At 43.6% G+C, this 144,179-nt stretch overlaps 3 protein-coding genes across 3 annotated transcripts; 1 reads left to right on the top strand and 2 right to left on the bottom strand.

Moving 5' to 3' along the window:
• Positions 1–48,848: 48,848 nt before the first annotated feature.
• LOC130127143 (beta-tectorin-like) lies at positions 48,849–51,669 on the top strand. The gene is made up of 10 exons (XM_056296715.1): positions 48,849–48,915; positions 49,154–49,344; positions 49,508–49,659; positions 49,768–49,840; positions 50,104–50,207; positions 50,343–50,426; positions 50,525–50,687; positions 51,012–51,090; positions 51,365–51,397; positions 51,602–51,669. The coding sequence occupies exons 1-10, from the start codon at positions 48,849–48,851 to the stop codon at positions 51,667–51,669; spliced, it is 1,014 nt and encodes a 337-aa protein (XP_056152690.1).
• Positions 51,670–52,922: 1,253 nt separating this feature from the next.
• On the bottom strand, positions 52,923–84,561 carry LOC130127142 (guanylate cyclase 2G-like). The gene is made up of 22 exons (XM_056296714.1): positions 84,193–84,561; positions 83,486–83,834; positions 83,166–83,290; positions 82,493–82,675; positions 82,196–82,340; positions 81,910–82,045; positions 81,479–81,582; positions 80,969–81,135; positions 80,588–80,722; positions 80,218–80,301; positions 79,559–79,663; positions 79,340–79,411; positions 79,045–79,213; positions 78,587–78,742; positions 78,092–78,269; positions 57,239–57,379; positions 56,832–57,024; positions 56,193–56,367; positions 54,255–54,353; positions 53,977–54,068; positions 53,782–53,889; positions 52,923–53,045 (listed from the first exon to the last, which is right to left on the bottom strand). The coding sequence occupies exons 1-22, from the start codon at positions 84,559–84,561 to the stop codon at positions 52,923–52,925; spliced, it is 3,408 nt and encodes a 1,135-aa protein (XP_056152689.1).
• Positions 84,562–123,719: 39,158 nt separating this feature from the next.
• Positions 123,720–137,808, bottom strand: acsl5 (acyl-CoA synthetase long chain family member 5). Its single transcript, XM_056297759.1, has 21 exons — positions 137,680–137,808; positions 136,504–136,673; positions 136,059–136,170; positions 135,258–135,322; positions 135,032–135,133; positions 134,706–134,805; positions 133,888–134,066; positions 133,714–133,746; positions 133,564–133,615; positions 132,955–133,028; positions 131,695–131,772; positions 131,036–131,170; positions 130,707–130,841; positions 130,393–130,488; positions 128,731–128,803; positions 128,298–128,386; positions 127,812–127,928; positions 125,599–125,742; positions 125,407–125,508; positions 124,575–124,646; positions 123,720–123,946 (listed from the first exon to the last, which is right to left on the bottom strand). Exons 2-21 carry the CDS (start codon positions 136,657–136,659, stop codon positions 123,809–123,811), a joined length of 2,052 nt encoding a protein of 683 aa, XP_056153734.1. The 5' UTR covers positions 136,660–136,673; positions 137,680–137,808; the 3' UTR covers positions 123,720–123,808.
• Positions 137,809–144,179: the final 6,371 nt, after the last annotated feature.

The raw sequence follows: 144,179 nt of genomic DNA, 5'->3' as shown, positions 1-144,179 counted from the left end.
AAGAGATGTTTACCAATTTCATGTCCAACGTGTCCGCTAACGTTTGTGACTTCATCTCTTCATACTAGACTAGCTCATATGCATTTACTGAGCAATACACGCACAAAGGACACCACGACAACAACAACATCACGTCACAACTTAATGTCCGACAGAACAAATGAATCAACCTCCTTCGTGAAATTATGGAGGAAAGAGGGCAAACGGCCAGCGTCCCCACCACACTGCAACAGCTCATCACAAGGCTGAACCACAAAGACACACAGTAGACAGAAGGTCTAAACTAAAGAATTACCCTCCATTTGCCAACTCACAAAGCACATGTATGAGACGCATTGATCCATCGATATCAGACGACTGGAAATGAAAGGCTTGCAGGTTATTTGGAGAGCAAAATCCTTCATCTACACTGTTATTAGCAAAAGAGCCATAGCATAACTAACCAGCTCTCTCTCCTTCTCTCTCTCTCTCTCTAAAATCTGTGAAGTTGAGCTTTTCTTTGCTCTTGTTCCAACTCAAACAGCCACACGGTGTTGTTTACAAAGCTGAATATTTCTCACTTTTTTTCCTTTTACCTTTTTTCCTTTCTTCTTTCGGTTGGTGGGCTTCCCTGTAGCCCTCTCTTTAACCTCCTCGCTCATTGTGCACCTTTCTCTCCACCGCTGTGTGTGTGTGTGTGTGTGTGTGTGTGTGTGTGTGTGTGTGTGTGTGTGTGTATGTGTGTGTGTGTGTGTGTGTGTGTGTGTGTGTGTGTGTGTGTGTGTGTGTATCCAAAAAGGGGTTTTAATCCAGCATGGAGTGGTAGAGAGGAGTGGAGTGGCGGCCACTCTCAGCGTGCACAGCGATCAACTCACTGCCTTGCTCGCAACCTCTTTCACACACATCCAGAAAGTGCGCACACACACAAGTACTCACACATGCTAACGCACACACACACACACACACACACACACACACACACACATGCCCGTAGACGTGCTGAAGCACACACCCTCTCAAAACGCGTGGAGGGGAGCCAACAAGGCTGACTTGGTGGAGGCTCGGAGACGGTGAGATGCGCGCACACACACACATAACTGTCTCTCTCTGTTGCACACTGATACATATACTCTCTCTCTCCCTCCCTCCCTCCCTCTCTCTCGCTGTCTCTCTCCCTCCCTCCCTCCCTCCCTCTCTCTCTCTCGCTCGCTCTCTCACTAACACACACACACACACACACACACACACACACACACACATACACACACACACACACACACACACACACACACACACACACACACACACACACACACACAGATACGAACTTCACCTCCCCCTGTTCCCCTGTTCATGGCTCCACTGCTGTCTCTAAAGCCGCCATTCACTCTACAAGTGACAGCAGAAGAGAGCAGGGCAACAACAAACTACACAATCAGAGACTTGAATATTTATAGGAATCAATATTAACACAACAGCAGGAGCATGTGTCCGTGTGTGTGTGTGTGTGTGTGTGTGTGTGTGTGCGTGTATGGCGAGACGGAGACAAAGCCAATGGGAACAGCAAGTTGTGTGTGTGTGTGTGTGTGTGTGTGTGTGTGTGTGTGTGTGTGTGTGCACGTGTATGGCGAGACGGAGACAGTCCGTGGGAACAGCAAGTTGTGTGTGTGTGTGTGTGTGTGTGTGTGTGTGTGTGCACGTGTATGGCGAGACAGAGACAGTTAGTGGGAACAGCAAGTTGTGTGTGTGTGTGTGTGTGTGTGTGTGCACGTGTATGGCGAGACAGAGACAGTTAGTGGGAACAGCGAGTTGTGTGTGTGTGTGTGTGTGTGTGTCTGTATGTGTGTGTATGTGTATGTGTGTGTGTGCGTGTACGTGTATGGAGAGACGGAGACAGTCAGTGGGAACAGCGAGTTGTGTGTGTGTGTGTGTGTGTGTGTGTGTCTGTGTGTGTTTGTGTGTGTGTGTGTGCACGTGTACGGCGAGACAGTGACAGTCAGTGGGAACAGCGAGTTGTGTGTGTGTGTGTGTGTGTGTGTGTGTGTGTGTGTGTGTGTGTGTGACGGGAGCTCTTTCCTCATTAAAAATCTGATGTAACTTTGTAGCTACTCTAACCAAATCTTACTGAAATCGAAGCTTTTTCTTCCTTCCTCTCTCTCTCTCTCCTTATCTCCCCTCTCATTATCTATCTCTATTAAGTACATTTTTATGCATTTTTAATTTCATTTACAAATGTTGTGCTGATGACAAATCATCTCTGTTTTTCATAAGAGCATCAGTCAACATAAAACTAAAGTGACAGCGCTATGCAGAATGACAACCTGGAGTCGACTTGCTTGTAATTACTGAGCCCTTGGCCACTTTCTTTCTCTCTTTCTTTCTCTTTTCTATCAATCCCTGAGCCGGGAAGAAAGACAACTGACACTGAGCCCCCTCTCCATCACTAGCTGCCAATGGATCTCTCTCTTTCTCTCTCCCAGAAGGTAAACGGGGGATGAAAGAAGGGGTGACAGTGAAAACAAATCTTTGATTTATTTCAGCGCTGATAAAGACAGTGAAGGGCGGGGGGGGGCTGAAAAAGAGGGAGAAAAGGAGTGTGACAGGGAGGCTGAAGGTGTGCCGCATCCCTATTGGATAAACAGGATTAACAGCTTCCAACTGACCCCGCCCTTTTTCCTCCTTATCAATAATGAGGAAAGAGGAGAGCCCCTATTGGCATATCACTGTGGATTATAGTTATGTGTGTGTGTATGTGTGTGTGTGTGTGTGTGTGTGTGTGTGTGTGTGTGTATATATGTGTGTGTTATGACAGTGTGGGCTAGTTTGCCCTGTTCAATTATAACTGCAACACCCATCTGGAACCAAAGGGATCAGAGGATTGGTTTTAGGATTACTCACTATTGGAGAGGGACACGCACACACACACGGATATGTGAGCAGACACATCTACTCTCTCTGGCTTTCATACTTTCTCTCATACATGCAGATGCACACACACAAACGTCATTTCTAACTGCTCCATATAGAGATCTCCCAGCAAAGACGCTCGCATGTAAAAATCACATTATGTTCTGCTTGCCAGATAATGTAGAGGCATTCAGAGCTTTACATTTATATTTACACATATTTACCCTGGAATGAGACCAGCTTTGTTAGTTTTGAGTCTTAGCGCGCTTTTTAAAATCAAGTGTCCACATTGACATCTGCTGGTCAGACCCTGTTATGACAACAGCAGCCCATTGTCCATAATAATAATAATAATACTAATAATAATCCATCCATTTTCCCAACCACTTATCCTGCTCTCAGGGTAGCAGGGATGCTGGAGCCTAACCCAGCAGCAGTTGGGCGGCAGATGGGAAGACACCCTGGACAGGCCGCCAGACTGTCGCACAGGGCCGACATACACACACGCATTCATACCTAGGGACAATTTAGTATGGCCGATTCACCTGACCTACATGTCTTTGGACTGTGGGAGGAAATCGGAGCCCCTGGAGGAAACCCACGCAGTCATGGGGAGAACATGCAAACTCCACACAGGATGACCCCCAAGGTTGGACTACCCTGGGGCTCAAACCCAGGACCTTCTTACTGTGAGGCAACCATGCTAACCACTGTGCCACCATGCTGCCCATAATAATAATAATGATAATAATAATAATAAAGGTACAAGAACCATGAAAAATACTGTGAGGCAAAGATGAGGCAATATTTATATTATTTGTAGCCATTAGTATTTCTTCTTTGTCATATTCACAAAATCAAAACAGCGGAGTTGGAGGTGGCAGAGTTGAAGATGCTAAGATTTTCATAGGGAGTGATGAAGAAGGACAGGATTAGGAACAAGTATATTAGAGGGACAGCTCAGGTTGGACGATTTGGAGAAAAAGCAAGAGAGGCAAGATTGAGATGGCTTGGACATGTGTGGAGGAGAGATGCTGGGTATATTGGGAGAAGGATGCTGAATATGGAGCTGCCAGGGAAGAGGAAAAGAGGAAGGCCAAAGAAGAGGTTTATGGATGTGGTGAGGGAGGACATGTAGGTGGCTGGTGTGAAAGAGGAAGATGCAGAGGACAGAAAGAGATGGAAATGGATGCTCCACGGTGGTGACCCCTAACGGGAGCAGCCGAAAGTAGTAGTAGTAGTAGTAGTAGTAGTAGTAGTAGTAGTAGCAGCGTTTAAGTAAACCTTTTCTCGATGCTGTGTAACTGCTGGCCTCATGGCCAAAACTATTAAGTCAAGCACAATAAGCACAATATCCAGTGACTGACATGGCATATATATATATATATATATATATATATATATATATATATATATACACTACCGTTCAAAAGTTTGGGATCACCCAAACAATTTCGTGTTTTCCATGAAAAGTCACACTTATTCACCACCATATGTTGTGAAATGAATAGAAAATAGAGTAAAGACATTGACAAGGTTAGAAATAATGATTTTTATTTGAAATAAGATTTTTTTTACATCAAACTTTGCTTTCGTTAAAGAATCCTCCATTTGCAGCAATTACAGCATTGCAGACCTTAGGCCTTCTAGCTGTTAATTTGTTGAGGTAATCTGGAGAAATTGCACCCCACGCTTCCAGAAGCAGCTCCCACAAGTTGGATTGGTTGGATGGGCACTTCTTTGAGCAGATTGAGTTTCTGGAGCATCACATTTGTGGGGTCAATTAAACGCTCAAAATGGCCAGAAAAAGAGAACTTTCATCTGAAACTCGACAGTCTATTCTTGTTCTTAGAAATGAAGGCTATTCCATGCGAGAAATTGCTAAGAAATTGAAGATTTCCTACACCGGTGTGTACTACTCCCTTCAGAGGACAGCACAAACAGGCTCTAACAGGTACTATTTAATGAAGATGCCAGTTGGGGACCTGTGAGGCGTCTGTTTCTCAAACTAGAGACTCTAATGTACTTATCTTCTTGCTCAGTTGTGCAACGCGGCCTCCCACTTCTTTTTCTACTCTGGTTAGAGCCTGTTTGTGCTGTCCTCTGAAGGGAGTAGTACACACCGGTGTAGGAAATCTTCAATTTCTTAGCAATTTCTCGCATGGAATAGCCTTCATTTCTAAGAACAAGAATAGACTGTCGAGTTTCAGATGAAAGTTCTCTTTTTCTGGCCATTTTGAGCGTTTAATTGACCCCACAAATGTGATGCTCCAGAAACTCAATCTGCTCAAAGAAGTGCCCATCCAACCAATCCAACTTGTGGGAGCTGCTTCTGGAAGCGTGGGGTGCAATTTCTCCAGATTACCTCAACAAATTAACAGCTAGAATGCCAAAGGTCTGCAATGCTGTAATTGCTGCAAATGGAGGATTCTTTGACGAAAGCAAAGTTTGATGTAAAAAAAATCTTATTTCAAATACAAATCATTATTTCTAACCTTGTCAATGTCTTGACTCTATTTTCTATTCATTTCACAACATATGGTGGTGAATAAGTGTGACTTTTCATGGAAAACACAAAATTGTTTGGGTGATCCCAAACTTTTGAACGGTAGTGTATATATGTGTGTGTGTGTGTGTGTGTGTGTGTGTCGGCAAATATACTGTGGACCTGTTACCTTTCTGTTTAAATCAGTTTGTCTTGCTTGATTTACCTTGTTGTCATTCATAATATTACTGAAAGTTTAACTTCAGGGTTCATGTAGAAATACACATGGCACCTTAAAACCAGTTTAAAATGGCAACTATAAAAACAGGAATGAAAAAACTCGTACTTGTTGCCAGTTTATAACCTTTACTGGTTGTACTGTATGTTGTACTTGTGCTCCCTCGCTTTCTCCCTCCATGTCTGTCTGAGGTGTCTGCTCCTCTCAGCCTAAATTCAACGTGAGACGCACTGGTAGTACACACACACAAGCATACACACACACACACGCACACACACACACGCACGCACACGCACACACACACTCACACACACACACGCACACACACACACAAGCATACACATTACTGTGCTCCCAATCCCTGACCCCGTACTATACATGTAAAGTACCTGAAAGATAACACAACACTTTCATTAATTTCTATTCTCTCTCTGTCGACCATTACTGTCTGCTAAGAGGAAAAGTGTTTTTGAGCTTACAAACTGATTGTAATTAGCCAACAGAAGTGGGCTGCTAATAAAATCAAACCAATCATGTGCATTTATTAAAGTAGTTATGGCAACATGAGACAGCGCGGAGAAGAAGGGCGTGAACGAGAGATGGCGAGAAAGAGAGGGGAAAGAAAGTAAGGGATTTTGATAAAAGTAATAGGGAGACTATTCTGCTTTACCCAGTTTCCCCTCGGGCACGAATAAAGTATTCTGACTCTGATTCTCTCAGAAGCGGCTTTCTTCACAGGGGGAGGATAGACAGATCACAGGATAAAAGAGAAGAGACAGTGAGGGAGGAGGCTGTGTCTATATATAGCTATATGTTTATGCTCTGAGATTTGTATGTTACATTCCTCGTATGAGTGAGACTTACATGTGCTGACTGCAAGCCAGAGCGTACAAGTGTGTGTGTGTGTGTGTGGGGGGGGGGGTAGCCAGGCTTTTCTAATCTAATAGGGACCACGTGTCCCTATTAGGATAGAAAAACCTGAAACGACCTACCTTGTGGGGACATTTTATGGGTCCCCATGGGGAAAAGGGTCTATTTTAGGGTTAGGACTTGGGTTAAGGGTTAAAGTTAGAATTAGGATTAGGCTAAGGTTAGGGTAAGGGATAAGGTTAGGCATGTAGTTATGATGGTTAAAGTTAGGGTTAAGGGCTAGGGTTTTAATGTCGTCTATGAGGGGTCCCCATAAGTAGGGTGGGTATGTGTGTGTGTGTGTGTGTGTGTGTGTGTGTGTGTGTGTGTGTGTGTGTGTGTCTGTGCCCTATGAGAACGAGAATGCAGATGATTTGTCCAAATGTCCAGGGCCCATTGGACATTGACTTGAACCAACTTAAACTTCAGCAGCACTGCATCAATGAACAAGAATAATCATTGGAACAGCAATAAAAGCAATACAATGATGCCTATCCTGTCATCCCCATACATAAAGTATGACCAGCATACTATTACAATCAAAATACAACAATAGCGGCAACAGCATGATCAGAATCAATGTAAACATCATCCTACATGTAGGCCTACAAAATCATGATGGGAAAGCTACCTCCTCCTCCCTGAGTTGAGGAGTGTAATGGCTGTGGGGATGAGTGTTTGCAATTTTTTTTTTTTTGTCTTGACTGAGGGGAATCTGAAATGGGTTCCAGAGGATAGGGATTACATCTCCTGAACCAGCTGGTTGATTGAATAAGTGGCCCAAATGAACCGGAACCAGAATTTGTTTTTACTGATGTCACGATTTCTTAACCAGTGATAAGCTTATTATCGCCATCTCTCTTTTCCAGCCCTGGCCAACTCAGACCTGCTGCAAATTTTTTCCATCTGGTTGGACTGGGGCCTGTGAGCTACCCCAAAGTCCACAGAAACATATGACGAGCAGTTTGGGTTTTTTAAACGTGAAGGTTTAAGTTTTCTTTTGTGAAAGGATGACATTTTTTCCTGGGTTAATGGTTGAAAATGAATTCCTGCACAGTTTCTCGTTACGCTACCTAGGGCTGCCTTGTTTCCTTATTGGGCCCGGATACCTACAACTATCAAACAAGAGGAAGCATCATCTGGCTTGTGTGTTGGCAAAGTAGGTGATTCTACACCAGGTCTACGTAATAAAGCTGCTACTACTTTCAGCTGCTCGCGTATACTGGCAAAATGGAGAAACTTACCAACTCCCTGGGTTAGATCTTACTTTTTTTTTTGAAGTTTTGCCAGATATCAAGAAAATCATTATCAGAAAAGGCCACATTATTAAATTTGCCTTATTTAATTGGAATCCACGAGCTTCTGGTCAAACAGTCTTCTTCAAGGTTGTTTCACTTGGGCCAAGTCCAGCAAGCTCTTGCACGATGGTCCAAGAAAATAGTTGATACTAGATACCTTGGAAGTTTTCGGTGTTTTTTTTAAAAAAAAAATTGTCAAAGCATGCGCAAAGCTGAGCACACCACTGGGCTAGTCTTCACTTGTCTGAGTGGATGTTACCGACACCAAACAGCTCACTATCACTGCTGGAAAAAAGAAACTGATACAGAATAAAAGGCCTTAAATATAAACTAGTTGGTTGACTGATGGTGCAAGAAGAAAAGAAGGAAGGCTTGGTATTTGTGTGTGTGTGTGTGTGTGTGTGTGTGAATACACACTCTATAGGCTACAGAGCCAGAAAGACAAGAACTCTGACAACATCACATCCCTGTTGGAAACCATTTGTAGGGCACACAGAGCTACTCTCTCAACTGCCCTGCATCCGCCATCTTTCGGTAGCAGTGGCAAACAGCACGTAAGGAGGTACAAAAAACCTTTTTTTTTCTTTTTAATTTATTTCTGATTTTTCCCTTTTTCTCCCAATTTAGTGGCCAATCGATCCCTATTTTAATTCAAACACCCACCCACTTGTACTGCATGCGTACGCCAACTGCATCTCTCCGGCCGGCAGCCTCGAAGGAGACGCTTCCCCACTTTCGTGACAAGGCGACTCCAGGCTGAACCATTGTTTTTTCCGACACACACAGAGACGCATTCATGTGACGAACACAAGCTGACTCCACCCCCCTCCCAAAGACAGTGTTGCTAATTATCGCTGCTTCATCGAGTCCGGCCATAGTCAGATCTGACGAGACCGAGGCAAGAACCCTGGTCCCCAGTGGGCAACTGCATCGACACAAAGCTGATGCTTAGACCGCTACACCACTGCGGACTACGAGGTACAAATAACCTTGCACACTGCCAAATACATGGCGGATGAACAAGGCTCATGAGATTCAATCATTTGCTGACAGACATGATATGCACAACTTCTTCAATTCTATAAAGACTATATATGGCCCATAGGAACTGCTCTATCACACCCTTAAAATCAGCGGATGGACTGACAACCCTGAAAGACCAAAAGTGGATCCTGGCAAGGTGGGCTGAACATTTTGAAGCCCTACTAAACCAGCACTCACCAACTGACCAATCCATCATCGAAGAGCTGCCAATTCATCCGTCCATCCCAGACCTTGACCACTCACCAACTTTTCAATAAGTACTTGCAGCCATCAACTTCCTCAACAACAATAAGTCCCCTGGCAGTGATGATGTCTCAGCAGAACTCCTAAAACAAGGAGGATACTTGTGCACCAGAATGATCTGTCAGTGCATGCTGCAGGTCTGGGACCAGGAGAGTGTCCTTCAGCAATAGAGGGATGCTAAAATTATCACCCTGTACAAAAGCATATCCCTATTACCTGTTGCAGGCAAGGTCCTAGCACAGGTCATGCTATGCAGGATGGTGACGCACATGACAGAACATCTGGTGCCAGAGTCACAGTGCGGTTTCAGGAAGAACAGGAGTACTATGGATATGATTTTCACAGTAAGACAGCTACAAGAAAAGTGCCGTGAACAACATCAGGACCTTTTCATGGCTTTTGTTGACCTCTCCAAGGCTTTTGACACTGTGAACCAAGACCTACTTTTGAAATTCCTGAAAACGTTTGGCTATCCAAGCCAATTTGTGAACATTCCATCACAGTTCCATGATGGGATGGTGGCACGGGTGGCTATTGGAGGACAGGAATCGGTGCCTTTTAACGTGTGCACTGGAGTGAGGCAATGGTGTGTGCTGGCACAGGTACTCTTCAAGATTTACCTCTTATGTGTTAAAAAAATTTTTCATAAAGCTCTGGAAGACAGTAGTGGGATCACAATATACTTTAGGCTAGATGGAAACCTCTTCAACATCCAAAGGTTCCAGGCAACCACCAAGTTGTCTGCAGTGCAGGTCCTTGAGCTGCAGTACACTGATGACTGCACTCTTGTAGTGCACACACCAGAAGACCTGCAAACCATCCTTGCCGCAGTTGTGAATGCCTACAGCAGGCTGGGTCTATCAGCCAATACCACCAAGACTGAGGTGTTAAGCCAATGGAGGTCCAGACCCCCACCCACTATGCCTGTCTTCACTATAGAACATCAACCACTCTCAGTTGCTCAATATTTCAAATACCTGGGCAACATCCTTTTTGAGGGCTGCAACACTGATCACAAAACTCTTAATAGAATCAAATAAGCATCCTTTGGCAAACTCCGACATAGGGTCTTCCAAAACAAACACCTCCACACCAAAATTGCCATTTACAAAGCCGTCTGCATCACAACTCTCCTATACAGCTGTGAAGCCTGGGTCACATACAGCAGCCACCTAACGTTGCTGGAGTGGATCCACATAAGGTGTCTGCAGCAGCTCATGGGGATCAGTGGGATGACCATGTTCCTCATGCTGAGATTCTTGCTAGGACAAACTGTAAGCGCATAGAAGTCACGGTCATTGAACACCAACTGTGCTGGCTTGGGCATGTCACCAGTATGCCTCAAAAAAGCTTACCATGTCAAGTCCTGTATGGACAGCTTCATCTGGGCTACTGGTCCACAGGTGGTCAGAGGAAGCAATACAAAGACCAGTTAAAAACATCGCTGAAGAAGTGCTGTATCAACCCCTTGAGACTGGAGCAAGTTGCCATCAACCATTCCAACTTGCGGGAGATCTGCCACAGAGTTATAGAACAGCTGGAAATGGAGAGGAATGTGAAAAAACAACAGAAAAGACCAAGGAGACACACAACCATGCCTGCCCCACTAACTCAGATGCCCTACTACGACTACTGCTACTACTTTTGGCTGCTCCCGTTAAGGGTCGCCACAGCGGATCATCCGTTTCCATTTCTTCCCATCCTCTGCATCTTCCTCTGTCACACCAGCCACCTGCATGTCTTCCCTCACCACATCCATAAACCTCCTCTTTGGCCTTTCTCTTTTCCGCCTCCCTGGCAGCTCCATACTCAGCATCCTTCTCCCAATATACCCAGCATCTCTCCTCCACACATGTCCAAGCCATCTCAATCTTGCCTCTCTTACTTCGTCTCCAAACCGTCCAACCTGATCGGTCCCTCTAATATAATCATTCCTAATCCTGTCCTTCTTCGTCACTCCCAATGAGAATCTTGGCATCTTCCACTTTGCCACATCCAGCTCCACCTCCTGTCTTTTCATCAGTGCCACTGTCACCAAACCATATGCCCAGACTTCATATGCCCAGCGGGCAATAAAACTTGTGGATCAATAATTGGACTCTACAGTCATCAAAGAACACACTTAATGAGGAGGACGTCAGCATCAGACTCGATGGACTACCAGCAAGCACGTGTGTGAGAGAGAGACCTGTGCATACTTGTTAGAGCACTGGTAGGTTTAATGGTTTGGGTCGTACTGGGACCACCCACACTAGAAAAAAAAATCAATCTCCTTACGTTACTACAAAGAAGTTGGAGAAAAACTCACCACTCACTAGCATATTGTGAGTTGAATGTGGATGAGAACATGAGGTAGCACATGTGTGATTGTCATTATGTGCTGGGCAACACATGAACAGGATTTCCACAGGCACTGAAGCCTTATAAAGGTGTAAAGCGTAAAGCTAAAAGATGCTGTATTTCGGCTTCCCTTAAGCATTATATGACTAGCCACCCACCTGTCCCATTAAAGTACATAATCGGTGTATAATGACATATCATGATCTTAAGTCTCCTTAATTACTAATCTTTGAATATGGCTAAATTGGTAATACTGACTGACAATTTTGATTCCATAAAGTCCATGTCAAGAGTCATGGAAATATGAAAGATTTCCTTTTAAGACTCAAAATGTGTAGTTAAATATTTTGATACTTTAAATCGTAATGAATAAAAGTTACATTAAGATTTGCACTTTAAATTTCTGGCAAAATAGTTAGTTATAATTTAAGCCATAATCACCAAATCTAGGTGAGCCATATCATAAACATTGAAACAAGTACTGTAAAAAAAACACACACACACACACACACACACACACACACACACACACACACACACACAGGTATTCAGACACATCAGGGCAACAACACTGAGCTTCAGCTGTCAGTTTGAATGCCAAAGGATAGTATTTACGTGTGTAATCCTGAAAACATGCATGTGTGCCTCATCATCCAAGCCTGAGGGCATGTGTGTGCATGCGTGTGTTTGTGTGTGTGTGTGTGTGTGTGAACAAGAGACAGAGAGATCAGACTGAGCGTATACATGGTGACATAAATGTTTATGTGGCCTAATGAGTGACTAGCACTTGTGCATGGCAAAGAATTTGACTTGCTCATGAAGTGCTACCAAACAACCAGCACAAAGAAGTCTTAGGCCCCAGTTACGCTTGTCATTGCAATGCAACCCCTTCCGGGATTGATAAAGTTGTCTGAATCTGAATCTGAATCTCAGGCATCCAACCATGCCAGGCTGCATTAATCGACCGGTCTGGTCGCTAAAAAGAGGCATTGAGCTCGGCTTGTGATCAGACCAGCTAAGCCACCTACAAAGTAGGTGGCAACATATCTTCAAACGTGACCCATATTCTCCCCTAGTCATCCCAAATATAGCATTTGCCTCTGAGGTCCAGCACATCCGACATGATTTGGACAATAAACCCAAATGACACCTGGCTCAATCAAAGCAAATAGTTAATAGCATGGTATCATGGATCCATTTTCAAACTACCAGAGTGCAGTTAACCCCAGCATAGGCACAGACACAGGAGCACTGAGGTGTACTGGTGACACAGAAGGGGTTAAAGCTGTTCAAAAAGGTCATCAAAGGTCACCAAAGTGAAACATCCATGCAGTCTGCAAAGGGTGAAGAATTGCAAGACTACGTGCTCCCACCAGCACTGGCTACTACGTCAGACAGACATTGGTCTAATGTAAACCTTGTACTGGCCTTACTGTGATTACAAATAGCTTTAAACACGAGGAGAAGGAGCATAACCTCACTTATACCCAGTACCAATTTAAACTAGCTTGTTTTAATATTGCATTGAAATGGGCAGCATGGTGGCCCAGCAGTTAGCACTGTTGCCTCACAGCAAGAAGGCCCTGGGTTCAATCCCCGGGCTGTCCCAGGTCCTTTCTGTGTGGAGTTTGCGTGTTCTCCCCGTTTCTGTGTGGGTTTCCTCTGGGTGCTCTGGTTTCCTCCCACCATCAAAAAGACATGCATGTTGTCCGGGTAGCGTAGCGTCTATTCCGTTGCCTACCAACACGGGCATCGAATCCCTGTGTTGCCTCCGGCTTGGTCGAGTGTCTCTTCAGACAGAATTGGCTGTGTCTATGGGTGGGAAGCTTGATGTGGGTATGTGTCCTGGTCGCTGCAATAGCGCCTCCTCTGGTCAGTTGGGGCACCTGTTCAGGGGGGAGGGGGAACTGGGGAGAATAGTGTAATAGTGTGATCCTCCCATGCGCTACGTCCCCCTGGCCAAACTCCTCACTGTCAGGTGAAAATAAGCGGCTGGCGACTCCCCATGCATCGGAGGAGGCATGTGCTAGTCTGCAGCCCTCCCTGGATCGGCAGAGGTGGTGGAGCAGCGACCGGGATGGCTCGGAAGAGTGGGGTAATTGGCCAAGTACAATTGGGGAGAAAAAAAAAGGGGGGGGGGTAAAAAAAAAAAGACAGTTGATTCAGTTCTACACTGTAATAATCCAGTATGTCCTCTGCACATCCATCACTGTCTGGTTTGGATCGGCCACCAAACAGGACAGGGACAGACTACAATGGACAATTAGGTCTGCAGAGAAAATCATTGGTGCCGACATGCCCTCCATTCAGGACTTATACACCTCCAGACTCAGGAAACAGGCAGGCAACATCACTGCAGACTCATCACACCCTGGTCACAACCTGTTCCAACTCCTCCCCTCTGGTAGGCGCTACAAAGCACTGTACCCCAAAACAACCAGATATAAAAACAGTTTCTTTCTGTGGGCTGTCATTCAAATGAACACTTAACACTGTCAAATAAATCCAGCCATGTTGTATATACTGTACTGTACATTGTACGTATACTGGTACACTCTGTCATGTCCATCTACCTCAGGCATGTATGTAAGTAACCTGCTATCATCTATTTCAGCATCTCTCATATATTCTCTGCACCATTGCACTTTATCACATGTATAAATCAATCCTTGTGTACATATCTGAAGATTGTTGTGTTGTAGTGTTGTTATTCTATGTTAAGTACAAAGAGAGCCATGAAACCGGAGTCAAATTCCATGTTTGTGCAAACCTACATGGCCAATCAACATGATTCTGAGTGAAACTGTGCTAAATAACACAGCGCAGCCTAATTCTTATTTGCCAACACAATGACTTCTGGTATCATTAAATGCTTTGCCTTCTTGTATTGTCCATTACCATCAACAATGTTGGTCATGTGTGCCAATTAAATACAATCTCTTACACTTGCCTTACTATTATATAACTTTAACTCCCCCTCCTTGAATATAAACTCTTCACTTACTAACAGACATAATTTGTGGGAAATTAATTTCCCAATCACCAATGGCGTTTGATAGGCGACTACATTTTTAACTCACGAGCAGAAATTAAAAGGTATGAATGAGGTAATTGACTCAGCATGCACAGCTACATCGCCACGCTCTCTGTCTCCGTGTGTCTCTGGAAGATCTCTCGTGTCCTGGCAGTCAACCACCACCACCGAGTGATAAGATCAAAACTAAGACTGAGCCAAGTCAGCCATACCGAGAGAGAGTTCACTTTCCCATACCATCTCTATCGCCTCCCTCCCATCTAGTGTCTGCCTTTCCTCTCCTTCTGTTTTGTATCGCCCATCTCCTTCCCCTCCTCCCTCCCTTGTCCTCTTTTCACCTCCTGTATGTATCTTGGTCTACTACTCTCCTTGACCACCTTCACATGCCTTCATCTGTTCCTCTCCTTCCGATGCTATGAAACAACATACTTACGCTCTAGTCTGGGCAGGGCACTGTTGATGGGTTAGATATGATGGATGGATAAGTTCTGACAGGAAAATGTCCCTTCACAGCCAAAAACTGCATAGCTGCAGTAAATCAAAGCATCCTGATTGGGCAAATAAAATCAATATCGTCTCTTTGTTGATTTAATAATTCATCCATGACATGGCTTTGGAGTGTGGTTTGTGTACAATGCTCTATTCAGCTTCATAGCATATTTGGTTTTGCTCCGTTTAAATGACAAATTTCCAACCATGTGTGCAGATGTTGAAATGTGTACTGGCTGTGCGCATGTGTGTTTTCAGGGCAAGTCAAGAGGACATTCCTATTCATTTTAATATAATACAGTATATCTAAGAGTAGAATCTGCTTGGGACTTGTGTTTATTTTCAGTCATATAGCTGTAGGTCTTATTCAGTGACTGACCGTTCCTGTAGGTTTTATCACCCTGTTTAAATGGGACACATGGATGTTGATGGCCACACTGTCAGTTGTCAGTACTGATCTTGTGACCAGTGCCTGTCAAAGGCACATAGACAATATACGTAGTCGCCAACTGGGCCAAGGATGGCACAGAATATTGCACAGATATCTATCAAAGTGGCCTACTTAACCCAGCCACTAAGGATGCACAAGCCAGCGCAACCCCCTCCCCCCCTAGATAAATGGAGGGGGGGTTGTTGCGTCAGGAAGGGCATCCGGTGTAAAACCTTCACCAAATCAAATATGTGGATCATAAATCAGATTTCCATACCGGATCGAGGCCCGGGTTACCAACGACTGCCACCGGTACTGTTGGCCAGCAGGGTACCAGTGGAAACTATGCTACTGTTGAGAGAAGGAGAAGCAGAGGGGGAAGGCATGTCCAGAGGCAGTGGGAGAAGAGGACGGGTAAGGATGCTGAATATGGAGCTGCCAGGCAAGAGGAAGAGAGGAAGCCCAAAGAGGAGGTTTACGGATGTGGTGAGGGAGGACATGCAGGTGGCTGGCGTGACAGAGGAAGATGCAGAGGACAGGAAGAAATGGAAATGAATGACCTGCTGTGGTGACCCCTAACTGGAGTAGCCAAAAGTAGTAGTAGTAGTAACAGTAGTAGTAGTAGATTTACCAAAGTGGCCTACTTCATGTCCACCACCAAGCCATTGCTTTTTTACGGCACTCCACATGTCCTTTTATGTTGTCACCTACCCGATAGCTTCACCCAGCTTACTGATGTCATGGTTTCCTCCTTACTTAGTTCCTGGGAAAGACATTGTTGATTCTATGCAATGAATTGATAACCTGCATGCAAACTACGCCTGGGTTGGTGCATTGCTGGTTGTCTTTACGGGGAACTTTAATTTTCAATCCAAGTTACCGACCAAAAAAAAAAAAATTCAATAAAGACAAAAAAAAATCTTTTATATCTTAATTGGTACTCTGTTCAAAGCAAGGTAAATTGTAAACACTCGCCAATGGTCTGTCAATTTAGGCATGAAAATACATACAGACATGTTGGAAAGGCCTGGATTTAATTGTATCCAGGACACTGCAAGCATAGTAATGACATTTTTGGACCTAATCTTGACGATGACAAGCCAAAAGGAAACGAGTCTGAAGTGAAGTCTGGGGGTCGTATTTGGTTACTGGGGAAGAACCATGGCGGCGGATAAGATCCATGGAAATGATCCATTGTGTGAAATGAGAGATTTTTCAAGGAAGATGGGCACGATAATCACCAGCAGAGAAGCAAGACTATTTCTCTCATACTACTCTCTAAGTGTCTAACACACACACACACACACACACACACACACACACACACACACACACACACACACACACACACACACACACGACTGTTTGCCATTCATTTCATCAAAGCAGCTGGATGCAGATGGTTAGATGAAGTGCTACAGGAAACAGAGGCTTTCCCAGACAGTTTCATCATTACACTTCACATCATGAATAGACGCTTCAGCTTTTGAGAAGACGCTCTGACCAAATCAGTATACCTTTTACCAAACTAACAGCACCTTTCTGAAAGCCATACAAAATTACCGCCCTTGTAATCGTTGGAATATTTACATAAACTACAAGGGCATATTTGAACTCTATCTAGAGGTATTACCAAACACGAATTGTGGCAACTAAGTCAATTCAATTTCCTTTACGATTTAGTTTCAACCAACAGGTGTTGCAAAGTACTTTACAGAAAACAAAGAAGAAGAAAAAAAAAAGAAAGAGCAAAAACAAAAAGGACATGTTAAACTCAAACTTGAAGGTCCAGGACCAGTGCCTGAGTCTGTGTAATTGCCTGAATACATTCATGTATTTGCATCTGCACACACACACACACACAATCCTAAGCCTGTGTGCACACAGACATATACACGCATGCGTGAAATATGGGAGTGCTGGAGGCAACAGCAGGGCAGGCCACACAGGAAAAGCGTGAAAAAGACAGACTGCAATGTCTGCCATATACCTAGTACCACAAGCAAACAGTTGCACACACACACACACACACACACACACACACACACACACACACACACACACACACACACACACACACACACACACACACACACACACACACACACACACACACACACACACACACACACACACACACACACACACACACACACACACACACACACATCACATTCCAGCATATAGTACACACAGCCATGCTGGAAACACACCCTGGCTGACCTTGCTGTGGCCAATAATTTGCTGTGTGAAAGGCCTTCCACTAACAGAGAGGTAACAGCGTCTATGGTTATAAGGGGTTATAAGAGGTTCCAAGCTCATGTGTCAAAACAGTTTTGCTACTGAAATCAGTGAGAATCCAAATATCCCCCAACGGGATATTTTTTTTTTACACTTACTATAGATTTGCTTAGCATAATGCAGAGTACAAAGTATTACCTGGTGTGGTATTAAGTCATGCAGGGGTTGAGATACTCTGTCACAGTTGACAGCATAAGAGACAATCATAGCCTGTTGGCTATGGCAGACATTGGACCCCACTCATGGCTCATATGTTAAAACATTCACGTTTCATAACCTCAGTTCTCAAAATTCAATTTCCAATCCAGAAGCCTATACATATATACACTCATGCAATAACTTGTGATGGAAAGCGGAAGTCAAAGTATCTTTATTGTTCCTTACAGGGAAATTAGTTTGCAGCCAGTATATATATAAAACTATCACGCAAACAAAACATACAAAACACCAAGGCAGAACTGATACATCACTGATGGACAACAAAAAACAACAGGACATAGCGGGCAAGGAGAACCAAAGGAGGTCAAACATACAGACCATGGAAACAAGCGATCTGCAGACAACAGATGAATACTATCTACCATTCAACAATTGGATGGCGGTGGGGACAAAGGAAGCCTTGCATCTCTTAGTCCTAATACAGGGCATCCTCAGCCGACGACCTGAGGGCAACAGCTCAAACTCTGGCCGAAGGGGGTGACCTTGGCACTTCAGAAGGGAAGCCGCCCTTCTGAACACCCTTCCTATTATAAAGGTCAGTAAGATGGGCTTGGCTTCTCCCTGAAATCTTACTAGCCCATTTGATGAGTCTATTAAGCCTTCTGTTTTTTTTGGCAGGAGTCAAGTTATCAAACCAAGCAAAAATACAGTACATTAAAACTTGTATAAAAGAGAGTCATCATCTGGGAGGAGACATTAAGTGTACACATTTTCCTGAGGAAAAAAGTCTGTCGGACCTTCTTTAATGTGGAAGCAACACGAGTTTCAAAGAACAACTTGTTGTCGAGAACAACCCCCAGATATTTGTAGCTGTCCACAAGCTCAGTGCCAGCACCTTTAATGCTGGTTGGTACGGGACTAGGAGGAGTCTTTCTAAAGCTGATTATCATATCTTTAGTTTTAGACACATTTAAGTGGAGAAAGGACTCGTCACACTAAGATACAAAATCATCGACCACAGGTCCGTGTTGTTTCTCCTCCCCTTCAAGAAGACTTACAATCACTGAATCATCCGCAAAACTGAATATATGTCTGACGGTATGGTTGCTGTGACAGTCATTAGTGTACAAGATGTAGAGTAACGGGGAGAGGCAACAGCCCTGAGGGGAACCGGTTGAAGAGTACAGCTGATTGGAAAAGGAGCCATTAACCTGCACACACTGGACCTATCAGTCAAGAAGTCCAGTATCCAGGCAACTAGATTAAGATCCACTTTGAAGGGAGGAATTAGCTCTTCTGCTAACACATATGGATGGATCATGTTAAAGGCTGCGGAGAAATCTATAAACAACAGCCTGGCATGAGCATTTGTCCCCTCAAGATGGCGGTACAGAAAATGTAATAGTGTTATCATGGCATCTTGTACACCCCTATCGGGCCTGTATGCAAATTTCTCCACCTGTGAAAAACCTCGTTTTTAATGAGCTTCTCAAATATCTTCATGATTAGAGAAGTCAACGCTACTGGCCTACAGTCATTTAATGTCACAGGGGTTTTAGTCTTGGCAACGGGTACAACTGTGGAATGTTTCCATAAATTAGGGATCTGTGTAATTGCACCTCTGTTGCTGAAGGGATAGTGTGAACATGATGTGAAAGATTCCACACAACTGTTCAGCACAGCTTTCAAGAACCTGGCCACAGATATTATCAGATCCAGGGCTTTTGCTAGACTTGGTGACTTTGACGCGTTTTCTCCACACTTTTGATATCAACAGTCCAAGCTGGGGGCGCTCTAGTGCTGCTTGTTAATGCTTTCAATTTCTCTGTGAAGTCATGATTATCAAATCTTAAGTACATTTTGTTTAACTCATCAGCCAACTGTTTATCTGAATTACAACCAGCCAGAGCAATGTTCCTGTTGCCTTTGTCTTCCCACCCAGTCATAGATTTCATACCGGTCCAGGCTACCCTGAAATTGTTACTGCTCAGCGTCTATTTTATCTCTGTACCTGAGTTCAGCCTTTTTGATTTCTGACCTGACCTCCTTCTCTGTTTCCTTAACCACAGTATCACTGCCCTCTTTAAAAGTATTTTTCCTTTCATGAATCAGACCCTTAAGGGCTGATGAAGCCCATGGATTGCTGTTAGGGAAAATCTTGACAGCCTTGGTCTGAATCACATTGTCTGTACAAAAGGGGCTATAGCTACACACAATGTCCGTTAGCTCATCGATATTGTCTGAGGATTCAGTAAACACCGACCAGTCTGCACAGTCCCAGCACCCCTGCAGGGCGAGAGAGTCAGCATTCCAGACCTTCACGTGCCTTTTCATGCACTCTCTCCTCAACACAGCCCTATAAACAGGCAGAAGATGCACCGTATTGTGATCAGAAGAGCCGAGGGTGGGGCCCGCCTCCGACTTGTACACTGTCTTTATGGAGCCATAACAGAGGTCCAGAGTTTTATTATGATGCGTAGGACAGCTGACATACTGATAAAAGCTGTCCAATGTTTTCTTCAAGTTACAGTTGCTAAAGTCTCCCAGTATAATACTGGGGGCATCTGGAGAGACAGATTGAGGTGACTACCACTTTGAAGATAGTTTCGCCCGCAACTTCCGTGTGGGCCTTGGGATGAATGTGCACCACGGTGACAAATACCTGGGGGAATTCCCCCGGGAGATGACACGGTCTTGCCCACGCAGACAAGAGCTCCATATCTGGCAAACACAGCCGCTCCCGCACAGTAAAATTGTTGCACCATCTGCGATTGTTATACAGGCTTTCTGTTACCGCATTATCCCAGTCCAGCCGTAGAGGAGCACCAAAGCCATTTCTATCCAGTGAGGCGTCAAAATCATTCTCCGTGAGTCATGTTTCTGTGAATGCTGAGAGACAAGCATCCCCGTATTCAAGTAGATGTCTAGCAGAACATTTCCCGCCCGATTTTTTGATGAGAGGGTTAATGCATCAATCATTTACCGACTGTTTGAATGCAGTAGCCAAACGGGGATGGGCAACGTGATCCAGAAAGGGCCAGTGTGGGTGCAGGTCAGTGCAAGCACTTACACACCTGATTCTAATACCAAAAGTCTTGTTCCAACCAAGCAGTTGATTCTATTAGTCAACCAATAGGACCTTGATTTGTAGACTGAGGTGTGTAACTGCTTGGTTGGAACAAAGACCTGCACCCACACTGGCCCATTCTGGATCATGTTGCCCATCCTGGGACATGTTAGAAATCAAGAAAACCTGACCACCACATTTCTCAAATAATGACAAAGGTTCTAAGTAAAACAAATGATTAAAATGGCAGAAGCAGCATCCGGATAGCGTAGCGGTCTATTCCGTTGCCTACCAACACAGGGATCGCCGGTTCGAATCCCTGTGTTACGTCCGGGTTGGTCCGGTGTCCCTACAGACAGGTGTGGTTTGGCTTCCACCAGTCTGTAAGGCCTGCCATGTGGAAAGTGATGCTTAACATTGACGTATCTGCCACTGCCTTCTACAAGGCCCAGCCAGTCATCCAGTTCATATGTGAGGTGCTGGACATCTACAACATAGACCAACAGCCTCGCCTCCTTACACACTCTCACTGGGTCACATTCACCAAAGAAATCAAAGGTCTCAAAGTAGAAGTGACACTCTGTGGAACTATGCGAAGGAAGTACCGTGTCTGCAGCGTGACCTGCCGGCCCGCCAGCCATCAAATTTTCCCTCTGCAGTTGGAGAATGGTAGAGTGACCTGTAGCTCAGTACTTCAGAGAGAAGTACAACCTGCAACTGAAGTACCCACATCCGGCTTCCCACCCGCAGACACGGGCGGGAAGCCGGATGTGGGTATGTATCCTGGTCACTGTACTAGCGCCACCTCTGGTCAGCCGGGGTGCCTGTTCAGGGGGGAGGGGGAACTGGGGGGAATAGCGTGATCCCCCAACGCGCTACATCCCCCTGGTAAAACTCCTCACTGTCAGGTGAAAAGAAGTGGCTGGCGACTCCACATGTATTGGAGGAGGCATATGGTAGTCTGCAGCCCTCCCCGGACCAGCAGAGGGGGTGGAGCAGCGAATGGGATGGCTCGGAAGAGTGGGGTGATGGGCCAAGTACAATTGGGGGGAGGAACAAAAAGTTTAATTCAGCTTCTATACATTTCAAACTCAATCCTCACTGTATTGTGTAGTTCAAATTCAATGCAAGATGTGCTGCACAATACAAACTCAACTACTGTGAACAAGAAGAGAAAAAAAGAGTCTTTACTGGCTTACAACCACTTAAGACACTTAGATATCCTCTCTCTCTCTCTCGCTCTCTCTTTTCTATCTCTAAATATTACAATTAGATTAAACAAGAGGTGGTAAAAATTGAAAACGGCCAGTTTAATTACAACACCAAACAAACTTTTGAACTCTTTGTTTTTCAGAGCCCTTGCCTTAAGCGTGTCAGTGTGATGCAATTAAAACATGCAACACAATTAGCGGTAGATATTATCACCCTGGGATTAGCAAGTTGCTCCACCGCTTTTGAAAATACAGCACCAGGTATGACTCAATAGCACGAACGCCTTGGCATGGTGTACCGTTAACCGATACTGACCAGATTGGCTTTTCTCTAAAAACACCACAACATGGACAAAAGCCAAGAGTCGGATAAAAAGGTTACAACACTCGTAAAATAACAATAAGGGGCTCATTCAAACAAGAGAGATCTGGACACAATCCTTCAGGCGCACATGTGCATGGGCGCGCGTGCACGCGCACGCGCACACACACACACACACACAAACAGTGAGAAAAAGCAGACACACAACCGTCACAAAGAGAAGGACTTTCCACCCACCCGATTTACAATCCCTCTTTGTCTCATGACCAGCACACACACACACACACGCACGCACGCACGCACGCACGCACGCACGCACGCACGCACGCACGCACGCACGCACGCACACACACACACACACACACACACACACACACAATGCTGATGATAGAGAATAGGACGTGGGGTTTAGTGCCTAAAATGGTCTCATCGCCAACCTCGGTGAGCTGCACTGTCACGGGAGCCTCGCCGGACACTTGAAGCCTGGCTAACACTTCAGCTCTGATATCATGCCCTCTCTTTTGGCCCCCACACGACACCTTCCCCTCAAACACACACCCAATTACATAATAATCCACGGAGCGCCTCCTCAGCATCTAAAAAGCTACATGACCGCTGTGGGATCGCACTAGACCTCCGCGAATATTACAAAACCCCCCTAATGGGCTGCATCTGTTTATCAATTAACACGTGCAAATGGATGATTCAGTCTGTCTAGTTTAGTTTTCAAAGGCCACGGTTTCAACAAAATACCCGTCTAGATGACCGGCCGCAGGTCTCCTCGGGTAATATTTGCTGTGGAAAATGAAACCAATGACCACAGAGACGACCCCGTGATATCCATAGATCAACATGTTTAGATACACATGGCGGTACCCGCTGGGGCATTCCAGGGACATAATGTATGTCACATTGATATCCGTGACCCCCATCTACCCCCAACTTTAACCCACAAATGTCAAGCTCTATAACATAAGCCATCCTATCGAGGCTTCAGATGTACCAAGCAAAATCTTGATGACAAAATTAATCGATAAGGGTGATGACAGAATAGAACAGAATAGAATACTTTTTATTAGTCATTTTGTACATACATACAAATGAAATGTACTCTCTGTACTTAACCCATCCTATCGTATAGGAGCAGTGGGCAGCCGCCGTGCAGCACCAGGGGACCAACTCCAGTTCTTTCCATTGCCTTGCTCAGGGGCACAGACAGGAGTATTAACCCTAACATGCATGTCTTTTTGATGGTGGGAGGAAACCGGAGCACCCCAGAGAAAACCCACTGCAGACACCGGGGGGGGGGGGGGCATGCAAACTCCACACAGAAAGGACCTGGGACGGCCTCTGGGGTTCGAACCCAGGACCTTCTTGCTGTGAGGCGACAGTGCTAACCACTGGGCCACCCTGCTGCCCATGTGGAGTGAGATGATTTCTCTTTCGGCAGCAACAGTGCAAATGTTAACCGTCTAGTCTCCAACAAATCCTTCGATAAGACAACCGAAATATTCCCTTACAACTTGTTTTTATCCATTTGTGCTTCAGTTGGCTTCTGAAGTTAACACACACACACACACACACACACACACACACACACACACACACACACACACACACACACAGTAAACTTACATAAGCATGGTTTTCCTTATCTGTGGTGCCGCCATGCAGAGGATCTGTTGTTTGTGTGTAAAGCAAGGCTGTCGTGTGGCACACACAGTGGCCCATGTCTGACGCTGAACATTAACTGGCGTGACTTCTTGTTACCTTACGTACAGGTGACGGCCCACAGCATACCTGCTGGATGTGTCATACTACACCATCAGCATGACTGTGTGTGCATGCATGGGGGTGATTGACTACAAAACAGATTAAAGATAAAATAAAAAGAGAGAGAGAGACAGGACAAGTATGTGTGTGTGTGTGTGTGTGTGTGTGTGTGTGTGTGTGTGTGTGTGTGTGTGTGTGTGTGCAGGGAGACAGTCAGAGCCATAGACCGGCTGAATTTGGACATCGCTGTTCTTTACAAGGCAGCCATATTGGGTCCATGTCCCTGCTCAACAATGGTTGCTAAGTAGGCTGGATTCTGTCTGGGGGACATCGCCATGGTAATGTCAGGTGATGTTTATCATATTGTCGGGGGCGCCTTCTAGAAAAAATACAAGGGATTATGTGTCCTGTAATTCCTTGTTTTATCTCGCACGTGCACTAGTATATTGTCCCTAGTTAGTTGCAAACATTGATAACTGTTTTATTGTCATGCATAGATATCGTTTTTGAATTGAATTAAAATCTTTCTATTCCCCATCTCTGCCTGGGCCACATCTCTGCTTGGGCCACAGGGAATTCATATATCAACTGTAAGTTGCTCTGTTAATCTTCTCACCCACACACAATATAATGGTGAAAGGCTATACTCATGGAACGGTAAGAAATGAGTAGGACAAACCACATTATTTGTCTCACACACACACACACACACACACACACACACAATGCTGTTGTCAGCTGAGTCACAATGACATCACACCAACAGCATGGACGACTGTAAAGTAAAGCGTCGGGTGAATCAAGACCTATTATTGCACACTCGCACAATGAGACAGAAGTATACACACACACACACACACACACACACACACACACACACACCACAAGACCAATGGGTATCATTCCGTGTCAGTCTGTCCTATGAATCCGTTTCCAGTGTGTGTGTGTGTGTGTGTGTGTGTGTGTGTAGCCTTGTACAGTGACACCAGTGAAATTGGTCTCCCTCGATCCACAGACATAATGCTGTTCTAGGTCACAACTGCTTACACACTACAACTCATTCATCCATTCCTCCACGGTGCAGATGTTCTGACTGCAATGGGCCTTTTGTGAATCATCAGACTGCCAATTCAGAGCAGTTAGCCTGAGCCTGAGAACTTAGTGGCTGAGCTCCCCCCTTAATCTGCAAAAAATAAAATAAAATCTAAAACTAAATAAACCCCATCTGAAGAGAGCAACACGTACCATTGCGAAAACGGCAGCGGACAAGAAATACGAAGTTATTACTTCAATTAAGACCTTTGGTTGCAAGATGGTTTTGTGCAGCTTTGAAATACTGAGTCAAGCCCACCATTAGAATTGATCACCTAAACTTTTTGATCAGTTCCAGCTCATACACACGTCAGTCTCAACAGAACTTTTTTTTTTACTCAATTTTTAAAGCAATTAACCATCGCAACTTCACTGGCTGACACAAGGGAAGAACATTCACAGAAAAAGCAACGAACAATTTTTATTAATAACTGCTTCTGAAAGAGCTGCATAGAGGTTTAGTACTCAGACGCTGCTGACTCACTGCAAGACCGTCCTTCATTGAGCGCCGGCACGTTCCCCCTCAGTTAGCGTCGCTTTCCTTCCGGGTACTCCCGTTTCTTTCGATACTTCAAGAAATGTGCATTAGATGAATGAAGTCTCTCAATTACCCGTAAGTACGAACACCGTGTGACGGACAGCATCATATGTGTACCAACATAACTACAGCACGCCCTGCTGCCTCTGTGCCGAATCTGTCAATGGCCTCCATTTACTTCTCACCAGTTGCTGACCGCTGCGTCCTGCTGCACCACTGCTTCAGCTAGTTGTTGATTAACATACACATGCGCGCACGCACACACAAAGAGGCTTTGATACAGATGTGCAAACATGAGTATAAGAGCACGCAAACGCGGAAACACATCCCCCAGTGACATTCACACTCCAGAGTACATATAGACACCATCACCACCACCACCTTCACCACCTCGTAACCGTCTCACTGCAACAATGTTGCACTTGTTGTACATGTGACACAACGTGAGGGTTTACCCTGACTCCAACCGCTGGTGTCCACAACCTAACATCTAACAATGATGGTCACACACACACACACACACACACACACACACACACACACACACACACACACACAGGTCAATAGTTGCGGTGACTTGACATCTGCGTTACCGAGGCTGAGGGGCTGAGGTCATGTTTGCTCATTCGATTGTAATAACCGCCGCTGAAAGCCAATCTAAGCGAAATCGGTTGGCCTGCGCTCGCGTGGGAGCGCGGGCCACCGACTCGGCCGCGCTGCATGTTTCTCATTACAGGGAGAGGAGTGCAGCTAATGCAAAAACCTGAATGAAAAAAGCTGACAGAGTCAATCTTTCAGTGCAGATACTAAAAGGGCTCGTGTGTTATTTTTATGACTTTGCGGAGCAATTATTAATCACCGAGTTGCAAAGGCCAGTGTCTACTTGTTGCACAAAAGCATATATACCCTGCCAAGTTTAGTCATTCTCGCATAGAGATATGAGGAAATACAAATAAACAGGGGCATGAGAGTAAAAGGAGGCCGTTATTCTTATACCATATCTGCACCGGCCAACGTCTACCAATAGTTTGCCAGGCGGGCAAGCGGACAGCCGCTCCTCTACCTTTAAAAACAACCCAAGCCTGCCCGAGGCTTTGACTATTTGAGGTGGCGAGGACGTATAGGAGGAGTCGTGCTGTGTTTGCTCAGCCACATTAAACCACTTACACAGGGTCCTGACAACAGCCCGTCGTTAATGCCACTGAGACACTGTTTAACTTCTGTCTCCTATTACAACCAACATATGACCGAAGAGAGGTGGACAGACAGGCGCAGAAAACACACACACACACACACACACACACACACACACACACACACACACACACACACACACACACACACACACACACACACACACACACACAGAAGGACAGAGGAATACACAGCCAGGTTAAGAGTAAAACAAGGCAGGCAGAGGGACGTGATCAGAAGAGCTGAAAGAGAGAGAGAGAGAGTGAGCAAGAGAGAAACAGAAAGCGAGATAAACACAGAAACGCAGAGAAAGAGAGAAAGCAAGAGAAACAGAAAGAGAGAGAGAGCAAGAGAGAAACAGAGAGAGAGAAACACAAAACACAGAGAGAAAGCGAGAGAGAGAGAGAGAGAGAGAGAGAGAGAGAGAGAGAGAGAGAGAGAGAGAGAGAGAGAGAGAGAGAGAGATCAGATAGGGCAGAACGACAGACAGGCCAGAACAGAGATGGGCAAGACGAGCATTAAACCAGAGAAACCGAAAGTCAGACATGAGGCCTGAGAAACAGACCGGAAGACATGGCGACACAGCCAAAAAACAGATATACGGTTTGAAAACAGACAGAAAAACAGAAAGTGAATCAAGTCTAGCAAAACATCTGACTTCCCAGACCGACTGTGACATGTTAACAATTGAGTTAATGACGATAGTGATAAACATGCTAAACACGTTGAAGCATGCTGGTATCATAACCAGCCTGACATCTACTTAATATGGATTGACATCAGGGAGCGGATTTGTTTTTTCTTCCTCATTTAAATTTTCTGGGGCTATACTGCCTCAGAAAGTTGCAACGATATCAGGAACTGGAGCAACTGATGTGTGGAGACGGAGGGCATTCCTTTGAGATATGACCACATTCAGCAAAATAAAAGCCATTAATACATGACATGCATTTCATGATCCAACTCACTACAGCTTTATTAGACGTGCACATCTCTGTCTAGGTGCTTCATTCATGTCAGCGAGGGACGGGACCTGGAGGACACATTATTGACTTGCAAATGAGGACTCAAGTGATGCAAATTGTGGTGAGGCAACAGTGACACTAGACAGTTTTGTGAGGAAAAGTGTGCAGTAGCCAATGGAATGGATCAATGGAATTGATCAATGGAATTGATCAATGTAGACAGACAGATAGACGGACAGAGATATAGCTAGCTAGCTAGCTAACTAGATAGATGGATGGATGGATGGACGGATGGACAATGGATGGACAGAGACAGATAGATAGATCGATAGCTAGATAGATCAATAGATATGGTGTAGACTGCTTGAATACAAACTAAAATGCCTGAGGACATTCTTTGCCACATGCTCGTTATAATAGGGAGTTTATCGAAGTATTTGTAAAAAAAAATGCATTCAGATATTTTGGGCAAAAAGTGAGCAAACATTTTTTTTTTACCCTGTGTGGATCCATTTGTCTAGACGCAAATGTCACACAAGACACACAAAAGCTTAAAGTGTATACTTCACGATAGCAATAATACGAAAGCTTTGGACAGTACTTTTCCAAACCGAGTGACAAAGTGCTGCGTAATCGTGAGCTGACAGGTGGTCTTCAGTCCCATATAGACTGTAACGAGCATGACCAACATCCTTGTCTGGCAGCCACTCAGCGATTCTCCCGCCTCTCCCACTGATCAATGAGCAATGACACTGAAACTTTTTAAATCCCAGCAAAACTTTTTTTGCGGCGGGAAAAAGAAAAGAAAAGAAAAAACACACCCAAAATATTAGTCTATACTTTATTCCAACCTCATCCGCTACGTATTCGACCACAGTAGCACACGTTCCCACCTAAAGCTCGACCCTCGTCTGTGTCCAGGTCTTAAAAAAAAAAGAAAAAAAGTCTTTACCTGCAGCTCGTCTTGGTCACCTGTGGCGGAGGAGGAGGAGGCCATGTTGGAGCGCGGCTCCGGTTCACAAGTCCTGTCCGGGAGCCGAGGAGCAATCCCCCTGATCCATGCACCGGCTCTCCGGGGTCGGAGGTAGCGCGCATACAAAAACAAACCACAAAAAACAAACAAACAAACAAACAACCCGATCCCCCCAATAAAACACGGAGAATGTATAAAAGTCGCCTCCGGAAGGCGTTGCGAGATTTCCCGAAGCTCCTTGGGAGTCGGAAAGTAGCGCAGACGGTGTCCTCTTAGATCCACAGGTACGAGCTGTGTATGCGTATCTATGGGGCTGCAGGCAGCCTCCCACTGGGACTGCGCGAGTCAGCCGCTTGGGAAATCCCTGTACAGAAAAAGAAAAGACCGATTCGAAAAGCCACCTCAAGGTGGCAGGATAACCCTGTTGTCAAACAAGTCAGAGAGCGCATGCCGCAGAATTAAACAATATTTACCTTGCTTTTCTGGTTGTTTGTTTCCCCTGGGCAGTTACTTTTGATAAAAAGTGCATTATAAATGAATGTATTATTCATCATTATGGGTTTCACGTGTAGAATGATTGCATTTATCATTTTGACTAATTCGTAGAAATGCAGTTTTACCATTTTTACTCCACAGCCCATGACTTTTTTTTTGTTGCCTGTGGCGTATCATAATGACTCTGTGGGGCATGACCCTCAGCTGGATATTGTTCTAATTCATTTCAACTTATTGTCATCCTACTGTGAACCAATGGTAAATCTCCAACGAAACCTGGATTTGAGGAATACCATACAGTGTAAGTGACAATTACAGAAGGAATAATTTGTTAAAAAAAATCAAAGTCATAAAGGAACATAAAAGTGATGACAAGTAGCCTACAAGAGTGTGCATATGGTATGTAGATAAGATGCAGTCCGAGGTGTGCTCAGCTGACTGATCAGATGTAGTAAACATGTTGGGTCAGTAGAGCAGAAGGTGTGTTTGTGTGTGTGTGTGTGTGTGTAAGGTGCATAGCAGCCCATGGGAGTAGTAGCAGTCCAAGGTACATTGGCATGCGGGTGGTGTGTGTGTTTGTGTGTGTGTGTGTGTGTGTGTGTGTGTGTGTGTGTCTCAGAGGCCCTTCTTTTGCCCAGTCCTTTTTAGCCAACATCCTGCCGTGTCCTGCGCTGTCAGGGAGGTCAGAGCTCAGCTGGGGGGGTAAGCAGAAAGACATTTCCCACCGTGGGCCAGTCTCCATCCCTTTCATCCATTTGTCTCAGTCTATTCATCTTTCTTTCTCATTTTCATGAAGTCTGTCGTAAATTCAGCATTCATTCAGAGGGAACTGTTGATCAGACAGAATTTAGACATGTGTATCTTCACTAATACATGTCATGGTTGGTAGGAAGAATCCTCCATAAATGTTTTTCTCCAAGATAAAATTTGAGAAATTGCGTGGGCCTAGTATTATTGGGGTTCCTACATTTTTGTGTATTGTGCTTTATAAATTAGGCAACCCTGACTGTGTACCTGTAGAACGACGCATCTCGCAAATGTGGTGCCATTTTGAAAACAGGTTTGCTTAAAAGCGCTTCTTCCTCTAACAGTATATAGGCTAATAAAACCTACATACTATGGGCATGCAATAACAATACATTTTTCACCCTTCCACTCACATCTATTAATTTTCTATTCTTTATTTTTCTAGGTCAGGGTCACAGTGACAATGGGGGTGTTACTGGCAGAGGATTCTTCCATATGTCCTGCCCCTCCTTGGGGGTTTCAAAGGACTCCTAGTCCAGCTGGGAAATTTGATTCCTTCTATGCATGATATATCTCCCCAATAGGACTGGTCATTATTCCAGGCTTTAGGTACAAGCTTTAGGCTGAGAGCAAAGTAATAAGATTGAAGGTAACAGCTGAGAGCAAACCAAAGATGCTCTCAGGACGTATCCCTTTAAAGAAGGTGAAACTGAGCCACATTAGATTATCTGAAGGGATTTTCCGCAGTATATTTGTGAAAATTTCCCCATCAATTCTGACACAAGGAACATACAGCATTCAATCAAAGTCAAGCAATTCATATTTTTGCTTTTAAGTGGAGCAACAGTGAGCCATCCATGAGAACAAAAGTCAGGTGCTGAAATATACAAAAGAAACTCCTATACAGGAAACATCTGTTAAATGGGTTCTGCATTATTTCATTATTTTGTCTGCTGGTTTTCTTAAACAATGTGTGGGGACCAGCGCTTCCCGTGGACTACAATACCCATAAATCCCATGCTTCACCTTTCACTGTAACATTATTAGATATAACAGTACTGTGTCCAGTGATGTAATTTCACTGTTAAAACTGCAGCAGAATGAAAATTCATACTGTGCACCCACAAGCATTTACAGATACCCTTTCTGTATCGTTATTAATCTTGTTCATTTGCTGAACCCAGCCACTGAGTATGCACAAGCCAGTGTGTTCTTAGTGCCGGATAAATGGGGAGGGTTGCGTCAGGAAGGGCATTCTGCGTTAAACCTTTGCCAAATCAAATATGCAGATCATAAATCAGATTTCCATACCAAATCCATCGAGGCCCGAATTACCAACTACTGCCACGGGTACTGTTGGCCAGCAGGGTGCCGGTGGAAACTAAACTACTGTTGGGGAAAGGAGAAAGAGAGGGAGAAGGCATGTCCAGAGGCAGCGGGAGAGGGAAAAGGTAGGAGTGTGGAGGTGAGAGTCATAACTTTGAATGTTGGCACTATGACTGGTAAAGGGAGAGAGCTGGCTGATATGACAGAAAAAAAGAATGGTAGGTATACTGTGTGTACAAGAGACCAGGTGGAAGGGGAATAAGGCCAGGAGCATCGGAGGTGGGTTCAAACTCTTTTACCACGGTGCAGATGGGAGGAGAAATTGGGTAGAGGTCATCTGAAGGAAGAGTATTTCAAGAGTGTACTGGGGGTGAAGAGAGTGTCAGACAGAGTGATGAGTATGAAGCTGAATATTGAAGGGGTGATGATGAATGTTATCAGCACATGTGCCCCGCAAGTTGGGTGTGAGATGGAAAGGAAAGTAGAATTCTGGAGTGAGTTGGATGAAGTGGTGGAGAGGGTACCCAAGGAGGAGAGAGTGGTGATTGGAGCGGACTGCAACGGACATGTTGGTGACGGGAACAGAAGTGATGAGGAGGTGATGGGCAGGTATGGTGTCAAGGAGAGGAATGTGGAAGGACAGATGGTGGTGGATTTTGTGAAAAAGATAGAAATAGCTGTGGTGGATACATATTGCGACAGAGTGATGTACAAGAGTGGAGGAAAGTGCAAACAGGTGGACTATATCTTATGTAGGAGGCGCGGTCTGAAAGAGATTGGAGACTGCAAGGTGGTGACAGGGGAGAACATAACTAGGTAGCATCAGATGGTGGTCTGCAGGATGACTTTGGAGACCAAGAAGAGGAAGAGAGTGAAGGCAGAGCCAAGGATCAATTGGTAGACGTTGAAGAAGGAAGACTGTTGTGTGGAGTTCAGGGAGGAGTTAAGACAGGCACTGGGTGGTAGTGAAGAGTTGCCGGATGGCTGCACAACCACTGCAGAAATAGTGAGGGAGACAGCTAGGAAAGTTCTTGGTGTGGAAGACAGGGAGACTTGGTAGTCGAATGAGGAAGTACAGCAAAGTATACAGAGGAAGAGGTTGGCAAAGAAGAAGTGGGATAGTCAGAGAGATGAAGAAAGTAGACAGGAGTACAAGCAGACGCGGCGTAAAGCGAAGAGACAGGTGGCAAAGGAAAAGGCTTATGTTGAGTTGTATGACAGGTTGGACACTACGGAAGGAGAAAAGGACTAGTACCAAGTGGCGAGACAGAGGGACCGAGCTGTTGCTCTTCAAAATCATAAAGACCTGCCTTCTGAAGGAAACAACATGTTTTAAAGGTGGAGATTTACAGCTCAGAGTAATCCGTTTTACAGAGGATATTAACTGTCTGTGTCTTGCCAGTTCTCTCTGCAACATTTCGATGCTAATGAACGGAGGGACACTGGACAAAATTATTTTTATGGCCGGATTAACCAGCGGCACCACCTGAACGAAGGTGTCTTGGATCACCACACCTCGCTCAACAAAACCACGTTAACTTAAGCAACCCTATCCAGAAAAATAACGACTCCAGTATTCATTCTACATGTGAACTTTACACCGTCATAACTGATAATTTCACCAATCGCTAAAACACAATCTTCCACAGAGCAACTGAAAACACTGGAATAAAAATGTTTCATACGTTTTGCTTAGGAATTTGGAGAAACATTAAAATGACTTTTATTGAATTTAACATGTTTAGTCGCATAATCAAGTTTAACTTTGTTAAATTTATTTAATATATCAGATACTTTTACTTAAGTAAAATGTATTATTATTGTTACTATTTATTATGGACGGTCCACTCGATGTTGATATATTACAGATTGTGCGACAGCAATGATGTAATTAACGACGCAGAGAAAATGACCTGAGTAGTGTCCAAAATTTTTTTTTTTAATTTTGCCGATGAGCTCACTACATAGTCCTTTACCTAGAACTCCCTTTATAGGGAGTAGTGAATGAGTGAGTGATTTTGGACACAGCTCAAATGTGGGATAGAGTGTGTTTGTGTGGGACACGTTACCAATGGCCCTGTGATGGCCTGGCGGCCTGTCCAGGGTGTCTCCCCGCCTGCCACCCAATGACTGCTGGGATAGGCTCCAGCGTCCCTGCGACCCTGAGAGCAGGATAAGCGGTTAAGATAATGGATGGGTGGATGGATAGTCACATAATGATGCTGACACATTGTGTTAGTCCAGCTGAGCTTAAAATGTCTTGCAGCTGATTTTTGTTTATACTCAGCATCTGGTGCCTCTCATGTTAGTGTCCGACAATAGTCAGCCAGCACTGATGGATTCCAGTTGCCCTGATACCTCTTTTCCATGGTCACTATGTCCTGGTGAAACCTTTCACCATGTTCATCACTGACTGCACCAAGATCAGCAGGGAATAAGTTTTCAATGAAATGTTGCACTTCATAGTTTTGTACACTTTAAGCATGTTGTCAAGCAGCAAAATAGCATGAGACAGAAAATACTGGTCCTTCCACCACAACCCCGTCTGTGTCATTCTCTTTGCGATTCCTGCAAAAACAACTAAGACTAATCTTTTCTGTGTGATCATTTCTGAAATGACTGCCCTCTTCTGTCGATCCCTCCCACCATTAATATTCAAAGAGCTGACCCTCACCTTGTGCATGAAAGAGAGATGATATAAACAGGTAGAGGAAACATTAAGCGCAAGATCACCCAGTGCCACGCACTCATCATGACCTTACGTACTTACTTAGTCTTTAACCTTTTTGAACCTTTTCCTTTATTATTCTTAAGCATGTTTCTGTGACCTGTTATGTGTTTTTTCAAATGGAAACTTTTTTCCATCTAACAAATAAAAACCAACTACTTTCTGCAAAGTCAACACGCTTTTAATAAATTTTCCTGTATCTGCAAAATACTCAGATACTTTCACAGATTTTCCAAAGGTGTTATCTAAGAAAGCATTAATTTCCTCTAGCGTGTACAGATCTCTACTGTGTGACTGTGTCTGTAACAGAGATACAGTCAGAGTCAGTGTCACACCCTATTTCCTCCACCTTATCCTCACCAGAAACACTGCCCATAATGAACAACTCACCCTTTCTCTACTTTGCACCACCAGCTAGCCCTATTCCGCTGCTTTCTTTTGCTGTCGGTGTGTTTCCTCTGCTCTATACCGGATCTACTATATGGGCAACCTGGGCATGTGCCCAGGGGCCCCTAAGCGTAAAAGGGCCCTCCGCGATGGGAGAAAAAAAAAGTATGCTTTTAAAAAAAAAAACATTATGTCAGGCTCCACAGATATATGAGACAAAGCTTGACCCATTCTTTTGATAATTATCCAATCAGAATGAATAAAAGTTGTTTTCAAGAAAATCAAGTCTCATCGTTGATTATTATATTGGTGAGATGGCTGGGCAAGTGGTAACTGGTGACCAAGCGGCAATACACTGTATAAACTGGCTAACGGTCAAGGTGGGTGGGCATAGAGAGCAGGTGGCTTACATTGCACAGATCAGTTTTTCTTAAGCCAAGTCAAGGTTAAAAACAATGGAATTAATTTTTACCTGACCCACTGTCAGTTAGGTTGTATCAGTGAGATGTGTGCGGGAAAAATTGCGAAGCAGCAGAAAATGGACAGCGTTAACCAAAAGCCCAGGAAAAAGAAATAAAAGAAAGGAAAAGGAAGTGAAAGAAGTGGCCACAATAAAAAAAAGTCCTGCTAATAAGTAGCTTTTTCAAAAAAGGTAAACAAAGTGAAGAAGAGGGCGTTCCGATGGAAGATGTCGAGCTAGCAAGTAGTAATGATAGCCTGGAAGCATCTACCATCGGTTGCAGCAATGTACAGCCTCAGCTAGCAAGCAATGAAAACGTTAGCCTGGAAGTCTTTAGCTCCAGCAGCGACACACTGCCTCTGCTAGGGGTACAAGATAGGGAAAACGATGAAAAAACAGAAGAAGAAACGGCCAAAGACGGGGATGACCAAGCAGTGGAAAGTAACGTTACTTCAAGCTCATTTGCACTGGCATGTCCCATCATTTGTGAAGACCCTGCATTATGGGGCTCGATTACAGAGAAGGTCCGAGAGGAAATTCTGAAGAAAGGGGTTTTGGCCTTTCAGAATCGGCCCACCAAGTATCCAGCATCCTGGAGGGGGAACGAGGTTGGCAAGACCCGTTGTATCACTAACGATGCACTGACCAGACACCCTCACAATAGTGAAATTGTACCATAGGAATGGATTATATATTCACTATACCCCGGAGCAATTTATTGCTTTGCCTGTAAAGTTTTATTGACACATTGCAACGCATTTGTTGCTGGGTTTACTCACTGGAAACACGCTGAGAGGATAACGGAACACGAGATGAGTGGCGATTACAGAAATTGCATGCTTTTGCTTATGTGTCGCACTCAACATCTGGGCACTGTGGATGCTTCCCTTGGCAGACAGATTGAAGCAGAAGGTCAGTACTGGAAAGAGGTATTAAGACGTGTAGTTGCCGTCATTAAGTTCTTGAGTGAAAAGGGACTTCCGTTCTGGGGAGATGATGAACTTTTGGAATACCAACACAATGGTAATTACCTGGGAATTCTAGACTTGGTCGCACAGTTTGATCCATTTTTAAAGCAACATTATCACAAGTATGGTCAGAAGGGCTGTGGTAAGACTTCATACTTGTCATCAACCATTTGTGGAGAATTTATTGGCCTAATGGGTGACAAAACAAAGCAAGCAATTGCTACAGAACAACAGTGAGCAAAACATTTCTCTGTGATAGTAGACTCTACACGTGATATGTCTCATGTGGACCAACTGACTTTTGTGTTCCGATTTGCTCTGTGCTTTTCAAATCAGTGCACACTTAACGTTGCATCACTACGAGGGCAATTTGCAGACTTTGAGACATCTGCCAGGGCTGTCATGGGTGTTACACAGACCTACCAGTATGAGACTCATTGCATGAGTAAAAGAAGAGCCTTCGATGATGAGGCAGTCGACAACAAAGTAGAGGAAACAGTAAGAGGAAGCTCACCTAGTGCAACACTCATGATGACCTTACTTACTTAGTCTTTGTGATACAGACCTACCAGTATGAGACTCACCGCATGAGCAAAAGAAGAGCCTTCGATGATGAGGCAGTCGACAACAAAGTCGTTCTCACTGAGAGTAAAACCATCCAAGTCGAGACATTCAATGTGATTGTTGACAGCCTGCTCTCAGGACTGAACAAATGGATGGATGCATACAGAGACATAAATGGTTGCTTTGGTATCCTATTTGACATGGACTGTGATGACACTGATCTCCACTAACAGGCTGATGCTCTCTCCTCTTCATATCCAACTGACTTGGACAAGGCCTTAGCTGATGAGCTGAGCCAGTTCAGGTCTTTCGTCTGCACCGAACAAGATAAGACTCCTGCAAACCTATTGCAAGTTGTGCTGAGGAATGGACTCCATCCAGACAACCTTCCCCAACGTTTTTGTTGCTCTCAGGCTTTTTCTCACACTGCCTGTATCCAACTTTGAGGAAGAGAGGACATTTTCACAACTGAAACGGATAAAAAATGAACTCAAAACAACCATGGGTCAGAAAAGGCTTTCAGTGCTCTCTTTGATGGCCATCAAGTCTGACCTTGTGAGGGTGCTGGATTTTGAGGACTTGATCACAGAGTTTGCAAAGAAAAAAGTCAAGAAAGAACTTCTAAAGGTATGAACCATGTGATTATGCTGTCTGTGCATTGAGAAGTATTATCTGTTGTGATTGTGTGTTGCTGCATATTTTGTGGATGAGTTTATTTGATTATACTTTTTGCATAACATGTGTATTGCATCACTGTGGTGTGATGCTGCTATATTGTATTAGAGTCAGTTTGTCAAGTCCATTATATGTTGGTTTTTGCAGTTCTGTGTGAGGTTGCCTAGCTCACTTGGTAAGCCTTATTTTGAAACCTGCATTCAGCTGTGCTGTGTGATTACCTTAGGATGGCACCGTTGTAAGCCTTCCTAGTCGTTCACATTATCATATATCAGTAATAACTGGTGTGCTGTCTGCTTGGGTGGTTTTCCATGAACACAAATATGGCCATAGTCTAGAGTCAGACAATGCCTTGGGATGATTTAATCCATTGTTTCCTTGTCTTGTGATTTGTGAGTGAAATGGCAATACTTGGTCTGTTGAACTGGATAGGCATACCTGCTCAGCTGGACTGGTTATTCAGCCTTTGACTAATAGGTGTGTGTGTGTGATTATGGTCTGGTGGATTTGACATTCCAGCTTGAGTGGAAGCTCAAAATAATTAAGGTGGGGTTTAATGTCTGGGGCATGGTGTGTGTGTGTGTATGGGGGGGGGGTATGAGCATCAGTGCCAAGGGGCCCTTGGGGGTACTAATCCAGTCTTGCCTCTGCTCCTTTCCTTTCTTCTGTTGTGACACTCGGGACAGCCGAGCTGTCATCAATTACATTCTCACCGCCTGAATCAACTCGCTGTTCCCCTGCCTGATTATCTGCCTGCCCGCTGATTCCCTCTCCTGCCTCGGGCTCAGTCGGCGGGGCCCCCACGTAGAGCAGTGGCATCTCCTGGCTCCTCATCCAGCGGAGCACTGGTGTTAGTGCACTCCTCGGCTGGCCCGGCCCCCAGCTCAGAGCGCCCCTTGGCCAGCCTGAACACTTGCCCCATAGCCACACACTCAAAGCATTTCATGCCGCCTGTGCTGGCGTACACCATGTAATGACACATTGACACATGGTGTACATTCAGAGTCACTCTGAAAGAAACCTTCGGCGTCTGTGATGGACAATTCTGAAACATGAACACCTGTCTCCAGAGGGACTGGACATGTTTCAGTGTATCATTCTTACAGCCTAACCCCACAGTCCTAAAACTGCTCACCAGCTTCCCGAAGCGCTGCAGCTCCAGCTCCAACACCTCATTGGAACTGAACATGGGGAACAACAGAGACAGTGACTTGGGTGGAAGGCACCGCCAGCGGGGAAACCTGCAGATAGACACCATTCAGAGAGACGTCGCTCGCTATTAACTCAGCCACAAAACGCTCCTCTTTCAGGAAAACAACCACACCTTTGTTCATCCTGGAGGCACGGGACAGGTTGACGTGTCCCACACGGTCTCCCACAGCCAGGAGAACTGCCTCTATCAGAACAGATGGCTCGGGCTGAACCCGCACTCCATGTTGGATAGAGCTAGAAAGCGTCTCCGAGGACGCCATCTCGCTCACACTGAAAAAAACAAAACAAAACGTCGACAAACAAAGCACACAGACTACAGCAAATGTAGCCCTCGACCAATAAACAAACTCAATCTGAAACCATCAGCCCTAAAGACAAAAAACTACAATGAATTGGATAAGTAAATCGAACTTACTAACAGCAGGTCACTCTCACCAAACACCAACTCCCAGCGTGCACAGAGAGCGAGAGAGCTAACACTCGCTCTCTGTGCATGAATGAGGTTGTGAGCAAGGCAGTGAGTTGATCGCTGTGCACGCTGAGAGTGGCCACCACTCCACTCCTCTTTACCACTCCATGCTGGATTAAAACCCCTTTTTGGACACACACACACACACACACACACACACACACACACACACACACACAGCGGTGGAGAGAAAGGTGCACAATGAGCGAGGAGGTTAAAGAGAGGGCTACAGGGAAGCCCACCAACCAAAAGAAGCAAGGAAAAAAGGTAAAAAGAAAAAAGTGAGAAATATTCAGCTTTGTAAACAACACCGTGTGGCTGTTTGAGTTGGAACAAGAACAAAGAAAAGCTCAACTTCACAGATTTTAGAGAGAGAGAGAGAGAGAGAGAAGGAGAGAGAGCTGGTTAGTTATGCTATGGCTCTTTTGGTAATAACAGTGTAGATGAAGGATTTTGCTCTCCAAATAACCTGCAAGCCTTTCATTTCCAGTCGTCTGATATTGATGGATCAATGTGTCCTACATGTGCTTTGTGAGTTTGCAAATGGAGAGTAATTTTTTAGTTTAGCTCTTTCGTCTACTGTGTGTCTTTGTGGTTCAGCCTTGTGATGAGCAAGTGCCGTTGCAGTGTTCATGCATTGCTCAGTAACTGCATCTGAGCTAGTCCAGTATGAAGAGATGAAATCACAAATGTTAGCAGACACTTTGGACATGAAATTGAAAAACATCTCTTCATAGACAGACATGTCAGCCACGTTTTTTTTAAAATCCTGGCTCGTTGACAAATTGCAGCCTTGTGTTGAGTGAAAACAGTGCTTTCCTTCTCCGAGTTGTGTGTTTTTGTTGGAAACGGTGTGTATGGCAGGCAGGTCCCCAACACCTGTTGACCTGTTTCTGTGGCTTGGCTGTGAGGAGAAAAACCAAAACCCAAAGAGAGATCTGATGGAAAACAGGAGAAATGGAGAGATTGGGGAAAGAACAGATTTAAGAGAAAGTAAACAAATGGCAAGAAAGGAAGAGAGGCGGTGAAAGAGGATGACATAAGCAAAAAAACTCTGACCAGTAGAGGAGGAGAAAAGGGGGACGGGGATATGAGAGAAACAGTGGGGTAACAAAGAAAAGATAAGAATATGGGGGCAGACGGAGAAGAAAACTGGATGAGAAGGGACGAGGAAAAGAGGGGGAGGAAAGGGAGAGGAAAGAGTCAAGTCAAGTCAATTTTATTTGTATAGCCCAATCGGAGTTGCAAGAAAAAAGGAGGAGAGGTGATGCTTGAGTGTAAAAGAGAGGGAAGGCAAAGAGAGGGATGAGAGGAGAGAGAGAGTGTACCAGCAGGAGCCAGCGAAGAGGCCCATCTGTCCCAGCCAGCAGATTGTCTTTAATGCACCTTTGGACCCTGCAGCACAGCGGCTGGTCTCATGTCCCTCCTCTACATGTCAGGCTATCTATTTAATGGTCGCCTGTCTCTGACATCGTAAGCCCGTGGTTTTGGCACTTATTTAGCTGAGAAAACAACTCTCTTATATTGCCCTATCTAATCAGTATTGTTCAAAATCTTATGTATTCTTCAAGTATGAGTTGTGATCCACTGTGACTCAGTTCGGATTCAGGGCTTTGCGAAGATTGGATTTCTATTAGGTTCAATTTTTTCTCATTTATTGTGGTGAGGAGGAAAATGTCTTCTTGTTTGCCTCCTTCTGCCCATCGATTAAAACAGATTTCACTTCGCTCTTAGCAAAGAGGTTAAGATTTACAGCCTCACAGTAGCTGGCTGGCTGGCTGTGTGTGTGTGTGTGTGTGTGTGTGTGTGTGTGTGTGTGTGTGTGTGTGTGTGTGTGTGTGTGTGTGTATATATATTTTTTAATATATATATACAAACCCCAATTCCAATGAAGTTGGGACGTTGTGTAAAACGTGAATAAAAACAGCATAAAATGATTTGCAAATCCTTTTCTACATATAGTCAATTGAATACACTACAAAGACAAGATATTTAATGTTCAAACGGATAAACTTTATTGTTTTTTTGCAAATATTCACTCATTTTGAATTTGATGCCTGCAACACATTCCAAAGAAGCTGGGACAGGGGCAACAAAAGACTGGGAAAGTTGAGGACTGCTCAAAAAACACCTGTTTGGAACATTCCACAGGTGAACAGGTTAATTGGAAACAGGTGAGTGTCATGATTGGGTATCAAAGGAGCATCCCCGAAAGGCTCAGCCATTCACAAGCAAAGATGGGACGAGGGTCACCACTTTGTGAACAACTGCATGAGAAAATAGTCCAACAGTTTAAGAACAACGTTTCTCAACGTAAAATTGCAAGGAATTTAGGGATTTCATCGTCTAAAGTCCATAATATCATCAAAAGATTCAGAGAATCTGGAGAAATCTCTGCACGTAAGCGGCAAGGCCGAAAACCAACATTGAATGCCCGTGACCTTCGATCCCTCAGGCAGCACTGCATTAAAAACCGACATCATTCTGTAAAGGATATTACCACATGGGTTCAGGAACACTTCGGAAAACCATCGTCAGTTAACACAGCTCGTCACTACATCTACAAGTGCAAGTTAAAACTCTACCATTCAAAGTGAAAGCCATATATCAACAACACCCAGAAACGCCACCGGCTTCTCTGGGCCCAAGCTCATCTGAGATGGACTGACGCAAAGTGGAAAAGTGTGCTGTGGTCTGACGAGTCCGCATTTCAAATTGTTTTTGGAAATCATGGATGTCGTGTCCTCCGGGCTAAAGAGGAAGAGGACCATCCAGATTGTTATCAGCGCAAAGTTCAAAAGCCAGCATCTGTGATGGTATGGGGGTGTGTTAGCGCCCATGGCGTGGGTAGCTTGCACATCTGTGAAGGCACCATTAATGCTGAAAGGTACATACAGGTTTTGGAGCAACATGCTGCCATCCAGGCGACGTCTTTTTCAGGGACGTCCTTACTTATTACAGTAAGACAATCCCAAGCCACATTCTGCATGTGTTACAACAGCGTGGCTTCGTAGTAAAAGAGTGCGGGTACTAGACTGGCGTGCCTGCAGTCCAGACGTGTCTCCCATTGAAAATGTGTGGCACATTATGAAGTGCAAAATACAACAACGGACACCCCGGACTGTTGAGCAACTGAAGTCGTACATCAAGCAAGAATGGGAAAGAATTCCACCTACAAAGCTTCAACAATTAGTGTCCTCAGTTCCCAAACGCTTATTGAGTGTTGCTACTAAGTGCTGGACTGTCTCAGAGGGATTTTTGCACAGCCTGCATCTTCAGTCTTGTCTGGTGTGGTAGACCCCTGCCTCAGTCAATCTGGTCCTGAGTGCCTGTTCTTGTGCTGCTATGATCAGAGCCTCTATTCTGTCCATCTAGCCTTTTCTAGCCACTGGTAGGATTTCTTGATATCAGTTACGCCTTCTACCTGTCAATGGTACATCCCATGGAGGGGCTTGATCTTCCATGATACCTCCTCCTCTTCTTCCTCTGCACTCTCTGTCTTCTGCTGCCTGAGGTACTTACTCAGCAGTTCATCATGGGGGGCCCTCTTTCTGATGTACTCATGGATGTTCCTTGTTTCATCCTGGACAGTGGCTCCACTCACTAACCCTCTGCCCCCATCTTTTTGCTTATCGTACCGTCTCAGGCTGCTGGACTTTGGGTGGAACCTTCCGTGCACTGTGAGGAGTTTCCATGTCCTGATATCTGTGGCCTTTATCTCCTCCTTTGGCCAGCTTATTATTCAAGTTGGGTATCTGATGACTGGTAGGGCATACATGTTGATAGCTTGGATCTTATTCTTTCGATTGAGCTGGTTCCTCAGGACCTGCCTCACTCTCTGGAGGTACGTATTTGGCTGTAGCTGACCTCCTTGCTGCCGCTTCATGGTTTCCATTTACCTGTGGAATACCCAGGTACTTCAAAGTCAAAATGTCTTTATTGTCCCTTACAAATTAGTTTGCAGCCAGTATAATAAAACTTGCACACAAAAAGAAAACATACAAACACCAAGGCGGAATTGACAACAGGACATAGCGGGCAAGGACAACCATAGGAGTTCAAATATAAAGACCAAGGAAACAAGCGATCTCCAGACAACACATGAATACTATCTACCATTTAACAATTGAACAGCAGTGGGGACAAAGGAAGCCTTGTATCTCTTAGCCTAATACAAGGCATCCTAAACCGATGACCTGAGGGTAACAGCTCAAACTCTGATCAAAGGGGGTGACCTTGGCACTCAAGAAGGGAAGTAGCCTTTCTGAACACCTTCCTATTATAAAGGTCAGTAGGCTGGGCTTGAACTCTTCATGAAATTTTACTAGCCCATTTGATGAGTCTATCAAGCCATTTTTTATTGGCCAGAGTCAAGTTACCAAACTTCTATATAAAGAGTCATCATATACAGTGCATCCGGAAAGTATTCACACCCCTTCACTTTCCCCACATTTTGTTATGTTACAGCCTTATTCCAAAATGGATTAAATTCCTTTTTTTTCTCTCCAATCTACATACAATACCCCACAATGACAAAGTGAAAAAGGTTTTGTAGAAATTTTTGCAAATTTATTGAAAATAAAAAACTGAAATATTGCATGTACATAAGTATTCACACCCTTTGCTATGACACTCAAAATTGAGCTCAGGTTCATCCTGTTTCCACTGATCATCCTTGAGATGTTTCTACATCTTGACTGGAGTCCACCTGTAGTAAATTAAATGGATTGGACATGATTTGGAAAGGCACACACCTGTCTATATAAGGTCCCACTGTTGACAGTGCATGTCAGAGCAGAAACCAAGCCATGAAGTCAAAGGAATTGTCTGTGGACCTCCGAGACAGGATTGTATCGAGGCACAGATCTGGGGAAGGGTACAACAAATTTCTACAGCTTTGAACGTTCCGAAGAGCACAGTGGTCTCCATCATTCGTAAATGGAAGAAGTTTGGATCCACCAGGACTCTTCCTAGAGCTGGCCGCCCAGCCAAACTGAGCAATCGGGGGAGAACGGCGTTGGTCAGGGTGGTGACCAAGAACCCGATGGTCACTCTGACAGAGCTCCAGCATTCCTCTGTGGAGATGGGAGAACCTTCCAGAAGGACAACCATCTCTGCTGCACTCCACCAATCAGGGCTTTGTGGTAGAGTGGCCAGACAGAAGCCTCTGCTCAGCAAAAGGCACATGACAGCCCACTTGGAGTTTGCCCGAAAGCACCTAAAGGACTCTCAGACCATGAGAAATAAGATTCTCTGGTCTGATGAAACCAAGATTGAACTCTTTGGCCTGAATGCCAAACGTCACGTCTGGAGGAAACCAGGCACCTCTCATCACCTTGCTAATACCATCCCTACAGTGAAGCATGGTGGTGGCAGCATCATGCTGTGGGGATGTTTTTCAGCGGCAGGAACTGGGAGACTAGTCAGGATCGAGGGAAAGATGAATGGAGCAAAGTACAGAGAGATCCTTGATGAAAACCTGCTCCAGAGCGCTCAGGACCTCAGACTGGGGCGAAGGTTTACCTTTCAACACGACAACGACCCTAAGCACACAGCCAAGACAACGAAGGAGTGGCTTCGGGACAAGTCTGTGAATGTCCTTGAGTGGCCCAGCCAGAGCCCAGACTTGAACCCCATTGAACATCTCTGGAAAGACCTGAAAATAGCTGTGCAGCGACGCTCCCCATCTAACCTTACAGAGATGGAGAGGATCTGCAGAGAAGAATGGGAGAAATACCCCAAATATAGGTGTGCCAAACTTGTAGCTTCATACCCAAGATGACTTGAGGCTGTAATCGCTGCTAAGGGTGCCTCAACCAAGTACTGAGTAAAGGGTGTGAATACTTATGTACATGCAATATTTCAGTTTTTTATTTTTAATAAATTTGCAAAAATTTCTACAAAACCTTTTTCACTTTGTCATTATGGGGTATTGTATGTAGATTGATGAGAAAAAAAAGGAATTTAATTCATTTTAGAATAAGGCTGTAACATAACAAAATGTGGGGAAAGTGAAGGGGTGTGAATACTTTCCGGATGCACTGTATATATATATATATATATATATATATATATATATACACACACACACACACATAAAAGTGATGGAACATATCTATCAATAAACATTGTATCCAGAAGAACTGATTCAACCTTCTTTGATTTTCTTACCTGGATTATAGAGCATGCATCAAGACATAATCTGCTCAGGGGGCTCTGGTCAGGTCCTGCTTTCAAAATGTAGCCCAGATGGATGTTCCATCACATTTTTTCTTTATTCTGGAGCACAAGAATAAACAGAAAATGTTAATTTATAGCTTACAAATCTGACACTGGGAGGGTGATGACTGACCATATTGCAATTCATAAGTGTTCTGTCAGTTTTTACAGTTACCTGTTTAAATGTGAGCATAGAGAGGAGTAGACAGTGTCTCAGAACTTTTATACTGATCGCCCTCAAGTTGAACAGCTGAGTAATGTAGAGTTGGAAGCAGCTCGCTCCTCTGATACTCTATGCTGCTTTGTAGAGTATGCAGAGTAGGAAAGCTCCCGGAATTTATGGTCTACCTGTTGTCTTTTACAAGTCTTTCTGGTCGGTGGTTGGGGGGGGGGGGAGATCTGCTGGCAGTGCTAAATGATAGTCTCCCCGGAGGGCATCTGCTGCTAATCTGCAGGAGGGGTGGTTCTTACCTTACTGCCTAAGAACAGTGATCTACAGTCCATTAAAAACTGGAGGCCTGTGTCACTGCTTTGCACTGATTATAAGCTCCCCTCAAAAGTGTTAGCAACCAGGCTGAGTAAAGTGATGGAACAAGTGATTCATTGTGACCAGACCCACTGCATACATGGCAGGCTGATTTCAGATAAAATCATTCTGATTCGAGACCTTTTAGAGATCTCTAAGCTGTTTGGTCTCAAAGCTGGGATCATATCAATTGATCAGGAAAAAGCTTTTGTTCATGTTGAACATTAATATTTATGGCTCACGTCGAGTGCCTTTTGTTTTGGTCCTGTTTTTTATTTTTTTTTATTTTTTTAATAAAATTAAGGATCTCTATTGTGACATTCAGAGTGTGCTGAAAATTAATGGTTTGAGCGCTCCTTTTCAAATCCAAAGGGAAGTTAGACAAGGCTGTGTCCTCTCTGGCATGTTGTATTCCCTAGCATTAGAGCCCCTGCTGCACAAACTTAGATCTGACCTTCAGGGTATAGCTATTCCAGGTTGTGATGTTCCTTTAAAACTGTCAGTCTATGCAAATGATTTGGTAATTCTGGTGAACACTCAGCAGGATAATGACATGTTGAGGGATGTCGTCCAGTTTGGTTTAATATCTTTAGCCAAAGTTAACTGGATCAAAAGCGAAGCTGTGTTGGAGATGTACTGGAGAAAAAGCTCAGTTTGCTTGGGGGGGGGGTTGATTTGGAAGGTGGGGGGGGCTGAAATATTTGGAAGTGTTTTTAGGTGATCAATCTGTTGTTCTTAAAAACTGGGAAAATATTCTCGAAAAGGTCAAAGGTCGTTTAGCAAAGTGTAAGTGGATTTTAGCCAAGATGTCCTACAGAGGTCGAGTCCTGATCACTAATAATTTGGTACTGTCAATTTTATGGCATCGTATGTCACTCTGCTGCTTAATAAATGGAGAGAAACTCTCACAGGTACTGAGCAAACACTGCTGAATTTGTATTATAATGGCTCTGTTAAACCTGATGAGACTGATGTTTTCCCTTCACTGAAGGGAAAACATCAAACTTTGTGTGTTCTTTTAAATATCCAAACAGAAGGTTGATGTATAAAATGTTTGTTAAAGTTTTGTTCACGGACAAATTAAATGGCAAAACTGACCATCCATGGAGAGCTCACTTGGGTCTGAGTGACACTGTTGGGCCTGAGTGGAGAGCAGTATAATAAACCAACCACCATTGCTCTAAAGAGCTGCTGAAAAAAAAGTAGATGTTTATTATTACAGAATGATGAAAAATCTGGAAAGTTTTTGCAGTGTGTGGCATTATAAAAATGTGCTTTGCTGTGTTGTGGATAATGAACTGATCTTTGGGAGTGTATTGAGATGATTTGGATTCTGTGAATCTTATATTACTGTGTTATCCTATTATTGTTGTTTTGTAACATTTTGAATTTTTTTTTTTTATTAAAGTATTGTTAAAAATAATAATAACCCCCCCCCCCCCAGGTTTTCCTGACCGGGCCATTAGTGGGCATCCATGCCTCATAGTTAACAAAGGCTGGAGGAAGAGGAGCTTTCTCCCCCCAGACGAAGCAGCCTTCTGAGCATCTTTGTGTTTTTTTTTCTTTTGTTCCCTATTTTGTTTTTATTTCTTTTCAGGATGGAGGTCTGGTACTCCAGTTTTCGCAGTTTTTTTGTTAGTTTAATTTATACACAGTTTGGTAGTTTGGGGGGGGGGGTCTGGTCCGACGGCCCATTGTGTGGTTTGCCCAGACATCCCCCCCATCCTTTTGTTGTGTTTGGTCAAGCCTACAGACTCCCATAGCTTTGGTTAATTTATGACAGTTTTTGTAAATAAAATTATTTTGTTTTAAAACTAATCCTCGGGTATGGTGTCCTCTTTATAAGTGTCTGGTCACAAGGTTGAGCCATTTTTCTTCTTTTTTTGTGTGTGGCCGTAACACTAACATATGCCAGTATTTGGCTTGGCAGGTGGCTAGTATCAATAACAAGTCCCTAAGACTGAAGGCTACATGATGTGGCCACATATGTCTTTAAAACATTGTTGAAAAGGGTCAGTGAGGACACTCGGGTATTACACACATCAGAAAAGGTAGCCAGGCAGGAGACAAAGGTGATCTCTTCCTAATAGCCCAAGACTTAAGCTGTGTGAAACCTTATATTGGTGAATGCTGCAAAGCAAAGGGTCCTATCATCTCTACTGAGGAACACTACTTACAAGTGAATGCCCTCGCTTATCTGAGCTACCGTCACATCTTAGAGGTATCCATGCATGTCTGTCTGCACTGTTTAGCTGCTTAAATGGTGTTCTGTTCCTGCTACCTTGAGGGACAGACCAGGAGGAAGATGAGAATGAGAAGGGTTGATTGTTACCTCGGTTTCAATTGGCGGATGGAGGATTTCAATTAAATCGCTAAGGAATGACAAAACGCTGAGGAAATATGCTATTATATATATAAAAATGGGTTTGACAAATTGACAATTTGTTTGTGGAAAAAATAGAACAAAAAAAAAAAAACTAACAGTATGAACCATGTTTGGGTTTTGCATGGCTGAGTATCGCTGTTGGCACTTGTGTTAAACAGCATGCATGTTTGCGTACTAAATTTTGACCAATCTTTTTTTCCATAATGTTAACGCAAGTCACCTCTATCATTTTGTGTCTGCATTCTGGTCTTAATTGGATCACTGATGAAAATCTTATATTTGGACATTTCCAGCAGAGGACTATCACACATGCTGAGTGTGCTGTGCTCATCCCATGAGACACTGGTCATTTGAAAGTCAATGTCTGACCAACACAGAGAGCTTTTGTGAGTAGTCCTACAATGGAGTTCTCAAGGCCCCAATGCCAAGAGAGACAAGTGGAGAGGGGGAAGGTTGATTGCGCTCACCTTTGAAAGTATAAAATGCCCCTTCAAGTTGTCAAGGTATTAGTTGTAGAGTCGCTAACACTGGAGACCTGTCGAAGAGCCATGAAGTTCCTCTGACACCAAGCTAGTCTTTGGTTTTGACCTAGGTAAGTCATGCTGGATTACTGGTTTATGGCGATGTCTGTGCTCCTTGAAGACACTTTTAGCTCTGAGGTGCATTTTTTTAAAATCTCTCTGCAGAATTATATAATGGCCTCTGTTGGTGTTGTTCTAATGCTGCTGCCTGTTACGTGGGCATGCGCTCCCCAAAAAGCAGGTAAGCGGTTACGTATAATAATTTTCAAACAGTTTAAAAAGTTACAAAATTAAAGTAGCATTGCTATACTTAACATTCCTGCAATCCCACAGTAGTAGCTTTGAATGTCCTACATACTTGTCAATATTGAGCAATGTTTTTTTTAAATATTGTTGTTTTGCTTGAAACATATGATAATGCATGATGAAGTCTCTAATATGCGCCACTATTTCTAACCCCCCCCCTTTTTTTTGGTCAGATTATGTGATGGTGTCATGTTTCCCCAATGCCATCATTGCTAATGTCCCAGAGTGTCCTTATGGCTGGGAGATTGGCCAGCTGTCTTTAGGTGGGGTCTGCTACAATGGAGTGAACACCCCAGGTTACTTTCGTTTTACCATCCCTGACCTGACCCCCAAAAACCACTCTTATTGTGGGACTCAGGCTGAGGTGAGACTCCTGTTAGGTACTGACACCTTCAACCAGACTTTATGTTGAGAATTAAGTGATTAAGTGAGGCAAAGGCCCATTTTAGTCCATTTTAAGTGGAACAAAACTGAAAATACCTCAGTAGTCACTTTAAATGAAAATCTTTACTCACTGTTTTCCACAGTACATACCTGGCAAAGATCCCAAGTACATTTTCCACAATTACATTGTGTCCAACGATACGTCGCTAACAGTCAGAAACCAGCCAGTCAACTATACCTTTAGCTGCACTTACCGAGCCGCCTACCTAGTCAATAATGCTGTCTTCAGTCAGAGGTAAGCATCAGTTCAGGCCAAAATGTACCAACAACTACCATCTAGAGAACCTGTACATTCTAACCCAATGACTTGCAGTGTTTTTACTAAACCCTTTGCCTTTTCCAGAGTGGCCACAGTTTTTGTCAACAACGGGAGTGTAGGCACTTTTAGATCGCAGTTGTCTATGAATGTGTTCACGGTGAGTAGCTAGTGGGCATAAAAATTCTGCAGTGGATGCCCGTTGTCACCCTTTGACTTTACATTGAACAAATCTAAAAGGATATTATTTGCAGATGCCAAGTTTATTATTTGAAAGGTACTGCCCAGGCAAGAATAGCTGTCTGGACAAATGAACTAAAGTAAGAGGATGGTTTGGTGTGTGTTTACAAATTGCAAAAAAAAAAAAAAGTTAGTTGGCAAAGTCAGATAAAATAATGTTAAAATGAGCATTATATTTTGTAGAATTCCAAGTTCCTGTATGCTAAGGATGCCCCTTATGTGATTGACACATCTGAGATTGGCTCTGAGGTCTTCATCGGCCTTGAGGCAAAAGGACTCAGTAACAGGTACATAAAACCATAATGCTAGCAGAAAACAAAGCAAAACAAAACAGAAAAGCAACCCATTTCATGATAGGTTATGCTCTCAAATTGGAAATTGCCCCTAGGTCCCTGACCCAGCCTTATTATTTGAATCCACAGATTTAAAGTTGTAATAAACAACTGCTGGGCCACTCCTACCCCTTATTCAACAGACAGGAAGAGATGGAGTCTCATCATTAACAGGTGGCCTGACGTTATAGGATGCAATGCACTTTTTAAAATGTACTTTAATGAACAGGTTGGAGGTACGGAATACTGAAATGTAATTTTCCCCCTCACAGCTGCTCATCTGACAACACTGTGACCATTTTTGACAATGCCAAAGACAGCCGCTCCATGTTCAAGTTCAACTCCTTCCGTTTCCAGCGGCTGGAGAAGGTGTCGACCGTCTGGCTCCACTGTGAGGTCCAGGTTTGCGATGGAGAAAGACTCATCTGTCAGCCGGTGAGTAGGACGACAGTGAGCTTGTATATTATATACTACCTATGATATACCATCTCATCACTGGAGAGAAACCCATCTTTCAAAAGCAAAAGAAAGTGAGCGGTACCTTTAGCATTCAAATTTTCTGATTTAAATTTAAAAATGATACATTCGAGGAATCTTGTACTGCATGTAAAGGACCATATGAACTTTTCTATAGAAATGTCTTATGTATAGTATGTGTCTTTATATTAACTGGCTGACATTCAGACAGTATTCATGGTCTCTGAATGTACGTCATTTTTGTCGAAGGGGCTGATTTTTTTTTTGTTGATTTTTTTTAAGAGCCCCTGCTCGGCCAGGAGTCTCTCATCTGAGGTAGAATCAAGTGGGGGCATCCTCACCACCGAGTTTCAAATTAAAGGTATTGTACAGCTAAATAAAACCATTATTCACTGAGAAATATTCCGTTAAAGGGGTAGCGTGGTATGCAGAGATGTTTTGAATTCAACTTGGTCTTGCTTGTCTTGTTTTTGGTGAGTTCTACTCAAAATAGAACTCAAAAGGTTATTTTTGACTAAGTTGTGTTGTCTGACTAATGCCATGAATTTAAAATCCACATGAAACGCTTAATTGGGGACTGTTCGATTTTCACAATAGTTTTTATTTGTCTCAAAGATGTATTTTTTTCCCCACAGCTAATGGGCCCTCAGATGACGGAAACATAGCAGGTAAAATGTCTTTTAGAAGTAGTGGATGGTCTCTTAGTTTTGGATCAACATTTTATAATTGCATTGTTTCAATTTACTCTCATCAGACATGGTTGTTGCCCAGGTCACAGTCCGAAAACTCAACTGCAATTATTATCTTAAAAAATATTATTGTCTTCAGATGTCTCGTATTTACTCCATATTTGCTGCCTCTTTCTACCACAGGCACATCTCTATGTCTCCTGTTGGTGGTCCTGATAAACACTTGTCTTGGTTTTGGACCATCACTGTAGTCAAGAAACACATTTTTATCCAGTCATTAATACATCATTCATTCTATATGTAAATCACACACACACACACACACACACACACACACAGACACACACAGGGGAGTGTCAGCCAGGACTCAGGGAGCGTATGAACACAATCCTTCTGAACACCAAACTGTGTCATTTATTTGACAAATAACAAATATCAATTGTAATTAATACATTTATATTGGCGCTCCCATTTTGTGTGGATAATCTTGTCAATGCTATTTGCTATATAACTTCCAAGTTCTCCAACTATGATTTAATAAAAATAGAAAAGTGTTTCAAGTGATCTTTATATTGAATAATGCATAGTAACTTAAATATTGTTCATGTTCTGACAAAGTGAACAGCAGTGTTAAATAAATACCTGCTTGCACCAATTCATGACTCAATAAGACCACAAGAGACTCAAACACATAAAACTATGGAAATAGAGATTCCAAACATCGTTACTCGTGTGATTTTAAAACATGCAAATGGGTGTCCGGGTAGCGTAGAGGTCTATTCCATTGCTTACCAGCACAGGGATCACCGGTTCGAATCCCCGTGTTACCTCCGGCTTGGTCGGGCGTCTCTACAGACACAATTGGCCGTGTCTGCGGGTGGGAAGCCGGATGTGGGTATGTGTGCTGGTTGCTGCACTAGCGCCTCCTCTGGTCGGTCAGGGCGCCTGTTCGGGGGAACTGGGGGGAATAGCGTGATCCTCCCACGCACTATATCCCCCTGATGAAACACCTCATTGTCTCAGATAAAAAGAAGCAGCTGGCGACTCCACATGTATCGGAGGAGATGTGGTCATCTGCAGCCCTCCCCGGATTGGCAGAGGGGGTGGAGCAGCGACTTGGACGGCTCGGAAGAGTGGGGTAATTGGCCGGGTACAATTGGGGAGAAAAAGGGGTGGGAAAAAAGGCAAACAAAAAACAGGTGTTCTTTTTAATCTGTCCAGTGAGTCTGCTTTAAAGTTGAAATCTGTGATTTTGCCTAGCCATCCTTCCCTCTGGCAGCGAGAACTACAGACAAGGTGTAGCGGCCATTGTGGCTGGTGTACTGTCAGCTCAGCAGTACAGTTCCCACCCTTGTAGAAGTGGCATCCTCAGACCAAAGCCAACACAATCTAATGCATTACAAACTTCATCAAACTATAAGGAAACACTGTACTACTTTAATATTGATTGTGGAGTTGGTAGACGACCTGTTCATCAGAAGCATCGCCACATAGTCATCACTTTTCAGTCCTCTTCCTGTTTGAGTAGGAATGTGTTTGCCGCTGCACCAGTGTTATGTGGAATATGGAGAGTGTCTCCAACCATGGTAATGATGCCAGCTAGTATCATGTAATCTGACTCCATGGTCTAGATTCATAAAATAACTATCAATGGGAAAAAATCTGGGATTTCAACTTTAAAAAGGAAAGGTTTGACTGGGTGGTCATTGGCATAAAGTTGACACACATTACAAATGAGTGTTCTGGAGCACCTTTGATCTTCTTGTCACTTTCTTCTTTCAATACGTTTTGTTATGAGGAGGTTACAACACTGCAAAAAGCAGGCGACATACTCTTGGCTTTAGGCTCCAGTGCCATTTCATGAAGCCGGTGTCCAGCATTGACCCTCTTTTTCCTGCCGGAAGTTTTTCTGCAATTCTTCCATTTGCAACTACATAAAGTCGACAAAAAGTGTTTAGTCATCTTCTCCTGACATTCTCAGTTTGACAGTTGGAAGACATCCAGAAAAGGTCAGAGTGTCCAGCGGTTCTTCAAGTGTTCACTGCCGTCATCGTTGGCTCTGTTTTTAGAAGACGGGTCACAGTTTTGTGGGCTTTTCTATCTGGGTCCTTGGCCATTATTGCTCTGACCTCGAGTGGAGATGTCACATGTTGATTAAATACAGGTCGGAAACATGCCACTGGCTGCCATCAATACTTACATTACTACATACAGTGCATTGAGCTTTACATAGTTTAAGACTTGTGTTTAGACATCGATAAACACCTTATGATTGATCGTACTTAACGAGTCACCAACATGGCCACGGCAGCAAAACCTGCAAATATTAAAACAATACACAATACCAGTAAGGCATGTTGTACCTCTGTATGGGGTTTGAACGCTTGAGCCGGTGGAGGGCCGCCGACATCAACAGCAGGGTTAAAACCATGTTTGCTCAACAGCCAATAGGTCTTCTGACTCCCTTTACCCTGTAATGGACACAGACATGCCAAACGTTGGTCAAAAAAATATAATGCAGATATTTACTTGCTGGAAAACATAAACAAATCAGTCACCTTAATTTCAATATCCCCTCTTTCCTCTAGCACAAAGGATTGAGTGTTACGAAGAATGTCAGCAGTACTCTGGGATACATGTATCTTCAGTGCTGTGGAAAATATACAGATTGAAACCATTATATCAGCATTACACAAGAGAATTAGAAATAGATAAGGGAAAACCTCGACATGTTGCTGTTGTTAGGTCTACTGTTGATTTAATTATCAAATGAATGATTAGTACTGATGTTATATGATGCAGACACCTGAATTATTTTTTTTATCATGTAACTCACGTAAGCTGTTGCTTTCCATCCGAGAGGCCATATTCACCGTGTCCCCAAAAAGAGAGTAGCGAGGCATTGTGGTACCCACCACTCCAGCAACCACTGGACCTTCAAACAGAGACACCTTGTATGTGTCATACAGTAAAATATCTCAAATGTCAAGTGTTTTACACTGTCACAGGTAGTCCAGGGTTGAATCTGGATCCTCAAGGCCTCTTAACATCACTGTAAACAATTTTCAAAGGGGATGGTGGGGACAACTGTGCCGGTGGTGGGCGGAGGGTGTGTGTGTCTGTGTGTGTATGAGTGTGTGTGTTTGTGTGTGTGCGTGCGTGTGTGTGTGTTTGCTTAAATAAAACAACACACAATCGCCTCATAAACTGTAGCCATAGGTCTTCATATTCTTAAAGGTACAATCTGTAATGGCATCCGCTGCCACGGCTATGTGGAGAACTACAACATGAGCGCTCTACTGACAACAAGAAACCCCAAGTATCTTTTTTTCTTTTTTCCTTCTCCCTAATTGTATCTGTCAAATTACCCCACTCTTCTAAGCTGTCCTGGTCACTGCGCCACCCCTTTTGCCGATCCGGGGAGGGCTGCAGACTACCACATGCCTCCTTCGATGCATGTGGAGTCGCCAGCCGCTTCTTTTCACCTGACAGTGAGGAGTTTCACCAGGGGGGACGTAGCACGTAGACGGATCACGCTATTCCCCCCAGTTCCCCCTCCCCCCTGAACAGGCGCCCCGACTGACCAGAGGAGGCGCTAGTGCAGCGATCAGGACACATACCCACATCCCATCCGCAGACACGGCCAGTTGTGTCTGTAGGGATGCCTGACCAAACTGGAGCTAACACGGGGATTCGAACTGGCGATCCCCATGTTGGTAGGCAACAGAATAGACCACTACTCTACCCGGATGCCCAAACCCGACGTATCTGGTCAATATTGTGTATTTGTTTGAGAAATGGAGACAACTGAAAGCCTGAAAAGGAACTGAAAGCGATGTGGCATTAGCTGACTTTCTCATCTGTAAGTAATAAAACAAACGTTTACAAAGTTTGACCAAAACAATGGCAGAAGTGGGACAGACAACCACTGTGTAGATCAATTACTTACTGTATCTTTAACCATGAAAGACTTTTTCTCTTTTTTTTTTGTTTTTAAAAATGATTTAGAGCTCAGAAAAAAACATGCATCTTGTCTTATGGCTTAGTCTTGTGATTAGACTCCGTTTTGTGTACATTATAACACGGCATGTTTTTAGAAATTCTATACTCATACTTTTTTGACTGTGTTCTCAATTCATTTTATTACAATATTCATTCACTACAGTCAAGAAATGGAAACGGATGATCCGCTGTGGCGACCCCTAACGGGAGCAGCCGAAAGTAGTAGTAGTAGATTCATTCACTACAGTGTCCATATATAACATGTGGTATGCAATTTTCTGATATGAAGATAATAGATATTGATTATAGTGTTCTTTAGATGCTCCTATAGTGCCATTAACCCAGAGGGGATGGAAAGGGGGGTGGCAGTTTTACGAAAGATTGCTTTTTATCGATTTGTCTAACATGGGGAATGATATCCCCCAGCTTGTACCCCTCTTCAATTCAACCCCAGCATAAGAAGATTGTAAAAGGAACAAGTCTGCTTGCATAGAGAGATTCAACCATGTTGCAGAGGACAAACACAGACACCTGATGGAACAGCTTTCTGTTGATATAGGAAGATTAAATATGGACCAAACCTTTATAGTTCTGTCTTACTCAAAAATACAATGTGAGCGTGAACCCCATGACTAATTTATTTGAAATTATGAGTTAAGTGTTAGGTAAAACTATAAAATAAACTATACAACGGCTGCTTTAATTAAGTGTTATAGGTGCATCAGGTCATATTGATTCAGTGTGTCAACATTGAGCAGTTTCTGATGCTCACCTGAGTGGATTCCAATGCGAAGAGCTAGACTTTCATTTGGCATGTGGCGGATTTTGAACACCTTGATAGCCCACAGGATATGGAGAGCCATCGTGGCGGTCTCCACAGCATGCAAATTGCCATTGCTGATAGGTATACCACTGGCCACCATATATGCATCGCCGATTGTTTCCACCTGATAAAATTCATAGATCATAGGATCATATTTTTGCGACCTTTTGATATAATAGCGGCAGTCTTCTTTTGCTCTGCGATAGACAAGGCATCATTGAAAATGATAACCTGATAGCTTGACACAAAAGAATGTGTAAAGGAACAAATCTGTACAAAAAGCCATGAGATAAAAAAAAAAAAACCCAAACAAACAACAACAAAAAAAACCCAGATTGAACACATTTGCAGTTTGTTAGGGTTTTGGTCATGATCAACCTTTTGTGCCAAAACGCATAACCGCATAAATATATTTTACATTCAAAACTCAGTTGGGGCTGGGTTTGGACTGCTTGCATGTGTTAAGAAGAATAAGAAGTGTAGTTTTACATTTTCTTCTAGGTTTAAGTCTTTTTCCCTACCTGTGAGCCAATATGGAGTTTTTTGTGATTGTTTTCATTTCAAAACACTATCCCACGTGTAACGTACTTTGTAGACATCATATAGCTTGATGATGTTGTCAAAAAGGCTGTAGAGGTCATTAAGGAGATTCACCACCTCCATCGCAGAGCTGATGGAGCACATGGAGGTGAAGCCCACAATGTCAGAGAAGAAGACGGTCACCATGTCATAGCATTGCGGCTCCACCGACTTCCCTGCCATCAGCTGATCTGCAATGTACCTATGGCCGATAGGGGAACAGTGCTGTCAGATGTCAGGTATCATAGCATTAAGGTGTATCTGCTTACAAATTCATTTCACAAAGGCCATCCAGCTAGTGACACACTGAGTTGTTTGAAAGTATACTGTGGTCTAACATCACATATTGATTCGTAGTGTGTATGACATAAGCCCAGGAAGACTTGGAAATAGATTCATGGCAATGCATTTCTTACTTCGGTAACATACTGGAGAGTAGATTGTCTGCTCGGGTCTTCTCCACCGTGAGGTGGTTGGTTCTCTCCACAACCACTTCCTCCAGGTGATTTTCGCATTTCTCTAATTTGTTTACCATATTATCCAGTATGTTAGAGTGACTAGAACAGAAACAGATCATCTCAGTCAATCAATCAAACTTTATTTGCATAGCACATTTCATTCATTAACGTGTAATGTGCATTAAATGAAAGTGCAAAGATAAAAACACAGTAATTGAAAACGAAGACACGGTGAAGAAAATGAAAATAATAGTAAAACAAAATGATGTGAATGAAAATAAAATTGATGAATTTGAAAGATTAACAGCTAATAAAAAGAAGTAGAAGGGGTTACCCTGGGTTAAAGCCTAATGAAGAGATTTGCTTTGAGTAAACAGATTTAAGTTGCAATTAGGGTGGCTTTTGTCATTTATTGTAACAGGCTTACTTATATATATTTGAAGACTGTAAACGAGTGCATGTTGACATATTTAACTGGATCTTGTTGAAACGACTGGCGCAAACACTGGCAAAAAAAGACTCAATTGCATGACTCCGAGACAGAATCTTGACTGAAAACAGTCAACTTTCCAAACTACAAGGGTAGTCAGGTGGAACAGGCAAACATTACCGGTGAGGAGAAGACAATGGCAAGGTCCAGGTAAAGCAGAGATCAAAACACGAGGAAAAGAAGACACTAGGAAAAACAGGCTGGAACGCTTGACACTGGGTGCAAAGACAAACTGGCACAGAGAGGGGAATACAGACTAAATACACTAGGGAGTAACTGAGGGCATTGGGAACAGATGTGGAATATATGGGGTTGGCTGATGGCAAAACCAAGGGCAGGAACTGAAAAGACAAGACAGATGAGTACCTCAAAATAAAACAGGAACCAATGAATGAATGACATGAAACAATGAAAAGCATAACCTAGAGAGCAGGATGGGACACAATATGCCCCCCTCTAGGGACGGTACCTGACAACTCAGGCTGGCCAGGATGGTGGCGGTGGAAGCCCCGGATGAGGTCTGGATCCATAATATTGCTAGTGGACTTCCATGATCTCTCCTCAGGATTGTACCCCTCCCAATCCACCAAGTACTGACGCCCACGGCCACGATGACGAACCACCAAAAAGCGCTTGACAATATAGTTTGGTCCTCCATCTATGAACCGGGGGGTTGGCGGGGGCCTGGAGGCAGAAACTAAGGGACTCTCCTTCACAGGTTTGCTCCGAGCCACATGGAATGTCGGGTGAATCCTAATGGATCTAGGGTATCTGAGTCGCACGGCCAACCAGACTGACCACTTTGGAGACAGGAAAGGGACCCACAAACCGGGGAGCCAGCTTACGGGATTCCACATGCAGGGTAATGCTTGGGTAGACAGCCATACTTACTGCCCAGGCTGGTAGATGAGGGCAGGGGTTCACTGGAGGACAGCCGTCCTCTTGTAATGGGCCGAGCTTCGTAGAAACATCTGATGCGCCTGGCTCCAGATGCAGCGACACTGACAAATGAAAGCCTGGACAGAGGGGGTGCTGACTTCCATCTCCAGGTCAGGAAACAGCAGCAGCTGATAACCATAAGCACACTGGAAGGGAGAGAGACCAGTAGCAGAGGTTGGCAAGGTGTTATGTGTGTACTCTACCCAGATAAGGTGTTTGCTTTAGCTGGTCATATTCTGGGTGACGAGACAGAGTAGACCGGTCACCAGCTCTTGGTTAAGCCGCTCGGTCTGACCATTAGACTGGGGGTGGTACCCAGAGGAGACATTGATGGTGGTGCCGAGAAGAGAGCAGAAAGCCATTGAGAACTGGAAGACAAACTGTGGCCCTCGGTCTGACATCACATCCTTAGGCAATCCATGCAAATGGAAAACATGGAACAATACTACCTCCGCCGTCTCCTTGGCAGAGGGCAACTTCAGCAGAGGAATGAAGTGAACCATTTTGGAGAATCTGTCCACCATCACTAGAATGGTGGTGTTAGCTTCAGAGGGGCATAACCCCACGTTGAAGTCCAATGAGATGTCAGACCAGGGGTGATGGGGCACAGGGTGCAGGCGCAGGAGACCAGGAAGTAGGGCATCGGGAGCCTTTGTTCTGGGCGCACACATGACAGATGGCCACATATTCCTCAACCCTCTCTGCATGGACGGCCATCAGAAGTGCTGTTTTATGACGAAGAGAGTCCGTAGTATTCCAGGGTGACAGAAGAGAAGGGAGGTGTGAACCCAACGGATAACCTGGGAGCAATGAGAGGCAGGAACAAACAACCTGTTCAGGGAACAGCCATCTGGAACATTGAGGAAAAGGTCAGGCATTCGCCTGCCTTACCCTTTCCTCAATGCCCCACATGACTGTCAACTACACAGGAAGAGGGCAGCATGTTGGTGGAAGGCTTTGGGACTAAGTTAGGGTCAAACTGGCGAGACAGATCATCGGGTTTAGTATTTTTGGACCCAGGATGGTAAGACCACGAGAAATTAAATCTATTAAAGAAAAGAGCCTACCTGACTTGTCTAGCGTTGAGCCGTTTGCCAGACCTGATGTACTCAAGGTTCTTACGGTCAGTCCACACCAGGAAAGGATGCTCTGATCCCTCCAACCAGTGGTGCCACTCTTCCAGGGCCACCTTGATGACCAGCAGCTCACTGTTCCTCATATCATAATTTCTTTCGCAGGTGCAGCGATGGAGTTGGTTATCTCCTTGTGACCACGGGGAGAGGACTACCTTGATGCCCACATCCGAGGCATCGACTTCCACAATAAACTATTAATGGGGATCCAGGAGAGTGAGGATGGGTGCCGAGAGAAAGTTCTCCCTCAACCTCCAGAAATCCTTTTCGGCCTGGGGAGACCAATGAAACTTGGCATTGGAGGAAGTTAGGGCATACAGCGGGGTAGCAACAGTGCTATAGTTTCTGATGAAGCGTCTATTGGCAAAACCCAGGAAACGTTGGAGCTGTTTGTGATTTGAGGGCGTGGGCCACTCAGTGACAGCACTGACCTTAGCGGGATCCATCTGGATGTTGCCCTCTGAGACGATGAACCCCAGGAATGTGACGGTGGAGAAATGGAACTCACACTTCTCAACTTTTGTTGTGAGGAGCTGGTTTTCGAGGAGGCGCTGAAGAACCCGGTGGATGTGTTGCATGTGAGTCTCTTCATCAGGGGAGAAGGTGAGGATATCATCCAGGTAGACAAAGACGAACAGGCTAAGCATGTCCCGAAGAATGTCATTAACCAGGGCCTGGTACACATCTGGAGCATTGGTGAGGCCTAAGAGTGTTGAAAGAGGTTTTCCACTTGTCTTCTTCCCTCATCCTTACAAAATGATATGCATTTCTAAGACCAAGCTTCGTAAAGATCTTAGCACCTTGCAGTTACTCAAATGCTGAAGAGATAAGAGGGATGCGTATCTGTTCTTGAAGGTGATATCATTCAGAGTCCATTAGCCGATGCATGGACAAAGAGTATTGTCTTTCTTGTCAACGAAGAATAAACCTGTCCCAGCAGGAGAGGTAGACAGATGAATGATTCCAGCAGCAAGTCAGCGCTCAACTGTATGTCTTCATTGCCTCCATTTCTGGGGCTGACAAAGAATAGAGGGGGGCCTTGGGGGGGGTGAAGTACCTGGTAGGAATTCAATTGCACAGTGATAGCGTTAAGTGAGGGGGCAGAGAGGTAGCACAGACCTTGTTGAAAACCTCCTTGAGGTCAAGGTAACAAGAAGGGACTCTGGAGGGATCCTGGAAGTTGGAGTCCACCGATGCAGGAGGAGGAGAGGAGGCAGGAGACTCGGGCCGCATGAGGCTTGGGTAACAGAGAAGGTGAAACTTCAGAGGGTCACGGTGGTGCTGAGGCAGAAATTGATGGGAAACAGGTGAGTGAGCATTACTTGTCCCAACTCATTACCTCCCTTGTGGACCAGTCCAAGTGAGGGTTATGTTTAGTGAGCCATGGAAAACCAAGGATGAGTGACTGTAACAGAGTTGAATATATGGAAGTTCAGGAATTCAGTGTGGTTATTAGCAATGACAAGTGTAATGGGTTGAGTAAAGTGAGTAACTCTACACAGCAGATGTCTATCCAAAGCGTTAGCTTCCAATGGCTTGGGCAGAGGAATTAAGTCAAGATCAAGTCTCTTGGCTAACCTACAATCAATAAAACTTCCATCTGCCCCGGAGTTCACTTACACAGGGTGACAGAGAGTCTGGGATGGAGTGATAAGTCGTGCTTGAGTGAGGGGTTGAGAGAGAAAAGCAGAGGAATTGGTTTGGCTCACCAGTGCCCTTCTCTTCACTTGATGAGCCTTATGTTTTACTGGGCAAACGGAGATGAAGTGGTCCAGTTGGGAACAGTAGATACATCTGCCCTCCCGCAGGTGGCGCTGTCACTCTTCAGGTGTGAGCATGACTCTCCCCCAACTGCATGGGGTCCTCCGAAGCAGTAGGGGGTGATGGTGGGGCGGCCAAGGGGATGAGATGTGCAGGAGAATGTTAGCAAGAAGGGCGATTGACTATAGGCTGCCCCCTCTGGTCAGGCTGGATAACGGCAAGGCTGGACCTCTCTCTTTCGCTCTCCTGGAGATGATTATCAAGTTTAATGGCCAGAGAAATGAGAGAGTCACAGTCTGGAGGTAGCTCTAGAGGAGCTAACTGGTCTTTTATGGGGTCGACCAGCCCATGGAGGAAGGCGTCAAAACAGGGAATGAGAGTTCCAACTGCCCGAGTGCGGAACTCGATGGCATAATCGGAGACCCGCTGCTTGCCTTGGCACAAACCCATTAATGCTCTAGCCACCTCTTGGCCTGGAATTGTGTGGTTGATTTTGCAAAAAGTGTCATAGAAGAACTGAAGAGCCGACGGAGAATCCCTGGCCCACTCAGCGGTTGCCCAGGCCTCTGCTCTTCCTGTGAGGTGGGAGATGATGTAGGCTACACTCAAGCATTCCATCTGAAACGAGGACACCTGTAGCTCAAAGTGCAGACCACACTGGACCAGAAAGGCATGGCAGTCCCCAGAGTCCCTGGAAAACCGTTTGGGTTTGGAGACGTTAGGCACCAGGACTAGCAATGGGAACGTGGGAGATGGAGCTGACGCTGACGGAGCTGACGGAGCTGACGGAGTTGGACATGGACTGTGTTGTTGACTATTTGTGTGGGTTTTTTTTTTCGTTGTTCTCTCGTTTTTGTATGTTTTTGGTGGTGTCGTTTTCTTTTGGATATGTGTTTTTTGTCTTTTGTGTTGCACTGCTGTGGGCTGGGAGAAACGAAATTTCGTCTCTTTTGTGTATGAAAGTACATGACTGAGATGAAAATAAACTATTTCTGATTCTGAGTTAGAGCTGATGCCAGGACAGGAGGAGACGTGACAAGAGTATCGAGGTGTGCCACTAAATGCCAGAGTTGGTCAGTCAGATGGCAGAAATGGGCGCCGATCGAAGCCTGGAAGCTGTTGTGGCGATCTGTCAGCTCTCTCAACCCTGAGCAGATTGAGTTGAGTTGCTCGCAGGGTTTAAAGCAAAAAAAAAAAAAATCTGACTAACATTTTTTTTCCAGGCCAAGTCATATTCTTTTTTTTTAATTCAACATTTTTATTGATTTTGAAACAGCTGGTACATGACGAGTTAACATATCAAATGAGACATTTCACCGGTGACACCACTAATAGAAAAATAATGGCTATAAAATAAATGAGAGATGCATACAAGAGAAGATACAGCACTAGTAATAACCCACAGAAAAGGAAGCCACCCAGGCAAATAAAGACAGGAATCATAATTCAGGATCGTCAAACAATGCCATATAATTCAAAAAAAGATCCCAGATTGGTCCATAATTAAATTAAATTAAATTAAGTTTACTTTATTAATTCCCTTGGGGAAATTCAGTTACTGCAAAGTAACCCATGCTAGCTGTAATCTGTGTAGCTAGGAGCAGTGGGCTGCCGCCTTCATGCTGCGCCTGGAGACCAACTCCAGTTCTTTTCCCAATGCCTTGGTCAGGGGAACAGATAGGAGTATAAACCCTAACATGCATGTTTCTTTTGATGGTGGGGGAAACCGGAGCACCCCGAGAAAACCCACCAGAGACATGGGGAGAACATACAAACTCCACACAGAGGACTCTGGGGTGACCCCCAAGGTTAGACAACCCCAGGGTTCAAATCCAGGCCCTTCTTGCTGTGAGGCAACAGCACTAACCACTGGGCCACTGTGCCGCCAATGGTTTCTATCAGTTATCCTGATCAGCGTGGATTCAGGCCAAGTCATATTCATATTTAGTGCATATATTTTTAGGGGGGGGGGGGTTATGTTATGTGGTTTGGAGACAGTGGGACTGATGAAAAGACAGGAGGCGGAGCTGGAGGTGGCAGAGTGGAAGATGCTAAGATTTTCATTGGGAGTGACGCAGAAGGACAGGATTAGGAATGAGTATATTAGAGGGACAGCTCAGGTTGGATGGTTTGGAGATAAAGCAAGAGAGGCAAGATTGAGATGGTTTGGACATGTGTGGAGGAGAGATACTGGGTATATTGGGAGAAGGATGCTGAATATGGAGCTGCCAGGGAAGAGGAATAGAGGGAGGTCAAAGAGGAGGTTTATGGATGTGGTGAGGGAGGACATGCAAGTGGCTGGTGCGACAGAGGAAGATGCAGAGGACATGAAGAGATGGAAATGGATGATCCGCTGTGGCGACCCGAACAGGAGCAGCTGAAATTAGTAGTAGTAGAAGTAGTAGTAGTAGAATTTTATTGGGGAGGGGTTTGGGCATTGTGAAAATATGCACTTTCACATCATTTTGGACCATTAGCATTACAATATTTATAAAAACACAACACAAATTGTTGTGTTTCACTGCACTCTGACATTAGCAATAAGAAAAGTAAAATATGCTCACTGATGAAGTAAGTGCTATGGCCTGAAGTAATCCTTAACATTTTTTGTGAGGGATCGCACTATGCTTCATACAAAATAACATTGGTAAAACAAAAGTTATAGTTAAGGCTGGGTGTTTGTCATGGAAGTCGCGGGTGTCACGGATTCCGTGATTCTCGCCATTTTTTTTGCCATGTCCGCGATTTCCCCAGTTTTTAGTGCTTTTCGTGATTTTTCTAGTTTTGAATGGTAGCCTAACTGTCAATCTTAACGTAGCCTACAGTGTGATCTGTATAGGCACTAAACATTTTACCCATCACTTCTGAACCGCATATAGCCTAGCATTGTACATTCTGACCTACACTCCGACCCATAGATTGTCCCAGTTTACAGTGTAATGTTACGTTCCCATGATTACGTTAGAAGTGCGAATGAATGAACAGCTAACGTTAGTCACGGTCCGATCAAAAACTTCAAAATGAATAAAACTGCAAAGACCACCGCTAAAGCACGATCCCCACAATACCCAGAAAAAACTTTTCATGTCAATGGTAGTTTGTTATTTTGCTCAGTGTGTAACATCCCGGTGGACTACACTCGAAAAGCAAGTTGCGACAAGCATTTGCAGACAAACGTCCATAAAAAGAAAACCGCATATCGGGCTATTGAAACCGAGAAGAGCCGAAAACTGCAGAAAACTGTGTCAGAGCTGTTTCAAGCTAAAACAACCGCACAATTGCATAGACAGAGTGAGGTCATTAAACTTACAGAAGCTTTCACTTCAGCCAACATCCCCTTACACACACTGGACAATGTTGGCCTGAACTCCTATCTGGAACACAATCTTCGCGACATCGGAGTAATTCCAAGTGCCTGTCAACTCCGACGCACCTACCTGCCTAGCATATTCACGAAACACGTGAACGAGATCAAAGACAAACTCCAAGTTTGTGACGGAATTAGCATTGTTGCTGACGAGATCACTGATGCCGAGGACAGATACGTTCTCAATATACTGGCTGTATTAAGCAAACCCGAGTGCGAGGAGGAGTTGAAATTGGATGTAATTCTGTTAGATTGCATGGTTCTAGACAGTGTCAATTTCAAGACAGTAAGGCAGGCCATACAGGGTACACTGATGAAATATGCGGTCCCCTCGATCGAGTCACCGCAGTTGTATCTGACAACGCTGCGTATATGACTAAGGCATGGGAACAAGGAATGAAATCTCTCTTTCTAAACACTGTCCATATCACCTGTGTTGCACACCTGTTAAACTTGGTGGGTGACGTATGGTGCAAGACATTTAAGAAAATAAACAAATTGGACTAATGAAACACTTTCAGTGCTGGCTGACTCTGAAAGACTCACTACAAACTGACTAAAAACACTTGCTAGCCTAGCAACATTAAGGCAACAAACAACCCATCGTGCAACAAACACTCTTTAAAAACCGTAGTTACTCTGGTACTCTCTCCATTCAAAAAGAATATCTGTCTAGTGTACCTCTAGTCCTGAAATATAAGATAACCCCCACTTTTTTAAACCCAAGTTTTAGGGAAAAAAAATATTGTCTTATATTAGGGCCAATCCTTTCTCTCCAGAGCGGTAGATAACTTTCCGCATAGTCCCCCCCCCCCCCCCCCGTTCATTCACTTTAGGCACTACACGGGCTTTCAGTCACAATGTGACAACGGCGCTCTGAAACCCATTATTTCCGATGGCTTGCGCCGTGCCACAACAACTTTTCGCTTTGTCGATGAATGAGCGGACGCACCCTAACTTTTTTATTTTCCCTCCCATATTTCTCTTTCAATCAACTTGGGTGCTGTGCAAGTCATATAATGGCAGGAAAGACACTGGTTTTTCTGTCCATGTGTGCATGCATCTGTCTGCTGCTAATTTCGCATACCACTGGGCCTGTCAGCTCAATAATTTTTGTACACAGTTATGACCATATGATCAAGGACCTCTCGTGGCTGCGGTGATTCAAAACCTAAAAAAACCTGTTTTATACCGTAATTGGGTGCCAACTCAGCTGGATTTATGCCTAAGCCTGAGCACCGGAGAAGGGGAGATACGTATTTTCCCTTCTCCTGGTAGACAAAAAGGGTGGTTTGTTGCCAATTCCGAGCACCAGAGAAGGGGTGATTGTGCCTGACGGTGATCTGCGAGTGCACTCTTCCAGTTCAAATTTGGAAGACGTAAGAGGAACAGTAAGCTCTTTTCGGGATCCTATTAACTCTTCATATTAAACTAAAACTGTATAAGGACAGGATCACCTTTGAAAACCCACATTAGCATAACTCACTTTGTCTTCCCACACTCACTGAGTAAACAATGAAGGCGTTGAAAATAAAATTACACTTAATTAAGGTTAATAGAAAATATCTAGTACAAAGGTTGAAATATTAGTTCATATTTAGCTTTGCAACCACTTGGTAATAGTTCAGATGATGATTATGATCTTTTTACTGCCACTTATACGAGTGGATTTCTCTTGGATATATGTTTAAATAGGCTCCAGCATCCCCGCGACCCTGAGAGCAGAATAAGTGGTTCAGATAATGGATGGATGGATGGATATGTTTATATATGTTATATTTTCAAATCTGGATATATCCAGATTTGGAAATGTAAATTTTCTGAAACACAACTGGTGCTGACCAAATTATCAGAGGCTATTAATCCATCACTATTGGTGTTTGTCTAGGATATACTGAATGCATGAATAAATGACAGACACGTGTGCCGAGTTCAGGAAGTGTATCTGAAAAAGCATGGAACAACTCCCTACATCCGGGGTATGCATAAAACAACAAACAAGTAGATTGTCGATGGCATCGATCTAACTAGACCCCATAACAGCCTCCTTTTCCAAAGTAAACACCAACACATTAGAGCATAGTGCAAGTACATAGTGCATCATGTCAAATATAATTTGTAAATAAAATAAATCTTTTCCAAAATCAAAACATTACAACAGTCTCTGTTCACTACTGTTTTTCCGCATTCCTTCTGGTTCTCTTCCTTTTTTTGTGTTTTTTTTTAAATGGCAACAGCCATACACAGTCCATATTATAAGTTGAGTCTCTCAGGTGGCTTAGACAGCTGTCCAGCCCTTGTACATCTGTGTTCCTCTGAGCGTCTGGCTCCAACTGAACTGGCAGAGGCCCTTGGTGTGTGCCTGACCGGGGCTTGGCTCGGCCATAACTGGGAGAGCCTCTGCAGCACTATTCTCCGGAACACGTGTAGGCCCTGGCTCATTCTCATCGCAGGACCAAGTAGGAGTTGTCTCTGCCACTCTGAGATCAACCCTGTTGCATCAATAGATTGAGCCATCGACATCCACCAGGTAAGATCTCGGTGCAACCTTGCGGAGGCAGGTCCCAACCTTCCAGAGACCAGTGTTATTACCAGGCAGGGCTTCATTCAGACAATTTCCCTGACCTCCAGCTCTGGCAGGTCCTGCGTGGACCGGTCATAGAAAAACTTTGCAAGCTGCTTCCTGTGATGTGGTTTCTCAGTGACCCCTAACACAATGACACGTTCGAGGACTTTTTTTGTCACTGGAATGGAGGTTTTCAGCCGACGAGACATGGGGCGTTGTGCTGGGTTGCTGTCCATGTTTTCGGTGGGAGTAATCCTCCAGTGTAGTATGGCCTTCCAAGGGTCGTCACAATCACACATCGCCTTACACAGTAGATTCTTTGCAATCTTGACGGCTGACTCTGCCTTGCCATTTGCTTCCGGGTGCCTTGGAGCTCAAACTCCCATTCAGAGGCAAAATGTGCAAACTATGAAGTAAACTGTGGGCTATTGTCTGTGATGACCTTGTCTGCCTGGCCATATCATGTGAACTGTGTCTTACAACGCTTAATGACTGTCTCTGCAGATAAGTCAGGGAGGAGCTCAACCTCCCAAAAGTCCAACTAGTGGTCAACTATAAGCAGACAGTGCTACTGCCTGTGGCTGAACAGGTCCATGCTCACGATCTGCCATGGCCTGGTGGGCTCGTTCAAGGTTGAACAGTTGCTCACAAAGTCCTTTATTTCTGCCTGCATGTTGGGCCAGTACAATGTCTCTCGAGTTTGCCAGTAGCATGAATTTCCTCCTATGAGACTCATATGTATGCGTGTAAGCATCTCTGAGCGTAGCAATTTCGGGATGATGACTTTCTGCCCCCTGGAATAAGATGCCGTTCTGTATGCTGACCCCATCACGGTAGGACCAATATTCTCTGAATGAGAAGCACGTCTTCGCTCCTGGCCAGCCCATGAGAACTGTAGACTTTAGCGTCTGCAGACATTCATCCCGGTTAGTGTGCAGCCTAAATTGTTCTAAGCACTGGTCACTTATGTTTAAGTAGTCTGCCTGGTTCATGTGCTGTGCATCGTCTTGCTCTTGCTGTAAGGAGCAGATAGTGTGCCACTGGTAGGCCATTCCTGAGCATCCTGCTGTTGCTCTGCTGAGCATGTCACTGATGAACATTTCAGGCCCTGGTTTGTAGATGACATTCAGATTGTACAAACCCCAATTCCAATGAAGTTGGGACGTTGTGTAAAACGTAAATAAAAACAGAATACAATGATTTGCAAATCCTTTTCGACCTATATTCAATTGAATACAATACAAATACAAGATATTTAATGTTCAAACTGATGAACTTTATTGTTTTTTTGCAAATATTCACTCATTTTGAATTTGATGCCTGTAACACGTTCCAAAAAAGCTGGGACAGGGGCATGTTCACCACTGTATTACAGCACCTTTCCTTTTAACAACACTCAATAAGTGTTTGGGAACTGAGGACACTAATTGTTGAAGCTTTGTAGGTGAAATTCTTTCTCATTCTTGCTTGATGTACGACTTCAGTTGCTCAACAGTCCGGGGTCTCAGTTGTCGTATTTTGCGCTTCATAATGCGCCACACATTTTCAATGGGACACAGGGCAGGACTGCAGGCAGGTCAGTCTAGTACCCGCACTCTTTTACTACGAAGCCACGCTGTTGTAACACGTGCAGAATGTGGTTTGGCATTATCTTGCTGAAATAAGCAGGGACGTCCCTGAAAAAGACGTCGCTTGGATGGCAGCATATGTTGCGCCAAAACCTGTATGTACCTTTCAGCATTAATGGTGCCTTCAAAGATGTGCAAGCTACCCATGCCATGGGCACCAACACACCCCCATACCATCACAGATGCTGGCTTTTGAACTTTGCGCTGATAACAATCTGGATGATCCTTTCCTCTTTAGCCCGGAGGAAACGACAATTTGAAATGTGGACTCATCAGACCACAGCACACTTTTCCACTTTGCGTCAGTCCATCTCAGATGAGCTCGGGCCCAGAGAAGCCGGCGGCGTTTCTGGGTGCTGTTGATATATGGCTTTCGCTTTGCATGGTAGAGTTTTAACTTGCACTTGTAGATGTAGCGATGAACTGTGTTAACTGACGATGGTTTTCCGAAGTGTTCCTGAGCCCACGTGGTAATATCCTTTATAGAATGATGTCGGTTTTTAATGCAGTGCTGCCTGAGGGATCGAAGGTCACGGGCATTCAATGTTGGTTTTTGGCCTTGCCGCTTACGTGCAGAGATTTCTCCGAATTCTCTGAATCTTTTCATGATATTATGGAATGTAGATGATGAAATCCCTAAATTCCTTGCAATTGTACATTGAGATACGTTGTTCTTAAATTGTTGGACTATTTGCTCACGCAATTGTTCACAAAGTGGTGAACCTCGCCCCATCCTTGCTTGTGAATGACTGAGCCTTTCAGGGATGCTCCTTTTATACCCAATCATGACACTCACCTGTTTCCAATTAACATGTTCACCTGTGGAATGTTCCAAACAGGTGTTTTTTGAGCATTCCTCAACTTTCCCAGTCTTTTGTTGCCCCTGTCCCAGCTTTTTTGGAACATGTTGCAGGCATCAAATTCAAAATGAGTGAATATTTGCAAAAAACAATAAAGTTTATAAGTTTGAACATTTAATATCTTGTCTTTGTAGTGTATTCAATTGAATAAAGGTCGAAAAGAATTTGCAAATCATTGTATTCTGTTTTTATTCACGTTTTACACAACGTCCCGACTTCATTGGAATTGGGGTTTGTAGACCTGTAAGGTCATGAGCATGCTCTGAAGCCTCGGGTGCGTTGAGGAGAGGTTTGCTGAAGATTGAAATCAGAGGCTTATGGTCTGTCTCTGCTGTCATCAGTTGGCGGCCGTATAAGTAGTGGTCAAACCTCTTGACAGGCAAAGACAATGCTGAGGCACTCTTTCGATTTGTGTGTGTGTGTGGGGGGGGTTCTGTGGGGGTAAGAGCTCTCACAGCAAACGCAATGGGTTGGCCTTCCTTCATGAGGCAGCAGCCGAGCCCACTCTGGCTGGTGTTGCTCTGGACTGTGATTGGCTAAGTCACATCATAGTAGCACAAGACAGGCATGGTTGTAGTCAGAGACTTGAGCTCATGAACTGCCGCATCATATTTGGACAGCCAGTGCCAGGGGGTTTCTTTGTCCAGTAAGCATCACAACAGCGCGCAGACACTCGACAAGTGTGGCATGAATTTGGCCAAATAGTTGGCAAAGCGGATGATACATTGCACACCTTTTGCGTCTGCTGGATTGGGCATTTCGATGATGGCCCTCACTTTCTCTGGGTCAGGCTTCAGTCCAGCGGATGAGAGAATCTGGCCATGAAACTGGACTTCAGCTACGTTGAACTGTTGCTTCTTTAAGCCTAGCCACAGCTTGAACTCATGGCAGCGCTCCATCAGCACCAGGAGTTTGATGTCATGGTCAGTCTCAGCCTCTTTGTCTGTGTCCCTGCAGCTCACAACCAAGATGTTGTCCACAATAGGCTTGATGCCTTTCAGTCCAACCAGGAGCTCATGTTGTTTTCGCTGATACACCTTAGGTACCACCGATACTCCGAATGGTAGCTTGAGCCAGCGTTTCCTCCCCCAGGGGGTCCAGAAAGTGGTCATGAGACTGCTCTCGTTATCGAGTTTGCATTGCAGAAATGCATCTCTGGCATCCACCAAGGTGAAAACTTTTGCCTTTGGTAGTTTGTACAGAACATCCTCCAGAGTAGGCATAATGTACTGAGAGTAATTTAGGGCCTTGTTCAGGAACTTAGGATCAATGCATAGTCTCAGCTTTTCCAGCTTTTTCACAATTACCATCTTGCTGATCCAGTCAGTCGATTCTGTGACGGGTGCAATGTGGCCTTCAGCCTCATACTTGTCCAGCTGGGCTTTAACAGCTACCTTCATTGCGATGGGAACATTGTGTGGAGCACATGGAACTGCAGGAATACTGGGATCCAAGTCAAAATGGACTTCCCCATGTAGGGATTCCACAGTTGAGTTGAACACATCACTGCATCTGTTCACCAGCTGTTCCTTGGTTAGGGCTCTGGGCTGTGCATGTTCCCCTTTAAGTACATCATCAGGGATTGTGAAGTGCATGAGACCCAGGCGTTCACTTGTTGAGCCTGACAGAACAGGATCTTGGCTTGTCTTCACTATCTCAAATGGGAGCTTGTATTTGTGGCCTCGTACTGTACATTTAGTCTCAAAGATGCCTTTGGAGTCCAATGTCCAATGTCTCCCCTGAGTACAACTTTAGTCTGGTGTCACTTGGGTGGAGCGGTGCCTTGGGTTCCAGTCTTTTCTTATCCTTGAGGCTCATTACAAGTGGCTCCTGAGTCCAACTGACATTGTTGTGGCTTGTTGTGAAATCGTAATGTTACAAATCATTTCTTCCCTTTAACTTGGACTGCAATGATTGACTCATATATGCATTTGTCCTCATCACTGTTTTGCTCTGAATTCTCTGCCATATTTCCCATGCAGTGCATTTTTCTATCAGTACAGCTTCTTTTGCTTTTTGACACACTTTCGCAAAGTGATTATGCGTTATGTTGACGTTGTCATCTCTGAGGGCAGGAATACTGGCTCAACCAGACTCATTTCACGGAGAAAAATCCCATGTGCACTTCATCGGTGTTGCTGTAACCGGAAACTGGTTTCTTTATTTTGCGCATGCTCTTTTATAGACAACAGGTTAACACAACAGCGCACTCTAGTGGGGACATCTGTGTAAGAGCACATACACATAACCTTGGCTTAGCCAATATTGTAACACTCCCACTTGCTCTATACTGTACACATCAGTCACAAAACATAGACTGTAGTCACAACACAATATGTCTGGTAGTTAGTTACATACAGTAGGTTACTTCACACCTTTTCTTCCCCTCTTTTTGGCCTTGTAGGTTTCAGAGCTGTCTGTATTGTCTTTGATTGCATAAACCCAATGACCCCCCACTGCTTTTTTACCTTCTGGCAGGGTGGTCAGTGTGAAAGTATAATTTTCCATAAGAGAATCCATTTCCTCCTTCATAGCACTAGCCCACATGTCTGACCCTGTTGAGCTCATGGCTTCTTTGAAGGTTTGTGGTACATTACAGGCCACTCTGTAGCAGCAGTCAATATTGGTTAATATCTGGTCATTACACTCAACTTCACATTCATAGTCTTCCAAGTACTTAGGAGTTTTCCTGTCTCTTTTGGGATAACATGCCTCATGACTCTCTCCTCTCTGTTCTGTCTAAGTGTCGTCATTACTCTCTAGATTTTCAATTTTAGGCTCCTGGCTCTCTTTTGAACTCTGGTTAGCCATCTTGGCCTTTGGCATGGGGGATACATATTCCTTTCCCATGAAAATCACCATCAGTCATTTCTGGATGTGTCGTGAGTTTGGCGTTCAATGCCACTTTTTGTGACAAATTTGACTAGCCTGTGTTTTAGGACCTTCCCAATGTTTGGGTAGTAGACTAGGTATGATGGGCTATTCTTATCATATCCTACAAAAATCCCCTTCTCACACCATGAATCTAACTTTTTCTTGTCTTGCTTGTTTGCATAGCACACTGATCCAAACACTCTCATCTTTGACACATCAGGCTTTTTCCCTGTCAGCATGTAGTATGGAGTCTGTTTCACACGCCTATTGTATTACCTGCTCCGAATTACTGCAGCAGCCATCACAGCATACTATGTCCACAACTTCTTAGGTAAGTTGCTCTCAATTAACACGCACCTTGCCATTTCAAACAGTGTTCTCCAATTCCTCCCAGCAGTTCCATTTTGATGGGGTGAGTAAGGTGCTGAAGTCTCATGTCTTATGGCATTCTTACTAAGTAAAGACTGAAAATCCTAACCTGTGAACTCTGTGCCATTATCTGACCTTATACACTTGATCTTCCCATAGGGGGCAGTGTCAGCTATGAACTTTTCAGTAGCTTTAGCAGCATCACTCTTTGTTTTCAGGAAATACACATAGACTACTCCTGAGTAATCATCAGTAAATGCCAGAGTATATCTGAACCCATCTTTTGCCTCTTGCTCTATGGGGCCGCATAAGTCAGTATGAACTAAATCAAGTGCTACTTTTGCCCTGGCGTCTGGTTCTCTGTTTCTACTCTGAGCAAATTTCCCTTGTGTGCACACTTCACAGTTTAGTTTAGACTTATCACATTTTCCCTTAATTTTCATTCCCTCTACTACATTTTCCAACTTTGATACATCCTCATAGTTACAGTGACCTAGTATTTCGTGCCAGGTTTGTATATCATAGTATCCATGACACCCATCACCTTGTTTATCATCTACAGTGTTCAGATAGTAAAGTCTATTGTACACTTTGATGTCAAACCTGGTGCCATCCTTGTGGATGAGGTGGTTGTGTCCTTACTGAAAGTTGACTGCAGCTCTGTTGCCCATCACTGTTTTAACAGATAAAATGTCTTCTGGATATGATGGAATATACAGCACCTTCTTCAGCGTTGTCTTCACCCGGCGACCCTCACTGTCCAGCAGGCAGACCTCCGCTTCACCTCTCTTCAGCGCGACACCGTTTGTTTTTGTCCCGTCAGCCAACTCCATAACACGTGTCTCTGGCTGGAAACTGTCATCAAACCTCCTAAACTTTCCGATGTCGGTGATCATGTGTAACGTTGTACCCGTATCCACCATCAGACCTCTCTGTTTTACTCTACTGACCTGACAGTCATCAATTTTGAAAGTGTGATCCTGTGCATCCATTGCTTGTTTCACGTTGTCTCGTCTTTTCCGTCTGCACGTGGCATCTCTGCGAGTGGAGCGCCGGCAAACACTGCACCGCTGTCTCTGCGCTTGACGCTCGCCTCCAGTTACGTTGCATGTCCGGGCTTTGTGGCCATTTTGGCTGCAGTTGTAGCAGGTTATCTCTGAGCTCTTTTCTTTCTCTCTCCCCCTCACTTTCATTGTTGAGCTGCTTGTCTTCATCACGTTGTCATTAAACTTCTCCGTGCTCTCATAACTTCTCAACTTGGTTTTTAACTCCGCAAAAGTTATCTTCTCATCACTCTGCATTATGTGGATGGAAAACGGCTTAAATGATTTGGGCAAGCCTTTCAGAATCATAGCAATTAACAGTCTGTCGCCAAGAACCTTGTCTGCATTTCTCAGTGCTGTTGTAGTCGTTTCTGCACGAATGATGTATTCTGTGATGGTCTCATTTGCCGCTTTCTAGAGAGATGTTAGCTCTGTGTAGAGGCTAATCACACGTGGCTTCCCTTTGCCAGCGTAGTGGTCCCTCAGTATCTTCAACGCTCTTCTTCCATCTTCGGCGGCTTCTCTCATAATCAGGGAGAGACTTTTGTCATCCAAAAATTGTATCAATTCAGCATATGCATCTTCCATTTTTCTTTGCATCTTCAGCGACCACGTCCTCATTTTCGTCATCATCTGGCTCTTGTAATATGGTCTCTTTAAGACCGAGCAAACGCAGATGGCCTAAAAACTTGTTTTCCCATAACTCGTAATTTTCCTCATCTCCATCGAAGCATAGTCTGTACCATTGGCTTCCACCTTCCCTTCTGGGCCCATAACCTGTTGACGTTGTCATCTCTGAGGGCAGGAATACCGGCTCAACTAGACTCATTTCACGCGTGCACTTCATTGGTGTTGCTGTAACCGGAAACTGGTTTCTTTATTTTGCGCATGCTCTTTTATAGATCACAGGTCAACACAACAGCGCCCTCTAGTGATGACATCGGTACAAGAGCACATACACATAACCTTGGCTTAGCCAATATTGTAACACGTTCCACATGATTTGCATCGTTTCCCAAATGCTGGGCAGTGTTCTCTTCCCCTTGAATGTGAGTTGCCACAGTATTTACATGCATATTCTGTGTCTACAGATCTGGGTGAATTATTCCGCCTCACTTGGTTATGCCTGGATTGTTGCTTAGCAATGGTGTGAACCACGTGGTTGTGTGGACTTGTATTTCCATTGCTCTCATTCGAATGTCAGTCTGTTGCACTGCACGGCACATCTCAATAGCAGTGATTAATGTGAGTTCCTTTTCTCTTAACATTCTGCACCTTGTGCTCTCAATTACAACACCCAGTACAATTTTGTCACGAATCATCTCATCCCTTAGCTGTCCATACTCACAGGTTGCTGCCTTTTCTCTTAGTCTGGTCACAATATTGTCTATGGATTTGCCTGCTTCCTGTTTGCAGCTCCCAAACACGTATATTTCATATATCACGTTCTTCGCAGGTTTGAAATACTTTTCTGACACATTCAGTTTCGCTGCAGCATCCCCTTGATCCTGCTCGGAGAGGTCCTGGTTGTAATGGTAAATATGTCTGCATTCACTTCCCATCGCGCTCCTCAGAGTTGCAGCCTGAATTTTCTTGTCCCTTTCAGCTATACCCGTAACGAGGGTGTAGTCCTCATACGTGGCCCGGAAAATGACCCAATTGGTGCGCCAGTCACCAGTGAAACTCATTGGTGAGGCGGTGGAATGTTAGCCGCTATGCTAGCTATTAGCGAGTGATGTGCACCCTGTTACGTTGATTGTTGACTCAGCTTCAGAACTACTCAGGTCCGATCTTGACATAGCCTACCCACCAAGTTAATATATAAATCTATGAACGCAAGTTCAGCTACTTCTGACACCAATGTAGCGAATTCGGGAGGCAGCCGGGAACTGCCGCAGCTGGGATGTGAACCCAGGTCGCACGCACCACGGGCGACTACGTTAACAAGTCAACTAAAGGGTCCGACCCATTAGCCAACCAGCTAGCGAGTCTACTCATTCATGATCGTTACATGACCCCCCCCCCCATTTCAGGAAGCGCGTCCCCACTCTTCAGCATCTCAGCTCCCTCACGCCTCTGGGTATACACGCCAATTGGTTGTTAGTTAGTACATCTACATCCATCTATCATTTTCACTTTTAGGGTGCTTTCACACCTGGCTCGTTTGGAGCAGTTTTGTTTTTTTTTGTACCAGGAGCGTTTCCCCCAAAGATCGATTCATTTGGGCATATGTGAATACAGCAATTGCACTTGGATGCTGGACAAAACAAGTGGGCCAAGATCGCCAAGAAAGGGTTGTCTTGGCTCTCCTCCATTCGAACCTTGGAGCAGTTTGTTTGCAGTGAGAATGCAATCCGACCCAACAGACCAAAACAAGCTTATCTGACGCATCTTCGGAATAGAAATTTTTTGACTAAATATGTCACTGTATGCATTATCTAAAACAGCAGTCCCCAACCACCGGGCCACGGACTGGCACCAGGCCGCAAAGCATTTGCTACTGGCCGCGAAGAAACGATTTGATTTTGCAAAAAATAAATAAATGAATGAAATTAAAAAAAAAACTGAATAATAAACATATTTTGTGCGGTAATTACATTGAACTTGGTACGGTCTGTCTGTGCTGCACCTTTCTTCACCATTTCCTGTCACGCCCACAACAGGATGAGGAAACTGATGTTAAACTTCAGTCAGTCATCATCCACTTACCTTCTCGATGTGCATGTTGCAACTAGCTAGCTACCATGAGTAAAAAACAAACGTTGTTTGAGTTTCTTCGGAAGAGATAGGGAAGACAAAAGGTCTAACAATGGGGGATAACGAAGAGACAGCAGAGGCAAAGAAAAAAGAAAGCTCCCTTCAAAAGGAAATATGACGAGTCCTAAATACCTAAAATATTACTTTATTGCGACCGATAACTCGCATGTCATGACTGTCTTGTTGCAGGGAAACAAGCCCAGGGCTCTCACTGTTTCAATGATATTGGTGAGTTGCAATGTTTTTAATATTGTAGCAATCACGGATGAATAGACTCGCTAGCCCTTGGCTAAAGGGTCGGACCCTTTAGTCGACTGGTTAACATAGTCGCTCATGGTATGGGAGACACGGGTTCACATCCTGGTTGTGGTGATACCCAGGCTGCCTCCTGAATTCGCTACATTGGTGTCAGAAGTGGGATGGTGAGACTGTGAGGCCACTGGAAACGTATGTTCCCAGAGGCGTGAGGGAGCTGATATGCTGAAGCACGGGAGCGTGCTTCCCATGGGGTGGGGGGTGGGGGTAGTGTAACGATCACGGATGAATAGACTCGCTTGCCCTTGACTAACGGGTCGGACCCTTTCGTTGACTGGTTAATGTAGTTGCCCGTGGTGCAGGAGACACGGGTTTGCGTCCCGGCTGTGGCGGTTCCCGACTGCCCCCGAATTCATGCAAGGAAAATATACTCTGTGTGTTTAATATCCAAATGTTACTTAAATGTTATTATGCTATTGACTTATAAACCTAACCTATATTCTGGTCGTGATTCACTTTTAGTTAATTTAAATATGAAGTCTGCTTGCTAACATCAAACTCAGTTTAAAAACCATGAGGTTTGCTGTTCACGTTGTCATCAGTCTGGAAAGGCTTGCCATGTAGTTACTCACATATTAACAGGCTGGAGTCTGGCTCATGGCCTTCGTTGTTTTAAATGTCATTCTCTCTCTTTTTTGTAATCTTAGCTAATGTTCTCTGCTTTGTATTTACTAAAGCACAAAGACCACACTGGAAACAAAAGTCTGACCTGTCTGGGCTGATCTCTCTCAGTTGTCTTCGTATGGATCCAAAAGGAGGTCTGTGGTCGGGGTTCTTGCTCCAGCAGGCCCTCAGCAGTGTGTTAATGCTCTCATCACATTGCTGGTCAGACAGCGTCGGCCGGATGGGTTCGCCCAGGAGAGGCGTGCGCAGTTGCTTGATAATCTCTGTAGACAAAAAACAGAACAGACTGAGACATGATGGATAGAGGTGGAAAGCTAATGGCAGCATCGTGGATTTAAGGTACATGGTGAGAAGCAGGAGGTGCTGAACAATGCTGTCTATACTAAACAATATCTTACTACTCATAAACACAGTACTTATGTGTGGTTAGATGATTCTTATCATTAAATATTTTCCTTTTATGCATTTTGGAGAAATCTGGACAAAATAATACTATCCCATTTTGTTTTGGTAGTTCACTCTGAATTAATGTAGAGGAAACACTGAATGACCCAGACTATATAAAAGGTACCATGCTGACCTTTTGGCTCCAGGTTAAAGTCATTGTAAGGGCCACCCTCAGAACTGTACATGAGTTCCCGCATGATGATGGCAAAGCTGTAGACGTCCCCCTTGGATGTGCCGTTGAATGGGAGACTGACTTGTCTGAGAAGCTCTGGGGCAGTCCAGTACAGTTCTAAAACAAGGTCATTTAAAGTGCCATCTTAATGAAATCCTGTGATTTTTATTAAAATCTACATTTTAATAGTTTTCATATTGACATGATAATGTGAGGAACAGGTGAATTAATATAGCAAATTCTTACCATTTAGAATTCACTCAAGGTTCACATTACCTGAAACTGCGTGCATCTTACATAATGCTATGTTAAGTATTGTATATTTGAATATCTTGGACACAAGATAAAATCAACATGCAAAGCAGCATGACTTCTTTAGATGAAAAGACTGTCCATAACAAGCAGCTCCACCCACTGACCTTCATATTCGGGGTTTTCCAGTGAGATGAGTCTGTTTTTGGTTCCATGTTTGAATTCCCACAGTCCAAAGCCAGACAGTTTTATCTGTAGTCTGCTGTCCACAAGACATGTGCTGGGCTTCAGGTTTCCATGGGACTTCATGTTACTCTTGTGAATAAACTCCATCCCCTGCAAGTGAATGGCTGCATTTAAACCATGACAATATCCAAACTATTAAATGGTCATTGGAATCAGGATGAGTAGTAAATCCATAGATGAATTGTTTGTCCACCTTTCATGAAATATCTGACTCACATTGACAATGTCATATGCAAAGGATAGTTTAAACAGCCAATCCAGCTCAATATCTGAAACCCTCAGGATATCCTGCAATCAAAACAACACCAAAAAAGAATTAACATCGTGAAGTCAGATCAAAACACAAAAGTGTGTAGCCATTGTAAAATTCCTGCCACGATGCATATATCTTTCATGAGTATTGCAGGATTTTGTGGCACTGTCTGAAACACTAACCTTCAGACTCCCTTTCTTGCAGTACTGTGTGACCAGACAGACGTTTGGTCGCTCAGTGCACACCCCAAAGAACTGCACCAAGTTTTCATGCTTCATCTCTTTCATCTGCACTCAATAATTTCAGAGAGTTGGGCACACAACACAACTTTCAGTGAAAGTTTTAATGAATGACATTCATTTTTCATATGATATTGAAACAAATGGTTCTTTGTTCTGGGAACCAAGCAAAGACTTGTAATGTGATTTGGCTTTCCGGTAACCACTCAAATCAGCAGATTTCAGCCACTGGTGGTATTAAATGAATTTTTTATGGGCCATTATGACAGGTTTTGCAATTTCTAGTCAAGTTACTAGAAATCAGACAAATGCAAAAAATCAAATACAACAAGAATATTGCGATTAATGTGTGCATCGAGAACAGTTTTCACAAAAAATACATGTTGTGCTGGTAACAATGCACATGATTGAAATTTATCACACGCCCAAGTTAGCTATTCAGAAAATAATAATTCTTAATTGGCTGCATATCAACATCATATATGACTGCTATTCTTTCAGCATTTGCTGGGGTTAATTTTAATGCTGCTTGTATGACAGACAACAACTTTAACAACAAAAGATGAATAATGGTTAGCATAAAAAAAACCATGTAATTTTACCATTTTGAACTCTGCAATGATGGAGGGTTTGCAAATATCACGGATGAATTGGTTCTCTAAGTATTTGATAGCCACTTGATTTCCCTGTTCAGAATACAACAGTACAAAAACACAGCCGGGTGGGTGTTGGATAGTTGTAAATGTAGAGTAACCTGGAGCAAAGTTGAAAGTCAGCATTTGATTTTTTTTTCATTCAAAATTTATAGATTGGCTTAGTGCAAGCAACTCACAAATAACTGCACTCACAGGTCTCAATGGGAGATGCTATTGTTAGGTTTTGATCACATTATTATAACAAGGGTCTATAGAGAAAATGGACTAAACATCAAACATTAAGGTATCCCTTTAAAGTATTATTAAAATCAGGCACCTGGTAAAGACCTATTGTGGAGTAGATATGCTCCTTGTCCATCTTGTCCTTCAGGCTGTTGGAGGAGTAAATAGATTGGGAGCAGCCACTTCCACTCTTTGTGGCTGTGGCGCTTAGATACACTGTGTGCACTCCCTGGAGATGCACGAAGCAAGCAAGCAAGCACGCACGCACGCACGCACGCACACACACACACACACACACACACACACACACACACACACACCTTGACTCTTATTTGACAGAATTATTTTGTATTACTATGTGCTCATGTACTGTTATTTGTGTCAACAAATGGGAGTGTGCTTGAGTTCACTTCTACTAAAACAGAAACAATAGAAATTAACATCTCTCTTGGACCTCTAAACTGAGGACTCCTACTTTGGGCTCTTTGATGATAGCAATGTCATTGTAGTTGATAAGCCACCAACAGGAGTCATTGAGTTGGGTCTGGAGTCGAAGTTTCTGCAGCATGAGCAACACGATGCTCAAAAGCGCCAGCACACCAACTAGAGGGGAGCTCACAAGCAAGAGCACCAGGGCGATGTCTGTCAAATCGAGACAATGCGTTGATTAGGAAGGTTGTCTACCTGACTCTTGTGTTAAAAACGTAACCAATAATCAGGCCCAAAAGAAATCTGACGTTTAAAGCATTTGTTTTCCTGGACACATAAACTCTTGTCCTTATCAAGAAATGTAGCTATTGCACTGTAGCACCATTGTGAGAACTGCTCTGCAGAATATATTTCAGAGAAATTCCTTTTCACTGTGTTCATAAGTGAAAAACACATTTAATTTTCAGTTGCATCCACTTACGTCCTCACTAACTGAAAAGAGAGCATGCCAGCTCATATTTATGAGTGAATTTGTTTCTACTGACACTTTACTCACCATTGGTTAGCCATTCACAGAGTTCATTGTTGAAACCACATTTTGGATTATCCGATGGAGGTCTTCCTTGGGGCCAAACCACAGATGCAAACTTGGAAGTTGGCCTGAAATTGATTTTTTTTGTGTGTGTGTGTGTGTGTATGTGTGTGTGTGTGTGTGTGTGTGTGTGTGTGTGTGTGTGTGTGTGTGTGTGTGTGTGTGTGTGTGTGTGTGTGTGTGTGTGTGTGATTCGAGTTTCATCAGCATACACTTAATCAACATTCAGTGATAAAAGACTTGCAGAGATAGTGTTGTTCAGGTACAGAGATTTCATGACAGTGTCTGCCTTCTTACGTGATTACTTTTGATGGTATAACTAGTTAAATGACTGGAAATATTACTGAAAAAATGGAAAATATTGCTAAAGTATAACTGATAGTATAGATTTTTACCAGATGGTTTTTGTTTGACTGTCAAAATTGAGGATAGGCACAAGCTTAGTAGTGTCTTCCGTATGCTGTAGGTCATAAATCGAATAATCCAAATTCCTCTCCCCCTCCTCATCATAATGAACTAGTCCGGAGGCACCTGCAATGACAAGCAATTGCTACTTACATTTTCACAACGATTGTCTCTGAAAATCCAACCTTGATTCAAATGGTGTGAGCGGTTTGCATATTTGGGCATTAGTGGCTGGGCCTCACAGTACTGTGATGACAATCTAACAGTTGAATTTACCATAAAATCGTATGTTGTTTTTATTTTTCAATCTCAGTAGCAGCTGCTGTCCATCACGAGGGTCTTTTCCATCTTTGAGGACCTCCTTCAGTCCCATTGCGTAGAGAAGCACTGCATCATGCAGATAGGCAGCGTAAGGACTAACCTGAAACAGCACAAACAAAGTAATACTTTATTAGGTGAAGCCTCTTTTACCACAAATTTAAATGTGGATATTTTAATTTGAACTTTTGCATGAAAAATCTTGGCTAGTTTGTTTTTTATTTGTGGTTTCATGTTCCCTTTGGGGGTGGTCACCTCTCTTTCAGATGTCAGGTTGCTGTAAAAGGGGCTTCTCTTCAGCCTCTCCAAAACCTGCTCAAAGAAGTCATAGTACTCGTAGGCCTCATAAGACTTCTGGCCAATGACAAAGGTCATGTCAAAGGCACGTATGGCGGCCTGGTTAATCTTGTCGTTAAAGGTGTATTTCCACAGGTTGTCCTGTTCAGGAATAGAGATTGAAGACATAAACTTCAGTTTGGATTAAAATTTAAGAAGGACTACTTGGAATAATGCTCTTGCCATTTATGAACAACGACAGAGGAAGGACAACAACAAGCACACTCATGAAGTTGAATGAAAATAAAGGAAGTTGAGAATAGGTGACGGCTTTCTCTGCTTTAAAATAAGAAATGGAAACGGATGATCCGCTGTGGCGACCCCTCACGGGAGCAGCCGGAAGTAGTAGTAGTAGTTTCTCTGCTTTAAAATACAATCAGGTTTCTTCACAGCTGCTTAGTTTCAACATCAAAACTTGACATAAATCCAGCTATGGTTGTATTGATATCTGATATTCTCAAACCATTATGAAATTGTTTGTGCGCTGCGCCTTATTATAGGTGAAATGATGACATGATGCCGTGAGTCACTGGGGCTGCTAAAGTAAATTTATTTTGTCATCTGTGGTGTTGGTTGCAAAATTCTTACTCACCACATTGCCACTGACCTCAAAATGCTGCACAAAGAAGAAAACATAGTCTCCATTTATCAAACCCTGTCGCTCAGCTTCCATTAACAGAGCCATGGAGTCCTCTGTGTTAGCCAGCATCACAATCACTATGGAGGGGACAGCCGAGTGGTACGTAAACAGACAGTACAGTGAAAAAGCATTGGAGGAAAATTAAACTAGAGACAAAAGATGGTTGTTCATGTTACAAATGTTTTTCGCCCATCCTAGGTTAGATACAAGAGATATTAGATGTTGGACAACATATTTCTGTAAGATTTCTACACTGCAGAGACTTGTCCTACCTCTGGCAACCGTTGAGATGTACTTCACGTTTTGACGAATAAGTGCATGATTGGTGGTGTCAAACTTGACAGTCGCAATCAATGTGAGTTTTGCTCGGAGCAGATCCTCGACGGTTTTCCACAGCGCGTCAACTTTGTCCCAAGTATTGGCATCGAGTCCTCCCCCAATCATGGCTACATGACTCCATCCAAAAAATTCAAGGGTCTTGATGAGGACCTCTGCACTTCTTTTAAGAGGGGGCACAACTTTGATAAAAGAATCATAAATTGCGCTGTTGTCCATTTTGGAGGACTGACCTACAAAGCCAAACATGGGGATGTTCCAAGTGGAGGCAATGAGACCAGTGACCTGCAAACCAAGCAATAACCTCAACACAAGACTACTACAAACATTTCACTTGCAATATAGTTTGTCACAGGCAGCACCGACATTTAAACTGAATGTTACTTTACAGTTTTATATTTTAGGAGTTTAGTTTTGCCTTTCACTTTCAGCCAAAGTGACTTACAATGAGTGACTGTAGAATGAGCTTAAATTCTCAAATTGCTAACATCACAAAAAACAGCCACAGCGAAGAATGCAAAGGTCAGAGCTTCAGTGCCATCTCAACAGATGTCACAAATACCTTTTTAAGAAATCATAGTTTAACAATATATCACATCACATCACATCACGTCATGTCACATCATCAATACAATGGCCTAACCTCAGCTTCTTCAGGGCAGACTGGACCAAAAAGTGCAGACACATTCTCCTTCCAGACCTGGTGGATGAACCCACCCAGGGAAGCCTTGGGATCGCAGTCTGAATCTGTATAGACAACATCCAGACTGTAGTTTCCCAGGAAGGAGGGATTGCTGTTGATTTTCTCCACAGCTATCTGTATGGCTGATCCCAACCGCAGGGTGCTGAAGGGGAAGGACATGTTCCGGGGAGCTTGGAAGCCGATCAGCAGCCTGTGGGTGTGAGTCCCGTTGGAGCCATCAGGATGGAAAGGAGCAACAGTCAACAACAGCGCACAGAAAAGCAATGATATCTGGGCAATGACAGATGGAGCGAATACGGCACAGGACATTGTTTTCATCTCACTAGTGGCTCGACAGCAAAGAGGTGAGCAGATCATTGAACAAGACTTAAATACCCAACTCCCTTGGTGATGCTGGCCCTTATTTAAAGAGGTAGGGAGGAGGATATGAGAATATTCCAGAGAGAGAGTGGGAGCAGTTAGAAATTTAAAACAACATTCAGCATCTTGGTTGCTTCAAGAGGGCCATATGTTTGATAAAAGCCATAATGGCTCAAAACGCATTTTATCATGCAATGCCTTATCCAAGTAATATTGAAGACAAAGAAAATAAATCACAAAGTAAATATCTTGTACTTCTTGATCAGCTGATGACCAAATCATTCCTTTTGCCCTCTGGTGGGTGAAGAGGACACAATCTAAGTTTTAAAAATTAATCTTAATGTTAAAAATTCAAATTCATTTTGCACTTTTAAGACTCTCATGATGGCTCCATTTTCATGGCCCATGTATAGGACTGAAAATCAGTTTTCACATTTGTTTATACTCAAACATTAATTGAACAGTCCACAATCAAGCAAACATTTCATGTACTCTTTTAGTTTTTTTTCCTAACAGGCGGATATCACCAAGCTAAATTTACTGATTTTACTATAGATCAGTTAATTATAGAGGTGCCACCTTCTGTATAGCTTTCCTTGTCACAGACATTCATGAGTCCACTGTCCAAGTTCAGCTTACTCTCACACATTTAACTCAACTCTGCAACATATACCTTGCCTAGACATATTTGATTGACACACACACAAGTGAGAGCTTAGAGGTGATACAAACATTTTATTTCTGATAGAGTTGATAAAGTTGTCAGCTGAAATGCCAGGCGAAGTGGTATACAAAATAGTGTCCAATGGTATAAAATGGCAAAATGGTACGCAAAATGCTATACTTGTATGTTTTCAAAAGTATAAGTTAGTATACTAAAAAGTACACCCACTTTGGAGAACTAAAACTGCAGTAAAGCTAATTTTCAAAGCGTAAAAATATTTATTAACTAAATTTTTCAGTCACCACCCTTTCTACTAAAATATTCAACTAGTGTAAAAGTACAAATAAAGTTCAGTTATGCTATTCTAAAGTTTTCCTTTTTGCATGTAAAACGAAAGTAAATTAAACTTTCTTATTTGTAGTTAAAAAAAAAGATGTACTAAAACTGCACTGAGGTGAACTTGTCCTTTTTTTTGAGCAGCCTCTGTTTTTGTGTAGCGGAGGCATTTAACACCAGACCCCCCCCCCAAAAAAATAATCTCCTTTCTGTTGACTGTGCTGTGTGTAAAATAGGTTGTTTGTGCCGCCTGCTGTCACACCTGTGTGCAATTGAAAGTGCTAATGAGCACAGGTGCACTGCTCAGGCGTCACAGGTGATGCTGGCCTAAGCTCCTCTGGTTTTTCTGCCCCTGCGGAGCTCTGCTCATCCCCATCCACTAACAACCTGTGCTGTAACCTTCCCACAGCTTTACTTCCCATCCGCCTAATTGAAAACATCAGATTGGAGAATCACTTATTGGCATATCTTTTTCTCTGGCTGGACCGAACCAGCAGGCCAGCCCTACAAACGCGAATGTCCCTGACTGACTGACTGACTGACTCAACAATCTGAAGGAGGACTGAGGACACCTCCAACTCCTCCTCTCAAAGGTCAGGTTAGGGGGTTAGGATTAGGGATAGAAACAACAGATCGCCACCTACTTTACCGTGGTGAGTATGAGAGAGAGCATGCAGAGAGCCTGTCAAAATGTACTTGAGCAAGACACTGAACCCCTAACTGCTCCTGATGAGCAGGCTGGTGCCTTGCATGGCAGCCTCCATCATCAGTGTATGAATGTGTGTGTGAATGTGAAGCATGCATTGTAAAGTGCTTTGAGTGGTCGGTAGACTAGAAAAGCACTATATAAATGCATGCCATTGACCATTTATGAATGTTTTGGAGCCAGTGGGATGTGCGGGGGGAGGTGGGGAGAGCTGGAGGATATGGGAAGGAGTTGGAGGTGTCCTCAGTTTACCGCCACACCCACATCGACTGACTGAGTGATCAATTTGACACGAGTGGCCCACTGGATCAGGTGACCAACAATGTCACTGAAGTTACATGATTGGTCGGCCGACCAAAGATGCCCGCACAAGGCATAAGTTTACCTTCAGGGGTTTCTACCAGAAAACTTCAGGGTTTTCAGGGCTCTCTACCAAATTCCCTGAACTCGCCTAAACTTAACCTAACCCTAAACTAATGCTTACCTTAACCTAACCCCTCGCCCTAATCAGAAGGCAAACTCTGGCTGCATGATGCCCCTGGTAAACCTGTTAGTGAGAGTTTCCCTATTGGCCACAGAGTAGGAGAGCAACCAGCTCTCCATGCACTGAGAGGCATGAGGGAGAGCACACAGTTAAAGCACCCCAAATAACAATCATTCTGACAAAACACTCAATACACTGAGTCTTAGAAAACGAGACAACCGCCGATAGAAACAGATGAAAGATGAGGGGGAGTTAACAGACAGTAATTATAAGTTATAATTACAATTAAATTGAGTTCTCTGTTAAATCACACATCCCAAGATATGAGTGGAAAGTATCCAAAGGAGTTGAATCAAGCGCAACTGGACTTGGTATATATCCGTGAAGACGTTTTGCCTCTCAGTTCGTGTCTTTCTGACTAGACCAAGCTAGTCTGACTGGCTGGTGATGAGACTCAGAATTTATCCTCTTTGGAGTCGTTGTCAGAGCTATAGATCTCCATGGCTCTTTGTGTTCCGATGTTTACCAACGCCCATCGCTAACAGAGCCATAGATATGCGTGGCTCTTTTGTGTACCGACGTTATGGCCTGTTATGGCCACCTGCATCCCAACCATGGAGGCTTTGGAAACTGTGAGGCAACGTTTGCTACGGGACGGCACCCTCCACAATAGGACCAACCTCAGCCCAGACCAGATTTGCCAACTACTGGACCTTTGCCCGAACACTACATATTTCCAATTCAGGGGCCAGTTTTACAGAGAGAAACACGGCTGTGCAATGGGCTCACCAGTATCGCCCATTGTGGCCAACTTATATATGGAAGAGGTAGAACACAGGGCCCTGAACTCCTTCAGAGGAACACCTCTGAGCCACTGGTTCAGATATGTGGATGACACATGGGTCAAAATCCAAACACAAGAGGTGCAAGCGTTTACCAAACACATCAACTCAGTGGACAAGAACATTAAGTTCACAAGGGAAGACGTAAAGAACAACAGTTTGCCCTTCTTGGACTGTGACATCCACATTGGCGGAGATAGGAGCCTCCACATTGGGGTTTACAGGAAACCTACACACACAGACCAATATCTACTTTTCGACTCACACCACCCACTGGAACACAAACTGAGCGTCATCAGAACTCTGCAACACAGAGCTGACAATGTGCCCAGCAGCACTCAGGCCCAACGAGAAGAACACAAACACCTGAGGGGAGCTCTAAAAACCTGCGGCTACCCCAGTTGGACCTTTGTGAAAACTGCAACACGTTCCAAAAAGACGAACCAGGTGAGCGACGAGGAGAAAAGGAACAGAAGGAATAGCACAGTCATCCCGTATGTTTCTGGGGTCTCCGAGAAACTCAGGAGAATTTTCAACAAACACCGCATCCTGGTATACTTCAAACCCAGCAACACACTCCGACAAAGACTGGTTCATCCCAAAGGCCGTGTACCACACACCCGGAAAAGCAATCTGGTGTATGCCGTACAATGCAATGAGGATTGCACTGACCTATACATAGGAGAAACCAAACAACCACTACACAAAAAGATGGCTCAACACAGAAGGCCAAACTCCTCAGGACAAGACTCAGCAGGCTATCTACACCTGAAGAAGACACACTCCTTCGAGGACAGCAACGTACACATTTTGGACAGAGAAGACAGATGGTTTGAAAGCGGGGTGAAGGAAGCCATCTATGCGAAACTGGAAAAACCATCCCTTAACAGAGGAGGAGGTCCGCGACACCACCTATCTCCCACTTACAATGCTGTCCTTTCATTTCTGCCCAGGTGACTCAAGAAGCTTAGCCTGCCAGAACAACAGTCGGTCACTAACGGCTCCAACGACTCTCATGACCACTGAATAATGAAGTCAAAATCAACACCCCCAACGACCGTCGCGGCTAAACAAATGCAAATCAATAGCTCCGATGGCGACGGGCGCGGCTGGACATCGGAGCACAGGAGAGCCACGCATATCAATAGCTCCGATAACGACGGGCGCGGCCATAACATCGGTACACAAAAGAGCCACTCATATCAATAGCTCTGACAACGACTCCTAGAGGATAAATACCGAGTCTCATCACCAGCCAGTCAGAGTAGCTTGGTCTAGTCAGAAAGGCACGAACTGAGGAAGCCTCTTGGATGAGAGGCGAAACGTCTTCACAGCTATATACCAAGTCCAGTTGCACTTGATTCATCTCCTTTGGATAACCATGACCTGGATGAATGAGAACATTCACAGACATTGAGTGGAAAGTGCTGTTCTTGCAACTGCATTTATAACTTTTGTATTTACTCAAACGTAGCTTAACCATGTCATGTGATATGTAACTTATGTACACTTTAACAACAAATATTACTGAGACCACTACAAAAAATTGCAGATGAACATTTAATATTCAGCAATTCACATTATAGACACTACCACTGACTATCCCTGTAACAAACTGGCCACAATTTTGAACACTGACCATACACAGTCCAGCCATATCCCAGGTTTTGACCTAGTCTTATTAATTTTTCAACCAAACAGCCCTCCATGTTCAAAAACATACCACTTTCAACCCCCCTGGAGCTATACAACCACTACTGTGACTGTAAAATGAGAAATCCACACACTGATGCGGCTTAACTTAACAATGGTTCAATAACAGAATTTGGTAACTGAAAACTCAAAACCAGATATTAGATTCTTTTGTCTGCATGGGCTCCACTTTTTCAAATGACAAGCTCATTTATGCTCTTAACTCACTGGGTTTAGCCTCAGCATGTGGTAACGGTATATATATATGAATATACCACACCTCATTCTAATAAGGCGTTTCTGTATTTAAAATAATATCACTTCCTGTCAGTTGTTAATTAGTGTAATCTTTTGACCTTAACCATATTTATGCTAAAATGCATTGGACTGGTCGTCAAACAATCTAGATAGGAATGATAAGAAATTTTGAAATTTTCCCAAAAATCTTGATTTAATCGTTTGATTTTTGTTTTGTTGTGGACTCTGTGGAGCTGCATATACTGTCATGGCTCTGGCAATACATTTTTATCTCAGTTTTTGAGTAAACTGTAATTTAAATTTTAGTGTATTAGTATTTGCCTAACCCGACGTTTTGGGAAATGATAGAAAATCATATCGAAGGACATATAAAAAGAAGTTGACAGCTTTTAAATATCCAGTGATATATTCAACTTAACTTGAGCTTCAAAGTGGCTTGTCCATGGGCATACTAAGCATTGAAAATGTGGGTGGGACAATCTAATTGGGGGTCTGGGGTCCTCCCCCAGAACATTTTTAACAGAGCAGATGTCATTTCCTGTGTTCTGGTGCCTTTTAACAAGTGGCTTGATACTTTTATCCGGCTATACTAGCATGAGAAAAATGTTGGGTTCATTTTGCAATTTCATCCAGGGGAAGTGGTTGGCCCCAGATCACATATTTGAAGATATTAAGAAGCTAAAAGTACAGAAACTGATTCAATGAGTAATGTAGAGCCATCTTTAATAAAAACCACTCATTGTTTATTTAAACTTGAGGATCTCTTTATGCTTGCATACAATTGCAATTTCTGTTAATGAATTTCTTTAATGTTATCAAATCAATGAGTAACATGGGGAGGACAACAGTAGTCAAAGTGCCCCTATGCATTCTCCAATAAGCTACATTCATCTTCAAATCATTTCTATTACTCACCAGGACCTGAGGCCTGTGTCTCAAAGCCAGCTTATGTTGTTAGCCAATTATACCGGTAGCTTTGTTTACACACACACATTTTTACACACATAACACTGCTACCAAGAAGCACTCCACATAAGTACCAGGCTGTGAAATTGCAAATTCAGAGTATCCAAAGTCCCAAGCAGTAGGCCAAAAATTGCTCTTCAAAAAGTTGAATATTACTCAACTAGCACACGAGTGTATAAATAGTATTAGGAAGGGCAACATAGACTGACTGTGACTTGTGATTGTCTATGTATGTGAACAGCAAATAAATAGTTAAAATTGGTTAACAAATAGGTGCACTGAATACTCCATAGTTGACAACTATGTTGGGGACGGGCGAATCCTTATTTCGTTCACACGTTGTTCATATTTGCACAAGCAAACCTATGTCCATGAGCTGAGCTCGCTTTTCAGAGCTAATTATCTCGAGTGACAGCAATCAACGCTGCGTTCATGGTAACTGCAAATAGTTTTGTTTCCTAGATTATACATAGGCCAACCAGGCTTTTATTTGTCAAAACGGGGAGCTCCTGGCCATTACATGGGACTCGGCTGCTAGTTAGCTGAAGTTAACTGATTACTACCAGTGATAACTTAACTTTCGTCTTCTTTGGAAAAAAAAACCCCAAAAAAAACTCCTTATGTCCATGTTGTCTGGGGGAGCAAACATATCAAACCATGAGATCATAAGCCAAAAATAGACCAGTCTACCCTACAGTAACATTAAAAATGAAAGTTAGCCTCCCTTCTCACCTTTTCACTATTATGCTAACGTTAACGTTAGCACTTCTTAACCGTTAGCTAACCAAACAGCAAGGATGCTGTCAGTCAGTAGAGACTTTGTAACGAAATACAAACATTCAGTTAAATGTCAAGCTTTTACTTTCGGTACACTAACAATTTGCTGAACATTTTGTGGTGACAGTGTGACACCAGCTACCTGGTATCGAGCACCAATGACTAGCTAGTGACTAATGCGCCTATGTATGCATGCTAGGTGAGAATCTACCTGGGTGCAAGATAGCAGTGAAAACGTGTTATGGAGTTTCATTGACTTGGGCTTTCTCTCTATATGCAAGCGGAATGGATTTGATAATGAAGCACCGGCAGTGCTCTGAAGAGAGTACCGATTGGACAGACCGAAGCACTAATTTTTGACATGGTGAAAGTGTGTGTGTGTTGTGTGTGTTTGTGGGGGAGGGTCTAAACTAATAATTTATAATAAAAAAGTTGCTGGAATGCCTATGGATTCGTAATTATAACTTCAGCATATAACTTGAGTATATAGGTTCCTCTTTTTTTCCACTGGAGTATTTCAAGAGTACTGATATTTTGTTTTGAGCAGATTTAAGACGTGTGGACTTTGAACAAGGGGGACAGGAGATAAGAATGACCCTTTTACCAAGTAATTAAACATAGCATCTCGATTCGCTCCTGACAATGTCTGGGACTGTTTTTAGACTTTTTCAAAAACATATTCTGATAAAAAACCCTTTTTTTTAAGCTGAACCAAATGGAAAGAAACTGAGGGATGTTCATCACTGGAGAAATAGTCCTAGTTGCCATCACACCTTATCATTTGCCTCTTGTGAATGCCATTTATCAGTTTCATGTTTATCATAACCAATTCATTGCCAGAATTGCTTAAGAGAGATACTTTTGTTTAAAAGGAGGATTATTTATTTACGCAACACATTTATTTTTATGCTGCTGGAAAAGGACCTGGACAGTTGTGATATCTGTACTCTTCTCGTTCTATCAGTGGAAGTGATGGTGGCCAAGGTTCAAAGGTTCCCTTAACTGTCTCGGTCGGGTGTGTTTTTATGATTTCCTCATTCTGCTTCTATCAGCCTGGTGACGACAGAAAGCAGATCAGCTGCCCCCCCCCAACACACACACACATGCACGCATGCTCGCGCGCGCGCGCACACACACTTGCTTGCTGGTTGTCCATCGTGCCCGATGATGACCATCTTCTTCTATTTGTGGGTCCTTTGAGGACTCAGATAGCAGAAGATACCTGCGCAGAGATGGTTTTTAAAGTGGCATGGGGGGTGCACACACACACACACACACACACACACCTGTCACTAACACTTTCAGGGAGCTAAGCAGAACATCTGTAGTAGTCAAGTCAAGCAAAGTTTATTTACTATATAGCACATTTAAAACAACCACGGTTGAACCGAAGTGCTGCACAAGCTTAAAATACAATATAAAATAAGTGACAAATATGAATATAAAAATATATGTATGGTATGGTAAAATAATGTATATGGTCACCAACCTTTTCAAGCCTAAGATCACATCCCGTCTAAATGTAAACCAAGATCTACCGCTTGCAAAAAAATGACGAAAAACAAAAAAGCCCACAATGTAGTTCCACTCTGACACTTTATTTTGTTACCTGTCAGTCATAAGCCAATTATTTTTGTTTCAAAGCCCCTATCAAATATTTGTCTCCCACCAAGCTCAAAAGCCAATTATAATTTAATTATGACAGCAGGCAAAACATTTATTTAATCATACAAATGGTATAATCAGAAGTAAGTGCAACTATCATTCAAAATTTTATGACAACAGTCATTAAATTTTTTCAATATTTCCACAGGCCTATCACTCATTCACCATTCATAATAACCTCAACAATCAGTCAATTACAGGCCCACGCCAATCATGTGCAGTACTTTCACTTTCCCTTTTAAACAACATACAACACAGATCATATCCTTTTGCAAACAACAGCCTACAACAGATCATATTTCAAACTGGCAATACTCACTCACTCTGATGGCTGTGGATGAGATCCCCCCCCCCCACACACACACACATTCATGTGATTGCACACTATCAGCAAGTGCTCTGTAGTCTGGCTCATAGTTAGATACAGCAAGTCTGACACTGTCTGTGAGATGTCTATTTGTTAGACAAGACCTGTACTTTGACTTAATTATTTTCATCTGTGAAAAGGCCATCTCACAGACATATATTGATCCAAAGTAGGCCTTCACCTTAAGTGCGCAAGATGAGAGGGGAAACTTGTCAGTGTTTACGAGACCCCAAAAGTCACTGTCTCTTGATCTTGCTTTCAACTCGATGCCATTTTGCAAATCAGTTATCTCCATGTCAACTCCCACTGGTAAAGCAAATACTTGCTGGAATTTTGTGGACACCTCCTCAATCTCAGTGGGGAGGAAAGGGTTTGAGATAAATTCAACAACCTCCCCTATGTCGTTTAACTCCTGATAACGCCCGTTGAATTTGGATGCCAGTTTCTCCAGGTGGGTGCAGAGTTCTTGCGGCAGAAAAACATCCTTGTTTCCAATGTTTCATGACATTTTCTCTAGGTTTGGGAAGTGCACCAGCCTTCTATTCCTCAGCTGAGAAGCACACACACCCACCTTGGCCTTAAAGGCATTGATAGCGCTGATCGTGTGTGCCACGTCTTTGTCTTTTCCCTAAAGCTCATAGTTGAGCTCGTTCAGTTTAGCTGTTATGTTGGTGAGGAAACCTAAGTCTAGCAGCCATGCATCATCAGACAGTTCCTCATGCTCATTTCGTGACTCCAGAAATGATTTTATCTCAGGCAGCAAGTTAACAAATTGCTGCAGTACTTTCCCGAGACTCAACCACCTTACGTCAGCGTGAAGAATCAAGTCACCATTTGCGGTATCAAGCTCACCTAATACAATCGGTGCTGAAGTCCTTTTGCGCAAATCGAATTAATAATCATAACAACAACTGTCATGACATGAGACAAGTCCACTACTTTACTAGCTAGCGCTTGTTAATGGATCACACAGTTATAGTTCACAAACTTGGAGAAATTGGGATCACAACGGCACAGTGCAAAGAAGCCCGAATGCACCTCATGCATTGCCGGGGCCCCATCTGTAGTGACCGCTACAAGCTTATGAATGGGAATGCTGTTATCATGACCATAATATTTAAACTTATTGTAAACCAGAATCAGAAACACTTTACTTGTCATTTCATTTCATGCACTTACACACATGAAATTAAATGAAACACCGTTTCCCCAGCTCACTGCAGTGAATCACAAACACATCCAAAAACTACAAGAACTACAAGAACATATATATCCAAACTAACACATACATCTAAATGAAAAAAAAAAATCACTGCCGAGGAGAACAAACGCCAGCCAGGATGACTGTCAGAACTGCCGGTCTGCACGGGCTAGCAGTTAGCCTGCCCTGCTTCCGCGTCCTGTCAGACCGCCCTCACTGTTTCCTCTTCAGGCGCAGCTCCAGTCAAGGCTGTGGTCCTTGGGCCCACAGGACACAGCAGACCAAGTTCCGTCAGCCAATCCAACGCTAGCTCTCCCAGCCAGACACCTTCGACACACCTCCCCGCACTCCACACAATGACACTAAAAACAGTCAAGGCTAGGTGAGGCTGCCACCAGACCGCCATTGGTGTTATCGGAACTGCCAGTCTGCATGGGCTAGCAGTTAGCTTGGCCTGCACCGCTTCCGCGTCCTGTCAGACCACCCTCGGTGTTACCTCTTCGGGCACAGCTCCAGGCTGGGCCATGGTTCCTAGGCCCACAGGATGCAGCAGACCAAGTTCCCCCAGCCGATCCAGCGCCAGCTGTCCCAGCCATCAAAGGAAGACAAAATTAGACGCAGACATAGACAAAGACACTGCATGGATGGTACTGGGTGAGGCCGCCGCAAAAATGAATTCACACCGCCATCTTCCCATACTGGTATTGGGTGAGGGTGCTGCAAATGAGAATTTCCACCACCATCTTCCCATACCGGAAGCAGAAAAAAATTTCCTCACCTCTTGTCCTCCCTTTTAATGGTAAAAGGGTAAGAAAAAGCCTCCTTAGTAGTTAAATCCTCAAAAGCCATGCAAACAAACACCATCAGCTGTTCAGTGTCTGTCATATCCTGGGATTCATCAAATTGCAGCGAAAAGCACTGACAAAGTGATAAGTCCTTGAGCACTTGTTGATTCACGGCCTCCGATAACAATTCCACCCTTCTTGTCACGGTGGCTGGGCCAAGTGGCCCACTTTTGATAGCATTTTTAATGTCCTCTTTGTTTTTGAATTATTTGACTGACGTCTCGGCAGCAATGGCCATCGCCTCCTTGTATAGCTCTCCATTGGTGAACGGTTTTTTATGTTTAGCCAAAAGATAGCTGACATGAAAGGATGCCTCTGTTGCGGCCTTACTTTCAGCTGCTGGTTTGGTAAAAAAGTGACTGCTGTGCTTTCAATATAGACTTGAGCTCATCAACTTTCTTTGAACGAAGTGTGCTCTTTCGCAGGTAGGTTTCTTTGAACTTGGGGTGGATGATGTTGTGGTGCCACTCCACATTACCCTTTTTTGTGAGCACTACAGCCTTGCGACAAATCAGGCAAATTGTTTTGTCCTTTACTATGGTGAACAGAAAATCGTGTTCCATTCTATGTGAAAATTATGTTTTTTGCTTTTTCCGTTGTGCCTCCGCCATCGTGTATCATTAGCTTGATAGCTCGTGAGCATAACAAGAAGTGCCTGAGCTAGTTAAGGTGGGAGTCAGGGATGTAATTTGTCAGCCGTTAACCTAGAAACTGTATTTGATTGGCCAGATACACACCTTCCCCGCCCCTTGACCACCATCACTACACACAGGGTATATTTGAAATTAAAATAAACAATTAATGAAAACATTTTGACATTTATGGCGGGTTTGTTCCTCTGATTTTGAAAACTTCTCACAATCGACTTGAAATGCTTCCAAGATCGACTTGTCGACCATGATCAACGGGTTGGCGACTCCTGATCTGGAAGAACCAGTGAGATTCTGAAACATCTGGCAAGTGGTATGTACAGGTAAACCGGTGTGACCATTTGCTGTGTGAAGTCATCCCTGATTCTTGCTTGTTTTAAGACCGATATGTTTGTTTATAAGCCATGACACTGATCAACATAATGTGCTGCCACGTTTTAATAGACTAATCAACGTTCAAATTATAATATACACTACCAATAGATTGAGATGAGTCATGTGTCCTGCAGCTGTCAAACCACAAACAATTGTAGTGTACATTGGCAAATGAGCTGAGTCTTATGCACGTGCAGGACTCCATTATACGTTTCATTGAATGCCGATGTACAAACAAAACTGGGTACTTCCAAGTGCACAGGCAAGTAATGGAGAAGAGTGATCAAGTCCAGGGGATTTTTTCTTCTTCCCCTCTAGCAACTTGTAAAAACGAATTAGTCTGTTTTTTGAAATTATATTGTATTTCTTGTTTTGTGCCAGGCAGGAATTGTTTTTAGTGTTGAGCTGTGTGGGATTTAGAGTGATGGAAATTGAACGGTTAAGTTTATCAGTGAAGTGTGAGACCCCTGTCTGTTTTTATAATACCAATGCTTGTAATGTATCAGATGGAGCAAGGAAGAGTGCTTTGCTTGAAGATAACAAACTGATGTCCTATATCTAAGAAGATGGCAAGACAATATATGAGGTTTTCCAGAGGTGGTTGAGAGTTTCAGGTATTTTAAAATCATATTTTTTTTTTTTATTTCCCCCCTCCCCCCTTTTTCTGCCCCGTTATACCCAGCCAATTACCCCACTCTTCTGAGCCATCCGGGTCGTTGCTCTACCCCCTCTGGCAAGCCGGGGAGGGCTGCAGACTACCACATGCCCCCTCCCATACATGTGGAGTCGAGTAGCCAGCCGCTTCTTCTCACCTGAAAATGAGAAGTTTCGCCAGGGAGACGTAGCACATGGGAGGATCACGTTATTCATGCTATTCCCCCCAGTTCCCCCTCCCCACCGAACAGGCACCCCGACCAGAGGAGGTGGTAGTGCAGTGACCAGGACACATACCCACATCTGGCTTCCTACCTGCAGACACGGCCAATTGTGTCTGTAGAGACACCCGACCAAGCTGGAGATAACACGGGGATTCGAACTGGCGATCCCCATGTTGGTAGGCAATGGAATAGCCTGATACGGTACCTGGACACACCTTAAATTACTTGTTTTTTCCTGTTTACATAACCTTCATGGAATAGGCCTAGTGTATCAGCAGGCTTTACATGCAAGGCGTCTGCTATGCATATGATAAAGGAACACATTTTCCTGCCCTAATCGTATCAGCCATTTCATCTTACTACAAACACAGGCACAAAATATAACAATGGTGGCCACTGAATTCTTTTAAAGGATGCATGGCTAACTGAAGGTAATCAAGTCCCATTGAGTAACCCCATGTCACTTTTTCAGAAGTGACCTTTTTAAGGCATACAAAAGATAATTTGGTATGATTATGTGTGGGCCCTGTACTCACACATAATCAAACCCCTTTCAGTGTTATAGAGCTGCTCTTTTATCTGGTCAGATAAAGACAGCAGGCATTAATGCTGCATTCCAGACAACTCGGATATCGAGATTTTCCGACCTCCTACTCAAAAAGGTACAATGGAATGCCACTCAAAGTGGGAGTTTCTACTTGTAAACTTGGGGCAAATCCATCTACCCCGACCTCATGCAGAAATAGTTGTCTGACATCACACAACAATGACAACACCTATGGAGGCGCAGTGTTAATAGTAAACCACCAACTAAGGCAACATAACGTATGCCTGTATTTAATTACAATAATACATACTATCATATATGTAAAACCTGTTCTGCAAGTAAATTGATGTCGAAATATGTCGGCAGTGTTATTAAGAAGCTGGTTATGATGAATCTGAAAGTTATCTCTGCACAAAAGTTGTTCCTCTGTTTCATTTATATACGCAAGGAGGCTGCACTGCTCACAATTCAATTATTTATACACTTGCCAATAAAAACACCAGTTTATCACGGTCAGCCATTTTTTTGTTAACGTTTGGTGTCATGCATCTGGAATGCTTGGAGCTTCGAAATTGGACATTTCAACCGGGAAATTCTGACCTCAAGACTTTGAATGGAACGCAGCGTAAGTATTGTAGCACAGTCATGTATACACTTTGACCCTACATTAATGTCTTAAGCCTGAAGTTAAAGTATGTGTGACTTTTATTTTGAGGATTTTTTTCCCCCAAATAAGATGAACATTTAAAAAATTTAGAAATCCACATCAAAATATGCCACATGAATGCTTGTGGTGCTTTGGCCTTACGAGTTCTAATGATGATGCCATTAGATGAACTGGGGGGGGGGGGGTGTCATTCACATGTAAAGCTGTTTGATAATGCAAGGGTTGCAATCTCAAAGGCTATGTATTTTGATTTGCACTTGACATATTTATTTCATCACCCATTTTTATATCTGCAGGTAATGGGCCATGCTTGGGCTATAGAAAACTAGGAAACCATACCAGTGGCTTAAGTACAAACAGGTACAGCAGGGCACATACAAAGCCTGTTGGGGAACATCAATTTCCTGTATGTGTCTCCATGAAGGTGTCGGATCGGGCAGAGTATCTGGGGTCGGGGCTTATTCACCAAGGCTTGATGCCTAACCCAGACACCTTTACCGGCATCTTTGCTCAGAATAGACCCGAGGTAAGGATGGCCATCACTAGAGAACAAAGGAAGGTAGCTGGGTGAAGTGTAATATGCATGTGTGTGTCTTTACAAATACCGCATCCTTGATTTTAGATTGTGGAATAAAGGGCATCATTCATTTTCAGTTACCTCTCTGAACTTCAATGGGCTAAATTAAGGATGCTGATTTGGATCCTCACTTTTCTTTGTCATTGGTCATTTGCAGTGGATTATTGGTGAACTGGCTTGTTACACCTACTCCATGGTAGCAGTTCCACTGTATGACACCCTGGGTCCCGACACTCTGGTGTTCATTATCGACCAAGGTAATTGGAGCCTCTCTGTGCTTTAACTATCTGCACCTTATTAAAGCTGCCAATTATAAAGTGAGTCCTTAATCCACTAATCCCTGATGTCCCACTGAGATCAGTGCCACCTCTGCTTCATTTTTACCTACACAAATCTCTTTTCATCCTTTCTCTTCTTGCCATGCCTGCTCGCTCTTCCTCCTGCATTTTATTTTATCTGATCAACTGATATACGGAAAAGAAAATCAGTGACTATTACAGCAGGTCTACTTGTACGGCCCTTGTGTGCTGCTTAGTACAAAGCAGGTCACAACCCGAGACATTTGATGCTAATAACCTAAAACATAATGTTGGGTTTTGTTTTGGCAAATTTAGGTTTAAAATATTCAGCTACTTTTGGTCATCCATAATATCAAGTGCATCAGTGCCAATTATGGTTGACTATTATTTACTACTACCCTTAGGAAATGTTTTTTTATGTCAGTGCCCTTTTTGGTATACTACTACAACTGCTACTTTTGGCTGCTCCCATTAGGGGTGGCCACAGCGGCTCATCTGTATCCATTTCTTCCTGTCCTCTGCATCATCCTCTGTCACACAAGCCACCTGCATGTCCTCTCTCACCACACCCAAAAACCTCCTCTTTGGCCTTCCGCTTTTCCTCTTCCCTGGCAGCTCCATATTTCCTTTTCCCAATGTCCCCAGCATCTCTCCTCCACACGTCCAAGCCATCTCAATCTTGCCTCTCTTGCTTTGTCTCCAAACCGTCCAACCTGAGCTGTCCCTTGAATATACTCATTCCTACTCCTGTCTTTCTTCATCACTCCCAATGAAAATCTTAGCATCTTCAACTCTGCTTCCTCCAGTTACGCTTTCTGTCTTTTCGTCAGTGCCACTGTCTCCAAACCATATAACATAGCTGGTCTCACTACCATCTTGTAAACCTTCTGTTTATAACTCCTGCTGGTATCCTTCTGTCGCAAATCACTCCTGGCACTCTTCTCCATCCACTCCACCCTGCCTGCACTCTCTTCTTCACCTCACTTCTGCACTCCCCATTACTTTGGACAGTTGACCCCAAGTATTTAAACTCATACTCCTTCATCACCTCTATTCCTTGCATCCTCACCATTCCACTGTCCGCCCTCTCATTCACACATTGTCTTGCGCCTACTGACTTTCGTTCCTCTTCTCTCTACTGCATACCTCCCCCTTAACCTCCTAAACCTGAACCCTACTCTCACTACAGATCACAATGTCATCCGCAAACATCATCGTCCACAGAAACTCCTGCCTGATCTTTTCTATCAATCTGTCCATCACCATTGCAAACAAGAAAGGGCTCAGAACCGATCCTTGATGTAATCCGACCTCCACCTTGAACCCATCTGTCATTCCAACCGCACACCTCACCACTGTCACACTTCCCTCATACATATCCTGCACCATTCCTACATACTTCTCTGCAACTCCTGACTTCCTCATACAATACCACACCTCCTCTCTCGGCACCCTGTCATATGCTTTCTCTAAATCCACAAAGGCACAATGTAACTCATTCTGGCTTCTCTACACTTCCCGATCAACATTCTCAAAGCAAACGTCGCATCTGTGGTGCTCTTTCGTAGCATGAAACCATACTGCTGCTCGCTGATCATCACCTCTCCTCTTAATCTAGCTTCTATTACTTTTTCCCATATCTTCATGCTGTGGCTGATCAACTTTATACCTCTGTAGTTGCTTAAGTTCTGCACATTGCCCTTATTCTTGAAAATCAGTACCAGAATGCTTCTTCTCCACTCCTCAGGCATCCTCTCACTTTCCAAGTTAGTGTTAAACAATCTAGTTAAAAACTCCACTGCCATCTTTCCTAAACATCTCCATGCCTCAACAGGTATGTCATCAGGACCAACTGCCTTTCCACTCTTCATGCTCTTCATAGCTTCCCTCACTTCCTCCTTGCTAATCCACCACACTTCCCAGTATAGTTTTTGGTATACAGTATCTCCTTTTAAAATTAAAAATACGCAAGTGCACTTTTATTTTACATTTGCTGTACTTGCAAATGTAAACTTGAGAATGATATACTTCAAACTTAGTTTTAGACTTGCTAAATACTTTAATATTTTGCAAAATATTGGCATACTTTTTAAACTTAATGGTATATGTAGAGGTATACATTTTTAAGTTTTTTTTTTTTTTAATTGTAATTGTGCCCTCATGGGAAACTTGTTTTTTGTGCCCCTCAGCTGAGATTTCCACAGTGATTTGTGACAAACAAACTAGAGCTGAGATTTTGCTGCAGAATCAAGAGAAAGGGCAGATGCCAGTACTGAAGACTATTGTCATTATGGACTCCTTTGACCCTGAGCTGTTCGAGCGAGGAGCCATAGCGACAAATTCAAGTTCTTGTTGTGTTCAGTTAGGCATGCACACGTGTGACTGCAACTCTCAATTCAATAGCGCTTTTTCTCAGCAAATGCATTCAAATGCATTATGGCCAGCAGCCATACCAACATGTACACTGGCTCTGCCAAATGACAGAAGCTAAGCAGGTATGGGCTTGGCTAGTACTTGGATGGGTGACTTCCCAGAAAATCTTGAGTTGCTGCTGAAAGTGATGTTGGTGGGCCAGTAGGGGGCAGTCTTCCCTCTGGTCCTAATAACAACAACAAATATCAAATGCCAATGTCCCAGTGCAGCGACGGGGATACGGTTCTGTAGGAGATGCCGTCCTTCAGCTTAGACGTTAAACCGAGGTCCTGAATCACTGAGGTCATTAAAGATCCCATGGCACTTATTGCAATGAGTAGGGAGTTCCCCGGTATCATGGCTAAATTCCCAACCTGGCTGTCTCCATCTGGCCACCTAATCATCCCACCATGTAATTGGCTCAACGATTTCTCCCTCTCCATCTCAAGTTGATGTGTGGTGAGTGTTCTGGCGCAAAATGGCTGCCGTGCATCACCCAGGTGGGTGCTACACATTGGTGGTGGTTGAAGTGAGTTACCCCCTTCAACGTGAAGCGCTTTGGGTGTCTAGAAAAGCACTATATAAATGTCTACTATTACTACTACTACTTTTGGCTGCTCCTGTGGCCAACAGTACCAGTGGCAGTCATTGGTAACCCGGGCCTCGACCGATCCGGTATAGAAATCTGATTTATGATCCGCTATATAAATATTATTTATATATATGTGTGTGTGTGTATACAGCGCTATATAAATGTAATTATTATTATTATCCAGTACATTCACATATTTTTCAGGCTCTGGGTAAAGAAAATCTACAAAAGACAGTTGTAAGTACAAGTTGTTTTTGTTTATATTTGCATGTTTTTAAGATGTTACCATATTCATTTTGCTGCAGACCATTGTGTTTATTTCATGTCTTCCATCAGCCACCAAAGCCAGAGGACCTTAGCATCATATACCTCACCAGTGGCACTGCAGGTGATCATTTTGCTTTCTCTGTGTTTTTTAAAATGAGTTTTGTGTCATTTCTACATAATTAATTGCTGACCATTCAGGTGTAAATAACAACAAATCAAAATGGACAGGATAAGCATATTCTAATAGAAAGGCAGTGGATACCCAGCACTTCTGCCAACGTGTGCAATTTTCAAATGCCTTAGGTAGATATCAGTTTGCTGTGATTGCCACATAGTTCACTGTGGAGTGTGAGCCAAGTCTTAGGTGGGAAGTGTGTCAAATAACAAAGACTCGGCTGGCCTGTCTCCTGAGGGTTTGAACACAGTAATCTGGAGAGTTGGATGGCTGTGTACTGTTAACTTTCAATCACTAACCCTCACTGATTTAAATTAGTCGTTACCTCTCAGGAAAGAGACGATATCACACACAGCCCTTTTTTAACATCTTGTGAGAACTATCACAGCTCTTGGTGTGGGTTTAGATGAGTGCCTTTGTGCCTGCAAATGCATCATCCTCTGCTTTTGTTGTATTGACTCATTGCTAATGTTTTTTTAACCTCCCAAGGAAACCTTAAAGGAGCAATATTGACCCATGAGAATGTGGTTGTTGATGCTGCAAGTGTGCTAAAAAGCTTTGAGGTATGCAGCATAACATAATTGTGATTTGCCATGGCACAATTTTTTTTTCCCACTCCAAACACAAGCGCAGGCTGATGCACACACACGTGCATGAACACACACAAGCACTCCGGACAATTGCAAAGCAGACAATTGCTATGTTACCATGGTCACTTTTGAGAAGAGAGCAAACAAATTGAGTAAGTGGTGGGTAGAAATAATATTTATTTTCAATAAAACATGCAGTTTGGAACATTTCAGTGAGGGCAAATTGACTTAAGGACAAATAAAAATACCTTAAAATATGACTCAAAATCTTAAGTGTTGTACACAAGGTGTGAAAGGTGGTGTATTGTCTTTAGTATGGCAGAGTGACAGTCATTAGTATGCACATTTCTCACTGATACAACCTAACTGATAGTGGATCAGGTAAAAATCAATTCCACTGTTTTTAACCCTGACTTGGTTTAAGAAAAACTGATCTTGAATCTGTGCTAAACCAGCTGCTTTCAATGCCCACCCACCTTGACCATTAGCCAATCTATACAGTGCATTGCCGCGTGCTCACCAGTCACCACCTGCCCAGCCATCTCACCTATAAAACAATCAATCACGTCACTTAAATTTCTTGGAAACAACTTCATTCTGATTGGATATTGATCAAGATCAAGAGAATGGGTTAAGCTTTTTGTCATATTTTTGTGAAGCCCGACATTAAAAAAAAAGTATACATCCGCGCCCCCATCGCGGAGGGCCCTTTTGTGCTCAGGGGCCCCCTGGGGATGTGCCCAGATTGCCCTTATGGTAGATCCGGCGGTGGCCTCCCCTCTCACCGCCCTGCTGTAACGTTACAGGAAATAGCCGACTTTTTCAGCAAAGGAGAGACATGTCGAGACATGTTTGACTGTCAGAGAGCATGCTGCTTTAAGCTGGGTTTTTAGCTAATGTTACGATTTGTCTCCCCGTCACATTCGACTACTTATTTTGGATCTCGACTACATATCAGGGATGGACAACATGATCCAGAAAGGACCGGTATGGGTGCAGGTCTTTGTTCCAACCAAGCAGTTACACACCTGAATCTATTAAGTCAACCAATAGTCTTTGCTAAGGACCATGATTTGTAGACTCAGGTGTGTAACTTCTTGGTTGGAACAAAGACCTGCACCCACACTGGCCCTTTCTGGATCATGCTGCCCATCCCTGAAGCTAGTTAATTCGGTCAAAAATGTTACAAGCAAAGAGGTTATATGGAGGAAGGGGAACAGTCACAACATGGCGCATAGCTGTGGGTGGGGGCCCACCCACTTGGCACTCAAGCCCACCCAATCAGAAGGTTTCCTTTTTTGCTGGATCATCCAGTGAATAGCAGTCAATGAATGCTGTTTCAATTATCTGACTAAGCGATCAACAGAAATAGAACAATTCTTGTTTCTTGCTTCTTATTTACCATATAATGATGACGATGGGTAAGATTTTTTGAGTGGCAGTGCATTTCATAAATGCACTGCGAGCAGCCCCTCCTGGCCAATCTAATGGCCATAGTTTACGTGCCACTCCACATAAAAAGCTGTCACACGCAGGCAGAGGTGTAAAAACCAGCTCCAGAAAGTAAAAGCCCAAACCATGTATTTGCTCCACTCATGCGCTACACCAGCAGATTCTAGTCAACACCACTCCTCAACTAGGTAGGGAAAACTAGCTAATGAAATCAGCTGGTTTAGTAACATGGTATTTCAACAAACTCGGCACAAATACCAGCAACTACACTGTATTTCTCCCTCATGCAGGTGAAAGATGTGAACCTCCAACCAGAGCAGTTCACCCTTGAGAATGGTCTGTTGACTCCCACACTTAAAGCCAAGAGCGCAGAACTAAAGGTTCTTTTCCAGCCACAGATTGACAAACTTTATGCCAGCATCCAATAAGCAGACAAACCAATGCATTCGCAGCTCCTGTTTTGGCTGCACTCTGTACTGTACCCCTTTTTGAATTTGACATTAAAAGTTGGAATTAATTTCGGTGTGTGGCGATGTTTCATTAATATGATAACTCAATAGTCAAGCTATTACTTAACCCATTTCTTGAAATTAACTATTGCAAAATAATGTGGACAAATTGTGCAATTATTACCTTTTTCTGCATAGCCAGATGTTCCTAATAACCAATGATTTATTCTATAGTGCTTTGAGCTATCTAATTTAATTCAACTTTGAACAACTGCAAATATTGTGCAAAAGTAAATCTTAAAAAAAAAACGCTTAAAAAAGGTCCAATCCAGGATTGTAATCAGTCTGATTTACAATTCTTAACTCAGAAAATCAATCCATCCCAAAAACCACTTTGCTCCCATCTGCTTTTGGTGGGTCAGCATCGCCCTCGTGTGTTACATTATAAATAAGGCAGGCGCTTGTCATTCTGTCACTTGGGCCATACAAATGTCACTTTGTTTTCTTTGTAGCATCTGTTTGTTTTCTTTCTTTCTTTCTTTCTTTTTTTTTTTGCATAAGATCACATCTTGGAAAAAAAGTCATTCATTTACAATGGCTGTACACCTATACACCACCTAATCAAACCTCAAATACAAATAGTTTAAGTAGTCAGGTCAAGTAGGTGTCATTTGTCCCCAGAGGGGCAACTGTTGTGTAGCAATGGCAACATTTAAACATACAAACACTCCACAGAACACATAAGTGAAAATAAATACAAAATGTAGTAAGGAGAACAAAGCCAATGAAAAGCAATGCAACAGTAAACAGTGTTAACAGTGTTTATCAAGGCCGAGCTGGTATTACCTCTTACTATTGGAGTTTAGCGGTGAAATGGCTGAGGGAATGAAGGAGTGCTTGTATCTATTGGTTTTGACTACTGGGTATTTGAAGCGGGAACCAGAAAGCAAGGTCTGAAACTTTAAGTGCAGGGGATGGGTGCTGTCAGACAGGATGGATTCTGCTTTCCTTAACATCTGCTTGTTATATAAATCAGACAGACTTTTCTGTTGGGTACCTGTGATACCACTGCAGACCTTGATCACCTTTGTTAATGCATTTTTCTGTTTAAGATTGAGAGAGGCATACAATCGATAAAAGAAAAAGTAATAACCGACCCAATAAAAGATCTGCAGAACGTCGTCAGGGACCTGTCGATACTGAACTTAGCCAGCTTCCTCAGACAAAAAAGGTGCCACTGGCTTTTTTTTTTTGCATAGCAAATTGGTATTATAATCAAAGTTCAGATTGTTATCAATTAGTGCCCAAGTACTTGTATGACTCAACAATTTCAACGTCCTAACCATTAATCTTAGTGTTGATCAGGTTGGAGAGATTATGTCTAAAGTCAATACATGTCCTTGGTCTTAGTCACATTTTATTTCAAAAAGGCTTACTGACACCATTTGGAGAAATATTCTATGACAGGACCATGGGACATTTCAAATAATGAGGGACCCTGAGTTTCCACTGCAAGAACAAAAATCTATTAACGCTTGACAATTATATCTGTAATTACCATATGGCAAACACAAGCCCTAGCTTTAAAAATTGACTGTTATAAGAAATCTAAGTTGCCTGATGGGTAATTGGAGTTTTTTTGTTCAAAACTGCTCTGCACTGTGACAAATTTAACGTAAAACAATAATTAAATTTTCCTTTTAAATAATTTTAAGAAAAAAATGACAGTGACTGCAATCATAGAAAAAAGGCAAAAAAAAATAATGAAGAGGCGACATATAATATAGTAATGGAGTTTCAATAATACAGAATCTGTTTTCTCAAGACAAGATCTAAACATAGCCGCAACCGGATATGGGCAGGGGTCAAAGCCCTTAGATGAAAAACTCCAAAATGAATGTCCGAATGATGGGAAGAAGAAGAAGAGGGAGACGAATGAGAAGAATTTTCAAGTACAAAGCTAGTTCACAAGAAATGTTAATGTAGGGGACTTCCGGTTGGGCAATGTAGGAGACGGCCGCGCTGAGGGATAGCTCCTCCGTTTTCCATAATTCTATTTGCACCATTCGTATATTTACCTAGACAATAACTGTACTTGGTTTCCAAATAAGTCGGCCATCAATGTCAAGACAACCGTGACAAGCGAAAGGAGACTAGGCCGCAACTCAAGCAGCTCCCGAGGCTAATTTGGCAGATCCGCTAACTATTGCTAACCTAGTGAAAGAGCTTGAGTAAAACTGTGAGAGCCTGGCTGCGGAACTCAAAACATACCTCTCTACATCTTTGGAGACCTCCCTACAGGGATGGGCAACATGATCCAGAAAGGGCCGGTGTGGGCGCAGGTTTTTGTTCCAACCAAGTCAAATTTCGACACATACTGTGCATTGCCAATCTTATCAATACAGTCTTCCAGCCTGGGTATAGGATATGCATCTGTTTTAGTTACATTATTTACCTTTCGGTAATCAATGCAAGGATGCACAGTTAAATCGGGCTTGGGAACAGGGACTAAGGGAGAACTCCATTCACTTGAGCCTTGTTCGATCACACCAATTTCTTCCATGTAGAGCAACTCTGGCTTCACCTGAGCCCATTTTTATGGGTTAATCCGGTATGGATGTTGTTTAATGGGGGTTGCCTCATCCGTGTCTGCATCATGGGTTATTAAATTTGTTAAGCCAGGGGCATCTCTAAACAGAGGACTATACTGATCCACTAGATGTAATACATCCTTTCTTTGTAATGACTCAGTGACTCTCTGAGATTAGCCAGGGCACTGTAATTCTTAAACCTAGCTGTAACTGGTTCAACTGACCCAACCCCATCACCCTCACTCTCCTCCTCTTCCACAGTAACCTGAGATGTGATACACACAGCAGATGGAGTGTCACGAGTATAATAAGGTTTCAAGAGATTGATGTGACATACAGTGCATCCGGAAAGTATTCACACCCCTTCACTTTCCCCACATTTTGTTATGTTACAGCCTTATTCCAAAATGGATTAAATTCATTTTTTTCCTCATCAATCTACATACGACCCCATAATGACAAAGCGAAAAAGGTTTTGTAGAAATTTTTGCAAATTTATTAAAAATAAAAAACTGAAATATTGCATGTACATGAGTATTCACATCCTTTACTCAGTACTTGGTTGAGGCACCCTTGGCAGCGATTACAGCCTCAACTCTTCTTGGGTATGAAGCTACAAGCTTGGCACACCTATATTTGGGGTATTTCTCCCATTCTTCTCTGCAGATCCCCTCGAGCTCTCTAAGGTTAGATGAGGAGTGTCGCTGCACAGCTATTTTCAGGTCTTTCCAGAGATGTTCAATGGGGTTCAAGTCTGGGCTCTGGCTGGGCCACTCAAGGACATTCATAGACTTGTCCCGAAGCCACTCCTTCGTTGTCTTGGCTGTGTGCTTAGGGTCGTTGTCGTGTTGAAAGGTAAACCTTCACCCCAGTCTGAGGTCCTGAGTGCTCTGGAGCAGGTTTTGATCAAGGATATCTCTGTATTTTGCTCCATTCATCTTTCCCTCGATCCTGACTAGTCCCCCAGTTCCTGCCGCTGAAAAACATCCCCACAGCATGATGCTGCCACCACCATGCTTCACTGTAGGGATGGTATTAGCAAGGTGATGAGAGGTGCCTGGTTTCCTCCAGACGTGACGTTTGGCATTCAGGCCAAAGAGCTCAATCTTGGTTTCATCAGACCAGAGAATCTTGTTTTTCATGGTCTGAGAGTCCTTTAGGTGCTTTCTGGCAAACTCCAAGTGGGCTGTCATGTGCATTTTACTGAGCAGAGGCTTCCGTCTGGCCACTCTACCATAAAGGCCTGATTGGTGGAGTGCTGCAGAGATGGTTGTCCTTCTGGAAGGTTCTCCCATCTCCACAGAGGAATGCTGGAGCTCTGTCAGAGTGACCATCGGGTTCTTGGTCAACTCCCCAACCAAGGCCCTTCTTCCCCGATTGCTCAGTTTGGCTGGGCGGCCAGCTCTAGGAAGAGCCCTGGTGGATCCAAACTTCTCCATTTACAAATGATAGAGACCACTGTGCTCTTCGGGACCTTCAAAGCTGTAGAAATTGTTTTGTACCCTTCCCCAGATCTGTGCCTCGATACAATCCTGTCTCGGAAGTCCACAGACAATTCCTTTGACTTCATGGCTTGGTTTCTGCTCTGACATGCACTATCAACAGTGGGACCTTATATAGACAGGTGTGTGCCTTTCCAAATCATGTCCAATCCATTGAATTTACTACAGGTGGACTCCAATCAAGATGTAGAAACATCTCAAGGATGATCAGTGGAAACAGAATGAACCTGAGCTCAATTTTGAGTGTCATAGCAAAGGGTGTGAATACTTATGTACATGCAATATTTCAGTTTTTTATTTTTAATAAATTTGCAAAAATTTCTGCAAAACCTTTTTCACTTTTTCATTATAGGGTATTGTGTGTAGATTGATGAGGAAAAAAAAGGAATTTAATCCATTTTGGAATAAGGCTGTAACATAACAAAATGTGGGGAAAGTGAAGGGGTGTGAATACTTTCCGGATGCACTGTAGTTGTGATTTCTGTCTGCGGTCGGGTGTCTCAACAACATAATTGCAATCACCCACCTTCTTGATAACCTTATATGGACCATAGAATTTCACCCCAGCTTACCTCTACCCATGGGTAACAACACCAGAACCTGGTCTCCTGCTTTGAAGGTACACTTCACTGCCATTTTGTCATAGTGAGCCTTCAGCTTTCCCTTAGCTGCTTTCAAGTTACTCCTGGCCAAGTCACAAGCTGCATGCAGCCGGCCCTTGAAGGATGCTACATACTGCAAAACCCCACCAGGAGCACTTTTCTTCAAAGCTGACTGCAACAGCTGTTCTTTCACCATCTTCAGTGGTCCTCTCACTTGATGTCCATAAACCAGCTCAAAAGGGCTAAAACCTTTAGCCTCATTCACCGAGTTGCTGACAGCAAACAATAAAAATGGCATAGCTACATCCCAGTAATTTGATTAACCCAACATAACAGGTCTTAATTTAAACTTAATTTAAATTTAATTAAAATGTTTATCTAATTTATTTCTTTATTTTATTTCATTATTTATTAATGTAAATAATTTTTTTATAAATTTAAAATGGTAAAATATTTTTATTTTTTATTTATTATTACATTTATTTTAATTTTAATATTATTTAGTATTTTATTCTTTATTATTCAATATTTATTAAAATATTAAATAAATCATCTTTTATAATTTACATAAATAAATGTCTTGATAAATTTTTAATAAATTCTTAATACATTTTGCTTAAATTAATTTAAATAAATTAATTTCAAGTATTTTTTAAAATAATTTAAATAAAAAAAACATTATTTATTATAATTTATTTATTGCTATTGTTTTAATTTAGACTTAATTTAAAGTCTGATGGTACCTCTTGATTGCACCTTGGGACTGAGGATGATAGACAGATGACAATTTGTTTAACTCCCAGCTCGTGCATCACTTCCTGGAGTACACCCGAAGTGAAGTTGGACCCACAATCATGTTGGTCTTCTAATGGTTAACCTACTCGAGAAAAGAAATGGAGCAGAGTCTCCACTATGACCTTGATCTTAATTGATTTCTTTGGCACCACCTCCACAAATCTGGTGGCGACATCCATAATAGTCAGGAGATACTCATTTTTTTAAAGTTTTTGGCCAAGGGCCAACACAATCAATAGGTACTCTTGAGAGGGGTTCCTCCATGACAGTTAGCGGGCAGAGAGGAACAACTGGAATTGTCTGGCGGGGATTGCCCACAACCTGACAAGCATGACAGCTACGACAGTGCGAAACCACGTCTTTATGCATTCAGGGCCAGTAGAAATGTCTACTGATTTTCTCTTGAGTTATACGGATGCCTAAATGACCTGCTAAGGATACTTCATGAGCTAAATGCAGGACTTCCTTCCTGAAACTCTCAGGCAACACAATCTGAGTCATAACAGTCCATGATTCATCCGCAGGATGATCACGAGGCTGCCATTTCCTCAACAAGACTCCATCTTGGAGAAAGAACCTTCAGCCACAGCCTTCATGTCCTCAGCATTATCAGCCGTCTGTCTTAATTGAGCTCCAGAAGGCTCTTTTCCTTGCTCTGATATGTGCTTCCTGAGAAAACTGGGGGCAGGGGGACATCTCAGCTAGCCTAGCAAAAAACGTATCAACCAAGCCACCCGACAGTTCATCCTGATCGCTGGAATTTCCCTTTTCAGCAGCCAGAGCTTGAGCACGTGTCACCACACATGCCGTAAACAACTCAGGATGTTCTCTCTCCAAAACCATGGTCTACGGCAGCGTTTCTCAAACCTCTCCTGGAGGACCAATTGTCCTGCATGTTTTAGATCTCTCCTTGCTCCAACACAGCTGATTCAAATGATCAACTTGTTATGAGCTCCCGAAGCTGCCTAATAACAAAACTGATCATTTAAATCAGCTGTGTTTGGAGCAGGGAGACATCTAAAACATGCAGGGCAAGTGGTTCTCCAGGAGAGGTTTGAGAAATGCTGGTCTACGGGACCTCACAAGGTGTCTCACTCACAACAGGTGTCACACAAACCTGAGTACCAGCCAAATCATTGCCCAACACAAAGGCAACTCCTTCAGTCGGCAAGGAAGGGACAATACCCACCACCACCAGTCCATTTACAATGTTAAGATGCCAGAAATACTTGCTGCAGAGCGGCACTAACCAAACCACCTCCTACCCCCTTCACTGGGATAGAAGCTTTTAAATACATGGTGGGCGGTAGGTCTATGACACCCTGAATCATTAACGACTGTGTGGCACCCATGTCCCTCAAAATTGATATAGGGAACATTTCGCCATTGGGTACACCAGAAACTGCCCCTTTTGACACAAAACCTTCAAACCCCGGCCCTATTGGGCAGGAAGGCGGGTTCAAACTGTCCACTTCACAGAAACCGATCTGAGTCTGGGCGCTAATCAATCCAACAATTTTCCCATCTCCATTTTTCCTCTTGAGACCGGTACAACTGGACTTTATATGGCCAGGTTTTCTGTAATAATGGCAGATGACATTCATTTGGAAAATATAAGGCTTCTCATATCTTTTCCCTGGCCCTGGAGACTGGACAGAGGTGGGAGTAGATTTTGTCATGACAACCTCACCAGGCCTGTCAGTTGCAGCCTGCCTCCTATCCTGTCTGCCAAACTTTCCTTTCCATGACACTTCTGCGTGAGTTAACTCATAAGAATCTGCTGCAATAGCAGCTTTTCTTAACTCAGTAATGCCAGTCTCATTTAGATGCATCTCCATATGCTGGGGTAAACTGGTTTTGAACTGTTCCACCAGCCTAAGTTGCCACAACTCTTGAAAGGTGTGTTAGTGCTTGCTAACCACCTGTCAAACACAACCTCCTGTTGCCTAGCCAAATCAAGGAAAGTTTCACTTGACTTTCACTGCAGAGACCTGAACTTCTGTCAGTAGGCTTCTGGCACGCCATCATAGGCTGTCAGAACCACCTTTCTCACAGTATCACAGCCTCTGCTGTCAGAAGCATCTAACACCGCATAAGCTTCCTGGGCTCTGCCCTCAAGCACACTCTGGATAAGCAATGTCTACCTATTCTCAGGCCATTTTAACTCTTTCGCAATCTTCTCAAAAGCGTCAAAGAACGAGCCCGCATCATCCCGATTACACTTTGGCATGAGTTGGAAACATCAAAACAAGCTTTGTGCTTACGCTGTAAGTCACTGTTGTTCACTTTAAGCTTCTCTTGCTCCAATGTCAGCTTTGCTAAAGCTGAAATACTAAGCTGAAATAGCCGCTCCCCCCCTCTCTCTCTCACGCTCTGCTCTTTCATATACGGGATCTTTTAGGTGTAACACTGAAATCAGGATCTCCACAATCATTCCCACAAAATTCCTCTACGTTGAACGTTGCCATGGTTATTGTTATCAAATTCTCAAAAAATAGGCTAACCAAAAGAGACAACACTAACAAAATTAACTCTAAGTTAATTATTACAAAATAGCCTTACCAACATAACATATAACATGCAACAAGAAGTAGCTCATAGGTCACTATATTCCCAGAAATTGATATGAACAGGCCGCACACAGAGCGCTCACGATGTTACTCACAGACCACAAGCAAATACACTGCAGCACAAACCAGCAAAACACCTGCCACCATTAGCCAAGTAGCTATCAGCTAATCAGCCAAACCAACCTGTTATCAACCTGTAGACCTACATCCCCATTTTTAACCTCAACACACATGATAAATGCATTCACTGACGTCCCTTCTAGGTAGCTTAGTTTTACATACATACAAAACAATCTGTTTTAAGTGGGAAGTTAGCACCATGCAGCTATTTTGCATGTAGCTGCATGTCCGTGACCTACTTCTAAACCTAGCAACATACAGCTTTTCCCGAGCTGAATCCAACTCAACTGTGCCTCTTCTCACAAATAGAATGCTTGGATGTAACTCGCTAACTGACGTCTAATTACTAACCGGTTTTGTCGAACATTAATCTTCAAATAAACCATGGACGAGCGCCCCAAATTATGGTACATACTAGTCAGGTCTAGGGGTTAAGGGTTAAGCATGCAATACTAGTCCTAACCTGGTGTGTGTAGAAAAGATGAAAAACGAGGGAAGAAACAGAAATAACTGATTTCCAGGACTGTTATTTGGAAATGGCAAAATAGACAAATTAGAAATAATGATCGACAATATAAACACTGAAAGAGTATATGAGAATAAATTTCTGGGTGTGGTTCTTGACCACAAGATCTGCTGGAAACCTCATATAAGATTTGTGAGAACAAAAATGGCAAGGAGCATTGGAGTGCTGGGAAAAACAAGGCACATTCTGGCTCATAAAACTTTGTACTTACTATATTGTTCACTTGTACTGCCATATTTGAATTATGGATTGAAGGTATGGGGGAATACTTACAAAAGCAACCTACAACCGCTATGTGTACTACAAAAAAAGCGCAATAAGGATAGTGAACAATGTAGGATATCGGGAACACACCAACAAACTGTTTTTAAATTCAAGGGCCATGAAGTTCATGGACCTTGCAGAATACAAGACTGCACAAATGTTGTACAAAGCAAGACATAATCGACTTCCTGGCAACATACAACTGTTCTCAGATAGAGAGAGTGGGTATAATTTAAGAGGAATATTGAAATTTAAAAAACAAAGTATTTGCACCACTTGCAAAAGCATGTGTATTTCATACTGTGGCGTTAGCCTGTGGAATGAATGGTTTAGATCAAGAACTCAAGGAAAGCACAACTTTAAATCATTTCAAAAAAGGTACCAAAAAAAAGGTTTTAAAGAGGTATATGGATAAGGAGGAGGACTTGCTACTCTGATGAAAATTATACCTTGGTGGATGCTAATATTATTTTTCCTCATTATTATTTTTTATTGTTGGGGATTTTTTTCCCCCAGTATTTTATTGCTGTCACCGTTCTTTGTTTAATGGGACACCATTATTATTGCTTTTATTATCTGGGGGTTTTTTCCGCTTGTTTTCAGTATTTTTATTGCTTTAATTCCTTTGCTTAAAAACACATGCACGCACACAAATGAATTTCATATTTTTCTTACTTTTATTCCATTTTTAATTTCCATCATTACTATCTTTTTTACTCATTGACAAGGTAAGTCATTGAGTAAGGCATACTCTGATGTCTAAAAAAAAAGGTTTATTAATGAGATTGTATAGATTGGGCATCAGAGAGGCGGCAAGATATTATAAGTAGAAACTTCCTCCTGCTCCTTTTCGAACATGTAACTTTTGTTTGTTTGCCGTGTTTAAGATTATTACATTTTGCTTTCTATGTCTGAAATAAAGACCTACATACCTACTACAGGAATAGCCGGGAGGTAGCTTACCAAGGTAGCAGGCTAGTAGGTAGCAGGTCCCTCCAACAAGGCCTCGGCCATATGGATCTCAGCTCCCGTAAGCGGCCGTCTCGGTCTTGGTAGGTTAATTCAGTTTAAGTTGACGGTGTTGAGCTGGAAAGGTGTGAACTTGTAGGACAGCGTGTTCAAAATGGCGTATCCTGAGGCGTATGTATGCAAACTGCCGCCATGACCTAACTCCAGGTGATGGACGCCTCACAGTGACGTCCTCTTATAAACACTGCTTAACCACGCCTCAATGAAAACCAGTCCAAGTATGTAAGAAAAGGAAGAAGGGAAAAAGGCAACTATAACCCCCATCATGGCCTGGCGGCCTGTCCAGGGTGTCTCCCCACCTGCTGCCCAATGACTGCTGGGATAGGCTCCAGCATCCCCGCGATCCTGAGAGCAGGATAAGCGGTTTGGATAATGGATGGATGGATTTCGAACACATGGAAAGTACACTCACCAACCGCAGTGATGAGCTAGCCGATCTAAAATCGAGACTGGATTAGCTTAAAAAGCTAATGGAGCATTAGCAGCCAAAGAAGAAGACCTCGAAAACCGATCCAGACGACAGAATCTAAGAGTCGTTGGTTTACCAGAGGGGACTGAAGGAAGTCCGCCATCAGAATTCGTCTCACAGCTCATCCACGAAAAATTGGGAGGTGAGATTTTCCCGAAACCATCGGAATTAGGCAGAGTACATAGAACACCAGTTCCAAAACCTAACCAAGACGAATGTTCCCGGGCCATCATCGTAAGATTCCACCGCTTTCAGGACAAGGAGAGTGCGCTTCGTTGGGCCAGGACGCACAAAGAGGACATACGGTAACAGCATCCTTTTCTTCCGTTTTTTCCGGAAACCATCAATGGCGTTGTTAAGCGTGCTCAACAAATGAGGAGCGGAATATTGATATAACTTTGTTAAAACACTCAACGGTAAGGAAAGCGCTCAACAAATAAGGAGCAAAATAATCCAGTTAGTCAAGTAACTTCTTTATGAGACAGTACAAGCCCTATAAGGCAGTAATATGTAGTATTGTAAACTACCAATAAGACCCACTGGCCGATAGAGAGGGTCTGACCCTTTAGTCGAGCGGTTAGTGATGTCGCCTTGTGTTGCAGTACACTCCGTGTCGAATCCCGCACCGGGCGAGAAAATAGCTTGGTTACAGTATCTACACTTATACAACTTCGACAAAAATAATGAAACGGTCACGGATGAATAGGCTCGGTAGCGCTTGGCTAACGGGTCGGTTCCTTTGGTCGACTGGTAAATATTGTCGCCCGCAATGCGGGAAATCTGAGATCGCGTCCCGGCTGTGACGGTCCGGCCGCGCTGCCCCCCGAATTCGCTACGATATTATTTAGCCGTCAAAACTGCATAAAACCGCTGGTTAATGTTATCGCATTAGCAGCAAGACAATATGCATTAAAAGTTACATTAGCGGTTCATTTTTCAAAGAAAACAATGAAATAGCACGACAGCATTTTTCACACGACTCACCTCATCAATACAAAATGGCGCTGTGAGGACGGGCGCTACGGAAACTCAGGAGGTACAGGAGGAGTGACGTGTCGCAGGAAATATTAATAACCATAAATTAACATAACTCTTAAGGTAAAAGTTACACATACTTAACATAATGATTAAATTATTATTTCCAATTAGTGTAACCGGTTATTTTCTTGCCCGGTGCGGGATTCGATGTGACGTGTTCTGCACCACAAGGCGACATCACTAAACGCTCGTCTAAAGGGTCAAACTCGTTAGCTAGGGACTAACGTGTCTTATTAGTAGTTTACAGTCGTCACCCTCCCCGGAAGCGCGCCCTCGCGCTTTGTTCTTCCCGCGCTCCGAAGAGACTTCTGAGGATCTGCACACTTCCGGATCCCACCGCTGCCACCAATGTAACCGGTTATTTTCTTGCCCGGTGCGGGATTCGACACGGGGTGTACTGCGCCACAAGGCGACATCACTAACCGCTCAGCTAAAGGGTCAGACCCGGTAGCTAGGGACTAACGTGTCTTATTAGTAGTTTACATTAGTATTGTCGCGGGACTGGGTTTAGATGTTCTTATATTAAGTAGTTGGAGGCTGGGAATTATGGTGCGACAACACAGTCTCTGGCGTTAATTAGCCGGGCTAGGCTACGGGTTTAGCAACCCACCTTGCACTGCTCCTGCAGTCTGCAGACGATGACGGACGCTGGCTAGCCTGGCTGGGATGGTCTCACTCTGCAGACACTCGCACTGTCACTGGCTGCACACTCTGATCTCTCTCTGGGGGCTGGTAATCACTCTTACTGGTTCTATTATGGTCGTCGCTGGTTAGTCACTGTCTAGCGTCAGCTCAGTCGAGGTGTAGGAGTCAGGAATGTTACGTCTGATCGCTAACACGTTATGCTAAGCTAACACTGTGTGACAGTCTGTAAACCACTATAACAACTAACCCACGCTGTGCTGTGCAATGGATAACAATAGGCAGCACGCACGCATTCCTAAGTCTCTTCTCATTGGCTAACAGGGTCTCGCATTACTTTAGTCAGACTGTCTGTCTGTCACTATCCGTCAGGGAGCTGTCCCGCAACACTACCCCCCCTTTAGATTGTTGAGTCCCTTCAACATAAAGATAAAATAACTCTGGGAACTAGAGTCGGAATTACACCCGGGACAAAACACCCGGCACACAACTAGGCCCGGAACTAAGGGCGTCAAAATAAACTGGTTGGGTGGTCACTATTAAAGTAGGACTCCTGTGACTAGCCTAGTAACCCCCTAAGTCAACTAGTCACGTCCGTCAAGATCAGTCTCGAACAGAGTCCCGGAGCCAGGCAGGCGGCCGGACTGGTCTGCCCCGTCTAGTGGTGGGGAGGGGCAGGGGCTCAGCAACGTCTGCTTCGGCTCCCTCTGGGTCAGGGGCGGAAGACTGCCCGCCTGGAACACGGGCTGCGGCCTCTCGGCGTCGAGTAGTGGTCGGCTCCCCTGGAGAACTGCTGGCAACCAAGGGCGGAGACAAGGAGGGAGACACCTGGGCGCTCGTGGGGCTTTCATGGGGCTTTCGTGGGGCTTTCATGGGGCGGGGTTTCCTCTGCCTCAACCAACACGCCCAAGCAAACACCTCTCCTTAGGGTCACTTCGCGGGGCGACAAGTTGCGTAGTCGCACAGGGACTCTCTTGGCAACGTCGACTACTACACTGCCTGAAGAGACTCCTTCTGCAAGACCAGTGGGCTCCAGGACGGCAGAAATTCCTGGCTTTGGGCCTTCCACTAGACCCCAGACGTCGCGTTCGCTCTCCGCTGGTAAAGTCGAGGGGCACTCCAGCAGTACTCTGGAAACCGTGTACTCTCCTAGCGACCTGCCTATGACGACAGTGCCGATCGGTTCTCCATCAACGTGTACTTGTCCTCCGACCGAAACTGTGACTCTGGCGGCTAGCATAAAGTCCAGACCCAGGAGAAAGGGGTCGCGGATGGGTGCGACGTAGACGTCCCAGTCCTTGGTCTTACGGCCCAAGCGGATGGTGACTCTATACTTCGGAGTCTCGGTCATTTCTTTCCCCTCCTCCGCGTTCCTCAGGACGGCAGTCCCCACACTTGGCTGACCAGCTAGCTCCAGCTGACGGAAGGTGTCTTCAGTCATGACGGTCGCCTCCGCGCCGGTGTCCACAACGCACTTGAGTTCCAGTTTGTTGACCGTGATGGGCACTACCAGACTAGGACCATCTCCTGCTGCTCGGTTTATGCGGGGTGCTGGCTGGCTATCGGCCTTTTCCTTGACGTGAGGGCTCGGTGAGCGGGAGGTGCAGTCTCGTTTGAGGTGGCCCTGGCCTCCACACTGGTAACAGGAGCCTCTAGGGGTGGCGCCCGGACTCGGTGATTGGTAACGCCGCTGCCCATTAGTGCTGCTCGCCGGCCGCTCTAGAGTTCTGCCCCGTTCCTCCTTCTTCTGTTCGGCTGTGTCGGATGTCAGCTGCGGGGGGGACGGTTTCCAGGAACGCCGCATTTCCTGCAGCAGCGCCGCTACCTCGGCTTTCAACTCCTTGATGTCAGCATTTAGGTCGGACTGCGTCGCGCCGGTGGCCGTCGATGTCGGGTTTGGCGCTCCCCCTTTACGCTCATCATCCCATGACACTCGGCGAATCCGCCCCTTAGCTTCGCTCTCCCTTCCAAGCGTTGCTCGATAGTCGTATTCTCGGGCTTCTACCTTCTTGAGGGCGTCTGCCAGGGTCTTAGGTTCGGAGCCCAGGACTTCGTAGGCGATGTTTTGGTTGCGCAGGCCTCGCAGGAACGCCTCGGCCGCGAACTCCTCCTGCAGTCCGACGTCGACCCCTGGATAGGCTAGCGTAACCAGCTTCCGTACTTCCTCTCCAAATTCAGACAGGCTAGTCTCCTTCCCCTGCCGAACCTCGCTCAGTTTACGGCGGGCAGTACTTTCGGGTATTTCTCGTCCGAAACGGCGCCGTAGCTGCTCCACCAGCTTGTCGTAGTCCTCGCGGATAGGAGTCGGTTGCGCCATAACGAATGACATAGCGCCTTCTCGCAGTCGCAGGTAGAGCATGTCCAGGCAGACTTCCTTGCTCCAATTCCGCTTCCGGGCCATCCTCTCAAACGGGCCAATAAAGGAGTCCCAGTCGCCCTTCCCATCGTAGGTAGCTAGCAGCTTCACTTCACTTTCGTGTCCTACTTCTCTCCTGTAGCTACTACTCCGGTCCCGACCGTTCCCTACCACTGGACTATTTGTTATGACGGATGGCGGCCCTCCGGTACCACCAGTAGGCGGCGCCGCGTCACCCCGGCTGGGCGTGCTCAGGAAATGGTGACTCCCTTCCGGAAATGCGTTCCGGGCTCTGGCGCTCCTACCACCCCGCTCCGCTGGAGTACTGGTGACAAGGGGTTTGGGATGGTGACTTCTGTTGCGGCCATCCGCTACTGGGCCGACATTCTCCATTCCCGGGGGCAAAGCATATTCACGGGGTCTCACATCCGGTCCGTCTGGACGGGGGACCAGTGGAGTAGTTAACTCCATGTCCTGCACCTCCAATGTTGTAATGCTATGACTGGCTCCATGGCCACTATCAAAGCCCTCCTGATAGCCATTGAATGGCTGCGGGGAACTAGGGAGCGGGTGGAGTCCCGTGCTCAATTGCTGCACAGCGGGAGGTTGGGGATGTGGCACAACTCGCCCGACAAGTACCCCTTTAAGCATGCACTTCACCTCCTCCATTGATTGTTCCTGCTTTTCTTGGTTAAGGAGGGACCGCTCAAACATTTGGGCTAGACGACACATCTGCTTTTCCATTTCGCTTTCCACAGCGCTATCCTCTCCCCCCCCTACAGCACCGTGCTCCACGTGCTCGATCTCCTCAGTAGGTTCCAACATCATCTAGATCACATGCAACGATGGCCTTGATAAAGTGCTACTGCACGTAATTAGCCGGTTGCTAGTTAGCAAGGACGCTAACGTAAATAGCAATAGCACCGCTATTCTGTATGGAGACAGAATGCAATCCAATATCCCACTTCTGACACCACTTGTCGCGGGACTGGGTTTAGATGTTCTTATATTAAGTAGTTGGAGGCTGGGAATTATGGTGCGACAACACAGTCTCTGGCGTTAATTAGCCGGGCTAGGCTACGGGTTTAGCAACCCACCTTGCACTGCTCCTGCAGTCTGCAGACGATGACGGACGCTGGCTAGCCTGGCTGGGATGGTCTCACTCTGCAGACACTCGCACTGTCACTGGCTGCACACTCTGATCTCTCTCTGGGGGCTGGTAATCACTCTTACTGGTTCTATTATGGTCGTCGCTGGTTAGTCACTGTCTAGCGTCAGCTCAGTCGAGGTGTAGGAGTCAGGAATGTTACGTCTGATCGCTAACACGTTATGCTAAGCTAACACTGTGTGACAGTCTGTAAACCACTATAACAACTAACCCACGCTGTGCTGTGCAATGGATAACAATAGGCAGCACGCACGCATTCCTAAGTCTCTTCTCATTGGCTAACAGGGTCTCGCGTTACTTTAGTCAGACTGTCTGTCTGTCACTATCCGTCAGGGAGCTGTCCCGCAACAGTATTTCTGAATTTAAGAAATTAATTACGAGCATATTTTTAAACTGTTACACCAGGTCAAACCCACCCAACCTAGAGCCCGGCAGAACCAACCATCTTGTAACCCTTCCCTTTAACTCTTGCTGGTACCCTTCTGTCGCAAATCACCCCTGACACTTTTCTCCACCCTGCCTGCACGCTCTTCTTCACCTCTCTCCTGCACTCCCCGTTACTTTGCACAGGTGACCCCAAGTATTTAAACTCTCATTGAAGAAGAGTTTACTTTTTTTTAAATATTTTTTTTTAAATCAACAAAACATTTTTCAAAAATATAATTGTAGATCGACGTTCCTGGAGTACACTAACATACTTGGGGGGGGGGGGGGTTACGAGTAGGCCCTAAATACAGATAGCCATTTTTTGTGTAACATAAAAATCTGAAAAATCAACAAAACTTTTTTAAAAAATTTAATTGTCGGGGACTGAACCACCTGTCATGCACTTTCTAAACACACGTGGTTTTGTATGAATTTGACATTTATATGGGAAGGCAGGCAAATTTGTAATTTGTGATATTGAGCTATACAAATAAAATTGACTCGGCTTGACTTAATACAAAAACTACACTTTGAAGACGACCCTTTAAATTCCCTTGAATGTCCAATAACCATATTAAAACCAACTTTTAATTGGTGTAAAATGATACCGGGCGCTGTACTACCTCATCAGGTTACATTACGTTGGCTGTTAAAGCAGCGACATACTCCTGTCAATTAAGACCCCCCCCCCCCCAAAAAAAACCCAGAGGTCTTGTCTCGATTGGCTTCTTCAAAAAAATTCGCTATGCCACTGCTTAGAAGACATACTAATTGGAGTTGCTGGCAGGAGAGGTACAGTCTCACCAATGTATAGGTTGCGGTGTTCTGCTACCTCGGAAAGCAATTCCCAAACTAAATTACAATGGGAACGGGACATGGGTTTACCCATAACTACAATAAAATGGGATGCAGCACTTAAAAATAGTACTCAAATATCATATTGTGTCAGATATGTATTATCTATAATAATGTATTATGTAGGCTCTATGTATGGGCCTACATTACACACTGCGCATTAAAGAAAATTGATCATACCTTGTCCAAATCGTGTTGGCATGGTTGTGAAATAGAGGGTACAGTGATGCACTTGTAGTAGTGTCCTTTTGTTAAGCAGTTTGGGTTGGATATTACTGAAAAATTGTCTTTTTGAAAAAAATATAGATATCAAACCTTGTCTGGTACAATAGGTAGGAAAATTGCCACTGCACAATCAAAAATTGTACATAGTATTATAGCACTGGTTCCAATTAATTAAAATGAACCACTTGACCCATCAGTCAAGCGGTTCATTTCAATTAACTGGAACCAACGTTATAACCAAACTGTTTCAATATGGAGAACTGGCGTAAGGACTTTATGGCCTTGCTATCAATGGAACAGGCTATGCCAACACTCATAGACGATGGACTTGATGGACCCTAGAACTTTATTAGCTGTTGTCTTATCTTCTCTTGAGAGCTTATTTAACCCCCCCCCCCTTTTATTTTATTTTTTTGTATTATTGCCGTCAGTCATTTTTCACATTAAAAATTACTAAAAAAAAAAACCCAAAACTATAATTTTACATTACATTTGTCACAGTACAGAACGTTTTGAACAACAAAAAAAAGGAAAGAAAAAGAAAAACCCACGGCAATTCAGTTACCCATCAGGCAACCTAGATTTCTCATAACAATCATTTTTTAAAGCCAGTGCTTGTTTGCCTTAGGATAACTGCAGATATAATTGTCAAGCTTTAATAGATTTTTATTCTTGCAGTGGAAACCCAAGGTCCCTCAATATTTAAATGATTTTTGTTTGAGGTTTGGTTGGTTGGGTGGTGTAGGTGCACAGCCATTGTAAATTAAATGACCCCCCAAGATGTGTTCTTATGCGAAAGAAAAACAGGCGTTACAAGGAAAACAAAGCAACATTAGGGCCCAAATGACGGAATGACAAGTGCCTGCCTTATTTGTAATGTAACACACGAGGGCGATGCTGAGCCACCAAAAGCAGATGAGAGCAAAGTGGTTTTTGGGATGGATTGATTTTCCGAGTTCAGAACTGTAAATCACTGATTACAATCCTGGATTGGACCTTTTTTTAAGCGTTTTTGGTTATTAGGAATATCCGACCCCGACCAAGCTGGAGGTAACATGAGGATTCGAACCGGCGATCCCCATGTTGGTAGACAACGGAAAAGACTGCCACGCCACCTGAATGCCCAGAAAAACATTTTTAAGCAATAGATTGAATATTGTGTTGTCATGTTAATGAAACATCGCTACACACTGAAATCAATTCCAACTTTTAATGTCAAATTCAAAAAGGGTTACAGTACAGAGTGCAGCCAAAACAGGAGCTGCCGATGCATTGGCTTGTCCGCTTATTGGAGGCTGGCATAAAGTTTGTCAATCTGTGGCTGGAAAAGAACCTTTAGTTCAGCTCTCTTGGCTTTAAGTGTGGGAGTCAACAGACCATTCTCAATGGTGAACTGCTCTGGGTGGAGGTGCACATCTTTCACCTGCATGAGGGAGAAATACAGTGTAGTTGCATGTATTTGTGCCGAGTTTGTTGAAATATTAACCTTATACTGGTCTTAAGATGAGGGTAATCTACTTGTTTTCCTACTTTAATCACATTACTTTTTTCCACTAGAGTCCTGGTAGAATTCACCTCCAAGACAGTGGATGACATCCTAATCATTACCTGTTTAGGCTTGACACATACTGTCAAGCCTGAACAAGATTTAAGTGCTATGTGCTGTGTGTCAAGTGCTATGCTAAGTGCTATGTGTCAAGTCTAAACAGTAGATTTGTTTAATTTTCTTATACTTTAAAACTTGATAGCAGTTAAATCTTGTTGGGCCAATGTTGATTCCAAAAATATAATACTTTCATATAAATCAAATTGTGTTTTCGTATGAAGATCTTTTGTAGATAATCCATTTGTTGAGCATCTCTGAAAACAAGACATTGTTGTGTGAAGGCATGCATGTACACAGTTGAGAATCAGGGACATTATAGTCATATTTTCTAATATTCTGCTGCACATCATGTAAGTGCAATATAAGTTATTATTTTAGACAGCCACTGATACTTTTACATCAGTGGACATTGTAATTTATTTGACAAATCATGGGGAAAAGTCACCTGCTCGAAAGACTTCAGTCCTGCTTTACTGCCCAGTTTGGTCATGTCAGAAAGAATGGCCCTCTTGATTTCCTGCAATAGGTCATCAGCAGCCCTGTTAGAACTTCCATAATAGAAAAGTTGCTTCCTCTTGAATATAGCACATCACTCCATATGCAAAGTTGATTAAAGTGCTGTTAAGTGGACTTGACACAGAGCTTTCATTAGATTTGCACACACCTTACCATTGCAGATGCCAATTCACAACACACATTGCATGACCTTTCACATCAGGCCATTCTGTCGTAGGAAATTTGATGAAAATCATCTATTAGTGCAGCAGTGGTTTGTAAGTAGCTTTTTAGCAAGGCTTTTGCAAGTATGTGAGAGCCTGAATAGTTCAGAATCAATGTCACAATATACACATGTACAATGTAAGGCAAATTGGGTCCATCAGTCATGTCAGGCTAAAACTTATTGCTCGATTGAAACTGGAATTTAGCAAGGTCCACTTTTTTATGGCTACTTTTTAAGAAAGATATTTTTGCTTATCCAACACATACATCCACTAGCCAAACAGCTTATCCTACTCTCAGGGTCACGGGAACGCTGGAGCCTATCCCAGTATACTTTATTCTGATTTGATGACTTCTTAGACAAGGTCCTCATTTCCCCCCTAAAAAAATCGAACTAGTCATTGCTTGAGTAATAAATTCTATGCAATTGGAGCTTTGAGAGTTAAAGGCTGCATATATCTGATGAAATTATGCAACCGTTTTATTATGATGCATAAAAACAGTTTTCAGCCACATTAAGGGACTTTTCTTAAGAGGCGACCAGGCAAAATCCTTACCATGTTTTTACACAGTTCCTCCATTGAGCCTTTGAGGCCCAGATTTTCTGCATAGCTTGGCAGTACCTCAGGGTCAGGGACTACAATGGCTACCAAGGTGGACTACAGACATACAGTAGACAGGGGTGTGGGTTAAAGGAAGTGATTGCATTGGCATGTGTCTATGCATCCATTACAAAGCACTGAATATACCTGTAGACTGTCTCCATGTACAAACACTTGGGCCACGGGTGCACTGCGTACATAGACATTCTCAATTTTCTCTGGTGCTATGTACTCTCCTTGAGCCAACTTGAAAATATTCTTCTTTCGGTCGATGATCTTCAGGACTCCACTCTGCCCAAATAAATAAATCTTCATTTACACTTTGGACAAACTGAAATTAAGTTTGCAAATTTGGTATTTTTTCAGCTCTTTCACACAAAATACATCCCAGGAGAAATTAGATTGTTAGCAAGATATAGGATGTATCCTCATTAGATAATGCTTTGAATTCAAGTTGGACATCTCACCATTGTCTGTCATGCACATTAAAGCTTTTCAACACATTAAACGGGCTACAGGTCTGTTGCCCTAACGTCCGTGGTCATGAAATCCTTCGAGAGACTAGTGTTGGCCCACCTGAAGGAAATCACAGGCCCCCTTGCTCAACCCCCTGCAGTTTGCCTATCGAGCAAACAGGTCAGTGGAGGAGGCAGTCAACATGGGATTGCACTACATCTTCCAACACCTTGACTTCCCAGGGACACACACAAGGGTGCCGTTTGTGGACTTCAGCTCGGTGTTCAACACCATCATCTCAGATATCCTCCACTCCAAACTCACCCAGCTCACTGTACCAGCCCCCATCTGCCAGTGGATTAAAAACTTCCTGACAGACAGGAGGCAGCAGGTGAGGCTGGGGAAAATCACATCCAGCACCTTGACAATCAGTGCTGGCGCCCCCCAGGGATGTGTGCTCTCCCCTCTACACAAATGACTGCACCTCAGGAGAGCCAAGATCTGTCTGTTAAACTCCTAAAGTTTGCGGATGACACAACCATCATTGGCCTTATCCAGGATGGTGACGAGTCTGCATATAGACAAGAGGTTGAACAGCTGGTCCTCTGGTGCGGCCAATAACAACCTGGATCTGAACACACTCAAAACTGTAGAGATGACAGTGGACTTCAGGAGGAGCCCCCCCAACACTGCTCCCCCCTCACTATACTCAACAGCATGGTGTCTGTGGTGAAAACCTATGGATTTCTGGGTTCTACAATCTCCCAGGACCTAAGGTGGGCATCGAAAATAGACACATTCATCAAAAAGGCCCAGCAGAGGATGTACTTTCTCCACCAGCTCAGGAAGTTCAACCTGTCTCAGGAACTGCTGATTCAGTTCTGCAATAATGGATTATTGCAGTGTAGAATGGAGTCTGTCCTCTGCACACCCATCACTGTCCGGTTTGGTTTGGCCACCAAACAGGACAGGGCGAGACTACAACGGACAGTTAAGTCTGCAGAGAAAATCATTGGTGCCAACCTGCCTCCATTCAGGACTTAAACCTCTCCAGAGTCAGGAAACAGGAAGCAACATCACTGCAGACCCATCACATCCTGGTCACAACCTCTTCCAACTCCTCCCCTCTGGTAGGCGCTACAGAGCACCGTACACCAAAACAACCAGATATAAAAACAGTTTCTTTCCACAGGCTGTCGTTTAAACAAACACTCAACATTGTCAATAAATCCAACCATTTTGTTTATACTGTACTGTACATTGTACGAATACTGGTACACTGTCATGTTCATCTACCCCAAGCATGTATGCAAGTAACCTGCTAACATTTATTTCAGTATCTCCAATATATTCTCTGCACCATTGCACTTTTTTGCCTCTTATTTTGCCGGTATATGTCAATCCTTGTGTATATATCTGAAGATTGTTGTGTTGTAGTGTTATTATTCTATGTTAAGTACACAAAGAGCCAAGAAACAATCAAATTCCATGTATGTGCAAACCTACATGGCCAATAAAAATTCTGATTCTTTAAAATCAGCTGCTTGGAATGCAAGTCAGTTAAACGAAATCCTTAAATTCAAATATTCATTGTTTCCACTCAAACACTGGCACACACAATTTAGTTTTAGTTCATGTAAATATTAGAATGAAGAGGGGAAAAGATATGCAAAAGCCTCAAATCTGGTAATTAGGGAAAAAAATAGACGTCTATTGAGTGCCACATCCAAAGACTCAAAGCTCCTGAACATTTCTGCCAAACTGGGTTAAAAAAATTCCTTACAGGAAAGTCTCCCACTTCACACCTTCTTCCTGAATTACACTCCTTTTTCTTTATATTGTTCTCATCTCCTGTGCACATCCCTATAAGTCTATAGATATTTTAACCATCAATCGGTCCTTACCGGAAGCCATTTACCAATGTCCCCTGTATGGAGCCAACCATCTTTATCCAAGGCCTCTGCAGTCTTCTCTGGATCTTTCAGGTACCCCTTGAACACATTTTTACCCATGATACAGACCTATCAGAGAGAAAAAATACTGAGAAAAAATATAGCAAATATACCATATAAATGCTATTTTACCTAGGTATGTAACCATAATGCTTCCTAAAATATTGAAACTGTTTAAGGTGACAACATTTTAGCAATTAGATCACACTATATAGAAACAATTAAAACATGTTAGGATCCCTCCTCCAATGAAAACAAACCATACACCAGTTTCAGCTGGTTCTTAACATTCAAAATTGAAAATAAAAACAAAACAAAAACAAAAAACACACACACTTAAAAGTAGCTAGATACAAACTAATGACTTACGACAATCATTAACACTTTTGCTTTTACAAGCTTGAAACCCCCTTCGAATTTAAGCTTCCATTTACTAACCTCTCCCTCACCATTGGAGGCAAAGTAGTTCATCTCCTCAACATCCACCAACTTCACAACATTGCAAGGGAGAGGAACCCCGACATGCCCTGTGCAAACAAAACATGAAGCAGTATGTTGCTTGTGCTCAACTTGTTGCACATTTAAGAAGGTGCAATCCTTAATTCGAATGAAAACAAGAGGGTCGCCCCACTACCAAAATACAACACAAGATTGAAATAATCTACCATTAATGATCAACACTACAGCTAAATCCGAGTTGTAATGTTTCCTGGTGTTGTAAAAATGTTTGTTTACGCCAGTAATGGTTGTAAATGACTTCTGGTGGAGGCAAATACGTGGATGTGTTTAGAGGTCAGCTCTCAGGTCACCTGGAAGTAGGAAAGATGAGATGACTGAGGTTCAAACCAGACTTCCTCTCAACTGTACATACCAGAGGTGGCATCTCCCGGCATGGTGAAGGTACAACCAGCAGTGCACTCTGTCTGGCCATATGCCTCGAAAATCTGAAGGCACCAATCAAATGAAGAGCTGTGTAAGGACACGATGACCGCGATGTCGCAGCAACATAAAGCAATCTACCAGCTGGACAACATGTCACACTCTCTACTCACCAGACACAGAGACTCACTGACCCCGTTTTTAAATCTCTCTCATTTGTTATGTAGTCCACGTTTCCAACTTCTTTAAAGTGCCAAAACCGACTGTGTCACATACAGTATAGGGGACTCTAGACTGTATTGCATCATTTTCAATTCTAAAACTTGTCCAAGAAGCAAGAAGAATATATTCTCAAGCCCTACCAATACATTTCAATATCCAGCTCAGATCAACCCAACTCATGCCCACAGATTCTGCCCGAAACCTGGATGTCATGATTGATAACCAACTAACCTTTAAAGTTCATGTGGCCTCGATTGCCCTGTACAACATCAGGAAATTTAGACCCCACTGGTCTGAGCATGCAGCACAACTCCTGGTACAGGCTCTTGTAAGCACTGACTACTGCAACTGCTTACTGGCAGGTCTCCCTGCATGCACTTTCAAACCTCTGCAAATGATCCAGAACGTGGCAGTTTATGTGGTCTTCACCAGCCCAAAACAGCACACATGTCACTCCACTGTTCATATCCCTCCACTGGCTCCCAGTTGCTGCCCGCATCAAATTCAAAACCTTGATGCTAGCTTACAAAACAGCAACTGAAACAGCTCCCGCCTACCTGAACTCCCTCATTCAGGTCTACACTCAGTCCTGCTCACTATACATTGCCAATGAAAGGCACCTGGGCACTTCTGCCACAATGGGGCCCTAAGTCACCAACTAGTCTCTTCTCTTCTGTACTTCCCTAGTGGTGGAACGAGTTACCAAACCTCATTCGATCCACTGAGTCCCTCTCCATCTTTAAGAAGAAGCTAAACACACAGCTCTTTCACAAACACCTCCATATCTGATGGTATTAATTAAAAAAACTAAAAAAAAACCACTTCTATGCACCCTATGCATTGCCTGTGTGCACTGCCTGTTGACACCTATATGTTCTATCAGACTTGAACCTAGTTTTTTGGCACTTATGTGCATTGTTATCCCCTGACTAGATCCTTGCTTGTATTGTATTAACTCTCAAATGTACGTCGCTGTGGATAAAAGCGTCTGCTAAATGAAATTGTAACATTGTAACATTTAAACACTGAACTGTACCCAGATAACAAGTTCATGACTTCTGGTTGACACTTTAGAAATCACAGTTTTTTTCTAGTCATTGGTGAATGATGAGGGGAAAAAAACCTTTAAGGCTGCCAGTTTAGATGGGGTCTGCCCATGAAGGTATTCACTGAAATACCTTCAAGGGAAGGGAATGCCACCTTTCATTGGGTATACCTTGGAATATTTCCCATTGAAAGGTGAAATATATTCTGCCAGAGTGTAATTTTCCTTTAAAGAACTATGGAAGTCGCATAAAAAGCCAATTGGCTATAAAAAAAATAAATGTCTGGTTTTCTTTGCATTGTTTGCCAACAGATTTAAAGGCTTGAGCGATATTCTACATTCAAAAGTTTCAAAAGATTTAAAGAAGGAAGATGGTCATCTCTGTACCTGACAACCCAGCGCTGCCCTCAGAAAACTGAGAACAGAGGGAGAAATGGGTGCAGCTCCCGTCACCATCACCCGCACACGTCCGCCCAGGGATTCCTGAAAACAGTCAGCTTGAAAAAACCCATGTCCATCTACAACCTGGCCTCATGAACCCAACCGATCTCCCAAGCTGACCAGTTGTTACATCTGCCATGTTTCTCTGCCAATTTGCTTGTCCAAAGACAGACAGACATCCATCGCTCTTACAATGTTTTCTTTAGTATAAATTGAGGCCTTTCTAATGACACATACACGGGTTTAGGGTAGTGAGGTACCTGAACTTTGTGAAAGATGAGCTTATCCCAAATACTGTTGTTCCTGATGATGCCATCCTTCACTTCAGTAGATTTCCTCTCCACAGCAAAGTTAAGCAGCCATTTCTTAAAAGGAGTCTTGGCCCCACTCTGAACCTGTAGACACAGAATTTTTTGGCTTCTAAAATCAGGAAAGTAAATAGTTCGAGATTGGAAATTAGGGGTTGGGATTAGAGAAAACAGTTGGAAATTATATATATTTGATATCATTTACACACACACACACACACACACACACACACACACACACACACACACACACACACGCACACAATACCCTGGAAACTCACTTTGTCATACACACGGTTAAGAAGTCGCGGCACCACTGGGAAAATGGTCGGCTGAAGGGCTTTCATGTCATCTGGCAGCAGTCTGATGTCCCCCTGGAAGAAGCCCACCTTGGCCCCGGCACCATAGATCACTGTCTGGAAGAATCCCCCCAGCAAATTTCAAAATTAATTTTTTTTCCCCATCAAGCTTATGGTTAATATAAAAAAAATCCAAACCCTTCATAACTACCCCCCCACACACACACATAAACATCTATCAATTGGAGCATCTCCCATTAGTTCTGGGGGGGGGGCAGCCCAATAATCTCAAGCTAAGTACGGCACTCCAGACGTCCCTCTCCCCAGCAACACCCTCCAGCTCCTCCTGGGAGATCCCAACGCGTTCCCAGGCCAGATTGGACATGTAGTCCCTCCAGCGCGTTCTGGGTCTACCCCGGGGTCTCCTCCTAATTGGCCGTGCCCGGTAAACCTCCAAAGGAAGGCGCCCAGCAGGCATCCTAATCAGATGCCCGAACCATCTCACCTGGCTCCTTTCGATGCAAAAGAGCAGCGGCTCTACTCCGAGCTCCCTCTGGAGTAGAGCCCAATAATGTGTTAAAAAAAAAAGATTCCTTTGGCGAAGAAAATGGATGAAGTCACCAATGGTGTTTGGCTCTTACCTGTACAACCCTTTCAAACATGTGCGCCAAAGGCAGGAATGAAATGCTGACATCCTGGGAAGTTGGAGCAACTGCTACCTGTGGGAAGTAAGGCAGGCACCTCTATTTGTTTTCCCTTTTTATACATACACACACAAAATCACATAATGGTAATGAAATTATGAAACATTATGTGCAGATATTATAAACTCATGTGGTTACTCAGTCATTTCCCATAAGTATGCCTAATTATACACATGAACAATGCCTATTTTTAAGTTAGCATCAAGCTTACTTAAATTTGGCTATAATCTTAAGAGTGATCAGAATCTTGATCCAATTGACTCGAGTCCTTTTTTTGTTTTTTGTTTATAAAACCTTCTTTTAAATAAATTTATTTCTGATTTTTATCTTTTTTCTCCCAATTTAGTGGCCAATCAATCCCTATTTTAATTCAAACACCCACCCTCGTACTGCATGCGTTTGCCAACTGCATCTCTCCGGCCGGCAATCTCGAAGGAGACTGCTTCCCCACTTTCGTGACAAGGCGAATCCAGGCCGAACCACTGTTTTTTCCAACACATACAGAGACGCATTCACTTGACGAACACAAGCCGACTCCGCCCCCCTCTCAAAGACAGTGTTGCCAATGATTGCTGCTTCATGGAGTCCGGCCATAGTCGGATCTGACGAGACCGGGGCGCGAACCCCAGTCCCCAGTGGGCAACTGCATCAACACAAAGCCGATGCTTAGACTGCTACACCACCACGGACTACTATAAACCCTTCTTTTAAAAACAGCTAGTCCCACTGACATATGATCTTTTTCAAGATAGACTCGGCTAAGAAAGGATCCTCTCATTGCGCCCATGCATCCATGACAGGATGCATGAATATACAAATCAACAATATGTCACCACAGCTGAGCACAAGCTCCACATTGCACCACCTTATCTTATGCCTCAAAGGACAAATAAGTTTCAAAAATAAAAACCCAGTTTCGGCCCCAGTTTCTTTAGAAGCTGCTGCATATGTAGTCTATGTGGATGCGGCCTTTGTGTCTCTTTACTTTGTCAATTAACAGATTAGGTATTTAATGATCTTTCACACCTTTAAAGATCATACATTTCATCTTATCAGCTTTCAGAACAAACTTCAATTCACATAAGTGTAACTACAATATTAAAAGATAAATGGTTTATATGAACAGTGAATACAAGATCCGAACCCTTGGGCACATCCTTACAGAGAAGAGTGCACATCTGAGGTGAGAATGCATACCTCAAAGCTTTTTAACACGCTTGCAGCATCAGCAACTACATTCTCATGGGTCAACATTGCTCCTTTAGGGTTTCCTGGTGGGGGGGGGGGGGGGGGAGAATTTTTAGCAATGCGTCGATACAATAAAAGCAGAGTGTGTGAATTTGCAGGCACAAAGGCTCTCACACAAACCCACACCAAAGGTTGTGATATTACCCACAAGATGTTAAAAAAGGGCTGTGTGCGATATCGTCTCTTTCCTGAGGGGTAACGACTAGTTTAAATAAGGGAGAGTTAATGATTCAAAGTTAACAGCACACAGCTGTCCCACTCCCCAGATTTCTGCATTCAAAACCTCAGGAGACAGGCCAGCCAAGTCCGTTTTTTGACACACTTCCCATCTAAGACTTGGCTGACACGCCACGGTGAACTATGCGGCGATCACAGCAAACTTGTCTACCAGAGGCATTTAAAAATTGCACATGTTGCCAGAAATGCTGGGTATCCACTGCATCTCTATTTGAATATGCTTATCCTGTCCATTGTGATTCAACATTATTTTACACCTGAATGGCTGGCAATTATGTAGAAATGACACAAAACTCAACACAGAGAAAGCAAAATGATCACCTGTAGTGCCACTGGTGAAGCATATGATGCTAAGGTCCTCTGGCTTTGGTGGCTGATGGGAGGACATGAAATAAACACAATGGTATGTAGCTAAATGAATGTTAAAATCTGAATCACATGCAAATATAAACAAAAACAACTTGTACTTACAACTGGCTTTTGTAGATTTTCTTTACCCAGAACCTGAAAAATATGTGAATGTACTGAATGCATTTGCTGAGAAAGGGCACTATTGCATTGAGAGTTGCAGTCACACGTGTGCATGCCTAACTGAACACAACAAGAACTTAAGAGTTTGTCCTTGTCCATCTTCTCTTGCATTACCTCCACATCGCGCATAGACAAGATGTTCACACCACACGTGGCTCCTCGCTTGACCAGCTCAGAGTCAAAGGAGTCCATAATGACAATAGTCTTAAGTACTGGCGTCTGCCCTTTCTCTCGGTTCTGCAGCAGAATCTCAGCTCTAGTTTGCTTGTCACAAAGCACTGTAGAAATCTCAGCTGAGGGGCACAAGAAGCACATTTCCCATAAGGCCACAATTAAAACAAAAAAAGTATATACCATTTAGTATAAAAAGTATGCCAGTGCACACAAGTTTACATTTTCCAAGTACAGCAAAGGTAAAATAAAAGTGCATTTGCTTATTTTTAATTTTAAAAAGGAGATACTGTATGCCAAAAAGGATGCACATTTCTTTCCCAAGGGTAGTAGTAAATAATAGTCAACCATAATTGGCACTGATGCACTTGATATTATGGATGACCAAAAGTAGCTGAATATTTTAAACCTAAATTTGCCAAAACAAAAACCAACATTATGTTTTGCATTATTAGCATCAAATGTCTCAGGTTGTGACCTGCTTCGTACTCAGCAGCACACAAGGGCAGACCTGCTGTAATAGCCAAATTATTTTTTTTTCTTCCGTACATCAGTTGATCAGATAAAATAAGGTACAGGATGGCGAGCGAGCAGCGATGACAAGAAGAGAAAGGATGAAAAGAGATTAGTGTAGGTAAAAATGGAGCAGAGGTGGCACTGATCTCAGTGGGACATCAGGGATTAGTGGATTTAGGACTTCCCTTATAATTAACAGCTTTAATAAGGTGCAGATAGTTAAAGTACAGAGAGGCTCCAATTACCTTGGTCGATAATGAACATCAGAGCATCGGGACCCAGGGTGTCATACAGTGGAACCGCTACCATGGAGTAGGTGTAACAAGCCAGTTCACCAATAATCCACTGCAAATGACCAATGACAAAGAAAATTGAGGATCCAAGTCAGCATCCTTAATTTAGCCCATTGCAGTTCAGAGAGGTAACTGAAAATGAATGATGCCCTTTATTCCACAACCTAAAATCAAGGATGCGGTATTTGTTTGGAAAAACACACACACACACACACACACATGCATATTACACTTCACCCAGCTACCTTCCTTTGTTCACTAGTGAGGTCCATCCTTACCTCGGGTCTATTCTGAGCAAAGATGCCAATAAAGGTGTCTGGGTTAGGCATCAAGCCTTGGTGAATAAGCCCCGACCCCAGATACTCTGCCCGATCCGACACCTTTATGGAGACAGATACAGGAAAAAAAGACAAGAATCCACAAACCAAAAGCTCACAAGTCCTATTTTGTTTACTCCAGGTTAATTGATATTCCCCAACAGGCTTTGTATATACACTGCTGTACCTGTTTGTACATAAGCCACTGGTATGGTTTTCCTAGTTTTCTATAGCCCAAGCATGGCCCATTACCTGCAAATATAAAAACGGGTGATGAAATAAACATGATATGTCAAGTGCAAGCCAAAATACATTTCAATCCTACATCCCCGCATTATCAAACAGCTTTACATGTGAACAACATCCCCCAGTTCATCTCATGGCACCGTCATTAAAATTTGTAAGGCCACAGCACCACAAGCGTTCCATATTTTGGTGTTGATTTCTCCAGTTTTTTTCAAAATGTTCATCTTATTTGAAAAAAAAACAACTTAAAATTAAAGTCACATGTACTTTAAATTCAGGCTTAAGACATTAATGTGGGGTCAAAACATATACGCGACTGTCCTCCGACTCCTGTCTTTATCTGACCGAATAAAAGAGCAGCTCAATAATACTGAAAGGGGTATGATTGTGTGAGTGCAGGGCCCACACATAATCATACCCAATTACCTTATGTATGCCTTAAAAAGGTCACTTCTGAAAAGAGGACATTAGCATCCTGACCGTATTTATTAGCGACTCAATGTGGTTACTCAATGGGACTCAATTACCTTCAATTAGCCTTGCATCTTTAAAAGAACTCAGTGGCCACCAATGTCATATTTTGTGCCTGTGTTTGTAAGATGAAATGGCTGATACAATTAGGGTAAAAAAATGTGTTCCTTTCTAATATACACAGCAGACACCTCGTATGTAAAGCCTGCTGATACATTAGGCCCATCCCATGTAGGTTATGTAAATGGGGAACAAAATTTTTTTTAAATACCTGAAACTCTCAACCCCCTCTGGAAAACCTCATATATTGTCTTGCCATCTTCATAGTAATAGGATATCAGGTTGTTGTTATCTTCAAGCAAAGCACTCTTCCTTGCTCCATCCTATACATTACAAGCATTGGTATTATAAAAACAGATGGTGATCTCACACTTCACTGATAAACTTAACCGTTCAATTTCCATCACTCTAAATCCTTCACGCCTCAACACTAAAAACAATTCCTGCCTGGCACAAAACAAGAAATATAATTCAACAAAACAGACAAATTAGTTTTTACAAGTTGTGAGAGGGGAAGAAAATAAAAAATCATCTGGACTGGATCACTCGTCTCCATTACTTGCACTTGGATGAGCACACAGTTTCGTTTGTACATCTGCATTCAATGAAACGTATAATGGAGTCCAGAGGCAGCCAGCTTAAATAAAGCTCATTACCCTGATTCCCAGCGTTTGCCTTTTCAGGTCAGCAGGGGAGTGGAGGGGTGCGGGCCGGCTGTTGAGGTAGACCAGGGTAGCAGCTGCCAGGGCAAAAAGGGAGATGATGGCCGGGGTGGGCAGGGGGGAGAACAGCATCTGGAAAAGGAACTCCATTGCTACACAGTCGGCTGGGAGAGAAGAAGAGAGCAGTTTGAGATTAAGAATAGCATATCCAATCAAATGTCGGCATTAGCTTGGAAGCTCTGAGAGACATAAAACATAACGCTATTATGCAGCTAGCACCCACTAACACCAGCTCTTCATATTGCGTCCATAATTTTGTGAGGTCAAAGTCAACATGTGTTGTGCAACGATCCTCCTTAATGATTTAAGATAGAAGCTATCTCTGACAACTAAAGCTGTCAACAGAGTAGTGCTTAAAAGTGGCAGCAGATTTATCCTGCAAGACAGTCTCCATTATAAGCAGTGATTTGTAAAGGAAATAGTTTGAAGTTAAATTTCTTATTTCTGCATTGCCCTGGAGTCTAGATGAAAAGGTTTTTACTTTATCACCAGATGTTTGTAAAAGGATCTATTGCCTTTCTTTAGAAAGGTGATTACAGTGAAAAGAGTTCAGGGTTAACTGTAGTTCAGAATCTGAGAGGGCACAACAAGATTTGCTGGATACAACCTGTTTTCATGCCATTGGTCTACTGCCATGAATAGTATTTCTCATTAACATGAGATTCATTAAAGAACTCAGTCAACTCTGGATTAACTTGCATTACCCACCCATTTAAACGTTTCCAAAACATCAAATTATACTGCCTCAGACCACCAATGACCACTAACAAATTGGTATTTTGGGATACAACTCACTAAACTTTAACACCAATTGCGGACAATGCCACAATAAATGCCAACAGATGCCAGTTACCCATTCAATGACTGCACATGCATAAGACTCAGTTTATTTGCCAACTACAATTGTTTGTGGTTTGACAGCTGCAGCAGACATGAGTCATCTTGATCTATTGGTCATGTATAAGATAATTTGAATTTTGATAGTCCATTAAAAAGTAGCAGCACATTAGGTTGACCAGTGGCATCACTTATAAACAAACACATCAGTCTTAAAACATGCAAGAATCAATGATGACACTACACAGCAAATGGTCCCACCGGTTTGCCTACCTGCCACTTGCCAGATGTTTCGGAGTCACACACTTGTCCTTTCCATATGTTCTGCTCAGCTCCCTGAAAGTGTTGGTGACAGGTGAGTGTTTGTGTGTGTGTGGACAGTTGATCTGCTTTCCGTTGTCCCCAGGCTGATAGAAGCAGATTGGGGAAATAATAAAAACACACCCGAGAGAGTTAAGGGAACCTTTGAACCTTGACCACTATCACTTCCACTGATAGAACAAGAAGAATACAGATATCACAACTGTCCAGGTATTTTTCCAGCAGCATTAAAAAAAAAATTTATTGCGCAAATAAATAATTCTCCTTTCAAACAATATTATCTCTCTTAAGCAATTCTGGCAGCCAACTGGTTATGACAAACATCTCATTTTATCTCATGTAACTGATGAATGACATTCACAAGAGGCAAACGATAAGATGTGCTAACAACCAAGCCTGTTTCTCCAATGATGAAAATCCTTTAGTTTTTTTCTATTTGGTTCAGATAAAAAAAAAACTTTTTATTTTATTGTGGGTTATACTTCCAAGTATCAGACGATTTTTTTCAAAAAGTCTAAAAAACAATCCTAGACATTGTCAGGAGCAAATCAAGACAATATGTTGAGTTACTTGGTAAAAGGTTATTTTTATCTCCTGTCCATCTTGATCAAAGTCCACACGTCTTAAATCTGCTCAAAACAAAATATCAGTACTCTTGAAATTCTCCAGTGGGAAAAAAGGAGCCTATAAGCTCAAGTTGTAACAACGAACCTATTTGAAGCTCACGTTAAAATATGTCATTTGATTTTTAAAAGCTGTCAATTTACACACAGGTATTATTAGACACCAACCAGATTACATAGGATGGGTTTCTTAACCGAAAATTCATGTTGGAAATGCCAGAAAGAAACAGGCACATTTTTACACTGTGTTTTGGGAATGTCTTTTTGGAGGCAAGTTTTAAGACACATGAGTAAGAGGCTGGGTAAGACATTGCCAGTATGTCCAGTAGTGTGTTTATTAGGAGACTGGTCACAAGTAGCTGCATAACGTATAGAGAAGAAATTTCAGTTGTTATGGCTGGGGTTACTATGGTTACTAGAATAATACTCAGGTATTGGTAACCACCTAAACCCCCAGAATTGAAAGAATGGGGCAATCATGGGACAAAAAAAACGTCTCATATGAATCCATACTGATCGGGGTGACTGGTAGAAACCATAGTAAGGTGCCAATGTGGGATCATTTTTGGAATTACATTGTCTGACATTCCTGAAATATGATTGCTATCATGGTTCGCCTGGGTGGCTTCCTTTTCCTTTGGATTTTGACTAGTGCTGTATCCTCTCTTGTCACAATCTCTTATTTTATAGCCATCTTTATCTTTTATTTGTTTATTTATTTCGATATTTCCCCCTTTTTCTCCCCAATTGTATTTGGCCAATTACTCCACTCTTCTGAGCCGTCCCGGTCGCTGCTCCACTCCCTCTGCCGACCCTGGGAGAGCTGCAGACTACCACGTGCCTCCTCCGATACATGTGGAGTCGCCAGCCGCTTCTTTTCACCTGACAGGAGGAGTTTCACCAGGGGGATGTAGTGCGTGGAAGGATCACGCTACCCCCCCCCCAAAAAAAGGTGCCCCAACCGACCAGAGGAGGCGCTAGTGCAGCAACCAGCCGGTTCTTCCCGAAGGAATTGAATCAAGTGCAACTGGACTTGGTATATATCCGTGAAGACGTTTCGCCTCTCATCCAAGAGGCTTCCTCAGTTCGTACCTTTTTGACTAGACCAAGCTAGTCTGACTGGCTGGTGATGAGACTCAGAATTTATCCTCTTTGGAGTCGTTGTCAGAGCTATAGATCTCCATGGCGCTTTGTGTTCCGATGTTTACCAACGCCCGTCACTAACAGAGCCATAGAAATGAGTGGCTCTTTTGTGTACCGATGTTTGGCCGCGCCCGCCGTTATCGGAGCTATTGATATGCATTTGTTTAGCAGCGACGGTTGTTGGGGGTTATTTTCGACTTCATTATTCAGTGGTCATGAGAGTCGTTGGAGCCGTTAGTGACCGACTGTTGTTCTTGGAGGCTAGGCTTCTTGAGTCTCCTGGGTAGAGATGAAAGGACGGCATTGTAAGTGGGAGATAGGTGGTGTCTGTTTTGTGGCTGTTTTGTGTTCCGATGTTTAGCAACGCTTGTCGTTATCAGAGCTATTGATATGCGTGGCTCTTTGTGATCCGATGTTAAGCAGCGACGGTCGTTGAGGGTGTTAGTTTCGACTTCGTTCGTGCTCCATTCAGTGGTCATGAGTCGTTGGAGCCGTTAGTGACCGACTGCTATTCTTGGAGGCTAAGCTTCTTGAGTCTCCTAGGTAGAGATGAAAGGACGGCATTGTAAGTGGGAGATAGGTGGTGTCGCAGACCTCCTCCTCTGTTGAGGGATGTTTTTCCAGTTTCGCATAGATGGCTTCCTTCACCCCTCTTTCAAACCATCTATCTTCCCCGTCCAAAATGTGTACGTTACTGTCCTCAAAGGAGTGCGTCTTCTCCTTTAGATGTAGATAAACTGCTGAGTCTTGTCCTGAGGAGTTTGGCCAAACTCCTCAGGACAATGCGGACCCATTGCAGTCCACACCAAGCTTGGCTGGTCTCTTGAAGGCCCCACCAGCATTGACCAAATTCCAGCACCCGAGCAGCAGTGTCTTCTCACAACAACAGTCTCACCGACTGTTGAGCAGTTTTCTGTGGACATGTGATTGTCAATCCCAGTCCTCAACACGTTTTCCACATGGAAGGACCTCATGCAGGCAACAACATGTTCCCTACATGGGGCGGCTGATCTAAGCTCTAGCTCACCTAGTGAAGCAGCTGACTACATCAAAGCAGAGAACCTTCTCTAAAGCAGGTGCAATCGGAGTCATTCCCAGATAAGGTCAAGGCGATCATATCTGATCGATCCCTACCAACCAACAGTCGTTTGGGCTCCTTATCTCCTGCGTACAAGAGGGAGACAGGACTCCTTAGAGTTGGAGGGGGGCTGCGAAGAGCTGAGCAGCTAAAGTCAGATTCTATACACCCGTTCGTGCTAGAACCCGAACATCCTCTGACTAAGCTAATCATCCAGGACTTCGATGAGATTCTCCTTCATCTTGGACCAGAGAGTGCGCTAGCTGAACTGCGTAGCCCGTTTTGGATCCTGCGGTGGAGGGAAGCAATAAATAGGTATCAGAGCACCTGCGTGCAGTGACAAGTGTGGCGCGCCAATCCTTCTGTGCCTAAGATGGCAGATTTACCACCAGCACGTCTGTGCCTGTATAAGCCACCCTTTTACTTGACCAGTGTAGATTGTTTCGGCCCCTTTACCGTGAAGATTTGATGTCGAACAATGAGTGCACCTAGACCTCCTGGAGAGTCTCGACGCCAATGCCTTTTTGATGTCTCTGTGGGTTCATCGTCAGAAGAGGCAAACCCTTTGAGCTCCTCTCCAACAACAGGAGAAACTTCATTCAAGGAGCCCGAGAGCTACGTGAGGCCTTCGAGGCCATGGTTCCTTGCCTGAAAGAGCAGATGGCAGAGCAGCAAATCAAGTTTTGTTTCAATCCAATGAACGCTCCCCACTTCGGAGGTGTGTGGCAGAGAGAAGTGAAGTCCGTGAAGACTGCTCTCAAGGTTGTACTTAAGGAGCAGACGGCAACTGAAACTGTGCTCCTGACTGTCCTTATGGAAGTGGAAGGCATTCTGAAGGCTAAGCCCCTTGGCTACATCTCTTCAGACATAGCAGATCCAGAGCCCATCACACCTAGCATCCTACTGATGGAACACCATGACGCATCACTCCCTCAGGTCGTTTATGACTCCAGTAACATTCTAGGAAATCACCGATGGCAGCATAGAAAAGTCCTCATCGACTATTTCTGGTCCAGGTTCTTGAGCCACTACCTGCCAAGTTTACAGGTGAGACAGACGTGGTGGGCGGATGGGAAATACCTCAATGCGAACCAAGTGGTGCTCATCGTTGATCCTCAGCTCCCGCGGGCTCTCTGGCCAGTTGGTAAGGTAACACGTACTTACCCTGCAGTGGACGGCTGCATCCAGACTGCTGCCAGTTCAGGTCAGAGATCGGACCTATATCCGACCAGTAGCTCGGTTGGTCCAGCTCCCTAGGCTCGAAAACGACGAAGCTGGGGATCCACCTACTGAGTAGCCTTTCTACCTTAGATTCGACTGTCCATGCAGACACACGGGGGCAGCTGTGTTAGAAAGCCTACGTAGTTGTGTATAGATTTAGTTTGCTTCGTTGTGATAGCAATTTACTCCGTCCCATCTGCATGAACTCACCGGAGCTGTTATTTACAGACTGTCCCTGAGCGCACGGGCTGCCATGTTACGATCTGGTGTCGTGAAGTCTATTCAGTTTTCGTATGTGTTATTGATGATAAGACGGAGATATTTTTCCTCTAGTTTTCGCTATCCACCTATACAACCTGTTTATTGATGTGCATAACTGCTCAAAAATCACAGCCTACATTAAGCAGCATAACTGCTTAAGTCTGTTTCCGTGTTCTCTAATCGGGGCACCCTTGAGTCAAGTCAAGTCAATTTTATTTGTATAGCCCAAAATCACAAATTTGCTTCAGTGGGCTTACAGCAACACAACATCCTGTCCTTAGACCCTCGCATTGGATAAGGAACAACTGCCTAAAAATCCATTAACAGGGAGGGAGCAACAGGAGAGGGATCTCTTGCATTGTGCTCCAAAAAATGTAGCTCTTGACAGAGGAAACAATAACAGAATATCTTTATACGAAATGTATCAGTAAAAAATATTGTTCTTTGGGACTCTAACCACCAGATTCCCTGGAGACCCTGTCTCCTCTTCAATAAATGACACACGCTTTTGTGTAGTCAGTGAGAAATTGCCCGTCTCTACTTTCCTGCAATTTCCACAAACTACAGTTTACTCGAAAGCTGAGGTAATAAATGGTATACTGCCAGAGCCATGACAGATTATTCAACAATGCAGATTCCACAACAAAAAGCAAATGATACAATTTTCTTTGAAAAAAAAAAATCAAAATTCTCATCTAGATTGTCTGCCGACCAGTCCAATGCATCTTAGCCTAGATATGATTAACATCATAAGATTACAACATCTGACAAGAAGTAGGGATTGTTTTAAGTGTAGTTAGGTCATAGAGTTAGATTAGATTAGAATGAGGTGTGGTTTTAATATGTAACAATACAAACCCAGCGAGTTAAGAGCAAACGAGCTTTTCATTTGATAAAGTGGAGCCCATGCACACAAAAGAATCTAAAATCTGGTTTTGAGTTTTCAGGTACCAAATCCTGTTATTGAACCATTATTAAATTAAGCCACGTCAGTGTGTGGATTTCTCATTTTACGGTCACGGTAGTGGTTGTATACCCCCAGGTGGGCTGAAAGTGGTATGTTTTTGAACGCCAAGGGCTGTTCGGGTGAAAATTAAGAAGAAGAAGGGGGGAAAAGGACATACCAATAAAGGATTCTCTAATGTGACGTCTTCAATTAGGCGGATGGGGAAGCAGGTTACCTGAGATGGGCTTAGCAGAGGTTGTTAGTGGACGGATGTGTAGAGCTCCGCAGGGGGCAGAAAAACCAGAGCAGCTTAGGCCAGCATCGCCTGTGATATCTGAGCAGCTCACCTGTGCTCATTAGCACCTTCATCTGCACACAGGTGTGACAGCACACGGCACAAACAACCCAGAATTTCACACACAGCAAACCCAACAGCGAGATTTCTTTTCGGGGGGGTCTCGTTAAATGCCTCCGCTACACAAAAATAGAGAGGCTGCTCAGAAAAAAAGGAACGTTTACCTCAGCGCATTTTTGGTACATCTCTGTAACCGGTTATTATTTTACATGGTGCGGGATTCGTACGGGGTGTACTGCACCACAAGGCGACATCACTAACCGCTCGGCTAAATGGTCAGACCCATTAGATAGGGACTAACGTGTCTTAGTAGTAGTTTACACCTCTTTTTTTTTAACTAAGTAAGTACACTTTTATTTTTGCTTTACATACAAAAGGAAAACTTGAAAATATTACAATTGATCTTTATTTGTATTATTACGTTGGCTGGATGTTTTTGTAGTATGGGCAGTGACAAAAATAACATGGGCTGATACTTGTGTTTTAAATGAAACTGAGATAATGACTATTTTACACTTGTCCATATATAGTGCTCTAAAGTAGTACGGTGGCCAAGACGTGTCGAAAAAGCCAAGCGCATTAACAGAAAACACAAACGCAAAAGCTGCAACACAACAACGGAGGTTAGCAACAACGGAACTGATATAATAGTCGGACCGTTTCATTGTCAACTTAAGTTGTTGCCCACATCCGCTGTTGTGTTGTGGCTTTCGTTTTTCTGTTTTCCGTTAATGCGCTTGTGTTTTCCAATTCGCAGAGTTTTGGATGCGATGATGACGACGACGACGATGATGATGATGATGACGACAATTTGTGCAGTTCGTT

Source organism: Lampris incognitus, chromosome 17 (genome assembly GCF_029633865.1).
Source record: "Lampris incognitus isolate fLamInc1 chromosome 17, fLamInc1.hap2, whole genome shotgun sequence".
In the NCBI taxonomy this organism is placed as follows: domain Eukaryota; kingdom Metazoa; phylum Chordata; class Actinopteri; order Lampriformes; family Lampridae; genus Lampris; species Lampris incognitus.
This window is presented reverse-complemented; position numbering and strand designations above follow the sequence as displayed.

Bases quoted from the DNA above. Each gene is read 5' to 3' on its own strand.
- LOC130127143 (XM_056296715.1), top strand. From the start codon at position 48,849: ATGGCCTCTGTTGGTGTTGTTCTAATGCTGCTGCCTGTTACGTGGGCA. The intron at 50,208-50,342 runs GTACATAAAACC...TTGAATCCACAG, and splicing joins GCAAAAGGACTCAGTAACAG to ATTTAAAGTTGTAATAAACA. The intron at 51,091-51,364 runs GTATTGTACAGC...TTTTCCCCACAG, and splicing joins CACCGAGTTTCAAATTAAAG to CTAATGGGCCCTCAGATGAC.
- acsl5 (XM_056297759.1), bottom strand. From the start codon at position 136,659: ATGGAGTTCCTTTTCCAGATGCTGTTCTCCCCCCTGCCCACCCCGGCC. The intron at 135,323-136,058 runs GTATTTAAAAAA...TTATATTTGCAG, and splicing joins GAGGGGGTTGAGAGTTTCAG to GTAATGGGCCATGCTTGGGC. The intron at 133,747-133,887 runs GTAATGCAAGAG...CATATTTTTCAG, and splicing joins TGTCTATGCGCGATGTGGAG to GTTCTGGGTAAAGAAAATCT.
- LOC130127142 (XM_056296714.1), bottom strand. From the start codon at position 84,561: ATGTCCTGTGCCGTATTCGCTCCATCTGTCATTGCCCAGATATCATTG. The intron at 79,664-80,217 runs GTAAAATTACAT...TATTGAGTGCAG, and splicing joins TCATTGCAGAGTTCAAAATG to ATGAAAGAGATGAAGCATGA. The intron at 79,214-79,339 runs GTGAGTCAGATA...ATTCACTTGCAG, and splicing joins TTGCATATGACATTGTCAAT to GGGATGGAGTTTATTCACAA.